This window comes from Lolium perenne, chromosome 1 (genome assembly GCF_019359855.2).
Source record: "Lolium perenne isolate Kyuss_39 chromosome 1, Kyuss_2.0, whole genome shotgun sequence".
NCBI classification, from domain to species: domain Eukaryota; kingdom Viridiplantae; phylum Streptophyta; class Magnoliopsida; order Poales; family Poaceae; genus Lolium; species Lolium perenne.
In genome coordinates this window covers 199,154,640-199,298,818 of record NC_067244.2, presented here as the reverse complement: position 1 = coordinate 199,298,818, position 144,179 = coordinate 199,154,640, and the positions used below count along the sequence as shown (strand labels likewise).

At 42.8% G+C, this 144,179-nt stretch overlaps 8 protein-coding genes across 8 annotated transcripts in view; 3 read left to right on the top strand and 5 right to left on the bottom strand.

Moving 5' to 3' along the window:
- Window positions 1–654, bottom strand: part of LOC127336251 (uncharacterized) — a 1,366-nt gene extending 712 nt beyond the window's left edge. Inside the window, exon 1 of the mRNA XM_051363046.1 lies at window positions 1–654. This exon is cut by the window's left edge and continues 105 nt beyond it. Coding sequence (XP_051219006.1) covers window positions 1–654 — 654 coding nt within the window.
- Window positions 1–1,428, bottom strand: part of LOC127336244 (uncharacterized) — a 2,238-nt gene extending 810 nt beyond the window's left edge. The window contains exons 1-2 of the mRNA XM_051363040.1: window positions 925–1,428; window positions 1–671 (exon numbers count right to left, since the gene is read on the bottom strand). The exon at window positions 1–671 is cut by the window's left edge and continues 396 nt beyond it. Of these exons, the coding sequence (XP_051219000.1) occupies window positions 660–671; window positions 925–1,428 (516 nt within the window). The 3' untranslated portion in view covers window positions 1–659. The remainder of the gene's footprint in view (window positions 672–924) is intronic.
- Window positions 1,429–69,199: 67,771 nt separating this feature from the next.
- On the top strand, window positions 69,200–70,060 carry LOC127311310 (uncharacterized). Its single transcript, XM_051341754.1, has one exon. It carries the CDS (start codon window positions 69,200–69,202, stop codon window positions 69,815–69,817), a length of 618 nt encoding a protein of 205 aa, XP_051197714.1. The 3' UTR covers window positions 69,818–70,060.
- Window positions 70,061–92,029: 21,969 nt separating this feature from the next.
- Window positions 92,030–95,751, top strand: LOC127318768 (uncharacterized). Its single transcript, XM_051349253.2, has 8 exons — window positions 92,030–92,357; window positions 93,311–93,455; window positions 93,527–93,677; window positions 93,760–93,885; window positions 93,959–94,039; window positions 94,267–94,459; window positions 94,547–94,817; window positions 95,142–95,751. The coding sequence occupies exons 1-8, from the start codon at window positions 92,166–92,168 to the stop codon at window positions 95,348–95,350; spliced, it is 1,368 nt and encodes a 455-aa protein (XP_051205213.1). The 5' UTR covers window positions 92,030–92,165; the 3' UTR covers window positions 95,351–95,751.
- Window positions 95,752–97,836: 2,085 nt separating this feature from the next.
- On the top strand, window positions 97,837–99,504 carry LOC127318758 (uncharacterized). Its single transcript, XM_051349238.2, has 3 exons — window positions 97,837–97,969; window positions 98,044–98,325; window positions 98,433–99,504. The coding sequence occupies exons 1-3, from the start codon at window positions 97,949–97,951 to the stop codon at window positions 99,351–99,353; spliced, it is 1,224 nt and encodes a 407-aa protein (XP_051205198.1). The 5' UTR covers window positions 97,837–97,948; the 3' UTR covers window positions 99,354–99,504.
- LOC127318748 (protein disulfide isomerase-like 1-4) lies at window positions 99,476–104,334 on the bottom strand. The gene is made up of 12 exons (XM_051349232.2): window positions 103,710–104,334; window positions 103,478–103,607; window positions 102,985–103,150; window positions 102,759–102,877; window positions 102,565–102,645; window positions 102,308–102,394; window positions 102,095–102,169; window positions 101,675–101,743; window positions 101,511–101,591; window positions 101,308–101,442; window positions 100,320–100,376; window positions 99,476–99,814 (listed from the first exon to the last, which is right to left on the bottom strand). Exons 1-12 carry the CDS (start codon window positions 104,243–104,245, stop codon window positions 99,662–99,664), a joined length of 1,689 nt encoding a protein of 562 aa, XP_051205192.1. The 5' UTR covers window positions 104,246–104,334; the 3' UTR covers window positions 99,476–99,661.
- A 2,898-nt stretch (window positions 104,335–107,232) lies between these two features.
- LOC127311231 (F-box protein At3g56470-like) lies at window positions 107,233–108,804 on the bottom strand. The gene has a single exon (XM_051341648.2). It carries the CDS (start codon window positions 108,802–108,804, stop codon window positions 107,260–107,262), a length of 1,545 nt encoding a protein of 514 aa, XP_051197608.2. The 3' UTR covers window positions 107,233–107,259.
- Window positions 108,805–118,328: 9,524 nt separating this feature from the next.
- Window positions 118,329–119,374, bottom strand: LOC127318738 (protein LURP-one-related 8). Its single transcript, XM_051349221.2, has one exon. It carries the CDS (start codon window positions 119,233–119,235, stop codon window positions 118,576–118,578), a length of 660 nt encoding a protein of 219 aa, XP_051205181.1. The 5' UTR covers window positions 119,236–119,374; the 3' UTR covers window positions 118,329–118,575.
- Window positions 119,375–144,179: the final 24,805 nt, after the last annotated feature.

Genomic DNA, 144,179 nt, shown 5'->3' with positions numbered 1-144,179 from the left:
ACCATCAAAAGTACAATTACCATCATCATCATATCTTGGTCTACCCACGACGCAAAGAAACATGACCTTGTCAATGTAGTGCTTACTTTGACATGATCTGTAAGGTTCCTCCTCTTCATTGGCCAAATAATAATTTTGAGAACCCTTGGTTTTATAAAACCACTTCTCATCCATATGTACGATGTTATACATGCCCTGAAACTTAGGATCTTCGCTGTCCGGGTCTAGCATAGAGAGTGCATAGCGGACCCTTGCTTTCTTGTTATCATCCGTGATACGAGGTTTGATGGCATTTGAATGCCTCCTAAACTCCTTCTCCTTGAACCTCCTATGCAAGGTGGACTTTGATATGCCCAGCTCATTAGCAAGGTCCTTCAAAGTTGTCCTCTTGGATGGAGGAATTTGCATGATGGCTTGGGGGTCAACTTCAACTCTTTTACACCAACAATTCAGAGGCTTCTTGTTGCAAACATTCTCAATACCTTGAAGATGATCAAACCATACACGTTGCACAACTCGCAATGGTACCATAAACTGTGCCGCAACTTCCTTGGTTACACCGTTACTCAACACTGTTGGCTTTGTTTTACGCAAGAGGACTGCGAGAATTATTCTTTTGTCCTCGTCACTGTAAACCCTACGTACATTCACCATTTTTCCTAATGGCAGAACTGCAAACAGTAGCATAGCATTAGCATTATGGCATGATCTACTTTGGTTCCAATAATATTTTCAGAACTATGCTAATGTACACAAACAGTAGCATATGGAGATGATCTACTTTGGTTCCAATAATATTTTCAGAACTATGCACATGATCCATTGGAAATTTACAAGCAGTACCATATGGACAAATTTACAAGCAGGCATATGGCCAGTACGTGCATGCTGATCATCAAGGACATGAACAGTACCACTACATACCTGCATGGTGATCGGCAGCTTCTTCTCCATCTGCGTCTTGATCCTGGCCATCACCATTACCACCACGGGCTGCTCCATCTCCATCTGCCTCCTGCTCCTGGCCATCGACATTACCACCATGGGCTGCTCCATCTCTATCTGCCTCCTGCTCCTGGCCATCGACATTACCACCACCGGCTGCTCCACGGCCAGCACCGGCCCCTGCTCGGCCGCGACCACCGCGCACAGCAGTTCCCGCTCGGCCGCGACCACCACGCACTGCAGCTCCTGCTCGGCCGCGACCAGCACGACCACCGCGCACAGCAGCTCCCGCTGCTCCACGACCAGCAGCTGCAGCACCTCTAAACGGCGGACAGCTACCGCGGCCACGGCCGGATAGCCCAAGACGGCCTCGTCTGGCGATGGACGGACTTGTGAATATGAAGACGTCGTCGAAGAGAGGGTATCGAACGACTTCAGGCTCAGCATCGGTGTTGCTAGACTCGCCAACGAACGGAGAGCCATGACCGTGTGCGCCGGTGCTCGCCTCGCCACGGCCTCGTGCGCCGGTGCTCGACTCGCCGAAGAAAAGAGGTCCACGGCCGTGAGCGCCGGTGCTCGCCGCGCCACGGCCGCGTGCGCCCGTGCTCGACTCGCCGAAGAAAAGAGGTCCACGGCCGTGTGCGCCGGTGCTCGCCTCGCCACGGCCGCGTGCGCCGGTGCTCGACTCGCCAAAGAAAAGAGGTCCTCGGCGACCAGTGAGGCCGAGAGTACGTCTCTCTTGGCTGTTCCCGTTGCCAGCTTGAGGACGTGAATTCATCCGATCATCTTCACCATCCTCTCTGTCCTCCTCTGCCCAAAAAATAATCCCATAAGAAAACCGAATAATCCTAGCACAGCACATCGGAGAAGACAAAGAAAGGAAGATAAATTACCTTCGTCGCTCTCCACTTCGAAGAAGAAATCACCAGCAAGTTCTCGGGCCTCCCCATCGAAATCATCAAGTTCATCCCAGTTTATTGGGTCGTTCAAATCGATGTCGGCCATGCTTGCAGTAGAACCAGAGGAATAACAAGAGGTGGGTGATGACGAACTGACCACCCATGGCGCCAAGATCTTATAGGAGGTGAATTTTTTTGAACTTCAAACTGTCTTTGCCTCCATCTAATCTTTGCCTCCATCTAAACTTCTGATCTTGATCTCCACCGTGCAATTTTCCGAGTGATCCATGGCAAACCTGGCTCCCCAATGGATGAATACCTTGTTCCTCTTCGATTGGGCGTAATCTTTTGCCAAGGATCAGCAGCTCAATTGATGGCGCGTGGGTTGAGAAAGAAGAAACGGGAGAGGAGACAGCCTCTGGGAGAAACGAAGAGACCCGCATCTACAACAAGAAAAGGAAATCTCCCTCATTACTACCGTGCATGCAGGGGCAAAAGGGGCAAGTAGCGATTCTTTCCCCTCTCTCAAATCGCTCCTTAATAACCGCGCTGCAAGATATACGCCCTTTCCCTTGGGATGGAGGGAGTAGTTGTTTAGTGGTACACGATCCATATCCACTACACCAAAACCGATCATCACGTGAGATGATGTAACTTCAATGGTCAACATGTTGATCATATCATCCATATGACTCATGTTCAACCTTTCGGTTTCCTTTGATTCGAGGCCATGTCTGTACATGCTAGGCTCGTCAAGCAAACCTAAGTATTTCCGCGTGTGCAACATGGCTTACACCCGTTGTATGTGAATGTAGAATCTATCACATCCGATCATCACGAGATGCTTCAAAACGATGAACTGTAGCAACGGTGCATAAGAGGGGAGAACACTTTATTATCTTGATATTAATGTGAGGGACCATCTTATAATGCTACCGTCACGATCTAAGCAAGATAAGATGCATAAAGGATTAACATCACATGCAATTCATATGTGATATGATATGGCCCTTTAGTCTTTGCGCCTTTGATCTTCATCTCCAAAGCACAGACATGATCTCCATCATCAACGGGCATGATCTCCATCATCGTCGGCGTAGCATCAAGGTCCATGGCGTCGTCTTCATGGTTGTTCACCACATGTAGCAACTATTACAACTACTTTGAAATAATACTATTACATGAAATATAAAGACAACCATAAGGCTCCTGCCGGTTGCCACAATACAATAATGATCATCTCATACATATTCATCATCACATCATGGCCATATCACATCACAAAACCCTGGAAAAACAAGTTAGACGCCTCTAATTTGGTTTGCATATTTTACGTGGTTTAGGGTTTTCGAGTAAGATCCAATCTACCTACGAACATGAACCACAACGGTGATACTAGTGTTGTCAATAGAAAGAGTAGATTGAATCTTCACTATGGTGAGAGAGAATGCAATACAAGTTGCATGTCGAGCGTGGAGCAAGTCTCATGAACGCGGTCATGTAAAGTTAGCCCGGGCCGCTTCATCCCACCATCCCGCAAGATGCAAAGTACATGAACTAAAGACAACAAAAACATCAACGCCCACAAAACCATTGTGTTCTACTCGTGCAACCAATCTATGCATAGACACGGCTCTGATACCACTGTTGGGATTCGTAGCATAGAAAACAAAAAGTTTCCTACCGCAAGAACGAATAACAAGCCAAGATCCAATCTAGTAGATGGTAGCAATGAGAAGATCATGTGACTAACCCTCGAAGATTTCCAAAGCCTACGAGATTAGATCTCGTTGTTGATGTAATCGATCACTTGCCGCTTGCAAAAGCGCGTAGAAGATCTTGACGGTGCCACAATCGGGCAGCACCTCCGTACTTGGTCACACGTTCGGTGTTGATGATGACGTCCTTATCCCCGTTCCAACGGGCATCGGATGTAGTAGATCCTCCTCGGAATCCCGACAGCACGACGGCGTGGTGTCGGTGGTGGTGGAGATCTCCGGCAGGGCTTCGCCTAAGCGCTGTGGGAGAAGATGGATGAGGAGAGAGGCTAGGGTTTGGGAGAGAGGGGGTAGGGCGCCGGCCAGGGGAGCCCTAGGTGGTGCGGCCAACTTCAAGGCATCCCCCTCCCTCTCCTCCTCATTATATAGGTGGAACACCCAAGGGTTTGCCCAAAGATCTAAATAAGACCCCAATTCAAAAACTGCCATATGGACGAAACCTAGAGGGACATGGACTCTCCCTTTCCCCCCTTGCTTGGCCGACCAAGGAGGTGGACTCCACCATGGACTCCACCCTCCCACTTGGTTGGCTGGTTAGGGTTGGTGGAGTCCAACCGGGACTCCACCTTCCATGGTGATATGTTCTGGAAGGTTCTAGAACATTCTATCGCCTTCCATAAATGCACCGGATCATTTCCAAACATGGAAAGTGACTTCCTATATATGAATCTTATTCTCCGGACCATTTCGGACCTCCTCGTGATGTCCTGGATCCCATCCGAGACTCTGAACAAATATTCGAACTCCATTCCATATTCCATATCTACTTAAAACGACATCAAACCTTAAGTGTGTCACCCTACGGTTCGTGAACTATGTAGACATGGTCGAGACTCCTCTTCGACCAATAACCAATAACGGGATCTGGAGATCCATAATGGCTCCCACATATTCAATGATAACTTAGTGATCGATTGAACCATTTATATACGATACCGATTCCCTTTGTCTCGCGATATTTTACTTGTGCGAGGTTTTGATCATCGGTATCTCCATACCTTGTTCAACCTCGTCACCGACAAGTACTCTTTACTCGTACCGTGGTATATCATCTCTTGTGAACTATTCACATGCTTGCAAGCTAATCATACGAAATTCCACCGAGAGGGCCCAAAGTATATCTATCCGTCATCGGGATCGACAAATCCCACTCTTAATCCATATGCCTCAACTCATACTTTCCGAATACTTAATCCCATCTTTATAACCACCCATTTACGCAGTGGCGTTTGATGTAATCAAAGTACCCTTCCGGTATAAGTGATTTACATGATCTCATGGTCGAAGGACTAGGTAACTATGTATCGAAAGCTTATAGCAAATTAAACTTAATGACGTGATCTTATGCTACGCTTATTTGGGTGTATGTCCATCACATCATTCACTTAATGATATGACCTTGTTATTAATAACATCCAATGTTCATGATCACGAAACCATGATCATCTATTAATCAACAAGCTAGTTATACAAGAGGCTTACACTAGGGACTCCTTGTTGTTTACATAACACACATGTAACAATGTTTCGGTTAATACAATTATAGCATGGTATGCAAACATTTATCATAAACACAAAGATATATAATAACCACTTTATTATTGCCTCTTGGGCATATCTCCAACAGGACGCCCCTGGGACAGGAACCACTTCAACGGCACCATCCACGCAATGGTTGGAAATGGCAGTGTAGCTACTGGGTGCCTCCTCCATCTGAGAGGAATTGAGTGAGATTTGTTATTGCATCTTCATTCGAATTTTACTTTGATTAGTTTGGTTGATGTTCTGAGACACCTCGCGGGTGCCCCCTTAGATCCTTTGGATCATCATCGCTTGTTTTTTAGGCATGACTCTAAATTTGGGCATATGGTGGAACTTTAAGACTGGTTGCATCTTCTTTCTCATTGCAATTTTAGCTCCAAGATATGGAAGTATCTATAGATCCCGCTACTTTAGGAGGCTCGAGTAGAAGAATGTTGTTGTGTTCCTAAACATCATGCACACTTCTAGGTCTTGGAAAACTGCATTTAACAAAAAGGTCTCGGAAAAATGCTTTTATCCATGAGATTCCATGCAGATATGCATAGGGCGTGTTAGATATGTAATACGTACCGAACATGGTATAGTATACCACTCCGTATACGTTCCTTTGTACGCCACCGTGGGGGCTTTTCCCATGCTATATTAATATGTAACCGGGCTCAGGTAGAGTGCATCGTTCCCACAACATCAATATGGTATCAGAGCCCATGCTATTAAGGATTTGAGAGACTTACATTATTTTATGGGCATTGAAGTCACGCGCACTGCTGATAGACTTGTGTTGACTCAAGCCAAATATGTTGCCGGTCTCTTGGCTCGTGTTAATATGACTGGTTGCACATCTACACCTACACCCTTGTCAACTATAGATAAATTAAATTTGATTGACGGCACTCCCCTTGGTCCTGATGATTGTACTCATTATAGAAGCATCGTTGGTGCTCTTCAGTATCTCACTTTGACCAGACCAGATTTGGCATTCTCTATTAATAAGATTTGCCAATATCTTCATGCTCCTACCACTGTTCATTGGACCGCAACCAAATGCATATTGCGTTATGTCCAAGGTACTATTCACACTGGTATCACTTTTCAGAGTTCCTCTTCTATACTTCTTAGTGCTTTTTCAGATGCAGACTGGGCTGACTGTCTTGATGACAGACGCGCTACAAGTGGATTTGCTATATTTCTTGGTCCAAACTTGATATCTTGGAGTGCTCGTAAACAACCAACGGTCTCTCACTCTAGTACTGAAGCTGAATACAAAGCATTGGCAAATGCTACAGCTGAACTTATTTGGGTTAAAGCATTCATTCGAGAACTCGGTATTCCTCTTACTGCCAGACCATGTTTGTGGTGTGACAATCTTGGTGCCACCTATCTCTCTGCCAATCCTATGTTTCACGCAAGAACCAAACACATTGAAATTGACTATCACTTTGTTCGTGAACGGGTTGCCAACAAGTTACTGGACATCAAATTCATCTCTACGAAGGATCAAGTTGTTGATGGTTTCACCAAAACCTTGTCTGCTCATCTTTTAGTCGAGTTTAAACGTAATCTTAACCTTACTAAGGTTCAGATTAAGGGGATTGTTAGATATGTAATACGTACCGAACATGGTATAGTATACCACTCTGTATACGTTCCTTTGTACGCCACCGTGGTGGCTTTTCCTGTTATAAATGCGACAAGCAAATAACGAAGAACGAAACAAGAACACACACAGGGGACACAAGATTTAACGTGGAAACCCCCTTCCAACACAGAAGGGGAAAAACCACGGGCGCCAGCCAGCAAAACTTCACTATATCGGGAGGTGTTTACAAATGTCGTGGGTTATCTTATAATCTGATTTTTTCCCTAGCCGGCGGCTTACAAGATGTATATATAGGCGGTGCCAACGATCCGTACCGTACCACGGGGGGGCTGCCGACCCCCGCACCCCCCTTCGCAGGCGTCCCTGCAGGGCACGACGTATGGGCTAACTTCTGACTCCACTACGCTTCGGCCCAAGCCTCCGGTGACGGGCCTCGCTCCGCTCGTCAGAAGTTAGCCTCCCTTTAGTATATGAATTTGTATCACAATACAACAAACTCCACCTTGAGACAAATTCCATCTTGTAGCATGAACTTCAACAATCTCCTGAACAACAAAGAAAAACACTTGCTGGCGCCAACAGCCACTTGGGCTAAACAGTTATACCAACCAAGCTCGAGAAAAGCTCAAACTTGGAAACAGGAATTGGTTTTGTCATCATATCAGCGGGATTATCATGAGTACTTATCTTGCATACCTTCAGTTTACCTTGAGCAACAATGTCACGAACATAATGGTACTTGATATCAATGTTCTTTGTCCTCTCTTGGAACATTTGATCTTTAGTAAGCTATATTGCACTTTGACTATCAGAAAACAAGTTAATGCAAGAATCATCTCCCCAAAGCTCAGCATACAAACCTTTCAACCAAACAGACTCTTTGCAAGCTTCATTAATTGCTATATATTCTGCTTCGGTCGTAGATTGGGCAACAACAGATTGTAACGTTGCCTTCCAACTCACAACACATCCACCAACAGTGAACACATAACCTGTGAGGGATCTTCTCTTATCCAAATCGGCAGCAAAATCTGAATCCACATAGCCTACGAGTCCCTCACCGGTCTTGCCAAACTTCAAGCAAGCTTTGGATGTGCCACGAAGGTACCTGAAAATCCACTGAACAGCTTTCCAATGTTCTTTACCAGGATCAGCCAGGTATCGACTGACCAAACTCATAGCATATGATAAATCAGGACGAGAACAAACCATGACATACATCAAGGAACCAACAGCACTAGAATATGGAACTCGTGACATGTACTCAATATCTTCATCAGTACTAGGACATTGCAATGCTGACAATTTGAAGTGGGAAGCAATTGGTGTACTAACAGACTTTGCATCATGCATATTAAAATGATGAAGAACTTTCTGAATGTAGTTTTGCTGACTAAGAAATAACACACTAGATTTTCTATCTCTTGTAGTTTCCATACCTAGTATTTTCTTAGCAGCACCAAGATCCTTCATCTCAAACTCACTACTTCACTGTGATTTTAAAGTAGTGATCTCTTTCTTGCTCTTGGCAGCAATCAACATATCATCAACATATAACAACAAGTATATTGGTGATCCATTAACAAACTTGATATAAACACAACTATCATATTTAGCTCTCTTAAACTCATGTGCAAGCATAAATGAATCAAACCTTTAGTACCATTGTCTTGGAGACTGTTTCAGACCATTAAGGGACCTCTTCAACTTGCAAACAAGATCCTCCTTACCAGGCACAACAAAACCTTCAGGTTGGTCCATGTATATCTCCTCCTCAAGCTCACCATGCAGAAAAGCAGTCTTTACATCTAGCTGCTCAAGCTCAAGATCATGCATAGCCACGATACCAAAGAATGCATGAATGGAACTATGCTTCACAACCGAAGAGAATACATCATTATAATCAATACCTGGAATTTGGCTGAAACCTTTTGCTACTAACCTTGCCTTAAACCTCGGAGGCTCATTAGGAGACAAATCTTCCTTTCTTTTAAATATTCACTTACAGCGGACAACCTTCTTTTGTTTAGGCAAGGGCACAACATCCCATGTGCCATTCTTGTCAAGTGATTGCATCTCCTCTTGCATATCAGAAATCCACTTTACGCGGTGTAACATCCCAAATTTTAAAACAAAGAGAAAATGAATTTCCTTTTTCCAAAAATGAGAACCAACAAAAACTTTTCTTACATAGAGTGCTATGCATAGTGCTCATCCCTAACCCTTGTGTTTTTTCCATGATGGTTTGTTTATTATTTTGAACACATTCCCAAAACCCTAAAACCCTAACCATCTCAAAGTCAAAGTGGGTCATTTTTGAGAAACCAAAATAAAATAAAAAGACATATGTGGGCATATAGCCCTAATATGTAAATCTTGAACCCTACCTTTCTTACTTTACTAAATGGTAGTGGACCAGGTACACCCCACTAAAACCTAAACCTCATCTCTCTTTTCACCAACCTTTGAAAAACAAAATAAAAAGAAATGATCTTAAATAAGAAAAAGGCCTAGGTGCCTATGACTATTTTTTGCAAATGATGAACTTTGCTTTGTCTACCTTGATTAGATGATTTGAAATACCTCAACACACCTAACCAAGTACTTACCAACAAATTCAAGTGAGAAACAAAAAGAAAATAAAACATATGCATAGAGGCATATGTGGCACTAGCCATAATACCAATTCTTGACCTAGGCGCCCACATTGCCCAAAATTGGTTTGAACCCCTTTACCCAACTCAATCTAACACTAAATAAACCTCACACGTGCTTAAGTGAAGCAAAGAAAAAGAAAAGAATAAAAGTGAGAAAATCACAAAACCCTCACATATGGTTTATGCCATTTTTGCAAATCTTTGACCTAGACCATTTTGGCCTTCACCATTAGTTTTATTATGTTACTAAACACTTATTACAACTTTTGGAATCAAAGAAACACAAATCAAATCAAATTTGAACTCAAATTGTGATCACATGTGATATTGGTCAAATCTGCCAATTTCAGTCTGGTCACTACTTTGAGCCCCTGTAATTCAAGTTTTTCAAACCAAACTTTCCCAATTCTTTGCACCACATTCCAGTACACATCAAGGTGAACAACTTTGGTAAAGACCACCATGTCAAAATCATCTTGGATCAAATTCTATGCTCATGCAAAGTTGAGACTTTTTATCAAATGCAACAATCTCCCACTTAGCAATTTTTGCATTTCCTTTATTTTCAAATTCCACCACCACCCTTGTGTGTTGTGAATCATCAGAAGCAAGTCCAATCCACTCCTCTCTCAATTTTCAAATTTCATTGCACCAATCAAATTTGACAAAAACTTGAGATTTCAAATATGATCAAATCCCAACACTATTTGAAATAGTGTTTGCCTAACCCTATATCTCACACTTGAACCCTACCCTGTCCCCTGGTCCCCTCTCCACCTCACCAATGCACAGAAACCCTAAATGGAGGCCACACATAGCCATGGCAAGGCCATGCCGGCCATGTCACACTTGGACATGCCCACCCTAGATCCTTCCCTATCTAGCCCTGGTGATCATGTCCCTCTACTCCCCCTTGATCCCCTGCATCCACCGGTGGCCGCCATTGCCGGAGAAAGGCCCCACAATGCTGGCACGCGTCGCGCCCAGAGCGGCCCAGACCATGCCGATCACGGCGTGGGCACGCACCAGAGCGCGCCACGGCCACCTGTCGCCACGACGAACGAAGCCTACCCCTGGCCCCCCCTCTCCACCTGTTGAGCTTCGCCGCCGCAGCACCAACCCGCCAGACACGCGCCCGTGCTCTCGCAAGCGCCGTCACCGTCGACCACCTCGCCATTTTCCCGCGGTCGTGCCGCCAGACATCGACGTCGCCCGCGCTCACCTGGCCGTCCCCCACCTAGCCAGCAAGGGTTCTAGCTTCACCTCGACCGCACCTACCTAGCGCCGCCCTCGCCTACCCCTCTCCATCGCCGGAATCACCGCGACCTGGTCGAGTTCGCCGCAGACCTCCGGCCACCTCGAGCGCCTATAAAAGGAGCGCTCCTCCTCCTCATCTGAGCACGCCACTCGACTCCCCTCCCTCCTCTGAGCCTCCTCGCACTCTCTCCACTCAACATTGTCCAGCGCCGCCGTCCAATTTCAACTTCGCCGCCCGTGCTCCGCACAGAAGCCGCCGGAGCTAGACGCCACCCCAGGACCTGCGACTTGTTCGAGGAGCTCCGCCGTCATTGACAACGTCGCCCTGCCTCATCGCCGACCCTTGCCGGAGCCCAAGCTCGCTGCCGACCCCCTACCTCCGCCTTGCCAGCGCCTCCCTCTCGTCGTCGACGACGACGGTTAGCCGTTGGATCCACCTCTAATCGCACGGCTCCAGTTCGCATGTACCTTTTTGGTGTTAATGAGTGACTGACGTGTAGACCCCACTGTCAGTTGGCCCGCAGCGCTAGCTGGGCTGGCCCAGTTTGTTTCCCTCGTTTTGGCCAATTTCCTTTCCCGCGCAAGCCCAAGTGTTTGAATTCAAATTTTGGGAATTCAATTAATTCCTTGCAGATGCTTTTCCAAAATTAAATAGTTTCAAATCTACTCAACCAAATTGGATGAATTTTATATTGTTGGAAAGCTTATGAAAAGCTCTATCCAACCACGCTGGTTGCACACCAAATTTCTTTGTAGAATAAATGTGACAAAAATGACAAGTCGGAGACTTTTACAACTTCAAACAATTATTAAAAATCAACCAAAAATGCTATTAAGTTGATTTCAACTCTAATAGCTCACATTTAACTTACACTAATTGTTTATGCAAAAATATGGCCTGGTTACTTTGAGTGATCATGACCCAAATTAAATAAAGGACTATATGGCTATTTTAGTTAGTTGATATTGTCCAAAACTATTATGCAAATCATATGAAGTGTTTTACTTCATTTAAATCTTGTCCCAAGTACTTTCATAAGAGGTTTAGACCCTGGTCAAATTACTCTCACATGAAATACTTGGTGATATTAAATCATAATTAGCATTGCTAAATGGTATGAGGTATTCTACCTCATTTAAATCAGTTTCCCAAATGATGATGATGAATGGTTGACTTAGGTCAACATGATTTCATGTATGATTATTTGAGGAAGTTAAATCTTAAAGAGATTCAATGAGAGGAAATTATTTTCCTCAAGAACTAAATGGAAACTATCATTTACATATATAATCAGAGGAAATTCTTTCTCTAACACTAAGTAAGAAACCCCTAGAATAATTTTAAGTAGCAATGCTAAGTGAGGATGCTAGATCATTTGGAGTGAGCCATTAAGGATAATTAAGGCTACTTAAGTATAGTTTGGTGATTGTATCCTCGTATTCGTGTATAGACGTTAGTACCGGAGAATACCAGGAAGAGGAAGGATTCTACCCAGAAGAAGAAGAGAACTTTGATCACCTCAACAACCAAGGCAAGCTAGACTATTGCAAGTTATATTGTTGCAAGCTAATATTCTTGCAAATTGCAAAGCCCTTTGGGGCAAGGCACCATTAGTCTTACCTTACTCACCACAATCCTATCCCAAGTTTTTACCTTACAAGTTTTACTTGATTTTTGAAGAAATTACTTTTATAGTTAACTTTGGTCTAAGTTAAGAAGGTTACTAGAGTAGCAAAGTTAGTCTCAAAGCTAGCCAAGCAAGATAGCACCCCTCATGATTAGTGCTAGTGCTAAATACTAAAACTTGACTACTCTAGACGGGAACATATGACTTGAAGTGAATTTGAAACCTTGGAATGATGAGTCATTCCATTGCATGATTTTTGAAGGTGAATATGACTTGGAGAAGATGGTGATTTTTGATTAAAACTGATATTGGTGTGGATGCGATACCTTTCCAATTTTGAGTACACCCACAATACCTGATTATGGGTAGGGCTTAACTAGAAGTTTATATATCTTAGTATGGGTTCCCTCTGAACACACATCATAGGGGTTATGCTGAGGCTGCCTCCGTTGTTGAGAAATGATGTGAATTGAGGTGAATTGTATGGCCAAGCCCTGTGCAGTTCCCAGGTTGACAGTTGGTCTTCACTGGGAGGCCAAGCTCATGGGGAGAGGTACCTATACTAGGGTATGTAAGTGAAAGGTTATGGTTGATGATCTGCGTACTGTGTTACGATGATTCGGGGTTATCCCGACGGATGAAATCAAATGTTGTGGCACAAGTGTGCAACCTCTGCAGAGTGTAAACCTATTCGAATAGCCGTGTCCACGGTTACGGACGGTTGGAAAGGCCATACTGTTTCCGGTGTCAGATTCTTGAAAATGTTGGTGAAGTGAATGGGGAATGGTGACTTGTTTTTGAATCACAACTGAGTTGTGGGAATGACACTAATGTTCCCACTTGAGTTAGTTAGCACATGAATAAGTCTTTTCTCACATACTTGTGAACTAAAATTGGCTTTATGCAAATTAAACTAGAGCTTAGCACCCCCTTACTAGATTTGATATTACTTACATTAGTATTAGTTTGCGAGTACTTTAAAGTACTCACGGCTGTGTCCCTGGCTATTCAAATGGCCAGACTATGAAGAGGAGCAGAACTATCAAGATGATGGCAACCAAGATGTCTACGACAACTAGGGAATCTTCTGATGTCAGACGTTGGCCTGTGGACTAGAGAGTCCATTTCTATTTACGCTTCCGCTATGAACTTGTGTTTGTTCGTTGATCAATAGATCAACTATTTGTGTAATATGGATCATGTGATCTGAATTTGTAAGACAATATGGTTTGTAATGAATGATGACTATGACATTCGATTATTATGCCTCGCAACAACAATATTCCTGGAATTGCGATGAATGACATAATAGGCATCTGGACCTAAAAATCCGGGTGTTGACAAGTTGGTATCAGAGCCATTGTTTGACCTTAGGAGACCCTAGTTAGAATGGACGTCTGAAAAGCATAGTTTCAAAACAAATGAAGTGAATATTTATGAAAACTTATTCTCACTCTTATCCCTGAGATCTTTTCAAAGGAAACATTCATACTCTACCTTTCTTTCTACATAAAAATTTGGCACACTTGGGCACTTCTCTAACTTACTCCTCCTCCTTGTTCATAGATGGAGTACAAATGGGAGTTCTATCAGCTTGGTCACGGAGGAGACCTGATGTTCGAAAAGGATTTGAAGCAACTAGTGGAATATCTAGGACGCCTGTATCCCGAGTTCTTCGGAACACCCCTCAATAATCAGTTGGGAGGACCACGTCGGTGGGAAGTTTCTGCAGATCTACGAAGAAAGCTTGGAGCCCTGATATGGGAAACCATATGGTTTTCTGTAACGGGAAACACTTGGAAGGAAGGACTAGTCAGAGCTATGCAAGAAGCAATTGCCCGTCTGTGTGGACAAAATGAGAACAAAATAAAGAACACTCGCTTCATCTACTACCCAAGACATGACCCCATGGGAAGATCGATGACCATGCCCCCGCAGACGGAGATGAACCACTATGTAGCACACCTCGACTTCATGTTGTACAAGACCCGCAAGGAGTTGGACAACGTCCTCACCTCTCGCCAAGCACATTACCCATGAAGACGAAGAATCCACCTTGAAGAGTAGTATCACTCCAGCACTTGAGTAGGTGTGAGTTGTATCAGGATCCCCTTGTATCGTAGAGCGAACGAATGGTTCTTCAAACCAACGGTGTGTTAGATTGGTAATGTATGATGTTTGGTATGAATGAAAAAGTGTTGTTGGCTTTTACCCCCTCAACACTACTCAAGTTTTCAAGTTTTGAACTTTAAATCAAACAAACCATAGAAATTTCCCTCTTATCTTATCATCTACTCCGATGTTCAGATGGCCCCACCCACCCGCAGCGCCAATCAAGACGCCATGATGCAGATGCTAGAGATGATGATGGCCGACCGAGAAGCCGAGAGAGCTGAACGCCAAGCCAACATTGCTGCACTGCAGCAGATCGCTCAGAACAACAACGGCCATGGAAACCACGACCACCCTGGGTCGAAGCTAAAGAACTTTCAGAACACCAACCCACCTATTTTCAGCAAGACCGAAGAGCCCCTCGATGCCGATGACTGGCTCCAGACAATGGAGAACAACCTCGAAGTTGTGGGAGTTGAAGCCACAGAGAAAGTACTGTTCGCCACCCACTACCTGTCAGGACCTGCACGAGCCTGGTGGACAAGCGCCCGCGCAATGAATGCGGGACAGATGATGACCTGGGAAGACTTCAAGCTGAAGTTTAGCAAGTACCATGTGCCCCAAGGACTGATTAAGAAGATGAGGGACGAGTTCCGCGAACTCAAACAAGGAAGGATGTCGGTGGTAGAATACCGCGACAGGTTTCTTACTCTGTCAAGGTACGCCCTGGACGAAACCGACACCAATGAGAAGCGGAAGGAAAGATTTCTGAACGGATTACACGACGAGATGTAGACTGTACTGGTCAACATTCCCTTTGCTGACCTAGAAGCCCTGGTGGACTCCCCAATCCAGATGGAAGGGAAGCTGTAATATCCCAGGTAATGGGGTTACAAAATTAGAGGAAACAGATGTGTGCATTGCATTCATGCATAGAAAATCTGGGGAATTTTCGCGCTTTAAAGTAAAACAGTCACAGTAACTGAAGTTTCACTTGACCTTGGTGGAATTGAAGTAGCTCATCAAGTCAAGCGCTATAAACCTCAATGTGACTTTGTTAAAACTTTGTTTTGGGTAGAGATAATTTGATCTAAGGGGTTAGATCAAATGGAACTAATAATCAACACAACAACACTTTACTCAATGATCAACTACCTGATCTTATTAAATATCACAACATGATATTCCTAGCCATAACATGTGAACATCCATGTAATTGGAAATCAAGTAACAATAATTGAAGAAACTATTCTCCACTTATCTTCTCCATGTCTTAAACTAATCCATGATCCTACCATGAATCTCATGGTATTTATTTTACTTCATTCTTGGAAGCAAGACAAGGAGATAAACTCTAGAAATATATAATCCTCTCTACTACATATTAATATACATCAAACCTAGAGAAGTGAGAGTTCTATGTTACTTATTAGAGGATCAATGATAAACCTTGAACTAAACCTTGAATATACATCCATGTATTCAAATCATCATCTCAGAGAAACCCTAGGATATTATTGAAGACATTTCCTAGAGAGAGAACCCATTTATGTTAACCATAGATATTGGTGACCACATCATTATCTTTGGAGAATAACCTTAGGTTAGCATTGAAGTCCTTTCCAAATGAGAGAGTCCATTCATATCAATCCTAGCTTTACCTAATTAAGAATAAAGGACAACCTGTGAACTAAAAGTATTAGGAGATTAACCATTACATCTTGGAGTGGTGAGACAACCTAGTATCACCTGGAATAATAACATATCCATGAATTGATAAAGTAAGGAGGAGATTAATTTAACCAAGATAGCCAAGTGGAGTTTAGACTAGATACCTATTGAGATATGGTGAGTACACCATAAACTCTAGGATAAACCATTCCTTTATAAGAAAGCCCCAAGCTATGGTGTTACACTTAAGTAGTTAAGGAAACAATTGAATATGAGGGAGATAACTATCCATACACTTGATGATTATATCATCATTGATTAAGTAGAACCTTAACATAATATCTCAGACATTCTCCTGGGATATAAACTTTAGAGGCAACCATAGTAGTCCCATTCAAGAAGGTAAATTAGAAGTATTATACCCTAGTTGATCAAGACAATGCTTGATCATGGAAGTGAGAAACCTATTTAATGAGAGATAACTTAGAAGCCAAACCTTGATCATTATAAATTGAGTAATGATCATAAACCCTAAGAACTTGAGATAAGGATATTAAGAACAAGTGGATCAAGCCTAATCCATGACCATACTTTGGAGAAATAGGAGAATAATCCAAATGCTAACACTTATATGACTAGTAGATCTTATTCACCACATGAAATCATAGGGGGATCACTAGTAAGCAAATCCAGACTTATATCTCAATCCCAACTTGTGGATCACTAGGTGATCATAAGTAGGACTATAGCACATCTATAATCCATTTATTCCTCAATTAAAGGACCTAAGAAAACTTTAGAGTAAAACTCCATACTTTATATGGTGAGAAATCATTAGTCCATATAACCAAAGTTAACTATAAAAAGAACCATAATCATTCTAGTTACTTTAATGATAAGTTGGGGAAAATAATAGAAGTTAATTGGTAGAAGATAAAACCAATTCTCAAATTCTTAGTAATTAGAGAAGCACATAAGGTATTAAGCAAGTAACCTTATCATAGATAGGGAGATTAAACTTTAGCCAATGCAATATGGGTCACCTCATTCATACAAACTAAAATTATATCTCAACCCTAGTTATGGTATCACTATGGTGATTACCATATAAACCTAGACCATAATTGAGAATTAAATCAATGGCCATTAGGTAAATATCACTAGAACCCTAGTGTGGCATATTAATAAAATCTTATGCTTCAATTATTAAACCTGAGAAAAACCATTGTGATACATCTTATAATTAAAACCATAAGTGTAATTATCAACCACTTATCTATTTAATTAAGACCCAACCTTGAGGAGAGTAATATCTACTCTAGGTATTTCAAAGTGTTAATAGACCATAACACTAATGTTAATTTTAATATGGGTTATCAACAAACCTACAAAACCTTAATAGAAATTGCTCACATAAAATAACATGCAAGTGATTAATTAGTCAAATAGGAACTAAGATATAACAACAACCTTTAAAATACTTTGAGTTGAAAGTATCAACTATAATAATCCAAAATATTTGATTCACAAGGAAAAAGAAAATTAAAATGAGAATATAAACTCATGTCTATTTGTTATTTTGAAAAAGCCAACAAGCATGAAATGTAATCAAATATAAAATACTTGCTTCAAATAAGAATGTGGTGTAATGCATCACTCCATCTTTTAATTGAATTGACATAACAAGAAACCTGCAAATTTAAATTTGAATTCAAATCAGATTAAAATAGAAAATAGAAAACAGATAATAAATAAATAGAAAAGGAAAAGAGCCTTACCTGGACCTCACCAGAGCGCAGCAGCCCAACAACTGGCCCAGCAGGAGACCACCAACGCGGCCCAAGCACAACCCACCAGCAGCCCACCTACTAGCCCACTGTACCGGTTCAAAAAAAATATAAACGAAGGAGGGGGCTTCGTCCTCATCTCCTTCTCCACGCATGGACGACAGCGAGGAGGCGTGCTCCCTTTCTCCCTCTCGCTGGCGGCCTGCCCTTGCTCGATGGTGTGGCGTGGCGTGCTCCGCAGCGCAGTATAAAACCATGGGCGAACCCTAGCTGCTCGTTTCTTCCTCCTCTCAATTTTTCCCCTTCCTACCGAAACCCTAGTCACCAGCCGTTCAACCTCGCCGTCGATAGAGACCATCCCCAACCTCGCCGTGGACACGATTGTGACCACCGTCCTTGACTTGTTAATCCCGCAAAAAGAATTGAGCAACCACGCTGAGAATCATCGCCGACGACCTCGTCTTCCCCGACACCGGCGCAGACGAAATCCGGCGATGCCGTCCACCATTAAGCTCGCCGTCAAGTTCTACAGACTCCTGGTGAGCTCCTCGACCATCCAGTGTGCTCGCCTTGATCGATTAGGCATCGTAGCGTCACCGCCGCACGCGCCTATTTCCGCCGCCGCGGTACACCGTCACCGGCCAAGCTCCGGTGGCCATAAAGTGGCGGCGAGACCACCACTGTATTCCCCTCGCTGTTCTGCTTCGGATTAAACTACTCGCTCATCCGCGGGAGCACCACAGAGCCGCCGCCGTCGACGATTTGCTCGCCGGCAGTAAGCCTCCAAGCCCTCCTCGATTTTGACCATGGTCAAAGCCAACGTGGCTGCCACGCTGGAACTAGGCCCACTAGTCAGTGGCTAGGGGTAGTTATACCCGGGTGTGTTTAGTACTCTCTATTTTAATTCAAATCCAAAAAAATCTCTGCAAATTCAAATAAATTTAGAAAATCCAAATTAAGTCAGAAAAATATAAATGAGATCTTAAAATTCTTATAAAAGAAAAGTCTATCCAATAAAAATATAATATGAAATTTTTATTTTTAATAAAAATTCAATTATTTAATACTTGTTAATTAAGCCTTTAATTTTAATTCCAAATTGAATTAAAATCCAATAATTAGGAAAACTTCAGAAAATAAATAAAAACCAGTAACTAATTAAGGAAAACATTAAAATTAATTTTCCTTTACTATTAATTTATTAAATCCTTATTAGGAGGATTTAAACCCTAATTCATAATTACCTTAATTATTAATTCATTAAAAATAATAAAATACCAAATCCAACATTATTTTTATTTCAAAGTTATTAATAACTTCAACCTTAAAGTGAAGTTATTAATTCAAGAACTTTAGGGTATTTAGAAAACCCTAAATTCATAAGTAATAGAACCAGGAACTCATCATTTCATGTGACTCCTAAAACCCTAAATTAATTAGGAACCCTAGCTCCATTATTACATGTGAACCCTAAATTACTTCTAAAACCTAAACCCTAGATCCTCACATGTAATCATGGTATTCTATTTTTTCATCCATAGTATCATAACAGGAATTAAACACATGCCATGCCACATAAAAATTGTAGGAGCCCCATCATCAATCATATAGTAGTCCACATACGCATACCTATCCAACTTAGTTGATCCAATTGGATCAACCACATCTAAACCCTAATTCCTATCATTAAAAGTATCAACCTTACTCATCCCTACATAGCATCACACCATTGTGATGAACTCCATCAGCAACCATGCTAATATTGACATCATATCCCATACACCATAAACCCTATTAGTGTGAGATAATTATTAAACATCCTATTTAGGAAACCACCATTCCTTACTTAGTGAATCCAATAACAAAACCTAGACCACCTCAACCTTAACTGAAATACTTCTTATTAATTAAGAAGTATGTTCTTCAAAAGTTATTCTTTTAAAGAAAATAAGGAATCATCATCAACCCTGCTTATAAGGACCTAAAAACCCTAGCCAGCTATCACTAGCAAGATAAACCAACATTGACAACAACCATGCATAATGAATTGCTTAGGATACCTAGGCTTATCTTAACCTTACAAGCCCTAGATATTGACGAATCCAACATTGTTGTGATCCATCTACTACTTACTCCAGAAACCAATTATAATCATAGAAAACCATAGAACCCCACCAACCTAGACATCATACTTGTCTTTTATTATAGAACATGTTCTTCAAAAGTTATTCTTTTGAATGATATAACAAGTAATCATCAACCATGCACTAAAGGACTTAAAATTGACAACTGCTCTTTACTTATTATACAGCTACTATTCCTGGTTATGTATGATTGTTACTATTCATTTTACCACCTGCTTATGATTCTAAAACAACACAACCCTGAATAATAACCTTGTTTGTGAATCACTCTAAAAGTGCAACACACCCTAAACCAATTATTACCACTCACTAATCCTAAATCATCGGGGTTAGGACACACTTAGAGCAATTGCATCTCATTCTTATGCATTATTGCATCCTTGCCAATCTTTTAAACATCGTCCTTACCAGACGATGATGCTATTTCAGAATTTGGAGTTACTGCGTATCGAAGACCTTGCCTGCATAATCTTGCAGTCAAGAAAGGCAAGTTCATCACTTGCTCATGTCATTTGAGTATTTCTATCAAATTACTTGCAAAGTATTATGGTTATCACTATTGCATAAAAATCAAAACCACTACTTTCATAACTATGAATATGACTATGTGGTGGGCAATGGAACCATGGATTGTGTTGATATGGTGGAGGTTCCATTGCAAGGGTTATATCCATCTAGGATTAAACAACAAATGTCGCCAGTGATTCTTGTGCCGTAATACCCGTGTTAACCATAAGATCCGGAGTGGGACGGAGTAGTCAAAAGTGTTTCCACCTCTCGTTCATCAATGGATGCGCTTTACCGTAGACACTTGTATCTGTCAGGGCAAGCGGTTGGCTGGGGAGGCCTTAAGACCCCACGGCATAGTCCGTAGACACTTGTCGCTCGAAGTGCAAGCGGTTGGCTGGGGAAGCCTTAAGTCCCCACGGTATTGCGGTCTATGATGGGTTGCAGCTACCGGCGAAGGAGTTTGGTTCGATCCCAAACTGTCGTCGTGGTCGGGGTCCACCCGTGAGTGGGAATAATGGGACCGGCGAGGACCCAGGGTCGGGGCATGCAACAAAGGGTGGGTGTTCGAGGTAGCGGAGGAACATGATTGGTTAGACCTTATACCGGGCCTCACACCAAAGGAAGTGTGGACGAGAACTTAAGCTCGGTTGGCACCAAGGTTAAGATCTCTTATGGGTAAAGCAACACACCTCTGCAGAGTGTAAAGAACCGTGACCTGTCACTCCCTGTTCCGGGATATGGAACTGCGAACGCGGCCGGAAAGGAGCTCCATGAAGTTCTAGTAAACCGGTGAAGGCTGACGGACATAGTTCTTTTGAATAAAAGCAACCTTTTGAAGAAATGGTTATGAAAACTTGCATTGGTATTAGACTTTCTGGTCTAATATCGTAGCTAGTGCATTAAACACCTCTTTCCTATAATGAACTTGTTGAGTACGCTCGTACTCATCCCACTCTTAAATCCCCTGCTTAGATATGGAGGCATCGAAGGAGGATCTACAGTGCAACTCGAAGACCGAGGAGTCAACAACTACTTCAAGAGACAGGACCCTGTCAGAGGAGTCAGTTACACATCCAACAAGGAGAAAACCTAGTTTAGCCATAGAAGGGAACTAGCTTCCTATACCTAGCTCCTACTTAGCTAGAATCTATTCATAGCCTCTATAGCTAGTCAAATACTCTACAAATAGAGTTCGTGATAGGATTAGACTACGAGTCGTTCTTCTGGAGTTTATTTGCAGATTTACCTCATTGTAAAGTAGGAGGCTGTGATGATCTTATGTAACAGAGTCAATGTTGTAATTCTATAGACATACCTTGGACCCGCATATGTTTCTGTTGTACCACTCTGAGCGATATAATACTAGTGGAACGGTGTTTCATTGGTGTTATATCAGACTTGCATACTACACCATGCAGTGGTATGTCGGGTCACCACAGTTGGTATCAGAGCAAATGCTTTGAACCTAGGATTAAAACCCTTCAAAGGAGACCTATAGGATTGGTAGTGTCCATAGGAAGTTGTCTTAGTCAAACCAAATAATTTTATGACTTGAGATGGGTATTCACTTGAGAATAATCCTGACACACTTGAGTCAATATTTCTTACTTATCTTTACTAAGTAAAGTAGCTACTCCCAAACATGTAGTATACAATTAAGTCCCTAAACAATAGATGGGTAGATCACAGTTGGTATACAATACATGGTAGTCCAAAGAGAGGATACAACCATAAGGAAGCTATCCTATTGGAAGATGTGTACCAACATATGTTATGATTAAATATGAATTATCCAGACCTGTAATATGAGTAATATCAAGTAACAAAGATATGGGTATAAGAAAAATATCCTATTAGAAGGTGTATACCAAAACAAGTAATGGGTAAGTAAAATCTATCCAAACTTGTGAAATAGTTGATAGTAAGTGATAATTATGAGTTATATGAGGTAGTATAGACCATGATGAGTCAATCATGGGAGGTAAGGAAGAGAGATAGGAATAAAATATGTCTACTTACATGGTAGAAATAGTAATCACATATGATTCACTTGAGATTCATTATGTGATGGAATAGAACATCATAAACATTTAGGAGGAGTACAATAAGAAGCCGGACAATAGTGCAAGAACTGTGTTCCAAAAATATGGGAAGTGTGCCAAGCACATCATGACCATATGCTTATGGTAGAAAAGCTTAGAAGTATAGGAACTATATCCTAATAAATATGTATTCAGAGTAACCATATTAGAACTAGTGGTATCATACAAAATAGTCCTCAATAGCACTTATATATGGTATAATACTTTGTAAGTACTTCCAAACAAAACTAGGTTAACTTCCACTATTCCAGACCACTTTGTGTCAAGTTTATCTCAATGCAATTGGGCAATTGAGGTAAATGTTGAGACAAATAGTAGAACCCCATATATTCGTACTAAGTATCACGATATAAACCTATATTATGTGGTGTTATATACTACACATCAGAGCCTGATGTTTAGAGATGTCTTACTCAACTATTATATTCAGGCTTATGATGGTGTGTATTATATGCACGAAGCTGAATCTTCTTGGATCTTATTGGATTTTCATTGTTTGACTAGATCCATACATGAAGTTTGACTTTGATATGCAAGTGCATGTTGCAATATCAAGTCCTTACTTGATGCTATAGATCTAGAGGGTAATAGTATTCGTGTGAGGAAGCGGCAGATTACGGAAGATTCCGAAGACAAGATGAAGGTTCATCAGATAAAGGAAACAACGTTGTGGGAAGTAACCACAATATTCAGAAGGAAGTACCAATCAAAACTCATGCTTAGCCTCAACAGAGGAGTACTTTAGTACGGGAGAAGCATGAGGGTGAGAAATCTGGTGATTATGGTGAAGCTCAAGCAGATCCATAGTCAACATAGAAGAGGGAATGCATGGGAAATCACTTAGGATACTATATTCAAAGTGTCAGCTAGTGGTTTTCTTGCACCAATGAAACCTCGAAAACGGTAGATGACTTATGAAACCGTAGCAGATATAAGAATACCATAGTTGATATCAGAAGACCACAATTGGTATAGTATCAATACTGCGAGATAAAGTAGAGGATGTCTCGTCCAGTTGATCAGAACCTAAATAGAATCCATTTTTAGATAACAAATATCCACAATTGGTATCAAGTAGTCCACTATTGGATTAATTGTACCAAGAAGTTGTGAACAAATAAAATTTTGTTAGCCAAATAAAAATGACCTATAATCATTTAGTCGAAGGATTCATATTGGATGTCCACAATTGAGTGGATACACCACATATATTCTTCGCGAGAACTTATAAGAATATGAACCATGAACTACACCTAAACCAATATTCTAACCATCAATCCAATGGTTGGAAGAAAAGGAGTTGAAGACCATAAGAAAACTCTAAGGGGTAGAGTGAACATTGAGTTAGATATACAATAACTCAATACTTTAAGCTTGATAGAAGCAAAAGGTCTGAACTGAGAGGAAGTTCGATCTTATTTTCATAAGATTATTAAACACTACTTTCAGAAGGAAGTCAGACCAGAAGCCAAGGTTCATACCTCGAGGAAGTAAGAAGTGGACTATAACTTGAGAAAGTGAGTAATAGTTACTCAGAAGTACGGAAGCTCAAGTAAACTAAGGTTAATAAAGTTGAACGAAGGAAATATCGTAGACCAAATACAGCCCTAGAAGGCCAAAGACCAAAAGAGATTGACTATACCAAAACTTAAGTCCATTTGAATGATTCCTTTCATGGAACCTAAGTAATCCAAAATAGTTATAGGTATCAACTATAAACCATGATTGGATGGACTAAATTAGTCTAATCCATTCTTAGGAAAATAAACCATCACGACCATTCCATGTTTAGTACCTTACCAAGTACCATTATTGCAGTTTTGGTAGTAAGGGAAAAACAAAGACCTATTTTATCAAATAGGAGAATGTTATCCAATTAGTCCTCAATTAAGACTGTCAGTACAAGAAGAAGTCCCAATCATTGAATATTCAATGAGAAAGGAAACAAGCTTATAATATTGGAGGAAATCATGGAAGTAAAGGAAGTAATAGTTGTTTGATGTCAAACACTAATGGATTCCAGGAAGAATCTGGACAAGGGATGTATTCAATTATATCCAGTGAGATCACCAAGGAGTTTGAGAAAAGATGTAGTCTGCACAAGTCAGATCCACACTCCGAAACGTGAGGGATATCAAACTTCGAGGACGAAGTTTAGTTTAAGGGGTAGAGACTGTAATATCCCAGGTAATGGGGTTACAAAATTAGAGGAAACAGATGTGTGCATTGCATTCATGCATAGAAAATCTGGGGAATTTTCGCGCTTTAAAGTAAAACAGTCACGATGGAATCAAGTTTCACTTGACCTTGGTGGAATTGAAGTAGCTCATCAAGTCAAGCGCTATAAACCTCAATGTGACTTTGTTAAAACTTTGTTTTGGGTAGAGATAATTTGATCTAAGGGGTTAGACCAAATGGAACTAATAATCAACACAACAACACTTTACTCAATGATCAACTACCTGATCTTATTAAATATCACAACATGATATTCCTAGCCATAACATGTGAACATCCATGTAATTGGAAATCAAGTAACAATAATTGAAGAAACTATTCTCCACTTATCTTCTCCATGTCTTAAACTAATCCATGATCCTACCATGAATCTCATGGTATTTATTTTACTTCATTCTTGGAAGCAAGACAAGGAGATAAACTCTAGAAATATATAATCCTCTCTACTACATATTAATATACATCAAACCTAGAGAAGTGAGAGTTCTATGTTACTTATTAGAGGATCAATGATAAACCTTGAACTAAACCTTGAATATACATCCATGTATTCAAATCATCATCTCGTAGAAACCCTAGGATATTATTGAAGACATTTCCTAGAGAGAGAACCCATTTATGTTAACCATAGATATTGGTGACCACATCATTATCTTTGGAGAATAACCTTAGGTTAGCATTGAAGTCCTTTCCAAATGAGAGAGTCCATTCATATCAATCCTAGCTTTACCTAATTAAGAATAAAGGACAACCTGTGAACTAAAAGTATTAGGAGATTAACCATTACATCTTGGAGTGGTGAGACAACCTAGTATCACATGGAATAATAACATATCCATGAATTGATAAAGTAAGGAGGAGATTAATTTAACCAAGATAGCCAAGTGGAGTTTAGACTAGATACCTATTGAGATATGGTGAGTACACCATAAACTCTAGGATAAACCATTCCTTTATAAGAAAGCCCCAAGCTATGGTGTTACACTTAAGTAGTTAAGGAAACAATTGAATATGAGGGAGATAACTATCCATACACTTGATGATTATATCATCATTGATTAAGTAGAACCTTAACATAATATCTCAGACATTCTCCTGGGATATAAACTTTAGAGGCAACCATAGTAGTCCCATTCAAGAAGGTAAATTAGAAGTATTATACCCTAGTTGATCAAGACAATGCTTGATCATGGAAGTGAGAAACCTATTTAATGAGAGATAACTTAGAAGCCAAACCTTGATCATTATAAATTGAGTAATGATCATAAACCCTAAGAACTTGAGATAAGGATATTAAGAACAAGTGGATCAAGCCTAATCCATGACCATACTTTGGAGAAATAGGAGAATAATCCAAATGCTAACACTTATATGACTAGTAGATCTTATTCACCACATGAAATCATAGGGGGATCACTAGTAAGCAAATCCAGACTTATATCTCAATCCCAACTTGTGGATCACTAGGTGATCATAAGTAGGACTATAGCACATCTATAATCCATTTATTCCTCAATTAAAGGACCTAAGAAAACTTTAGAGTAAAACTCCATACTTTATATGGTGAGAAATCATTAGTCCATATAACCAAAGTTAACTATAAAAAGAACCATAATCATTCTAGTTACTTTAATGATAAGTTGGGGAAAATAATAGAAGTTAATTGGTAGAAGATAAAACCAATTCTCAAATTCTTAGTAATTAGAGAAGCACATAAGGTATTAAGCAAGTAACCTTATCATAGATAGGGAGATTAAACTTTAGCCAATGCAATATGGGTCACCTCATTCATACAAACTAAAATTATATCTCAACCCTAGTTATGGTATCACTATGGTGATTACCATATAAACCTAGACCATAATTGAGAATTAAATCAATGGCCATTAGGTAAATATCACTAGAACCCTAGTGTGGCATATTAATAAAATCTTATGCTTCAATTATTAAACCTGAGAAAAACCATTGTGATACATCTTATAATTAAAACCATAAGTGTAATTATCAACCACTTATCTATTTAATTAAGACCCAACCTTGAGGAGAGTAATATCTACTCTAGGTATTTCAAAGTGTTAATAGACCATAACACTAATGTTAATTTTAATATGGGTTATCAACAAACCTACAAAACCTTAATAGAAATTGCTCACATAAAATAACATGCAAGTGATTAATTAGTCAAATAGGAACTAAGATATAACAACAACCTTTAAAACACTTTGAGTTGAAAGTATTAACTATAATAATCCAAAATATTTGATTCACAAGGAAAAAGAAAATTAAAATGAGAATATAAACTCATGTCTATTTGTTATTTTGAAAAAGCCAACAAGCATGAAATGTAATCAAATATAAAATACTTGCTTCAAATAAGAATGTGGTGTAATGCATCACTCCATCTTTTAATTGAATTGACATAACAAGAAACCTGTAAATTTAAATTTGAATTCAAATCAGATTAAAATAGAAAATAGAAAACAGATAATAAATAAACAGAAAAGGAAAAGAGCCTTACCTGGACCTCACCAGAGCGCAGCAGCCCAACAACTGGCCCAGCAGGAGACCACCAACGCGGCCCAAGCACAACCCACCAGCAGCCCACCTACTAGCCCACTCAGATCGGTTCAAAAAAAATATAAACGAAGGAGGGGGCTTCGTCCTCATCTCCTTCTCCACGCATGGACGACAGCGAGGAGGCGTGCTCCCTTTCTCCCTCTCGCTGGCGGCCTGCCCTTGCTCGATGGTGTGGCGTGGCGTGCTCCGCAGCGCAGTATAAAACCATGGGCGAACCCTAGCTGCTCGTTTCTTCCTCCTCTCAATTTTTGCCCTTCCTACCGAAACCCTAGTCACTGGCCGTTCAACCTCGCCGTCGATAGAGACCATCCCCAACCTCGCCGTGGACACGATTGTGACCACCGTCCTTGACTTGTTAATCCCGCAAAAAGAATCGAGCAACCACGCTGAGAATCGTCGCCGACGACCTCGTCTTCCCCGACACCGGCGCAGACGAAATCCGGCGATGCCGTCCACCATTAAGCTCGCCGTCAAGTTCTACAGACTCCTGGTGAGCTCCTCGACCATCCAGTGTGCTCGCCTTGATCGATTAGGCATCGTAGCGTCACCGCCGCACGCGCCTATTTCCGCCGCCGCGGTACACCGTCACCGGCCAAGCTCCGGTGGCCATAAAGTGGCGGCGAGACCACCACTGTATTCCCTTCGCTGTTCTGCTTCGGATTAAACTACTCGCTCATCCGCGGGAGCACCACAGAGCCGCCGCCGTCGACGATTTGCTCGCCGGCAGTAAGCCTCCAAGCCCTCCTCGATTTTGACCATGGTCAAAGCCAACGTGGCTGCCACGCTGGAACTAGGCCCACTAGTCAGTGGCTAGGGGTAGTTATACCCGGGTGTGTTTAGTACTCTCTATTTTAATTCAAATCCAAAAAAATCTCTGCAAATTCAAATAAATTTAGAAAATCCAAATTAAGTCAGAAAAATATAAATGAGATCTTAAAATTCTTATAAAAGAAAAGTCTATCCAATAAAAATATAATATGAAATTTTTATTTTTAATAAAAATTCAATTATTTAATACTTGTTAATTAAGCCTTTAATTTTAATTCCAAATTGAATTAAAATCCAATAATTAGGAAAACTTCAGAAAATAAATAAAAACCAGTAACTAATTAAGGAAAACATTAAAATTAATTTTCCTTTACTATTAATTTATTAAATCCTTATTAGGAGGATTTAAACCCTAATTCATAATTACCTTAATTATTAATTCATTAAAAATAATAAAATACCAAATCCAACATTATTTTTATTTCAAAGTTATTAATAACTTCAACCTTAAAGTGAAGTTATTAATTCAAGAACTTTAGGGTATTTAGAAAACCCTAAATTCATAAGTAATAGAACCAGGAACTCATCATTTCATGTGACTCCTAAAACCCTAAATTAATTAGGAACCCTAGCTCCATTATTACATGTGAACCCTAAATTACTTCTAAAACCTAAACCCTAGATCCTCACATGTAATCATGGTATTCTATTTTTTCATCCATAGTATCATAACAGGAATTAAACACATGCCATGCCACATAAAAATTGTAGGAGCCCCATCATCAATCATATAGTAGTCCACATACGCATACCTATCCAACTTAGTTGATCCAATTGGATCAACCACATCTAAACCCTAATTCCTATCATTAAAAGTATCAACCTTACTCATCCCTACATAGCATCATACCATTGTGATGAACTCCATCAGCAACCATGCTAATATTGACATCATATCCCATACACCATAAACCCTATTAGTGTGAGATAATTATTAAACATCCTATTTAGGAAACCACCATTCCTTACTTAGTGAATCCAATAACAAAACCTAGACCACCTCAACCTTAACTGAAATACTTCTTATTAATTAAGAAGTATGTTCTTCAAAAGTTATTCTTTTAAAGAAAATAAGGAATCATCATCAACCCTGCTTATAAGGACCTAAAAACCCTAGCCAGCTATCACTAGCAAGATAAACCAACATTGACAACAACCATGCATCATGAATTGCTTAGGATACCTAGGCTTATCTTAACCTTACAAGCCCTAGATATTGATGAATCCAACATTGTTGTGATCCATCTACTACTTACTCCAGAAACCAATTAGAATCATAGAAAACCATAGAACCCCACCAACCTAGACATCATACTTGTCTTTTATTATAGAACATGTTCTTCAAAAGTTATTCTTTTGAATGATATAACAAGTAATCATCAACCATGCACTAAAGGACTTAAAATTGACAACTGCTCTTTACTTATTATACAGCTACTATTCCTGGTTATGTATGATTGTTACTATTCATTTTACCACCTGCTTATGATTCTAAAACAACACAACCCTGAATAATAACCTTGTTTGTGAATCACTCTAAAAGTGCAACACACCCTAAACCAATTATTACCACTCACTAATCCTAAATCATCGGGGTTAGGACACACTTAGAGCAATTGCATCTCATTCTTATGCATTATTGCATCCTTGCCAATCTTTTAAACATCGTCCTTACCAGACGATGATGCTATTTCAGAATTTGGAGTTACTACGTATCGAAGACCTTGCCTGCATAATCTTGCAGTCAAGAAAGGCAAGTTCATCACTTGCTCATGTCATTTGAGTATTTCTATCAAATTACTTGCAAAGTATTATGGTTATCACTATTGCATAAAAATCAAAACCACTACTTTCATAACTATGAATATGACTATGTGGTGGGCAATGGAACCATGGATTGTGTTGATATGGTGGAGGTTCCATTGCAAGGGTTATATCCATCTAGGATTAAACAACAAATGTCGCCAGTGATTCTTGTGCCGTAATACCCGTGTTAACCATAAGATCCGGAGTGGGACGGAGTAGTCAAAAGTGTTTCCACCTCTCGTTCATCAACGGATGCGCTTTACCGTAGACACTTGTATCTGTCAGGGCAAGCGGTTGGCTGGGGAGGCCTTAAGTCCCCACGGCATAGTCCGTAGACACTTGTCGCTCGAAGTGCAAGCGGTTGGCTGGGGAAGCCTTAAGTCCCCACGGTATTGCGGTCTATGATGGGTTGCAGCTACCGGCGAAGGAGTTTGGTTCGATCCCAAACTGTCGTCGTGGTCGGGGTCCACCCGTGAGTGGGAATAATGGGACCGGCGAGGGCCTAGGGTCGGGGCATGCAACAAAGGGTGGGTGTTCGAGGTAGCGGAGGAACATGATTGGCTAGACCTTATACCGGGCCTCACACCAAAGGAAGTGTGGACGAGAACTTAAGCTCGGTTGGCACCAAGGTTAAGATCTCTTATGGGTAAAGCAACACACCTCTGCAGAGTGTAAAGAACCGTGACCTGTCACTCCCTGTTCCGGGATATGGAACTGCGAACGCGGCCGGAAAGGAGCTCCATGAAGTTCTAGTAAACCGGTGAAGGCTGACGGACATAGTTCTTTTGAATAAAAGCAACCTTTTGAAGAAATGGTTATGAAAACTTGCATTGGTATTAGACTTTCTGGTCTAATATCGTAGCTAGTGCATTAAACACCTCTTTCCTATAATGAACTTGTTGAGTACGCTCGTACTCATCCCACTCTTAAATCCCCTGCTTAGATATGGAGGCATCGAAGGAGGATCTACAGTGCAACTCGAAGACCGAGGAGTCAACAACTACTTCAAGAGACAGGACCCTGTCAGAGGAGTCAGTTACACATCCAACAAGGAGAAAACCTAGTTTAGCCATAGAAGGGAACTAGCTTCCTATACCTAGCTCCTACTTAGCTAGAATCTATTCATAGCCTCTATAGCTAGTCAAATACTCTACAAATAGAGTTCGTGATAGGATTAGACTACGAGTCGTTCTTCTGGAGTTTATTTGCAGATTTACCTCATTGTAAAGTAGGAGGCTGTGATGATCTTATGTAACAGAGTCAATGTTGTAATTCTATAGACATACCTTGGACCCGCATATGTTTCTGTTGTACCACTCTGAGCGATATAATACTAGTGGAACGGTGTTTCATTGGTGTTATATCAGACTTGCATACTACACCATGCAGTGGTATGCCGGGTCACCACAGAAGCTTCACCAAGCCAACGAGAATCGCAAACGCCGGATGATGAACCAGCATGGGTCCAGCAATGCCCAGAAGTACCGCAACAACTCATCTGGAGGATTTGCTCCAAGATACAACAAGCCCACTGCCCAGACTTACCGCCCAAACTACACCAACAACCATGGAGGACCCCCGAAGCCCGGAGGCAACAACAACAACAACCACACCAGCAACAATAACCTCAACAACAACAACAACGGGAACAACAACAACAACAACACTGGCCCTAGGACTGGAAGCAACGCCATCCCCGTCTCCACCAAGGACAAGGCCACCATCACTTGTTATGAGTGTGGAGTGGTTGGGCATTACTCCAATGAGTGCCCCAAAAGATTAGCCAAGATTGCCGCTGATACGTCTCCGACGTATCTATAATTTCTGATGTTCCATGCTTGTTTTATGACAATACCTACATGTTTTGTTCACACTTTATATCGTTTTTATGCGTTTTCCGGAACTAACCTATTGACGAGATGCCGAAGTGTCAGTTCCTGTTTTCTGCTGTTTTTGGTTTCAGAAATCCTAGTAAGGAAATATTCTCGGAATTGGACGAAATCAACGCCCAGCATCTTAGAATCACACGAAGCTTCCAGAACACCCGAGAGCCACCAGAGGAGGGCCCTGTGGGCCCCAAACGCCAGGGTGGCGTGGCCCAGGCCTTGGCCGCGCCCCCCTGTTGTGTCGCCGCCTCGTCGACCTTCCGACTCCGCCTCTTCGCCTATATAAAGGTCCCTGACCTAAAACATCGATACGAAAAAAGCCACGGTACGAGAAACCATCCAGAGCCGCCGCCATCGCGAAGCCAAGATCTGGGGGACAGGACTCTCTGTTCCGGCACGCCGCCGGGACGGGGAAGTGCCCCCGGAAGGCTTCTCCATCGACACCACCACCATCTTCATCAACGCTGCTGTCTCCCATGAGGAGGGAGTAGTTCTCCATCAATGCTAAGGGGCTGTACCGGTAGCTATGTGCTTAATCTCTCTCCTATGTACTTCAATACAATGATCTCATGAGCTGCCTTACATGATTGAGATTCATATGAGTTTTGTATCACTATTCATCTATGTGCTACTCTAGTGATGTTATTAAAGTACTCTATTCCTCCTGCACGGTGTAATGGTGACAGTGTGTGCATCGTGTAGTACTTGGCGTAGGTTATGATTGTAATCTCTTGTAGATTATGAAGTTAATTATTGCTATGATAGTATTGATGTGTGATGCGTGTGGTTGACACGTCCGTTGGGAACCCCAAGAGGAAGGTGTGATGCACACAGCGGCAAGTTTCCCTCAGTAAGAAACCAAGGTTTAATCGAACCAGTAGGAGTCAAGAAGCACGTTGAAGGTTGATGGCGGCGGGATGTAGTGCGGCGCAACACCAGAGATTCCGGCGCCAACGTGGAACCTGCACAACACAACCAAAGTACTTTGCCCCAACGAAACAGTGAGGTTGTCAATCTCACCGGCTTGCTGTAACAAAGGATTAACCGTATTGTGTGGAAGATGATTGTTTGCAGAAAACAGAGAACAAAGATTGCAGAGATTGTATTTCAGTATAGAGAATTGGACCGGGGTCCACAGTTCACTAGAGGTGTCTCTCCCATAAGATAAACAGCATGTTGGGTGAACAAATTACAGTTGGGCAATTGACAAATAAAGAGGGCATGACCATGCACATACATATTATGATGAGTATAGTGAGATTTAATTGGGCATTACGACAAAGTACATAGACCGCCATCCAGCATGCATCTATGCCTAAAAAGTCCACCTTCAGGTTATCATCCGAACCCCCTCCAGTATTAAGTTGCTAACAACAGACAATGGCATTAAGTATTGCGCGTAATGTAATTAGTGACTACATCCTTGAACATAGCACCAATGTTTTATCCCTAGTGGCAACAGCACATCCATAACCTTAGAGGTTCTTGTCACCCCTCCAGATTCACGGAGACATGAACCCACTATCGAGCATAAATACTCCCTCTTGGAGTTACTAGCATCAACTTGGCCAGAGCATCTACTAATAACGGAGAGCATGCAAGATCATAAACAACACATAGACATAACTTTGATAATCAACATAACAAGTATTCTCTATTCATCGGATCCCAACAAATGCAACATATAGAATTACAGATAGATGATCTTGATCATGTTAGGCAGCTCACAAGATCCGACAATGAAGCACAATGGGGAGAAGACAACCATCTAGCTACTGCTATGGACCCATAGTCCAGGGGTAGACTACTCACACATCACTCCGGAGGCGACCATGGCGGCGTAGAGTCCTCCGGGAGATGATTCCCCTCTCCGGCAGGGTGCCGGAGGCGATCTCCTGGATCCCCCGAGATGGGATCGGCGGCGGCGGCGTCTCTGGAAGGTTTTCCGTATCGTGGCTCTCGCACTGCGGGGTTTCGCAACGGAGGCTTTAAGTAGGCGGAAGGGCAGGTCAGGAGGCGGCACGAGGGCCCCACACCACAGGGCCGCGCGGCCAAGGGGGGGCCGCGCCGCCCTAGGGTGTGGCCACCTCGTGGCCCCACTTCGTCTCCTCTTCGGACTTCTGGAAGCTTCGTGGCAAAATAAGATCCTGGGCGTTGATTTCGTCCAATTCCGAGAATATTTCGTTACTAGGATTTCTGAAACCAAAAACAGCAGAACAAAGAATCGGCACTTCGGCATCTTGTTAATAGGTTAGTTCCGTAAAATGCACGAATATGACATAAAGTGTGCATAAAACATGTAGATAACATCAATAATGTGGCATGGAACATAAGAAATTATCGATACGTCGGAGACGTATCAGCATCCCTGCTTAGTTCTGCTCGTCCCGAGTGTAAAACGATAACACGTATAATTTCTGGAGTGACATGCCATCATAACCTTGATCATACTATTTGTAAAGCATATGTAGTGAATGCAGCGATCAAAACAATGTATATGACATGAGTAAACAAGTGAATCATATAGCAAAGACTTTTCATGAATAGCACTTCAAGACAAGCATCAATAAGTCTTGCATAAGAGTTAACTCATAAAGCAATAATTCATAGTAAAAGCATTGAAGCAACACAAAGGAAGATTAAGTTTCAGCGGTTGCTTTCAACTTGTAACATGTACATCTCATGGATATTGTCAACATAGAGTAATATAATAAGTGCAATAAGCAAGTATGTAGGAATCAATGCACAGTTCACACAAGTGTTTGCTTCTTGAGGTGGAGAGAAATAGGTGAACTGACTCAACATTGAAAGTAAAAGAATTGTCCTCCATAGAGGAAAAGCATCGATTGCTATATTTGTGCTAGAGCTTTGATTTTGAAAACATGAAACAATTTTGTCAACGGTAGTAATAAAGCATATGTATCATGTAAATTATATCTTACAAGTTGCAAGCCTCATGCATAGTATACTAATAGTGCCCGCACCTTGTCCTAATTAGCTTGGACTACCGGATCATCACAATGCACATGTTTTAACCAAGTGTTACAAAGGGGTACCTCTATGCCGCCTGTACAAAGGTCTAAGGAGAAAGCTCGCATTGGATTTCTCGCTATTGATTATTCTCAACTTAGACATCCATACCGGGACAACATAGACAACAGATAATGGACTCCTCTTTTATGCATAAGCATGTAACAACAATTAATAATTCTTCTCATATGAGATTGAGGATACTTGTCCAAAACTGAAACTTCCACCATGGATCATGGCTTTAGTTAGCGGCCCAATGTTCTTCTCTAACAATATGCATGCTTAACCATAAGGTGGTAGATCGCTCTTACTTCAGACAAGACGAACATGCATAGCAACTCACATGAAATTCAACAAAGAGTAGTTGATGGCGTCCCCAGTAAACATGGTTATCGCACAACAAGCAACTTAATAAGAGATAAAGTGCATAATTACATATTCAATACCACAATAGTTTTTAAGCTATTTGTCCCATGAGCTATATATTGTAAAGGTGAATGATGGAATTTTAAAGGTAGCACTCAAGCAATTTACTTTGGAATGGCGGAAAATACCATGTAGTAGGTAGGTATGGTGGACACAAATGGCATAGTGGTTGGCTCAAGTATTTTGGATGCATGAGAAGTATTCCCTCTCGATACAAGGTTTAGGCTAGCAAGGCTTATTTGAAACAAACACAAGGATGAACCGGTGCAGCAAAACTCACATAAAAGACATATTGTAAACATTATAAGACTCTACACCGTCTTCCTTGTTGTTCAAACTCAATACTAGAAATTATCTAGACCTTAGAGAAACCAAATATGCAAACCAAATTTTAGCATGCTCTATGTATTTCTTCATTAATGGGTGCAAAGCATATGATGCAAGAGCTTAAACATGAGCACAACAATTGCCAAGTATCACATTACCCAAGACATTAATAGCAATTACTACATGTATCATTTTCCAATTCCAACCATATAACAATTTAACGAAGGAGAAACTTCGCCATGAATACTATGAGTAGAAACTAAGGACATACTTGTCCATATGCTACAGCGGAGCGTGTCTCTCTCCCATAAAGTGAATGCTAGGATCCATTTTATTCAAACAAAACAAAAAACAAAAACAAACCGACGCTCCAAGCAAAGCACATAAGATGTGATGGAATAAAAATATAGTTTCAGGGGAGGAACCTGATAATGTTGTCGATGAAGAAGGGGATGCCTTGGGCATCCCCAAGCTTAGACGCTTGAGTCTTCTTGATATATGCAGGGGTGAACCACCGGGGCATCCCCAAGCTTAGAGCTTTCACTCTCCTTGATCATGTTGCATCATACTCCTCTCTTGATCCTTGAAAACTTCCTCCACACCAAACTTAGAACAACTCATTAGAGGGTTAGCGACAATAAAAATTAACATGTTCAGAGGTGACACAATCATTCTTAACACTTCTGGACATTGCATAAAGCTACTGGACATTAATGGATCAAAGAAATTCATCCAACATAGCAAAAGAGGCAATGCGAAATAAAAGGCAGAATCTGTCAAAACAGAACAGTTCATATTGACGAATTTTATCGAGGCATCAGACTTGCTCAAATGAAAATTCTCAAATTGAATGAAAGTTGCGTACATATCTGAGGATCGCTCACGTAAATTGGCATAATTTTCTGAGTTACCTACAGAGAAAACAGCCCAGATTCGTGACAGCAAAGAAATCTGTTTCTGCGCAGTAATCCAAATCTAGTATGAACTTTTCTATCAACGACTTTACTTGGCACAACAAAACACTAAACTAAGATAAGGAGAGGTTGCTACAGTAGTAAACAACTTCCAAGACACAAAATAAAAACAAAGTACTGTAGGTAAAAACCATGGGTTGTCTCCCATAAGCGCTTTTCTTTAACGTCTTTCAGCTAGGCGCAGAAAGTGTGCATCAAGTATTATCAAGAGATGATGCGTCGGCATTCTTACCAGGGGTGTTGCTCTTACCTTTCTTACTCTTATTCCTACTCTTTGGTCTAGGGAATACATGACCGCATCCGGGTGTAGAGGTAAAATTTAGAGTGCCTTTCCCAACATCTATGACTGCTCCCATGAGTTTCAGCAGGGATCTTCCAAGCGTGATTTGTCCTGTCCCTACACATTCAATAACGAGATAATCAGTGGATACCGTCCTTCCAAGAAAGGTTGTGAAAACACCTTCAGCTATACCCTTAGGAATTACAACAGAGTTATCCGTAAGAGTTATTTCTTCTCCCCCTTCAGTAAGTCCCCAAAGTGTCAAAGATTTATAAATTTTTTCAGGCATGAGGCAAAACTCGGACATAATATCATAACGAGCAGGAAAAGTTTCACCACCAATAGTAGCTTTAACGGTAGGCACCCACATTGAAGGTTCGAAGCTTAATGGAACATAATCATAGTATTCGCGAATTCAGTTATACACTTCTTTTAAACAGGATATATTTGTTTCAATAGTGTTTAATCTATTATGCATGCTAGCATGAGATGGATCAAAATTATTATCGGAGCTAAATGATGTAATCAATTTCCTTATGGCATTAAAAGCTTGATCCCCATCACAATGAAGGAAATCTCCTCCCACTACAGCATCTAAGGCATATCTATAGCGAAGAATAAGCCCGAAATAGAAATTACTAAGAAGCAAACTTAAGGTCATTTTAGGTTCAGTTTTACTATAAGCATCAAAAATTCTAGACCATGCTTCTTTAAAATTCTCTTCACCTCCTTGTTTAAAAGTGAATATCGATTCCTCAGGTGATAGAGCAACAACTACGGGACTAGACATGATAATAAAGTAAATGCGGGTAACTAATTTTTTTGGGTTTTTGACATAGTGCAGCAAACAAAGTAGTAAATAAAACTAAGCAAGACAAAAACAAAGTAAAGAGATTGAGAAGTGGAGACTCCCCTTGCAGCGTGTCTTGATCTCCCCGACAACGGCGCCAGAAAAAGAGCTGCTGGCGCAAAGTTGACGTGGGAGTTAGAGATCTCTGTGGTGTAGCTTTTCTTCAGTTCCCCGGCAACGGCGCCAGAAAAAGAGCTGCTGGCGCAAAGTTGACGTGGGAGTTAGAGATCTCTGTGGTGTAGCTTTTCTTCAGTTCCCCGGCAACGGCGCCAGAAATTTGCTTGATGCGTGTGGTTGACACGTCCGTTGGGAACCCCAAGAGGAAGGTGTGATGCGCACAGCGGCAAGTTTCCCTCAGTAAGAAACCAAGGTTTAATCGAACCAGTAGGAGTCAAGAAGCACGTTGAAGGTTGATGGCGGCGGGATGTAGTGCGGCGCAACACCAGAGATTCCGGCGCCAACGTGGAACCTGCACAACACAACCAAAGTACTTTGCCCCAACGAAACAGTGAGGTTGTCAATCTCACCGGCTTGCTGTAACAAAGGATTAACCGTATTGTGTGGAAGATGATTGTTTGCAGAAAACAGTAGAACAGTATTGCAGTAGATTGTATTTCAGTATAGAGAATTGGACCGGGGTCCACAGTTCACTAGAGGTGTCTCTCCCATAAGATAAACAAGATGTTGGGTGAACAAATTACAGCTTGGGCAATTGACAAATAAAGAGGGCATGACCATGCACATACATATTATGATGAGTATAGTGAGATTTAATTGGGCATTACGACAAAGTACATAGACCGCCATCCAGATGCATCTATGCCTAAAAAGTCCACCTTCAAAGTTATCATCCGAACCCCCTCCGGTATTAAGTTGCTAACAATGTACAATTGCATTAAGTATTGCGCGTAATGTAATTAGTGACTACATCCTTGAACATAGCACCAATGTTTTATCCCTAGTGGCAACAGCACATCCATAACCTTAGAGGTTCTTGTCACCCCTCCAGATTCACGGAGACATGAACCCACTATCGAGCATAAATACTCCCTCTTGGAGTTACTAGCATCAACTTGGCCAGAGCATCTACTAATAACGGAGAGCATGCAAGATCATAAACAACACATAGACATAACTTTGATAATCAACATAACAAGTATTCTCTATTCATCGGATCCCAACAAACGCAACATATAGAATTACAGATAGATGATCTTGATCATGTTAGGCAGCTCACAAGATCCGACAATGAAGCACAATGGGGAGAAGACAACCATCTAGCTACTGCTATGGACCCATAGTCCAGGGGTAGACTACTCACACAGCACTCCGGAGGCGACCATGGCGGCGTAGAGTCCTCCGGGAGATGATTCCCCTCTCCGGCAGGGTGCCGGAGGCGATCTCCTGGATCCCCCGAGATGGGATCGGTGGCGGCGGCGTCTCTGGAAGGTTTTCCGTATCGTGGCTCTCGGTACTGGGGGTTTCGCAACGGAGGCTTTAAGTAGGCGGAAGGGCATGTCAGGAGGCGGCACGAGGGCCCCACACCATAGGGCCGCGCGGCCAAGGGGGGGCCGCGCCGCCCTAGGGTGTGGCCACCTCGTGGCCCCACTTCGTCTCCTCTTCGGACTTCTGGAAGCTTCGTGGCAAAATAGGACCCTGGGCGTTGATTTCGTCCAATTCTGAGAATATTTCGTTACTAGGATTTCTGAAACCAAAAACAGCAGAAAATAGCAACTGGCACTTCGGCATCTTGTTAATAGGTTAGTTCCAGAAAATGCACGAATATGACATAAAGTGTGCATAAAACATGTAGATAACATCAATAATGTGGCATGGAACATAAGAAATTATCGATACGTCGGAGACGTATCAATGTGATCTATTCCTACTTTCATAGTGTGAAGGTGACAGTGTGCATGCTATGTTAGTACTTGGTGTAGTTGTGTTGATCTATCATGCACTCTAAGGTTATTTAAATATGAATATCGAATATTGTGGAGCTTGTTAACTCCGGCATTGAGGGTTCGTGTAATCCTACACAATTAGTGGTGTTCATCATCCAACAAGAGAGTGTAGAGTATAGCATTTATCTATTCTGTTATGTGATCAATGTTGAGAGTGTCCACTAGTGAAAGTATAATCCCTAGGCCTTGTTCCCAAATACTGAAATCACTGCTTGTTTACTGTTTTACTGCATCTGTACTGCCTGCAATATTTCCACCATCAACCACACGCCAGTTGTAGCATCAAGCTATTTTCCGGTGCCGTTACTGCTGCTCATATATATTCATACCACCTGTATTTCACTATCTCTTCGCCGAACTAGTGCACCTATACATCTGACAAGTGTATTAGGTGTGTTGGGGACACAAGAGACTTCTTGCTTTGTGGTTGCAGGGTTGCATGAGAGGGATATCTTTGACCTCTTCCTCCCTGAGTTCGATAAACCTTGGGTGATCCACTTAAGGGAAACTTGCTGCTGTTCTACAAACCTCTGCTCCTGGAGGCCCAACACTGTCTACAAGAATAGAAGCACCCGTAGACATCAAGCACTTTTCTGGCGCCGTTGTCGGGGAGGAAAGGTAAAAGGTACTCACACTCCGGATCTCGGCTACTAAGCTATTTTCCGGCGCCGTTGTAAGTACTCGAAGCTATTTCCTTTAGATCCTGCAATTGCATCTTTTTGTTTCTTGTTTTACACTAGTTTGGCATAATGGAAAGCAACATGGAGCTTTTTATTCTATTTCCTGAGTTAAGACATGGATGGTTTGATGCGAAAATTAAAATACCCATGGAACATATTAGTATGAACACTTTGAACACCATTGTTGCTAATGATATGGAAAATTCTAAGCTTGGGGAAGCTCGCTTTGATGAGCATGATCTTTTTAGTCCCCCAAGCATTGAGGAGAAAATCTACTTTGATGATACTTTGCCTCCTATTTATGATGATTATAATGATAGTAGTCTTTTGGTGCCACCTGTTATGGAGGATAAATTTGATTATGATTACAATATGCCTCCTATATTTGATGATGAGAATAATAATGATAGCTACTTTGTTGAATTTGCTCCCACTACAACTACTAAAATTGATTCTGCTTATGTGGAGAGTAATAATTTTATGCATATAGCTCATGATAAGAATGTTTCATTTGATAGTTATATTGTTGAATTTGCTCATGATGCTACTGAAAGTTATTATGAGAGAGGAAAATATGGTTGTAGAAATTTTCATGTTACTAAAATGCCTCTCTATGTGCTGAAATTTTTGAAGCTACACTTGTTCTATCTTCCTATGCTTGTTACTTTGCTCTTCATGAACTTGTTTATTTACAAGATTCCTTTTCATAGGAAGCATGTTAGGCTTAAATTTGTTTTGAATTTGCCTCTTGATGCTCTCTTTTGCTTCAAATACTATTTCTTGTGAGTGCATCATTGAAATTACTGAGTCCATCTTAATGGCTATAAAAAAAGAACTTCTTGGGAGATAACCCATGTGTTTATTTTGCTACAGTACCTTTGTTTTATATTTGAGTCTTGGAACTTGTTACTACTGTAGCAACCTCTCCTTATCTTAGTTTTGTTGCATTGTTGTGCCAAGTAAAGTCTTTGATAGTAAGGTTCATACTAGATTTGGATTACTGCGCAGAAACAGATTTCTTGCTGTCACGAATCTGTGCCTAATTCTCTGTAGGTAACTCAGAAAATTATGCCAATTTACGTGAGTGATCCTCAGATATGTACGCAACTTTCATTCAATTTGAGCATTTTCATTTGAGCAAGTCTGGTGCCTCTTAGAATTCGTCTTTACGGACTGTTCTGTTTTGACAGATTCTGCCTTTTATTTCGCATTGTCTCTTTTGCTATGTGGGATGGATTTCTTTGTTCCATTGACTTCCAGTAGCTTTGAGCAATGTCCAGAAGTGTTAAGAATGATTGTGTCACCTCTGAACATGTGAGTTTTTGATTATGCACTAACCCTCTAATGAGTTTGTTTCGAGTTTGGTGTGAAGGAAGTTTTTAAGGGTCAAGAGAGGAGGATGATATACTATGATCAAGGAGAGTGAAAGCTCTAAGCTTGGGGATGCCCCGGTGGTTCATCCCTGCGTATTTCAAGAAGACTCAAGCATCTAAGCTTGGGGATGCCCAAGGCATCCCCTTCTTCATCGACAAATTATCAGGTTCCTTCTCTTGAAACTATATTTTTATTCGGTCACATCTTATGTACTTTACTTGGAGCGTCTGTATGTTTTTGTTTTTGTTTTGTTTGAATAAATTCATGATTGTGTGGGAGAGAGACACGCCCCGCTGGTTCGTATGGACACATGTGTTCTTAGCTTTTAATTTTCATGGCGAAGGTTGAAACTGCTTCGTTCATTGTTATTTGGTCGGTTCAGGAAATGCTACATGTGGTAGTGGTATAATGAAATACTTGCATAATCTTGTAGATCATTGATCTTTGATAACTTGATTCTTTTCAAATGTTTTGATGTATTTAGATGGTAAAGCTTGCTGGATGAATAAGTTAAAATTAGTAGTGGATTGTTGTCTTTAAGCTTGTGCCGTACTACAAACTCTATTTAAATAGTTGAAGGTGTAGTTGGACTTGATAGCTTTCCATGTCTGAGAGTTCATCGTAATAACTAAGTTGTGCTGAAGGTCGAGGGAGCTAGCGGGGTACTTGTGCCACCGTGAACGGCCCTCCTTGGAGTAAATTTTAATCATGCTCTTAATGATGAACCTACTAGTTGTTAGCAATAAGCTTGTGAGTTCTTTTTGACTAATGTTAAGCTACGGTTTTTGGCACTTCCACCATCCAAATTTGCTAGCCTCTTCGGTACTGTGCATTGCCTTTTGCTCACATTGAGAATTGTGCATACTTCGCCGGTACATCCAAACCCGTGGGAGGACTTTCTCTTGTTCTCCTGCACATAAGCCATACATCTTCCTCAAAACAGCCACCATACCTACCTACCACAGCATTTCCATAGCTGTTCCGAGATATATTGCCATGCAACTTCAATTTTACATTACATGCCATGTTGTCATTCATTATTTATATATTGCTTTGCATGATTCTATACAGCTGATGTGAGGTTTACCCATGTTACGCTAGATCATTGCACATCCTGCTACACTGGCAGAGGCATACAGTTTTATACATGTTTTATTCATTATGAGTTATTTGTACCAAAAAGTGTGTTGTCATATTAGGATGTTGCCCCTAAAAGTGAAAAGAGCCATGGAGGCCATCAAAAAGAGAAAAGAAAGAAAAAAAATAGAAAAGAAAAAGAAAAAGAAAAAAAAGAGAAAAGAAAGAAAAAGGGGGCAGCATTACTATCTTTTATCCACACTTGTGCTCATGTTTTAGCACCTGCATTATTCATAGTCATCATTTGTGCTCATGTTTAGCACCTACACTCCATATGAGAGAGTTTTCATGTTTTACTAGTATAACTATGTGGAGAATTTACACTATAGAACTTGGGTTGTATATTCCAATGATGAGCCTCCTCAAAAGTGCTCTAGGTCTTCGTGAGCAACCAAGTTGGATGCACCCCCACTAGTTCCATTGGAGAGCTTTGATACGTCTCCGACGTATCGATAATTTCTTATGTTCCATGCCACATTATTGATGATATCTACATGTTTTATACATACTTTATGTCATATTTATGCATTTTCCGGCACTAACCTATTAACGAGATGCCGAAGAGCCAGTTGCTGTTTTCTGCTGTTTTTGGTTTCAGAAATCCTAGTAAGGAAATATTCTCGGAATTGGACGAAATCAACGAACAGGGGCCTATTTTTACACGAAGCTTCCAGAAGACCGAAGATGATACGAAGTGGGGCCACGAGCTGGCGACACACTAGGGCGGCGCGGCCCAAGCCCTGGCCGCGCCGGCCTAGCGTGTGGGGCCCTCGTGTGGCCCCATGACCTATCTCCTCCGCCTACTTATAGCCTTCGTCGCGAAACCCCCAGTACCGAGAGCCACGATACGGAAAACCTTCCAGAGACGCCGCCGCTGCCAATCCCATCTCGGGGGATTCAGGAGATCGCCTCCGGCACCCTGCCGGAGAGGGGAATCATCTCCCGGAGGACTCTTCACCGCCATGGTCGCCTCCGGAGTGATGAGTGAGTAGTTCACCCCTGGACTATGGGTCCATAGCAGTAGCTAGATGGTCGTCTTCTCCTCATTATGCTTCATTGTCGGGTCTTGTGAGCTGCCTAACATGATCAAGATCATCTATCTGTAATGCTATATGTTGTGTTTGTTGGGATCCGATGGATAGATAATACTATGTTATGTTGATTATCAATCTATTACCTATGTGTTGTTTATGATCTTGCATGCTCTCCGTTATTAGTAGAGGCTCTGGCCAAGTTTTTACTCTTAACTCCAAGAGGGAGTATTTATGCTCGATAGTGGGTTCATGCCTCCATTAAATCTGGGACAGTGACAGAAAGTTCTAAGGTTGTGGATGTGCTGTTGCCACTAGGGATAAAACATCGATGCTATGTCCGAGGATGTAGTTATTGATTACATTACGCACCATACTTAATGCAATTGTCTGTTGTTTGCAACTTAATACTGGAAGGGGTTCGGATGATAACCTGAAGGTGGACTTTTTAGGCATAGATGCATGCTGGATAGCGGTCTATGTACTTTGTCGTAATGCCCAATTAAATCTCTCAATATTCATCATATCATGTATGTGCATTGTCATGCCCTCTCTATTTGTCAATTGCCCAACTGTAATTTGTTCACCCAACATGCTATTTATCTTATGGGAGAGACACCTCTAGTGAACTGTGGACCCCGGTCCATTCTTTTAATCGAATACAATCTACTGCAATACTTGTTCTACTGTTTTCTGCAAACAATCATCATCCACACTATACATCTAATCCTTTGTTACAACAAGCCGGTGAGATTGACAACCTCACTGTTTCATTGGGGCAAAGTACTTTGGTTGTGTTGTGCAGGTTCCACGTTGGCGCCGGAATCCCTGGTGTTGCGCCGCACTACATCTCGCCGCCATCAACCTTCAACATGCTTCTTGACTCCTACTGGTTCGATAAACCTTGGTTTCTTACTGAGGGAAAAATTGCCGCTGTACGCATCACACCTTCCTCTTGGGGTTCCCAACGGACGCGTGCTGTACGTGTATCAAGCTCTTTTTCTGGCGCCGTTGCCGGGGCGATCAAGACACGCTGCAAGGGGAGTCTCCACATCCCAATCTCTTTACTTTGTTTTTGTCTTGCTTTATTTTATTTACTACTTTGTTTGCTGCACTAAATCAAAATACAAAAAAATTAGTTGCTAGTTTTACTTTATTTTCTATCTTGTTTGCTATATCAAAAACACAAAAAAAATTAGTTACTTGCATTTACTTTATCTAGTTTGCTTTATTTACTATTGCTAAAATGAGTAATCCTGAAGTTGAAGTTCGTTCGTTTAAGCAACAAGGGGGAGAATGTTTAAAAGATGCTTGGTATAGAATTAGTGATGCCCATAATAGGTGCACTAAGAAACACTCCACCACTATCCTAGTCAGGAATTTTTATGTTGGTATCTCTAGCTGGAATAGGTATGTTCTTGATTGTCTCGCGGGAGGTAACTTCCTAGGTACTCCTGCTTTAGAAGCTAGTTGCATTATTGAGAGTTTATTTGGAATACCACATGTTAATGAAGTTAAAATTGAAACCTCTCTTGAAGATGTCATGAAAAAGTTGGAAACCATAGAGCAAACCCTTCCAAGTATTGATACTACTTTGGGAGCATTACTTGATAGCACTGATAAACTTGATAAATCTCTAGGTGGAATTAATGAGAGAATCGCCATCTTAGAATCTTGTGCTATTCATGATAATCAAACCCAAAGGATTAGTGAAATTGAAGAGGCTATGGGAACATTGGGTTCGACCTTTTCATCTATAAAGTTTAGAGAGAAAGCTTATGTGGGGAAGGAGCAAAAGTTCATGTATGTCTCTAAGGGGCCTAAACCAAAAGGCTATTATAGGCCTAAAATTGATAAAGCTCTTAAAACCACTATAGATAAGGGAGCATCTAAGATACCCAATGGGACAAATTGTGAAAATTATGATGTTGATGCTTCATCTCTTGATAATACTTGATATACACTTTCTGCGCCTAGCTGAAAGGCGTTAAAGAAAAGCGCTTATGGGAGACAACCCATGTTTTTACTACAGTACTTTTATTTTATATTTGAGTCTTGGAAGTTGTTACTACTGTAGCAACCTCTCCTTATCTTAGTTTTGTGCATTTTTGTGCCAAGTAAAGTCGTTGATAGTAAGGTTCATACTAGATTTGGATTACTGCACAGAAACAGATTTCTTTGCTGTCACGAATCTAGGCCTAATTCTCTGTAGGTAACTCAGAAAATTATGCCAATTTACGTGAGTGATTCTCAGATATGTACGCAACTTTCATTCAATTTGAGAATTTTCATTTGAGCAAGTCTGGTGCCTCTTAGAAATTCATCTTTACGAACTGTTCTGTTTTGACAGATTCTGCCTTTTATTTCGCATTGCCTGTTTTGCTATCTTGATGGATTTTTCGATTCCATTAACTTTCAGTAGCTTTGTGCAACGTCCAGAAGTGTTAAGAATGATTGTGTCACCTCTGAACATGTAAATTTTAATTGTGCACTAACCCTCTAATGAGTTGTTTTGAATTTGGTGTGGAGGAAGTTTTCAAGGATCAAGAGAGGGAGATGATACAACATGATCAAGGAGAGTGAAAGCTCTAAGCTTGGGGATGCCCCGGTGGTTCACCCCTGCATATTTCAAGAAGACTCAAGCGTCTAAGCTTGGGGATGCCCAAGGCATCCCCTTCTTCATCGACAACATTATCAGGTTCCTCTAGTGAAACTATATTTTTATTCCATCACATCTTATGCACTTTGCTTGGAGCGTTGGTTTGTTTTTGTTTTTGTTTTGTTTGAATAAAATGGATCCTAGCATTCATTGTGTGGGAGAGAGACACGCTCCGCTGTTGCATATGGACAAGTATGTCCTTAGGCTTTACTCATAGTGTTCATGGCAAAGGTTGAATCTTCTTCGTTAAATTGTTATATGGTTGGAAACGGAAAATGATACATGTAGTAATTGCTAAAATGTCTTGGATAATGTGATACTTGGCAATTGTTGTGCTCATGTTTAAGCTCTTGCATCATATACTTTGCACCTATTAATGAAGAAATACATAGAGCTTGCTAAAATTTGGTTTGCATAATTGGTCTCTCTAAGGTCTAGATAATTTCTAGTATTGAGTTTGAACAACAAGGAAGACGGTGTAGAGTCTTATAATGTTTACAATATGTCTTTTATGTGAGTTTTGCTGCACCGGTTCATCCTTGTGTTTGTTTCAAATAAACCTTGCTAGCCTAAGCCTTGTATCGAGAGGGAATACTTCTCATGCATCCAAAATACTTGAGCCAACCACTATGCCATTTGTGTCCACCATACCTACCCACTACATGGTATTTCTCCGCCATTCCAAAGCAAATTGCTTGAGTGCTACCTTTAAAATTTCTATCCTCTATCTTTGCAATATATAGCTCATGGGACAAATAGCCTAAAAACTATTGTGGTATTGAATATGTACTTATGCACTTTATCTCTTATTAAGTTGCTTGTTGTGCGATAACCATGTTCCTGGGGACGCCATCAACTACTCTTTGTTGAATATCATGTGAGTTGCTATGCATGTCCGTCTTGTCTGAAGTAAGGGAGATTTACCGCTAGAATGGTTAGAGCATGCATAATGTTACAGAAGAACATTGGGCCGCTAACTAAAGCCATGATCCATGGTGGAAGTTTCAGTTTTGGACAAATATCCTCAATCTCATATGAGAAAATTAATAATTGTTGAACGCTTAAGCATTAAAGAGGAGTCCATTATCTGTTGTCTATGTTGTCCCGGTATGGATGTCTAAGTTGAGAATAATCAATAGCAAGAAATCCGATGCGAGCTTTCTCCTTAGACCTTTGTACAGGCGGCATAGAGGTACCCCTTTGTGACACTTGGTTAAAACATATGCATTGCAATGATAATCCAGGTAATCCGAGCTAATTAGGACAAGGTGCGGGCACTATTAGTATACTATGCATGAGGCTTGCAACTTGTAGGATATAATTTACATAACACATATGCTTTATTACTACCGTTGACAAAATTGTTTCTTGTTTTCAAAACCAAAGCTCTAGCACAAATATAGCAATCAATGCTTCCCTCTGCGAAGGGCCTTTCTTTTACTTTTATTGTTGAGTCAGTTCACCTATTTCTCTCCATCTCAAGAAGCAAACACTTGTGTGAACTGTGCATTGATTCCTACATACTTGCATATTGCACTTGTTATATTACTTTACATTGACAATATCCATGAGATATACATGTTACAAGTTGAAAGCAACCGCTGAAACTTAATCTTCCTTTGTGTTGCTTCAATACCTTTACTTTGAATTATTGATTTATGAGTTAACTCTTATGCAAGACTTATTGATGCTTGTCTTGAAGTACTATTCATGAAAAGTCTTTGCTATATGATTCATTTGTTTACTCATGTCATTTACCATTGTTTTGATCGCTGCATTCATTACATATGCTTACAATAGTATGATCAAGGTTATGATGGCATGTCACTCCAGAAATTATCTTTGTTATCGTTTACCTGCTCGGGACGAGCAGAAACTAAGCTTGGGGATGCTGATACGTCTCCGATGTATCGATAATTTCTTATGTTCCATGCCACATTATTGATGATATCTACATGTTTTATACATACTTTATGTCATATTTATGCATTTTCTGGCACTAACCAATTAACGAGATGCCGAAGAGCCAGTTGCTGTTTTCTGATGTTTTTGGTTTCAGAAATCCTAGTAAGGAAATATTCTCGGAATTGGACGAAATCAACGCCCAGGGGCCTATTTTCACACGAAGCTTCCAGAAGAACGAAGATGATACGAAGTGGGGCCACGAGCTGGCGACACACTAGGGCGGCGCGGCCCAAGCCCTGGCCGCGCCGGCCTAGCGTGTGCGGCCCCCTCACCTATCTCCTCCGCCTACTTATAGCCTTCGTCGCGAAACCCCCAGTACCGAGAGCCACGATACGGAAAACCTTCCAGAGACGCCGCCGCCGCCAATCCCATCTCGGGGGATTCAGGAGATCGCCTCCGGCACCCTGCCGGAGAGGGGAATTATCTCCCAGAGGAGTCTTCACCGCCATGGTCGCCTCCGGAGTGATGAGTGAGTAGTTCACCCCTGGACTATGGGTCCATAGCAGTATCTAGATGGTCGTCTTCTCCTCATTATGCTTCATTGTCGGGTCTTGTGAGCTGCCTAACATGATCAAGATCATCTATCTGTAATGCTATATGTTGTGTTTGTTGGGATCCGATGGATAGAGAATACTATGTTATGTTGATTATCAATCTATTACCTATGTGTTGTTTATGATCTTGCATGCTCTCCGTTATTAGTAGAGGCTCTGGCCAAGTTTTTACTCTTAACTCCAAGAGGGAGTATTTATGCTCGATAGTGGGTTCATGCCTCCATTAAATCTGGGACAAAGGATGTAAAGTTCTAAGGTTGTGGATGTGCTGTTGCCACTAGGGATAAAACATCGATGCTATGTCCGAGGATGTAGTTATTGATTACATTACGCACCATACTTAATGCAATTGTCTGTTGTTTGCAACTTAATACTGGAAGGGGTTCGGATGATAACCTGAAGGTGGACTTTTTAGGCATAGATGCATGCTGGATAGCGGTCTATGTACTTTGTCGTAATGCCCAATTAAATCTCACAATATTCATCATATCATGTATGTGCATTGTCATGCCCTCTCTATTTGTCAATTGCCCAACTGTAATTTGTTCACCCAACATGCTATTTATCTTATGGGAGAGACACCTCTAGTGAACTGTGGACCCCGGTCCATTCTTTTAATCGAATACAATCTACTGCAATACTTGTTCTACTGTTTTCTGCAAACAATCATCATCCACACTATACATCTAATCCTTTGTTACAGCAAGCCGGTGAGATTGACAACCTCACTGTTTCGTTGGGGCAAAGTACTTTGGTTGTGTTGTGCAGGTTCCACGTTGGCGCCGGAATCCCTGGTGTTGCACCGCACTACATCTCGCCGTCATCAACCTTCAACGTGCTTCTTGACTCCTACTGGTTCGATAAACCTTGGTTTCTTACTGAGGGAAAACTTGCCGCTGTACGCATCACACCTTCCTCTTGGGGTTCCCAACGGACGCGTGCTGTACGCGTATCAAGCTTTCATACACATATAGCTCTATGTGCATCCGTTGCATGGCAATCACTACTCCTTGCATAGCTTCGATCATAAGGCTTCCTCTTGTCTAATGGTCACTTATAGCTTTGCAAGCCTTTCTTCTTTTTGGCCTTCCAAACCCCCATTAACGTTCTTTATGCCATAACATCCTGGTGCTAATACCAAATGCTTGCGCTCACCAGTTGAGTAGACTTCGAAACAGTTGATTCATGACGTTCATGTTTATGTTTACTTGACTGAATCCTTCTTATGTTGTGAAAATTTACTTGATGCTTGGAATGAAGGATAGAACTTCTACGCTGAATACTTAACACATCTTTAATGAACTTTGTAAGGTTTCATGTCTTTTAAGCAATAGTTCATGAAAACTTCTAGCTTGTTTAACTCTTGCATTATCATTTCTTATATCAATATAGACATTTGCTTTGAGTGATTTGATCTCAGTTCACATGCTTTACATCATTATTGGATCGAGATTATGTTGGTAGCATGTCACTTCAGAAATTATCTTTGTTATCGTTTACCTACTCGGGGACGAGTAGGAACTAAGCTTGGGGATGCTGATACGTCTCCGACGTATCTATAATTTCTGATGTTCCATGCTTGTTTTATGACAATACCTACATGTTTTGTTCACACTTTATATCGTTTTTATGCGTTTTCCGGAACTAACCTATTGAAGAGATGCCGAAGTGCCAGTTCCTGTTTTCTGCTGTTTTTGGTTTCAGAAATCCTAGTAAGGAAATATTCTCGGAATTGGACGAAATCAACGCCCAGCATCTTAGAATCACACGAAGCTTCCAGAACACCCGAGAGCCACCAGAGGAGGGCCCTGTGGGCCCCAGACGCCAGGGTGGCGCGGCCCAGGCCTTGGCCGCGCCCCCCTGTTGTGTCGCCGCCTCGTCGACCTTCCGACTCCGCCTCTTCACCTATATAAAGGTCCCTGACCTAAAACATCGATACGAAAAAAGCCACGGTACGAGAAACCATCCAGAGCCGCCGCCATCGCGAAGCCAAGATCTGGGGGACGGGACTCTCTGTTCCGGCATGCCGCCGGGACGGGGAAGTGCCCCCGGAAGGCTTCTCCATCGACACCACCGCCATCTTCATCAACGCTGCTGTCTCCCATGAGGAGGGAGTAGTTCTCCATCAAGGCTAAGGGGCTGTACCGGTAGCTATGTGGTTAATCTGTCTCCTATGTACTTCAATACAATGATCTCATGAGCTGCCTTACATGATTGAGATTCATATGAGTTTTGTATCACTATTCATCTATGTGCTACTCTAGTGATGTTATTAAAGTACTCTATTCCTCCTGCACTGTGTAATGGTGACAGTGTGTGCATCGTGTAGTACTTGGCATAGGTTATGATTGTAATCTCTTGTAGATTATGAAGTTAATTATTGCTATGATAGTATTGATGTGATCTATTCCTCCTTTCATAGTGTGAAGGTGACAGTGTGCATGCTATGTTAGTACTTGGTGTAGTTGTGTTGATCTATCATGCACTCTAAGGTTATTTAAATATGAATATCGAATATTGTGGAGCTTGTTAACTCCGCCATTGAGGGTTCGTGTAATCCTACACAATTAGTGGTGTTCATCATCCAACAAGAGAGTGTAGAGTATAGCATTTATCTATTCTGTTATGTGATCAATGTTGAGAGTGTCCACTAGTGAAAGTATAATCCCTAGGCCTTGTTCCCAAATACTGAAATCGCTGCTTGTTTACTGTTTTACTGCATCTGTACTGCCTGCAATATTTTCACCATCAACCACACGCCAGTTGTAGCATCAAGCTATTTTCTGGTGCCGTTACTGCTGCTCATATATATTCATACCACCTGTATTTCACTATCTCTTCGCCGAACTAGTGCACCTATACATCTGACAAGTGTATTAGGTGTGTTGGGGACACAAGAGACTTCTTGCTTTGTGGTTGCAGGGTTGCATGAGAGGGATATCTTTGACCTCTTCCTCCCTGAGTTCGATAAACCTTGGGTGATCCACTTAAGGGAAACTTGCTGCTGTTCTACAAACCTCTGCTCTTGGAGGCCCAACACTGTCTACAAGAATAGAAGCACCCGTAGACATCAGCCGCCAACACCGCTGCACCTGCTCAGAACCAGCGCCGCTTTGCCGCAAGAAGGAACCAGAACAACAACAACGGCCGCCTCTACAACATGACTGCAACAGAAGCCCAAGAAGCACCTCAGGCCATGCCAAGTATGTTTTCCTGTTAAATCATATCGCCCAATCTCTCTTAGGAACCTAACTTTTCTTAAAATCTCGGGACAAGATTTGTTTAAGGGGGAAGGGTTTGTAACATCCCAAATTTTAAAACAAAGAGAAAATGAATTTCCTTTTTCCAAAAATGAGAACCAACAAAAACTTTTCTTACATAGAGTGCTATGCATAGTGCTCATCCCTAACCCTTGTGTTTTTGCCATGATGGTTTGTTTATTATTTTGAACACATTCCCAAAACCCTAAAACCCTAACCATCTCAAAGTCAAAGTGGGTCATTTTTGAGAAACCAAAATAAAATAAAAAGACATATGTGGGCATATAGCCCTAATGTGTAAATCTTGAACCCTACCTTTCTTACTTTACTAAATGGTAGTGGACCATGGTACAACCCACTAAAACCTAAACCCCATCTCTCTTTTCACCAACCTTTCAAAAACAAAATAAAAAGAAATGATCTTAAATAAGAAAAAGGCCTAGGTGCCTATGACTATTTTTTTGCAAATGATGAACTTTGCTTTGTCTACCTCGAGTAGATGATTTGAAATACCTCAACACACCTAACCAAGTACTTACCAACAAATTCAAGTGAGAAACAAAAATAAAATAAAACATATGCATAGAGGCATATGTGGCACTAGCCCATAATACCAATTCTTGACCTAGGCACCAACATTGCCCCAAATTGGTTTGAACCCCTTTACCCAACTCAATCTAACACTAAATAAACCTCACACATGCTTAAGTGAAGCAAAGAAAAAGAAAAGAATAAAAGTGAGAAAATCACAAAACCCTCACATATGGTTTATGCCATTTTTGCAAATCTTTGACCTAGACCATTTTGGCCTTCACCATTAGTTGTATTATGTTACTAAACACTTATTACAACTTTTGGAATCAAAGAAAAAACAAATCAAATCAAATTTGAACTCAAATTGTGATCACATGTGATATTGGTCAAATCTGCCAATTTCAGTCTGGTCACTACTTTGAGCCCATGTAATTCAAGTTTTTCAAACCAAACTTTCCCAATTCTTTGCACCACATCCCAGTACACATCAAGTTGAACAACTTTGGTAAAGACCACCATGTCAAAATCATCTTGGATCAAATTCTATGCTCATGCAAAGTTGAGACTTTTTATCAAATGCAACAATCTCCCACTTAGCAATTTTTGCATTTCCTTTATTTTCAAATTCCACCACCACCCTTGTGTGTTGTGAATCATCAGAAGCAAGTCCAATCCACTCCTCTCTCAATTTTCAAATTTCATTGCACCAATCAAATTTGACAAAAACTTGAGATTTCAAATCTGATCAAATCCCAACACTATTTGAAATAGTGTTTGCCTAACCCTATCTCTCACACTTGAACCCTACCCTGTCCCCTGGTCCCCTCTCCACCTCACCAATGCACAAAAACCCTAAATGGAGGCCACACATAGCCATGGAAAGGCCATGCCGGCCATGTCACACTTGGACATGCCCACCCTAGATCATTCCCTATCTAGCCCTGGTGATCCTATCCCTCTACTCCCCCTTGATCCCCTGCATCCACCGGTGGCCGCCATTGCCGGAGAAAGGCCTCACAATGCTGGCACGCGTCGCGCCCAGAGCGGCCCAGACCCTGCCGATTGATACGCGTACAGCACGCGACCGTTGGGAACCCCAAGAGGAAGGTGTGATGCGTACAGCGGCAAGTTTTCCCTCAGTAAGAAACCAAGGTTTATCGAACCAGTAGGAGCCAAGAAGCACGTTGAAGGTTGATGGCGGCGAGATGTAGTGCGGCGCAACACCAGGGATTCCGGCGCCAACGTGGAACCTGCACAACACAACCAAAGTACTTTGCCCCAACGAAACAGTGAGGTTGTCAATCTCACCGGCTTGCTGTAACAAAGGATTAGATGTATAGTGTGGATGATGATTGTTTGCAGAGAACAGTAGAACAAGTATTGCAGTAGATTGTATTCGATTAAAAGAATGGACCGGGGTCCACAGTTCACTAGAGGTGTCTCTCCCATAAGATAAATAGCATGTTGGGTGAACAAATTACAGTTGGGCAATTGACAAATAGAGAGGGCATGACAATGCACATACATTCTATGATGAGTATTGTGAGATTTAATTGGGCATTACGACAAAGTACATAGACCGCTATCCAGCATGCATCTATGCCTAAAAAGTCCACCTTCAGGTTATCATCCGAACCCCTTCCAGTATTAAGTTGCAAACAACAGACAATTGCATTAAGTATGGTGCGTAATGTAATCAATAACTACATCCTCGGACATAGCATCAATGTTTTATCCCTAGTGGCAACAGCACATCCATAACCTTAGAGGTTTCTGTCACTCCAGCAGATTCACGGAGACATGAACCCACTATCGAGCATAAATACTCCCTCTTGGAGTTACTAGCAAAAACTTGGCCAGAGCCTCTACTAATAACGGAGAGCATGCAAGATCATAAACAACACATAGATTGATAATCAACATAACATAGTATTCTCTATCCATCGGATCCCAACAAACACAACATATAGCATTACAGATAGATGATCTTGATCATGTTAGGCAGCTCACAAGATCCGACAATGAAGCACATAAGGAGAAGACAACCATCTAGCTACTGCTATGGACCCATAGTCCAGGGGTGAACTACTCACTCATCACTCCGGAGGCGACCATGGCGGTGTAGAGTCCTCCGGGAGATGAATCCCCTCTCCGGCAGGGTGCCGGAGGCGATCTCCGAATCCCCGAGATGGGATTGGCGGCGGCGGCGTCTCTCGGAAGGTTTTCCGTATCGTGGCTCTCGTGCCGGGGTTTCGCGACGAAGACTATATGTAGGCGGAAGGGCAGGTCAGGGGGCGTCACGAGGGGCCCAGACGATAGGGCCGCGCGGCCAAGACCTGGGCCGCGCCGCCCTGGTGTCTGGCCACCTCGTGGCCCCACTTCGTCTCCTCTTCGGTCTTCTGGAAGTTTCGTGTGAAAATAGGCCCCTGGGCGTTGATTTCGTCCAATTCCGAGAATATTTCCTTACTAGGATTTCTGAAACCAAAAACAGCAGAAAACAGCAACTGGCTCTTCGGCATCTCGTTAATAGGTTGAGTCTTGGAAAAATGCATAAATATAACATAAAGTACGCATAAAACATGTAGATATCATCAATAATGTGGCATGGAACATAAGAAATTATCGATACGTCGGAGACGTATCAGCATCCCCAAGCTTAGTTTCTGCTCGTCCCGAGCAGGTAAACGATAACAAAGATAATTTCTGGAGTGACATGCCATCATAACCTTGATCATACTATTGTAAGCATATGTAATGAATGCAGCGATCCAAACAATGTAAATGACATGAGTAAACAAATGAATCATATAGCAAAGACTTTTCATGAATAGTACTTCAAGACAAGCATCAATAAGTCTTGCATAAGAGTTAACTCATAAAGCAATAATTCAAAGTAGAGGTATTGAAGCAACACAAAGGAAGAATAAGTTTCAGCGGTTGCTTTCAACTTATAACATGTGTATCTCATGGATATTTGTCAATGCAAAGTAATATAACAAGTGCAATATGCAAGTATGTAGGAATCAATGCACAGTTCACACAAGTGTTTGCTTCTTGAGGTGGAGAGAGATAGGTGAACTGACTCAACAATAAAAGTAAAAGAAAGGTCCTTCAAAGAGGAAAGCATCGATTGCTATATTTGTGCTAGAGCTTTGATTTTGAAAACAAGAAACAATTTTGTCAACGGTAGTAATAAAGCATATGTGTCATGTAAATTATATCTTACAAGTTGCAAGCCTCATGCATAGTATACTAATAGTGCCCGCACCTTGTCCTAATTAGCTCGGATTACCTGGATTATCATCGCAATGCACATGTTTTAACCAAGTGTCACAAAGGGGTACCTCTATGCCGCATGTACAAAGGTCTAAGGAGAAAGCTCGCATCGGATTTCTCGCTATTGATTATTCTCAACTTAGACATCCATACCGGGACAACATAGACAACAAATAATGGACTCCTCTTTTATGCATAAGCATGTAGCAACAATTAATTTTCTCATATGAGATTGAGGATATTTGTCCAAAACTGAAACTTCCACCATGGATCATGGCTTTAGTTAGCGGCCCAATGTTCTTCTGTAACATTATGCAATGCTCTAACCATTCTAGCGGTAAATCTCCCTTACTTCAGACAAGACGAACATGCTTAGCAACTCACATGATATTCAACAAAGAGTAGTTGATGGCGTCCCCAGGAACATGGTTATCGCACAACAAGCAACTTAATAAGAGATAAAGTGCATAAGTACATATTCAATACCACAATAGTTTTTAGGCTATTTGTCCCATGAGCTATATATTGTAAAGGTAGAGGATAGAAATTTTAAAGGTAGCACTCAAGCAATTTACTTTGGAATGGCAGAGAAATACCATGTAGTAGGTAGGTTTGGTGGACACAAATGGCATAGTGGTTGGCTCAAGGATTTGGATGCATGAGAAGTATTCCCTCTCGATACAAGGTTTAGTCTAGCAAGGTTATTTGAAACAAACACAAGGATGAAGCGGTGCAGCAAAACTCACAGAAAAGACATATTGTAAACATTATAAGACTCTACACCGTCTTCCTTGTTGTTCAAACTCAATACTAGAAATTATCTAGACCTTAGAGAGACCAATTATGCAAACCAAATTTTAGCATGCTCTATGTATTTCTTCATTAATGGGTGCAAAGTATATGATGCAAGAGCTTAAACATGAGCACAAAAATTGCCAAGTATCACATTATCCAAGACATTATAGCAATTACTACATGTATCATTTTCCAATTCCAACCATATAACAATTTAACGAAGAAGAAACTTCGCCATGAATACTATGAGTAAAGCCTAAGGACATATTTGTCCATATGCAACAGCGGAGCGTGTCTCTCTCCCACACAAAGAATGCTAGGATCCATTTTATTCAAACAAAAACAAAAACAAAAACAAACCGACGCTCCAAGCAAAGCACATAAGATGTGATGGAATAAAAATATAGTTTCAGGGGAGGAACCTGATAATGTTGTCGATGAAGAAGGGGATGCCTTGGGCATCCCCAAGCTTAGACGCTTGAGTCTTATTGATATATGCAGGGGTGAACCACCGGGGCATCCCCAAGCTTAGAGCTTTCACTCTCCTTGATCATGTTGTATCATCTCCCTCTCTTGATCCTTGAAAACTTCCTCCACACCAAACTCAAAACAACTCATTAGAGGGTTAGTGCACAATCAAAATTTACATGTTCAGAGGTGACATAATCATTATTAACACTTCTGGACATTGCACAAAGCTACTGAAAGTCAATAGAATCGAAAAATCCGTCAAGCATAGCAAAACAGGCAATGCGAAATAAAAGGCAGAATCTGTCAAAACAGAACAGTTCGTAAACACGAATTTTATTGAGGCACCAGACTTGATCAAATGAAAATGCTCAAATTGAATGAAAGTTGCGTAAATATCTGAGGATCACTAACGTAAATTGGCATAATTTTCTGAGTTACCTACAGAGAATTAGGCCCAGATTCGTGACAACAAAGAAATCTGTTTCTGCGCAGTAATCCAAATCTAGTATGAACCCTACTATCAACACCTTTACTTGGCACAACAATGCACAAAACTAAGATAAGGAGAGGTTGCTACAGTAGTAACAACTTCCAAGACTCAAATATAAAATAAAAAGGTACTGTAGTAAAAAAACATGGGTTGTCTCCCATAAGCGCTTTTCTTTAACGCCTTTCAGCTAGGCGCAGAAAGTGTATATCAAGTATTGTCAAGAGACGAAGTGTCAACATCATAATTTGTTCTAATAATAGAATCAAAAGGTAACTTCATTCTCTTTCTAGGGAAGTGTTCCATACCTTTCTTGAGAGAAAATTGATATTTAATATTACCTTCCTTCATATCAATGATAGCACCAACAGTTCGAAGAAAAGGTCTTCCCAATATAATGGGACAAGATGCATTGCATTCAATATCCAAGACAACAAAATCAACGGGGACAAGGTTATTGTTAACGGTAATGCGAACATTATCAACTCTCCCAAAAGGTTTCTTTGTAGAATGATCAGCAAGATTAACATCCAAATAACAATTTTTCAATGGTGGCAAGTCAAGCATATTATAGATTTTCTTAGGCATAACAGAAATACTTGCACCAAGATCACATAAAGCATTACAATCAAAGTCATTGACCTTCATCTTAATGATGGGCTCCCAACCATCCTCTAGCTTCCTAGGAATAGAAGTTTCGCGTTCTAGTTTCTCTTCTCTAGCTTTTATGAGAGCATTTGTAATATGTTTCGTGAAAGCCAAGTTTATAGCACTAGCATTAGGACTCTTAGCAAGTTTTTGTAAGAACTTTATAACTTCAGAGATATGACAATCATCAAAATCCAAACCATTATAATCTAAAGCAATGGGATCATCATCCCCAATGTTGGAAAAAATTTCAGCAGTTTTATCACAGTAGCGATTTAGCTTTTAGCAGTTTCAGGCAGTTTTTCGCGCTTTGCATTAGAAGTGGAAACATTGCCAACACCAATTCTTTTACCATTATTAGTAGGAGGTGCAGCAACATGTGTAGCATTAGCATTACTAGTGGTGGTAATAGTCCAAACTTTAGCTATATTATCTTCTTTTTCATTTTTTTTGACACCTTTACCGTAGGGGAATCCCCATTTTCTTCTTTTTCCCACCTAGCACACAATTCGGCCATCAATCTTATATTCTCATTAATTCTAACTTGGATGGAATTTGCTGTAGTAACAATTTTATTATTATGATTCTCATGAGGCATAACTTTCGATTTCAAAAGATCAACATCAAGAAAGAAGACTATCGACTTTAGAAGCAAGTATATCAATTTTCCCAAGCTTTTCTTCAACAGATTTGTTAAAAGCAGTTTGTGTACTAATAAATTCTTTAAGCATGGCTTCAAGTCCAGGGGTGAATTCCTATTATTGTTGTAAGAATTCCCATAAGAATTACCATAGCCATTGCCATTATTATAAGGATATGGCCTATAGTTGTTACTAGAATTGTTCCGGTAAGCATTGTTGTTGAAATTATTATTTTTAATGTAGTTTACATCAACATGTTCTTCTTGAGCAACCAATGAAGCTAACGGAACACTATTAGGATCAATATTTGTCCTATCATTCACAAGCATAGACATAATAGCATCAATCTTATCACTCAAGGAAGAGGTTTCTTCGACAGAATTTACCTTCTTACCTTGTGGAGCTCTTTCCGTGTGCCATTCAGAGTAATTAATCATCATATTATCAAGAAGCTTTGTTGCCTCGCCAAGAGTGATGGACATAAAGGTACCTCCAGCAGTTGAATCCAATAGGTTCCGCGAAGAAAAATTCAGTCCTGCATAGAAGGTTTGGATGATCATCCAAGTAGTCAGTCCATGGGTTGGGCAATTTTTAACCAAAGATTTCATTCTTTCCCATGCTTGTGCAACATGCTCAGTATCTAATTGTTTAAAATTCATTATGCTACTCCTCAAAGATATAATTTTAGCAGGGGGATAATATCTACCAATAAAAGCATCCTTGCATTTAGTCCATGAATCAATACTATTCTTAGGCAGAGATAGCAACCAATCTTTAGCTCTTCCTCTTAGTGAGAAAGGAAACAATTTTAATTTTATAATGTCACCATCTACATCCTTATACTTTTGCAATTCACATAATTCAACAAAGTTATTGAGATGGGCAGCAGCATCATCAGAATTAACACCAGAAAATTGCTCTCGCATAACAAGATTTAGTAAAGCAGGTTTAATTTCAAAGAATTCTGCTGTAGTAGCAGGTGGAGCAATAGGTGTGCATAAGAAATCATTATTATTTGTGGTTGTGAAGTCACACAACTTAGTATTTTCAGGAGTACCCATTTTAGCAATAGTAAATAAAGCAAACTAGATAAAATAAATGCAAGTAACTAATTTTTTTGTGTTTTTGATATAGAGTGCAAACGAGATAGCAAATAAAGTAAAACTAGCAACTAATTTTTTTGTATTTTGTTTTAGTGCAGCAAACAAAGTAGTAAATAAAATAAAGCAAGACAAAAACAAAGTAAAGAGATTGGATTGTGGAGACTCCCCTTGCAGCGTGTCTTGATCTCCCCGGCAACGGCGCCAGAAAACAGTCTTGATACGCGTACAGCACGCGACCGTTGGGAACCCCAAGAGGAAGGTGTGATGCGTACAGCGGCAAGTTTTCCCTCAGTAAGAAACCAAGGTTTATCGAACCAGTAGGAGCCAAGAAGCACGTTGAAGGTTGATGGCGGCGAGATGTAGTGCGGCGCAACACCAGGGATTCCGGCGCCAACGTGGAACCTGCACAACACAACCAAAGTACTTTGCCCCAACGAAACAGTGAGGTTGTCAATCTCACCGGCTTGCTGTAACAAAGGATTAGATGTATAGTGTGGATGATGATTGTTTGCAGAGAACAGTAGAACAAGTATTGCAGTAGATTGTATTCGATTAAAAGAATGGACCGGGGTCCACAGTTCACTAGAGGTGTCTCTCCTATAAGATAAATAGCATGTTGGGTGAACAAATTACAGTTGGGCAATTGACAAATAGAGAGGGCATGACAATGCACATACATGATATGATGAGTATTGTGAGATTTAATTGGGCATTACGACAAAGTACATAGGCCGCTATCCAGCATGCATCTATGCCTAAAAAGTCCACCTTCAGGTTATCATCCGAACCCCTTCCAGTATTAAGTTGCAAACAACAGACAATTGCATTAAGTATGGTGCGTAATGTAATCAATAACTACATCCTCGGACATAGCATCAATGTTTTATCTCTAGTGGCAACAGCACATCCATAACCTTAGAGGTTTCTGTCACTCCCCCAGATTCACGGAGACATGAACCCACTATCGAGCATAAATACTCCCTCTTGGAGTTACTAGCAAAAACTTGGCCAGAGCCTCTACTAATAACGGAGAGCATGCAAGATCATAAACAACACATAGATTGATAATCAACATAACATAGTATTCTCTATCCATCGAATCCCAACAAACACAACATATAGCATTACAGATAGATGATCTTGATCATGTTAGGCAGCTCACAAGATCCGACAATGAAGCACATAAGGAGAAGACAACCATCTAGCTACTGCTATGGACCCATAGTCCAGGGGTGAACTACTCACTCATCACTCCGGAGGCGACCATGGCGGTGTAGAGTCCTCCAGGAGATGAATCCCCTCTCCGGCAGGGTGCCGGAGGCGATCTCCTTAATCCCCCAAGATGGGATTGGCGGCGGCGGCGTCTCTGGAAGGTTTTCCGTATCGTGGCTCTCGGTACTGGGGGTTTCGCGACGAAGACTATATGTAGGCGGAAGGGCAGGTCAGGGGGCATCATGAGGGGCCCAGACGACAGGGCCGCGCGGCCAAGACCTGGGCCGCGCCGCCCTGGTGTCTGGCCACCTCGTGGCCCCACTTCGTCTCCTCTTCGGTCTTCTGGAAGCTTCTTGTGAAAATAGGCCCCTGGGCGTTGATTTCGTCCAATTCCGAGAATATTTCCTTACTAGGATTTCTGAAACCAAAAACAGCAGAAAACAGCAACTGGCTCTTCGGCATCTCGTTAATAGGTTAGTGCCGGAAAATGCATAAATATGACACAAAGTATGCATAAAATATGTAGATATCATCAATAATGTGGCATGGAACATAAGAAATTATCGATACGTCGGAGACGTATCACCGATCACGGCATGGGCACGCACCAGAGCGCGCCACGGCCACCTGTCGCCACGACGAACGAAGCCTACCCCTGGCCCCCCTCTCCACCTGCTGAGCTTCACCGCCGCAGCACCAACCCGCCAGACACGCGCCCGTGCTCTCGCAAGCGCCATCGCCGTCGACCACCTCGCCATTTTCCCGCGGCCGTGACGCCAGACATCGACATCGCCCGCGCTCACCTGGCCGTCCCCCACCTAGCCAGCAAGCGTTCTAGCTTCACCTCGACCGCACCTACCTAGCGCCGCCCTCGCCTACCCCTCTCCATCGCCGAAATCACCGCGACCTGGTCGAGTTCTCCGCAGACCTCCGGCCACCTCGAGCGCCTATAAAAGGAGCGCTCCTCCTCCTCATCTGAGCATGCCACTCGACTCCCCTCCCTCCTCTGAGCCTCCTCGCACTCTCTCCACTCAACATTGTCTAGCGCCGCCGTCCAATTTCAACCTCGCCGCCCGTACTCCGCCGCAGAAGCCGCCGGAGCTAGACGCCACCCCAGGACCTGCGACTTGTTCGAGGAGCTCCGCCGTCATCGACAACGTCGCCCTGCCTCATCGCCGACCCTCGCCAGAGCCCCAGCTCGCCGCCGACCCCCTACCTCCGTCGTGCCAGCGCCTCCCTCTCGTCGACGACAACGGTCAGCCGTTGGATCCACCTCTAATCGCACGGCTCCAGTTCGCAGGTACCGTTTTGGGGTTAATGAGTGACTGACGTGTAGACCCCACTGTCAGTTGGCCCGCAGCGCTAACTGGGCTGGCTCAGTTTGTTTCCCTTGTTTTGGCCCATTCCCTTTCCCGCGCAAGCCCAAGTGTTTGAATTCAAATTTTGGGAATTTAATTAATTCCTTGCAGATGTTTTTTCAAAATTAAATAGTTTCAAATCTACCCAACCAAATTGGATGAATTTTATATTGTTGGAAAGCTTATGAAAAGATCTATCCAACCACACTAGTTGCACACCAAATTTCTTTGTAGAATAAATGTGACAAAAATGACAATTCAGAGACTTTTACAACTTCAAACAATTATTAAAAATCAACCAAAAATGCTATTAAGTTGATTTCAACTCTAATAGCTCACATTTAACTTACACTAATTGTTTATGCAAAAATATGGCCTGGTTACTTTGAGTGATCATGGCCCAAATTAAATAAAGGACTATATGGCTATTTTAGTTAGTTGATATTGTCCAAAACTATTATGCAAATCATATGAAGTGTTTTACTTTATTTAAATCTTGTCCCAAGTACTTTCATATGAGGTTTAGACCCTGGTCAAATTACTCTCACATGAAATACTTGGTGATATTAAATCATAATTAGCATTGCTAAATGGTATGAGGTATTCTACCTCATTTAAATCAGTTTCCCAAATGATGATGATGAATGGTTGACTTAGGTCAACATGATTTCATGTATGATTATTTGAGGAAGTTAAATCTTAAAGAGATTCAATGAGAGGAAATTATTTTCCTCAAGAACTAAATGGAAACTATCATTTACATATATAATGAGAGGAAATTCTTTCTCTAAAACTAAGTAAGAAAACCCTAGAATAATTTTAAGTAGCAATGATAAGTGAGGATGCTAGATCATTTGGAGTGAGCCATTAAGGCTAATTAAGGCTACTTAAGTATTGTTTGGTGATTGTATCCTCGTATTCGTGTATAGACGCTAGTACCGGAGAATACCAGGAAGAGGAAGGATTCTACCCAGAAGAAGAAGAGAACTTTGATCACCTCAACAACCAAGGCAAGATAGACTATTGCAAGTTATATTGTTGCAAGCTAATATTCTTGCAAAGTGCAAAGCCCTTTGGGGCAAGGCACCATTAGTCTTACCTTACTCACCACAATCCTATCCCAAGTTTTTACCTTACAAGTTTTACTTGATTTTTGAAGAAATTACTTTTATAGTTAACTTTGGTCTAAGTCAAGAAGGTTACTAGAGTAGCAAAGTTAGTCTCAAAGCTAGCTAAGCAAGATAGCACCCCTCATGATTAGTGCTAGTGCTAAATACTAAAACTTGACTACTCTAGATGGGAACATATGACTTGAAGTGAATTTGAAACCTTGGAATTATGAGTCATTCCATTGCATGATTTTTGAAGGTGAATATGACTTGGAGAAGATAGTGATTTTTGATTAAAACTGATATTGGTGTGGATGCGATACCTTTCCAATTTCGAGTACCCCCACAATACCTGATTATGGGTAGGGCTTAACTACAAGTTTATATATCTTAGTATGGGTTCCCTCTGAACACACATCATAGGGGTTATGCCGAGGCTGCCTCCGTTATTGAGAAATGATGTGAATTGAGGTGAATTGTACGGCCAAGCCCTGTGCAGTTCCCAGGTTGATAGTTGGTCTTCACTGGGAGGCCAAGCTCATGGGGAGAGGTACCTATACTAGGGTATGTAAGTGAAATGTTATGGTTGATGATCCGCGTACTGTGTTACGATGATTCAGGGTTATCCCGATGGATGAAATCAAATGTTGTGGCACAAGTGTGCAACCTCTGCAGAGTGTAAACCTATTCGAATAGCCGTGTCCACGGTTACGGACGGTTGGAAAGGCCATACAGTTTCCGGTGTCAGATTCTTGAAAATGTTGGTGAAGTGAATGGGGAATGGTGACTTGTTTTTGAATCACAACTGAGTTGTGGGAATGACACTAATGTTCCCACTTGAGTTAGTTAGCACATGAATAAGTCTTTTCTCACATACTTGTGAACTAAAATTGGCTTTATGCAAATTAAACTAGAGCTTAGCACCCCCTTACTAGATTTGATAGTACTTACATTAGTATTAGTTTGCGAGTACTTTAAAGTACTCAAGGCTGTGTCCCTGGCTATTCAAATGGCTAGACTATGAAGAGGAGCAGAACTATCAAGATGACGGCAACCAAGATGACTACGACAACTAGGGAATCTTCTGATGTCAGACGTTGGCCTGTGGACTAGAGAGTCCATTCCTATTTACGCTTCCGCTATGAACTTGTGTTTGTTCGTTGATAAATAGATAAACTATTTGTGTAATATGGATCATGTGATCTGAATTTGTAAGACAATATGGTTTGTAATGAATGATGACTATGATATTCGACTATTATGCCTCGCAACAACAATATTCCTGGGATTGCGATGAATGACATAATAGGCATCTGGACCTAAAAATCCGGGTGTTGACACGCGGTCAACGGATGCAACGGCCTCAGTAGCAGGTTCAATATCATGCTCCCCACCTGTTCAGCACAACTCAAAGCATGATGAACAAGATTACATTCTTCAATTGAACAAGGACGTGGACATTTGTTACGCCTCGGTCTATCAGCAACAATGGAACTATTTGTTTGCTGCAAAACAGGTGGTGAGTGATGAACAACAATGTTATCAATTTCAGCAACATCATTTTCTTGCTCCTCCACATGCTCCACCTGCACGCTAATCCTCTGTTGTTCATCATCAGAATTATCAGAAAAATCAACAGCATCAGTAACATCTGTAGATGAACTCTTATAAAACATGACAGCCTCATTAAAGACTACATTCTTGCTATGCAAAACTTTCTTAGTCTCAGGATTCCATAACTTGTATGCCTTAACTCCTGAACCATAACCAAGAAACATACACTTAACAGCCCTGGGCTCTAGCTTTCCATTATCGACATGAGCATAAGCAGTACAACCGAAAACTCTCAACTGTGAATAATCAGCAGGTGAACCAGACCATACCTCAATAGGAGTTTTCTTATCAAGCGGAATGCAAGGTGACCTGTCTATCAAGTAACAAGCGGTGGAGGCTGCTTCAGCCCAGAAACGTCTATGCATACCAGCATTGGACAACATGCAGCGAGCCTTGGAGATGATGGTTCTGTTCATCCTCTCTGCCACACCATTCTGCTGAGGAGTATATGGGATGGTGTGGTGCCTGACAATGCCTTCGTCGCTGCAATATTCATTAAAAATACTAGAGCAAAACTCAATACCATTGTCAGTACGAAGCAATTTAACTTTCTTTTCTGTTTGCTTCTCTACCATAACTTTCCACTTTCTAAAAGCATCAAACACATCAGATTTATGTTTCAGAAAGAACGGCCACACTTTTCTGGAGTAATCATCTATGATAGTAAGCATGTAATTTGCACCACCAAGAGAAGTCTTGCGAGAAGGTCCCCACACATCAGCATGCACATAATCTAGAATCCCTTTAGTGGTATGAACGGAAGCAGTGAATTTAACTCTTTTATGCTTACCAAAAATGCAGTGCTCACAGAACTCAAACTTACTCAAATTGCAGCCATCTAGCAGGTCTCTCCTGTGCAATTCTGCCATGTCATGTTCACTCATATGTCCAAGACGCATATGCCACAGATTAGTTTTACCAGGTTCATCAGGAATAACATCAGCAACAATACCAGACAAAGTGCTACATCTAAGAACATATAATTTTGCAGAATTCATATCACCAATCATGTGAACGAGAGAACCTTTTGATACATTCAGAACTCCGCGAGAACCGGAGTGTTTGTACCCATCAACATCAAGGGTAATGAGAGAGATCAGATTTCTGGCCATGCCAGGTATGTGTCTCACATCTGTCAGAGTGCGTGTACGTCATGCCATCATGCATCTTGATCTGAACGGAGCCTATGCCCACGATCTCACGTGGGTTGTTATCCCCCATACGCACAACATCTCCACTCTGCACAAACTCATAAGAACTGAACCAGTCTTTGTTACAGCAAATATGAAACGAACATGCAGAATCAAGGATCCACTCATCATTACCAGAAACACAACCAACAAACATAACTAGGCAATCGCCATCATAATTATCACTGGAAACAACAGCAGCCTTACCATCACCCTCAGATTTGTTTTTTGGTTGGTAAGTACCGTTTCTTTTCTCTTTGTTCTGCAACTTCCAGCAATCATCAATATTGTGGCTAGTTTTTTTACAATACTTGCAGAACTTACCATCTCGTCCCTTGGACTTTGAGCGACCTCTATCGGTCTTGATCTTATCTCTGTTGTAGTTGTTGTTTCTGTTTTCGGTCCTGCCTCGGACCTGCAGTGCTTCTGCCTTAGATGACGAACCCTCTGCATGCACCATAGATTTCATCTTTTCCCTCTACTGGAGGGCCTCATAAACTTCGGCAAGGGTTATAGTTCATCACGACTGTATAACAAGGTGTCTCGAAAATTCGCAAAAGAATTAGGCAACGAGACTAACAGTATAAGAGCGAGATCCTCATCATCATACTTTACCTCCATGGACAGCAAATCAGAAACGATCTCTCTAAAGATCGATAGGTGATTCATCATTGATGCACCTTCTTGCAGCTTGTGCGAGAACAACTTCATCTTCACGTGCATCTTACTGGTTAGATCTTTGGACATGCAGATCGATTCCAGTTTCAACCACAGCGCCGCTGCGGATTTCTCAGCCAGTACTTCCTGCAAGATATTGTTGGATAGATGAAGCTGAATTAATGAAAAAGCCTTACGGTCTTTCCTCTTTTCTTCGTCTGTCCAGGTCTTGGCATCTTTCTTGCCAAATCCATCAAGAGCTTCATCTAGATCAGAAGATTGGGTAAGGATCGCCCTCATCTTCACTTGCCACAGAGAAAATCTCGTGGTATAATCCAGCTGTGGTAGATCGAACTTCAAGGAAGACATGTCGTAAAACCCTAGATTGAAACACGGGCTCTGATACCACTTGTTATAAATGCGACAAGAAAATAACGAAGAATGAAACAAGAACACACGCAGGGGACACAAGATTTAACGTGGAAAACCCCTTCCAACACAGAAGGGGAAAAACCACGGGCGCCAGCCAGCAAAACTTCACTATATAGAGAGGTGTTTACAAACGCCGTGGGTTATCTTATAATCTAATTTTTTTCCCTAGCCGACGGCTTACAAGATATATATATATATATATATATATATATGAGATTGTGAACCCATCGTGAGAGGTTGGTGTGTTTGAACGCCCTATTGATGTTGTGGGAACGATGGCCTCTACCTGGGCTCGGTTACATGTTAATATAGCGTGGGAAATGTTGTATTGTGATCCAAATATATATATATATATATATATATATATATATATATATATATATATTATCGTGAGAGGTTGGTGTGTTTGAACGCCCTATTGATGTTGTGGGAACGATGGCCTCTACCTGGGCTCGGTTACATGTTAATATAGCGTGGGAAATGTTGTATTGTGATCCAAATATATATATATATATATATATAAGCCCAGGTAGAGGCCATCGTTCCCACAACATCAATAGGGCGTTCAAACACACCAACCTCTCACGATGGGTTCACAATCTCATTTATAGTTTTTTTTTTCAAATTTTTGAGCTATAAGTCAAGTGTTTTTAGTCGAGTGACCAATATGCATGCTTTTTAGTGTCACAATTTTGAGGAAAGGATGTTTCCAAGAGACCATTGGCTCACGAACATGAGTCCGGGTGTCGTGAGTTCGTCTTGCTACATCATCTTACGCCATAGCCCATAGGCCTGTGGGTTGAGTGAATGAACCACATGACAGGGACGCCGACAAACTGGTCTCCTCCGGTTCATACTTTCTGACAGTACTAAAACACCTCTGGTTGGCTTGTTAAAATCACCAGAGCAGGTTGGAGACCGGGAGGATTTTACAAGCATATATATTGCCGTCCCGACGTGCTCTATCACCCGATCATGAACACGACAGGCGCGGCAACGAAGAAGCAGCACGAAGGCATGGTAACGTGAATCGGAGTGTTAGAATTTGCATACATACTCATACTCCTGGTCACCAACACCCATCACTGGCCGGGCCCATACATACCACAGCTCGGCTCACCAAAACCGCGCTTCCGCGAGGGGCATATATAGGCTATCTATATATATTTTCTGAGTATGTCGGAATCCGGAGACATGGCGCCGGCAGCCCGCCAGCCATGCCGCCACAACCACCGACGGCGCCGCATCCTCATCTGCGTCAGCTTCGCCGTGCTCGCCCTGCTCCTCCTGGCCGCCACGGTCGCCATCGTGCTGTTCGCCGTGCTGCGCCCGCGGAACCCCACCACGGAGCTCCTCTCAGCGAACGCCACCGGCGCCGTCCCGAACGTGGCGCTGCCGGCCTTCTCCATCCAGCTCAACCTGACCTTCCGCCTCGTGGTGCGCGTGCGCAACCCGAACCCGGCGTCGTTCCGGTACGGAGAGGCCACCACGTCGCTCCTCTACAGGAACGCCTCCGTGGGCGGCGCCCTCGTCCCGGCAGGCACCGTGCCGAGCCGAGGCGCGACGACCGTGCGGCTGAACATGACGGTGCAGGCCGACAAGGTGGTGGCTGCGGCCGGGCTGGGGGGCCTGCTCGGAGACGTGCTCGCCGGCGAGATGGAGTTCGAGGCGAGGACGGAGGTGAAGGGGAGGGTCACGTTCCTCGGGTTCGTGAAGCGACGCGCCGTGGCCAGGTCGGTGTGCCGCGTCGCCGTCGGCGTCCCCGACGTCAAGGTTCGGCGCCAGGAGTGCCACAGCGAGGCCAGGTTGTGACCGGTGGTTCAGACGACCGTATGCCGGCGGCCGGCCCAACAACACGTGTGTATTTGTACTTACAGACGCGTGTGGTGCAAGAACCTCGAGGCGGTTCTAACGTGCACGCTAGATCGTGTGTATGTTTCTGCCATCCGTTCCACGCTGTATGATTCGTACTGTCAAGTTTCATCAGTTGTCATCAAATTTTAGAAATCCATATCTAATTTAAATTTGATAAAACATAGTATCCATCTTATAAAACTTGTCTGAACTTTATTAAAATCTAGATATATCTAGATACTATTTAGCATCTAGATACGTTAAATTTTGACAAAGTTCACATAAGTTTAATGAGACGGAGGGAGTACTTACTATTTAAACTAGATAATACCTCGCGTGTTGCGGCGGAGTGTGTAGCAAAAAATGATCCAGAAAGAAATCTTACTCTCCTTGAGAAAAAAATGATGGATACATAACTATATATGACTACATTACAAATGCAGAATCGTACTACTACCTACCACTTTGTGTTCAGATTTTGTTTTACATCTGTCATATGATTTTGATTGAATAAATACCTATTCAAAATTAATGTTATGCCATGATACTGCAGTAATTAAGCCTGCATATAGGGAATAAAACCAAATTTAGATCAAACTTCAGAAGAGCCAGCAATACAAAAAATCGTTTTTAATGTACATTTAATTTCTCAGTCAGCATGGGAATAAAATGATCTGGTAATTGATCAGGAAACTAACCATACATAGTTTCAGAGTAGCTCAATTGTTCCCGCTAAACCTAAGTGGAAAATACGTAATTACGAATTATATGCTCTGGTTAAAATAGCGGGCTATAGCCGATAGCCGCGATTTTTTTTTGAAGCTATGAAAGGCTATAGCCGGGCTATAGCCATATAGCGGATTTGCTAAATAATGAAAAATATTGAGCATCATATAGTCATATATATATATATATATATATATATATATATATATATATATATATATATATATATATATATATATCAATAATTCACAAATTAATAACATAATAACATCTTCACATAGGAGATACACATAATAGTTCACACATAGTTAAATACATAGTTTTGTCCCAATATTACAACATCATTATCTAGTTTAGGACATAGTTATGCCCATAATTACATAACTAGAACTTTGTGGCTATTTCGTCAAGCAAATGAGCCGGTCGACTGAAATTTTTGGTCCAAAATTTTGGGCTCATTGAGCAGGAAGTTAGCGGCTATGAGGCTAAATTAAGGCTAAATAGCCTTAGCCGGGCTATTAGCGGCTATTTCTGTTATAGCCTCTAAAGCCTCTAGCTATAGCCGCAGGCCTCGCGAAAGGCTATAGCCGGGCTATAGCCGGCTATTTTAAACAGAGATTATATGTGGGCATCAACCTCCACCGTTTTATATTTTGAGACCGATGAACATCTATCGTCACAAACCTAGTACAAAAACTATGATTCAGCAATGGAGGTAGTGGTACACTCCTTACAATAATCCTAATGCCGTTTACAATTTGTGTAGTTAATGCAACAGCTGAAACATCAGTAATATTTCCATGGTGTTTGCTTCGATGCAGACCCAAATATACCCTGAAAAAAATCCATTGAAACTTATCAATTAATGAAGCCAAAAGAGAAAATAACTGAATGTCATGGTTGAGCGAATAAATACCTTATTTTTCAGAAACGTAGTGTAGCAAAGTGATGAGCAGCTTCATTATTTAAATAATCATGTCTGTTTACCAAAGCTGAACCTAGAAAGAACAACCGTCTGTGTACCAAAGCTTATTGTATGAGCAGGTTCATCTTCAGAGTACGTACATGAACTTGAGATGTTGCGCATGAGTCCCAAAATTGCCATGAAGCTACATATAGATTTTTTAATATTCAGAATAATAAACCATTTGAAAGTGTGTTGCTCAAATGATTATGGCCTTCAGTTAATTGTTTCAAACTCTCCTGCAGAAGAGGATACAAAAGGTGATCGAGAGTGATAAACATTGTAAATGGGGAAAATAAACTATATTGGAAATATAGTACCAGGAAACTGATTTGCGTGCAGCATTGGTTCATAGGGAAAGGAGCGTAGAATCAATCAGTAGTTTAGTACACTTAGTTACAGGCAAAAGGAACACACAGTGTATCAATTAGTTAACTTATAATGTGGGAACTAACTAATTGGAGGCGTACATCTGTTGCGGAAACTTGTAGGGAGTACTTGCAACCAAGAAGATGTGATGCCTTATTTGGAGGCATACTGAGGCTAGTTCATAAAAGGGATCGTCAGACTGGACTAACAGTATGTTGATGCGCCGAGCTTCTGGTGCCAACATATCCCATGTTTGAACATGTGAATGAGCAACAATTGGAGAGAGGAAAAAATTCAGATCGATAGTACCTCTGTGAGGGAAATACATGAGCGACGTAGAGAGAAGAGACGTGAGGGGAGGTCCTCTGCCTTGTTCGTCCTCCACCACCACCGATCTATCCTGATAAGTGACATCCTGAAGCACGGTGGTGAAACCAGTCGCTATATGGTGGAGTCGCGGAGATTGCGCTGTCTTCCCGAAAAAAGAATCTGCTGGCATCTTCGGTGTATAGGAGGAACCGACGAACTTGCAGGGGAAGCGATGCGACAATGCTGGGCAGAAATACTAAACGTCCAAATGCAGAGATCGGGGGTGATCGGGCCTGGGTGGTTAAATAGTGGGATGGAGTGCCTGATTTAGACTAGTCACAATGCATAGTATCATATAGAAGTATCATGCGTATGATACTACTACATGTTACTATCTCCACAATGCATGATATCATATACTAGTATCATAGTCTCTATATATTAATTATTTTGTAGAATCTCAATGCAAATATATGTACAGGATTTACTTGACATTAATTTTTCTAGTAGTATGTGCTATGATACAGTATCTACCTATGATACTAGTATCCTCTCTCTCGTCCTTAATTACACTGCCACATCAGCATTTTGCATGCATGAAATGCATGATACTACCTATGATACTCCCATTGTGGGTAGTCTTATTGCTACGGAATAGTGAGGCATATGGTGGCATGAACTGATTGAGCAAAAACTGAAATTAATGGGGAGGAAAGATGGAGCGACGGGGAAGGAAGGGGAGAGGTGGAGACCTGCGCACTTTCATCAGGAATTGATTATTTGAGGCATGTTTGTTGTTATCGACGGTAATGGCCAACTATTGGAGTAATGGAAACTGAAACGGATCATCAACTGATGATGTGATTTAAAAAGATGATGTGTAAGATTGATGAGATGTCATAGTTGCATGATATGTGGACATTTTGCTGAGTTGGCAGCTTGGTGAGGTGGATGCCTTGCATGTAGAGAGAAATAGAGCAGTGGGGGATTCCTATCTATAATCTATAATATCTAAATAGGAGCAACCCACTAAAGAAATTCTCTCAACATGCAAGCTATCCAAGTCATCAGGTGGGCCTCTTAACATGCAAGGCATCCACCTCACCAAGAGCTCCATGTCACACATTTTTTTTCCACATCATCCTGCTTAGTATTATTTTCCCTGTCTCCCCATGTAATCTATAATGCGGTCGGTTTTCTTCTAGGTGGTTCTTGCGGTTACTACTGGTCAGCCCAGCCCACCATTATTTCTTTCTTCCCAATGATGAAACAATCTCTGAATACACCGAGAGCATTCATGGCAGCTCTCTCTTTCTCTTTCTCTTCCTCTCCCTTCCCCACTTCCTCTTCCTCTACACGGCACAAATTGCAGCCTCAATTGCAACCCGCATGTCTTCTCCTCTTCCCATTCCAATATTTAAGCAGCCCCTTCCCCTTCCCCTGCCCATCTTCTTCTTCTCTCATCACCAGTTCACAATCCTATACAACTTCTCCGTAATCAACTCCGCCTCACAATTCACTTAAATCCTCACAGTTCTCCTTCCTCTGCAGCTCCCCCGTCCGTCAGTCATCTCGCCATTTGCCACCTCCGTCGACCCATCGGCATGCGGTCTTGGTGGAGTGCATATTTCCCAGTCGTTTTTAGATCAAGATTTGTTGAGGTTGGTTACAAGAAGTATTATTCATTCCTCCTGCTTTACTCTGCTTCTTTTCATTGTGAAAACCATATGTTATTGAGTTGACTATCAATATTGCAGGTTCAGAGAGAAGCCACTATATCATTGTTTGTGATGTTGCATTTCTCCTACCATTTCTCCCATATATTTCATTTATCCCGTTTAGTTGTAATTCAGTAACGAGGTCGCAGTTACACAGTTGCATTGCTTTCAGGAGTATCAAGCATATTACAGCCTCGGTATGTACCAATTCTTTTTCATCATCCTGCTTAGTATTATTTTCCCTGTCTCCCCATGTAATCTATAATGCGGTCGGTTTTCTTCTAGGTGGTTCTTGCGGTTACTACTGGTCAGCCCAGCCCACCATTATTTCTTTCTTCCCAATGATGAAACAATCTCTGAATACACCGAGAGCATTCATGGCAGCTCTATCTTTCTCTTTCTCTTCCTCTCCCTTCCCCACTTCCTCTTCCTCTACACGGCACAAATTGCAGCCTCAATTGCAACCCGCATGTCTTCTCCTCTTCCCATTCCAATATTTAAGCAGCCCCTTCCCCTTCCCCTGCCCATCTTCTTCTTCTCCCATCACCAGTTCACAATCCTATACAACTTCTCCGTAATCAACTCCGCCTCACAATTCACTTAAATCCTCACAGTTTTCCTTCCTCTGCAGCTCCCCCGTCCGTCAGTCATCTCGCCATTTGCCACCTCCGTCGACCCATCGGCATGCGGTCTTGGTGGAGTGCATATTTCCCAGTCGTTTTTAGATCAAGATTTGTTGAGGTTGGTTACAAGAAGTATTATTCATTCCTCCTGCTTTACTCTGCTTCTTTTCATTGTGAAAACCGTATGTTATTGAGTTGACTATCAATATTGCAGGTTCAGAGAGAAGCCACTATATCATTGTTTGTGATGTTGCATTTCTCCTACCATTTCTCCCATATATTTCATTTATCCCGTTTAGTTGTAATTCAGTAATGAGGTCGCAGTTACACAGTTGCATTGCTTTCAGGAGTATCAAGCATATTACAGCCTCGGTATGTACCAATTCTTTTTCCAAATTGTTGTAAACAATTTTCTTCATCAATGAGAAAGCCTACTAATAAATGATTGACCTCACCCATGAACTGCTGCCATCTAAATTAACTAGATTCATGCCTCATCCAACAAATGTGAAATGCATACCAGCTTTTCACTATTGTTCTTCAGAATAAACAAGATCGAAGCATAATCGGAACCACCTGCAGATTCGCAGGGAGTTCAACCTACATTCATAATTCCTTATAGAGATCGCTTAGCATTTTGATGTTCAGACAATAGCACGTGGCTGCTCAGGCTTCAGGTGTGCTTTGCCTCTCAAGTCAATTCTGAATGTAGCCCATGTCAGGTTTCCGCTGTTTCTTCTTTCGTTATGTGTTCCTACTGATATTATCTACGGGTGTTGCTATGCATGTGTCTGTTAAGGATTGCGAGTCTTTTACTGCCCAGTTCTACATCTACATAAGACACTACTTGGTATTTTTTATCAACTAATCCAAGCATGATTATATTGTTTTCCTTCGTGTACAAACATCTTCTCTCTTTTGGTTTTACAGTAATGTAGGAGATGCTGACATTGTTCCAAAAATTTGATGTTTGCATAAGAAAACATTAATATTTGGTTTACCTTTTTTTCTATAAGCTGTATTTGCTCAGCTGACATCCTTCACTATACGACACCAGTCTGGGCGGCGCAATTGTGGACTATGTTATCAGCGAGTCTCTCTATTGGTCGCTGCTCATCCTTTCAGTACTTCTCTCCCCATCTGTACGTGAAAGCCATGGCCTGATGGCTGATGCATGTGGTTAGTGCTCCAGAAGTGTCGATTTTGCAGCGGAAGAATACAGAGAATAGGATGTGGGGAGGCGCCACGTATGCTTTGACAATGCTTTCGAGAGTTGTTTTGCCTTATCAAAGTGGATTTTTCAGAATGAGTGTTTTGAAATTTGCGATGTCAGACAACGGTTAGAGCCTTGCAGAGAATGTGCGGTTAGAGCCTTGTCACCGGTACATTTGGGATTTGATATTTTGAAATTCCACTTCTTGACCACCATGGTATTATATATCATGTGCAGATGTGTACAACTTAATTCAAGTTCCAGATTTTTTTACAGCTTTGCTATTCAAAATCCCCTTTTCTTTTCCTGATTACTTTTCACATATCATGTTCTTTTCCCATTGTTAATATTTTTTCATTGTTGCATTTTTGGATTTATTTACTACCATCATGTATATTACTATTATACAAGAAATCTAAGAAATTATCTTCTCATTATATTAGCTAGATTTTTCTTTGAACGGTATGTCATGTAAGAAGATTTCCAGATTGTTTTACCCACTATTGTGTACAAGTACAATGTATGTTGTTGGCACATTCTTTAGTGCATGCTTGACTGAAATATGCATGTATCAACATGATACATTAGCGATATTTAGGAACTACTCCTCCATCTAGATATACATGATTAGTTCATAGTTTTTGTTTGTCTAACTGAACTTTTGGCGCCGGAAGATCCATGTGCAGAAAAACTTATTTACTTGATTATGATATTTTAATAGGTCTTCTCAGTGAACTCAAAGAATTTGTGGTTAGCATATGCAGTTTTGTGTTCTCGATCAACTGGCATGGTTGATCCTCATGGAACTTTACAAAAAATTCTTACTGATCTAGGTTTTCCATCTCAAGAAAGTTAGAATTGTTCATTTAGCTTTTTGTGCGACTAATGTTCCATCATTACACATATTACAATTTTTCATTATTGTGTTGAATTGACATTATAATAACTTTTTTCATCATCCGCATAAACCAACATTTTTTCACTTGCATCCTAACCAGTTTATGATCTTTGAGCCTATCCAAAATTTATATTTCCTCTAACTTTATCCTTCACAAAATAAATCTATGAATTCCCGCAACAACTTGCGGGGTGTCATCTAGTTAAGAGATAAAAGATAGCCCACACGATCTAGACTGCATAGTAGAATCTCTTTCCCGTGTGGTGAAACCGTGAAAGTGGTCAACTTCGATCCGTATCCACTTATTCCACTTACAAATTAGCGTGGTTTATTGTATTCTCCTGTGTTTATGATGTTAGTTTGATCTCCACGTCTCGACCCAACGGTCGTACGACCCTGTCTCGCGCCCTGATCGAGGGCGCCCAACCACGTATGGTTGGTGGGCCCCTGTCGCCAGCGCCATATAAAAGAGGTGGGGCCGGTGATGGGATTCGTAGCATAGAAAACAAAAAATTTCCTACCGCAAGAACGAAAACACAAGCCAAGATCTAATCTAGAAAACGGTAGCAACGAGGGGATCACGAGACTAACCCTTGAAGATTTCCAAAGCCTACGAGATTAGATCTCGTTGTTGCAGAAGATGATCACTTGCCGCTTTTAAAAGCGCGTAGAAGATCTTGACGGTGCCACAATCGGGCAGCACCTCCGTACTCGGTCACACGTACGGTGTTGATGAAGATGACGTCCTCCTCCCCGTTCCAGCGGGCAGCGGAAGTAGTAGATCCTTCTCGGAATCCCGGCAGCATGACGGCGTGGTGGCGGTGGTGGTGGAGATCTCCGGCAGGGCTTCGCCTATGCGCTGCGGGAGAGATATGTGGAGGAGGGGCGCTAGGGTTTGGGGAGAGAGGGGGTCCAGGGCGCCGGCCACTTGGGGGCTGCGGCCTAGGAGGTTTTGGTGTGTCCGGCCCCTCCCCTTGGCTCCTCATTATATAGGTGGAAGCCTCCAAGAGTTGTAGTCCAAGTCTTCAAATAAGACCCCAACAACAAAATTTGCCATAGGTGGGAAACCTACTCAAGGGGGGAGTCCTACTCAAGGTGGGACTCCCACCTTTCCTTGAGGTGGGGTGGCCGGCCACCTTAGGTGGAGTCCACCTGGGACTCCTCACCCTTAGGGTTGGCCGGCCATGCTAGTGGAGTCCCTCCGGTACTCCGTCTTCCATAGTGATTTCTTCCGGACTTTTCTAGAACCTTCTAGAACCTTCCATAAATGCACCGGATCATTTTCAAACTTATAAAATGACTTCCTATATATGAATCTTATTCTACTGACCATTCTGGAACTCCTCGTGATGTCTGATACGCGTTCAACACGCGTCCGTTGGGAACCCCAAGAGGAAGGTGTGATGCGTACAGCGGCAAGTTTCCCTCAGTATGAAACCAAGGTTATCGAACCAGTAGGAGCCAAGAAGCACGTTGAAGGTTGATGGCGGCGGGATGTAGTGCGGCGCAACACCAGGGATTCCGGCGCCAACGTGGAACCTGCACAACACAACCAAAGTACTTTGCCCCAACGAAACAGTGAGGTTGTCAATCTCACCGGCTTGCTGTAACAAAGGATTAACCGTATTGTGTGGAAGATGATTGTTTGCAGAAAACAGTAGAACAATATTGCAGTAGATTGTATTTCAGTAAGGAGAATTGGACCGGGGTCCACAGTTCACTAGAGGTGTCTCTCCCATAAGATAAACAGCATGTTGGGTGAACAAATTACAGTTGGGCAATTGACAAATAAAGAGGGCATGACCATGCACATACATATCATGATGAGTATAGTGAGATTTAATTGGGCATTACGACAAAGTACATAGACCGCCATCCAACTGCATCTATGCCTAAAAAGTCCACCTTCAGGTTATCATCCGAACCCCCTCCAGTATTAAGTTGCAAAGCAACAGACAATTGCATTAAGTATGGTGCGTAATGTAATCAACAACTACATCCTTAGACATAGCATCAATGTTTTATCCCTAGTGGCAACAGCACAACACAACCTTAGAACTTTTCACATCGTCCTGTGTCAATGCAGCATGAACCCACTATCGAGCATAAATACTCCCTCTTGGAGTTACAAGCATCTACTTGGCCAGAGCATCTACTAGTAACGGAGAGCATGCAAGATCATAAACAACACATAGATATAACTTTGATAATCAACATAACAAGTATTCTCTATTCATCGGATCCCAACAAACGCAACATATAGAATTACAGATAGATGATCTTGATCATGTTAGGCAGCTCACAAGATCCGACAATGATAGCACAATGGGGAGAAGACAACCATCTAGCTACTGCTATGGACCCATAGTCCAGGGGTAGACTACTCACACATCACTCCGGAGGCGACCATGGCGGCGTAGAGTCCTCCGGGAGCTGAATCCCCTCTCCGGCAGGTGCCGGAGGCGATCTCTGGATCCCCCGAGATGGGATCGGCGGCGGCGGCGTCTCGGAAGGTTTTCCGTATCGTGGCTCTCGATCTGGGTTTCGCAACGGAGGCTTTAAGTAGGCGGAAGGGCAGGTCAAGAGGCGGCACGGGGCCCCACACCACAGGGCCGCGCGGCCAAGGGGGGGCCGCGCCGCCTAGGGTGTGGCCCCTCGTGGCCCCTCTTCGTCTCTTCTTCGGACTTCTCGGAAGCTTCGTGGCAAAATAGGACCCTAGGCGTTGATTTCGTCCAATTCCGAGAATATTTCCTTACTAGGATTTCTGAAACCAAAAACAGCAGAAAACAAAGAATCGGCACTTCGGCATCTTGTTAATAGGTTAGTTCCAGAAAATGCACGAATATGACATAAAGTGTGCATAAAACATGTAGATAACATCAATAATGTGGCATGGAACATAAGAAATTATCGATACGTCGGAGACGTATCAGCATCCCCAAGCTTAGTTCTGCTCGTCCCGAGCAGGTAAAACGATAACACAGATAATTTCTGGAGTGACATGCCATCATAATCTTGATCATACTATTTGTAAAGCATATGTAGTGAATGCAGCGATCAAAACAATGTATATGACATGAGTAAACAAGTGAATCATATAGCAAAGACTTTTCATGAATAGCACTTCAAGACAAGCATCAATAAGTCTTGCATAAGAGTTAACTCATAAAGCAATAATTCAAAGTAAAGGCATTGAAGCAACACAAAAGAAGATTAAGTTTCAGCGGTTGCTTTCAACTTATAACATGTATATCTCATGGATATTGTCAACATAGAGTAATATAATAAGTGCAATAAGCAAATATGTAGGAATCAATGCACAGTTCACACAAGTGTTTGCTTCTTGAGGTGGAGAGAAATAGGTGAACTGACTCAACATAAAAAGTAAAAGATTGGTCCTCCATAGAGGAAAAGCATCGATTGCTATATTTGTGCTAGAGCTTTGATTTTGAAAACATGAAACAATTTTGTCAACGGTAGTAATAAAGCATATGTATCATGTAAATTATATCTTATAAGTTGCAAGCCTCATGCATAGTATACTAATAGTGCCCGCACCTTGTCCTAATTAGCTTGGACTACCGGATCATCACAATGCACATGTTTTAACCAAGTGTCACAAAGGGGTACCTCTATGCCGCCTGTACAAAGGTCTAAGGAGAAAGCTCGCATTGGATTTCTCGCTATTGATTATTCTCAACTTAGACATCCATACCGGGACAACATAGATAACAGATAATGGACTCCTCTTTTATGCATAAGCATGTAACAACAATTAATAATTTTCTCATTTGAGATTGAGGATATATGTCCAAAACTGAAACTTCCACCATGGATCATGGCTTTAGTTAGCGGCCCAATGTTCTTCTCTAACAATATGCATGCTTAACCATAAGGTGGTAGATCTCTCTTACTTCAGACAAGACGGACATGCATAGCAACTCACATGAAATTCAACAATGAATAGTTGATGGCGTCCCCAGTGAACATGGTTATCGCACAACAAGCAACTTAATAAGAGATAAAGTGCATAAGTACATATTCAATACCACAATAGTTTTTAAGCTATTTGTCCCATGAGCTATATATTGCAAAGGTGAATGATGGAATTTTAAAGGTAGCACTCAAGCAATTTACTTTGGAATGGCGGAAAATACCATGTAGTAGGTAGGTATGGTGGACACAAATGGCATAGTGGTTGGCTCAAGTATTTTGGATGCATGAGAAGTATTCCCTCTCGATACAGGGTTTAGGCTAGCAAGGCTTATTTGAAACAAACACAAGGATGAACCGGTGCAGCAAAACTCACATAAAAGACATATTGTAAACATTATAAGACTCTACACTGTCTTCCTTGTTGTTCAAACTCAATACTAGAAATTATCTAGACCTTAGAGAAACCAAATATGCAAACCAAATTTTAGCATGCTCTATGTATTTCTTCATTAATGGGTGCAAAGCATATGATGCAAGAGCTTAATCATGAGCACAACAATTGCCAAGTATCACATTACCCAAGATATTAATAGCAATTACTACATGTATCATTTTTCAATTCCAACCATATAACAATTTAACGAAGGAGAAACTTCGCCATGAATACTATGAGTAGAAACCAAGGACATACTTGTCCATATGCTACAGCGGAGCGTGTCTCTCTCCCATAAAGTGAATGCTAGGATCCATTTTATTCAAACAAAACAAAAACAAAAACAAACCGACGCTCCAAGAAAAGCACATAAGATGTGATGGAATAAAAATATAGTTTCAGGGGAGGAACCTGATAATGTTGTCGATGAAGAAGGGGATGCCTTGGGCATCCCCAAGCTTAGACGCTTGAGTCTTCTTGATATATGCAGGAGTGAACCACCGGGGCATCCCCAAGCTTAGAGCTTTCACTCTCCTTGATCATGTTGCATCATACTCCTCTCTTGATCCTTGAAAACTTCCTCCACACCAAACTTAGAACAACTCATTAGAGGGTTAGCGACAATAAAAATTAACATATTCAGAGGTGACACAATCATTCTTAACACTTCTGGACATTGCATAAAGCTACTGGACAGTCATGGATCAAAGAAATTCATCCAACATAGCAAAAGAGGCAATGCGAAATAAAAGGCAGAATCTGTCAAAACAGAACAGTTCGTATTGACGAATTTTAAAATGGCACCAGACTTGCTCAAATGAAAATGCTCAAATTGAATGAAAGTTGCGTACATATCTGAGGATCATGCACGTAAATTGGCTTAATTTTCTGAGCTACCTACAGGGAGGTAGACCCAGATTCGTGACAGCAAAGAAATCTGGAACTGCGCAGTAATCCAAATCTAGTATGAACTTTTCTATCAACGGCTTTACTTGGCACAAAAAAACACTAAACTAAGATAAGGAGAGGTTGCTACAGTAGTAAACAACTTCCAAGACACAAAATAAAAACAAAGTACTGTAGGTAAAAACATGGGTTGTCTCCCATAAGTGCTTTTCTTTAACGCCTTTCAGCTAGGCGCAGAAAGTGTGTATCAAGTATTATCAAGAGACGAAGTGTCAACATCATAATTTGTTCTCATAATAGAATCAAAAGGTAACTTCATTCTTTTTCTAGGGAAGTGTTCCATACCTTTCTTGAGAGGAAATTGATATTTTATATTACCTTCCTTCATATCAATGATAGCACCAACAGTTCGAAGAAAAGGTCTTCCCAATATAATGGGACAAGATGCATTGCATTCAATATCCAAGACAACAAAATCAACGGGGACAAGGTTATTGTTAACGGTAATGCGAACATTATCAACTTTACCCAAAGGTTTCTTTGTAGAATGATCAGCAAGATTAACATCCAAATAACAATTTTTTAGCGGTGGCAAGTCAAGCATATTATAAATTTTCTTAGGCATAACAGAAATACTTGCACCAAGATCACATAAAGCATTACAATCAAAATCTTTAACCTTCATCTTAATGATGGGCTCCCAACCATCCTCTAGCTTTTTAGGAATAGAGGCTTCGCGCTCTAGTTTCTCTTCTCTAGCTTTTATGAGAGCATTTGTAATATGATGTGTGAAAGCCAAATTTATAGCACTAGCATTAGGACTTTTAGCAAGTTTTTACAAGAACTTTATAACTTCAGAGATGTGGGAATCATCAAAATTCAAACCATTATAATCTAAAGCAATGGGATCATCATCCCAAATGTTGGAAAAAATTTGACTTTATCACAGCGCTTTCAGTTTTAGCGATTTCAGTTTCTCGCGCTTTGCATTAGAAGTGGAAACATTGCTAACACCAATTCTTTTATTATTAATAGTAGGAGGTGCAGCAACATGTGTAGCATTAGCATTACTAGTGGTGGTAATAGTCCAAACTTTAGCTACATTCTTCTCTTTAGCTAGTTTTTCATTTTCTTCTCTATCCCACCTAGCACGCAGTTCAGCCATTAATCTTATATTCTCATTAATTCTAACTTGGATGGCATTTGCTGTAGTAACAATTTTATTATGATGATTTTCATTAGGCATAACTTTCGATTTCAAAAGATTAACATCAGCAGCAAGACTATCGACTTTAGAAGCAAGTATATCAATTTTCCCAAGCTTTTCTTCAACAGATTTGTTAAAAGCAGTTTGCGTACTAATAAATTCTTTAAGCATGGCTTCAAGTCCAGGGGGTGTGTTCCTATTATTATTGTAAGAATTCCCATAAGAATTACCATAGCCGTTGCCATTATTATAAGGATATGACCTATAGTTGTTACTAGAATTGTTCCGGTAAGCATTGTTGTTGAAATTATTATTTTTAATAAAGTTTACATCAACATGTTCTTCTTGTGCAACCAATGAAGCTAACGGAACATTATTAGGATCAATATTAGTCCTATCATTCACAAGCATAGACATAATAGCATCAATCTTATCACTCAAGGAAGAGGTTTCTTCGACAGAATTTACCTTCTTACCTTGTGGAGCTCTTTCCGTGTGCCATTCAGAGTAATTGATCATCATATTATCAAGAAGCTTTGTTGCTTCACCAAGAGTGATGGACATAAAGGTACCTCCAGCAGCTGAATCCAATAAATTCCGTGAAGAAAAATTTAGTCCTGCATAAAAGGTTTGGATGATCATCCAAGTAGTCAGTCCATGGGTTGGGCAATTTTTAACCAGAGATTTCATTCTTTCCCAAGCTTGAGCAACATGTTCAGTATCTAATTGTTTAAAATTTATTATGCTACTCCTCAAAGATATAATTTTAGCAGGGGGATAATATCTACCAATAAAAGCATCCTTGCATTTAGTCCATGAATCAATACTATTCTTAGGCAGAGATAGCAACCAATCTTTAGCTCTTCCTCTTAATGAGAAAGGGAACAATTTTAATTTTATAATGTCACCATCTACATCCTTATACTTTTGCATTTCACATAATTCAACAAAGTTATTGAGATGGGCAGCAGCATCATCAGAACTAACACTGCAATTGCTCTCGCATAACAAGATTCAGTAAAGCAGATTTAATTTCAAAGAATTCTGCTGTAGTAGCAGGTGGAGCAATAGGTGTGCATAAGAAATCATTATTATTTGTGGTTGTGAAGTCACACAACTTAGTATTTTCAGGGTTGGCCATTTTAGCAACAGTAAATAAAGCAAACTATATAAAGTAAATGCAAGTAAACTAATTTTTTTGTGTTTTTGATATAGCAAAGAAGATAGCAAATAAAGTAAAACTAGCAACTAATTTTTTTGTATTTTGATTTAGTGTAGCAAACAAAGTAGTAAATAAAACTAAGCAAGACAAAAACAAAGTAAAGAGATTGAGAAGTGGAGACTCCCCTTGCAGCGTGTCTTGATCTCCCCGGCAACGGCGCCAGAAAAAGCTGCTTGATACGCGTTCAACACGCGTCCGTTGGGAACCCCAAGAGGAAGGTGTGATGCGTACAGCGGCAAGTTTCCCTCAGTATGAAACCAAGGTTATCAAACTAGTAGGAGCCAAGAAGCACGTTGAAGGTTGATGGCGGCGGGATGTAGTGCGGCGCAACACCAGGGATTCCGGCGCCAACGTGGAACCTGCACAACACAACCAAAATACTTTGCCCCAACGAAACAGTGAGGTTGTCAATCTCACCGGCTTGCTGTAACAAAGGATTAACCGTATTGTGTGGAATATGATTGTTTGCAGAAAACAGTAGAACAATATTGCAGTAGATTGTATTTCAGTAAAGAGAATTGGACCGGGGTCCACAGTTCACTAGAGGTGTCTCTCCCATAAGATAAACAGCATGTTGGGTGAACAAATTACAGTTGGGCAATTGACAAATAAAGAGGGCATGACCATGCACATACATATCATGATGAGTATAGTGAGATTTAATTGGGCATTACGACAAAGTACATAGACCGCCATCCAACTGCATCTATGCCTAAAAAGTCCACCTTCAAAGTTATCATCCGAACCCCTCCAGTATTAAGTTGCAAAGCAACAGACAATTGCATTAAGTATGGTGCGTAATGTAATCAACAACTACATCCTTAGACATAGCATCAATGTTTTATCCCTAGTGGCAACAGCACAACACAACCTTAGAACTTTCATCACATCGTCCTGTGTCAATGCAGGCATGAACCCACTATCGAGCATAAATACTCCCTCTTGGAGTTACAAGCATCTACTTGGCCAGAGCATCTACTAGTAACGGAGAGCATGCAAGATCATAAACAACACATAGATATAACTTTGATAATCAACATAACAAGTATTCTCTATTCATCGGATCCCAACAAACGCAACATATAGAATTACAGATAGATGATCTTGATCATGTTAGGCAGCTCACAAGATCCGACAATGATAGCACAATGGGGAGAAGACAACCATCTAGCTACTGCTATGGACCCATAGTCCAGGGGTAGACTACTCACACATCACTCCGGAGGCGACCATGGCGGCGTAGAGTCCTCCGGGAGATGAATCCCCTCTCCGGTAGGGTGCCGAAGGCGATCTCCTGGATCCCCCGAGATGGGATCGGCGGCGGCGTCTCTGGAAGGTTTTCCATATCGTGGCTCTCGGTACTGGGGTTTTCGCAACGGAGGCTTTAAGTAGGCGGAAGGGCAGGTCAAGAGGCGGCACGGGGGCCCCACACCACAGGGCCGCGCGGCCAAGGGGGGGGGCGCCGCCCTAGGGTGTGGCCCCCTCGTGGCCCCTCTTCGTCTCTTCTTCGGACTTCTGGAAGCTTCGTGGCAAAATAGGACCCTGGGCGTTGATTTCGTCCAATTCCGAGAATATTTCCTTACTAGGATTTCTGAAACCAAAAACAGCAGAAAACAACAACTGGTATTTCAGCATCTTGTTAATAGGTTAGTTACAGAAAATGCACGAATATGACATAAAGTGTGCATAAAACATGTAGATAACATCAATAATGTGGCATGGAACATAAGAAATTATCGATACGTCGGAGACGTATCAATGTCCTAGATCCCATCCGAGACTCCGAACAAAACTTCGAACTCCATTCCATATTCCATATCTACTCAAACGACATCAAACCTTAAGTGTGTCACCCTACGGTTCGCGAACTATGCAGACATGGTTAAGACTTCTCTCCGACCAATAACCAATAGCGGGATCTGGAGATCCATAATGGCTCACACATATTCAACGATGACTTAGTGATCGAATGAACCATCTACATACGATACCGATTCCCTTTGTCACGCGATATTTTACTTGTTCGAGGTTTGATCATCGGTATCTCTATACCTCGTTCAACCTCGTCTCTTGACAAGTACTCTTTACTTGTACCGTGGTATGTGGTCTCTTATGAACCATTCATATGTTTGCAAACTAATTAGACGACATTCCACCGGGAGGGCCCAGAGTATATCTATCCGTCATCGGGATGGACAAATCCCACTGTTGATCCATATGCCTCAACTCATACTTTCCGGATACCTAATCCCACCTTTATAACCACTCATTTACGCAGTGGCGTTTGATGTAATCAAAGTACCCTTCCGACATAAGTGATTTACATGATCTCATGATCGAAAGGACTAGGTAATTATGTATCGAAAGCTTATAGCAAATGAACTTAATGACGTTATCTTATGCTACGCTTAATTGGGTGTGTCCATTACATCATTCACATAATGACATAACCTTGTTATTAATAACATCCAATGTTCATGATCACGAAACTATGATCATCTATTAATCAACAAGCTAGTTATACAAGAGGCTTACTAGAGACTCCTTGTTGTTTACATAACACACATGTATCAATGTTTCGGTTAATACAATTATAGCATGGTATATAAACATTTATCATAAACACAAAGATATATAATAACCACTTTATTATTGCCTCTTGGGCATATCTCCAACAGCCGGGGCACCGACGCCAAGGTTCGTCCGCTGCCATCCTCCCTACCGACACACCAAACCCTAGACCATCTGATCTGGTGGAGGCGGGAAGCTCCACCGACACCGCCGCCACCTCTCCGTCGCCGCCATGGCGAGCTCCTCGATGAACAAACCCGATGGTATGAACCCTACTGTACCCCTCTAGTTTTCATTCCGGTTAGCCCTGTACTCGCTAGATCAGTAGCTAGAGGTCCTAGCAGTCCTAACATATGCACGATCTTACACATGTCAATAATGAGCCTTTGTATATGAACACAATACGAATTAGCTGGAATTGTGGTTGAAATATGTGTCTTTCCTCGTGTACATAATTTTTTTTATTTTCTGAACTCCACTCACCGACTCACGCGAACGTGAGGCTTTCGACCCGTACGATCTTGATCCAACGGTGGATACAAAAATTCGAAAAAAGAGAAAAAATATCAAAGTTGCCAAAGGCCTAGAGCCAAATGACCCTGCCAACTTATTTTTCTGTCGCGCCCACGTACTATGGAGGGGACGTATTTTCCTTATAGACTAATGTTTATCCTTCACAAGCTTGCCTATGATTGGGAGCGTACTTAACTTTTTAAATGTGGAAAATAAATAGATAATAATATTGTGTCCTATATATAGGCTTGGCACAGAGGCAGAGAACATGCACAGCAAGTCTTGGCAAGCTAATATATAGTCAACTCTCTCGGTATTTTTTTTTTACTCTGGTTGAGGTATAACTTCTGAGTAATTTTGATGTTAGTGAGGCGTTGGAGACGGCCTCACTCCTTTGCTTAGTCACTTAGCATAGTTTTACACTTGGCATGCCACTGAGACTTAGTTAAAGTCGATGCACAACTGATAAAAAGATGCATGACATATCATCTTAAATGTAATTTATTCGAGAATTAGCGTAATTGCTAGTGACGTGTAGTCACCAATTCTCAGCTACATTTCCCATCTCGGAAGAATTATGATCCTAATCATTTGCAACCCAACTTATAACTATATAAACACAATTGCAACCTCACTTGTAAATGAAAATTTGCAGTTGCAACTACATCTGTAACTGAAAAATATCACTTGCAACCCGACTTGTAACTAGATAAAAACTCAGCTGCAACCTTACTTGAAAATGGAAAATCGCAGTTGCAACCCCACTTGTAACTAGAAAAAACACATTTGTACCCCCGGCCACTTGCAACTAGAAATTTTGAAATATAACTCACTTACAACTGCAAAAAATACTTAGTTGCACCCACACTTACAGCTAAAAGACCTCGGTTGCAACCCCACTTGCAACTAAATAATATCAGTTGCAACTAGACTTGTAACTAGAGAAAACTTAGTTGCAATCATACTTGCAAATGAAAAATTCAATTGCAACCCCACTTGCAACTGAAAAATATCAGTTGCAACCCAACTTGTAACTAGAGAAAAACTTAGTTGCAACCTCACTTGCAAATGAAAAATCCATTGCAACCCCACTTGTAACTAAAAAATATCAGTTGCAACCCAACTTGTAACTAGAGAAAAAGTCAGTTGCAACCCCACTTGCAAATGAAAAATTGCAGTTGCAACCTCACTTACAACTGAAAATAAATTAGTTAGAACCCGACTTGTAACTAGATAAAAACTCAGTTGCAACTTCCCTTGAATATAAAATATCTCGGTTGCAACCCCACTTACAACTCTCACACTATTAGAAAATCACGACGCATCTGAACCGTTTAGTTATTTTAGAGTCGTCTGAGTTGTAACTTGAATCTCGGCGGACCGAGAATCAGCAAAAGTGATAAAACTATATTTTTTAGAAATAACGACCTAATGTTTTTTGGAAACACTTTTTTGTGTTAACAACCCGTGAGCAACTATAGGGCAGAAAAATTAACAAAATCGCATGAATGTCCAAGTAAAATTTAACGGTTGTATGGTTAACTGAGAACTAACAAATCACATTTGGTTAACTCGTACTCACGCGACTGGTTATGTAGCCAATTGCAACCGAAAAAATTGTAAATTGAAAAATCAAAATCTCGTTTGCAACATGACATGTAACATCAAAAATCACAATTTCAGCATGATTTGCAACAAAAAAAAATTCAGTCGTAACTCGACTTGTAGTTATTTTTTCAGTTACAATCCGACTTGCAACTAAAAAAATATTCTTGGTTGCAACCCGACTTGCAACTAAAAAAACTCAATCCAAGTTGCAACTGGGAAAAATGTCTTGCAAGTGAAAAAGAAAAATCTCAGTTGCAACATGACTTGTAAGTGGAGAGAAAAAGATCTTAGTTGCAACCGGACTTGCAACTGAACAAATTATCAGTTGCAACCCGACTTGCAACTGAAAAAATGTCGGTTGCATATGTAACTGGAAAAAATGCCAGTTGGAACCTAACATGCAACTGAAAAAGAATCAGTTCAGCCAGTTGCAACTGGAAAAAAACTTAGTTTCAACTTTCAATGCTACCTTTAACTGCAAAAAAGCTTAAACAAATAAAAAACTCGGTTGCAATTTGCAAAACCACTTGCAACTCCCACGGTTTGATAGAAATTAAGATGCAATATAACATTTCAATAATAGCTCACCCACGACAAAAATACATGTGGCCTACTAAAAACAACAAGCCCACAGTAGAGAGAAAAAGTCACATGATTTTTTTAAATCCATCACAAAAATAATATTCTAAAGAGACAAGAAAAAAAATCACAAATTATATTCAAAAGAATGCAGCCTAGCATAATAGGCCCAAAGGCTAGAACGGAGTTGCACATCACGATGGACCAAAGAAGCCCATGCATCGCTCTCTCCTAACAAAGGAGGATTTAGCGACAACAGGAGCCCACATGCCTTCACCACCCGACCCAAGCAAAACCTGAATCTTGACGCTTTAAATCAAACAGCTCGGACTGAGCACTAATCTAATCCTTTTTTTTTACTGCGGTTGAGGTATAACTTCTGAGTAACTGAACTTTACTAACATATGTCTATACTGGGTCTATGAAAGTTTGTTATCACTGGTACCCCTATCTAATCTACCACTATCGATCTTAGAAGGATACTATAAAAGCATCTAGGTTCTCAATTGTATCCTTCTCTTCACGATATTAATATATACTCTTTACAAAAAAATCTAGGTTCTCAATTTCAAGGGCAACGAACAATCGTCAATATACACATGTGATCTCATTGCAACCATCTCTTCAGTATAGCCCGACTAATTTAGCGTACATATGGGACAAACCGTAAGAAACGAAGGATATCACTAGAAGCTCGGAATCTGCCCCAATAGAAGCACAAAAATAAGTTGGAAGTACACGCCTAACTGGTAGATAATGGTTTTTCAATTTCGATGCAAATTTATCACTTGATTAATTACATCACAAACAATTCATCAAATTAAAGGATTGATGTTGTATTCACTTGGTCACTCGATATATCAACAATTGTGAAACTATACATCACCATTTTGTTGCCATAACAAGATCTCTATTTTATATTTTTGCCATGAAGAGTCTTAGTTTTGATGTCAGTACACATAGAGTCAATGGCGGAGCCAGCAGGGCGGGACCCGTTCCACCCTAAGATTTGGCCCAACCCATATATCACCTATAGAAAAAAAAAGGAAAAGTGAAAAAAGGCCAATCCAACTTAAGCCTGCCCCACCCTAGCAAATTGGGCTTGATTCGCCATAGATAGAGTGAACCGTTCCGCTATACGGAACACATAATTGAATGTTCATAAGGTGTGCGATTGAGTAGTCGTGGTAAAGTATCAAGATATATGGATAATATCAAACCTGAACAAGAAGTTTTTCCAATGATGAAATTAAAGGTGTCCCACCAAAGCATACACATAGCTTCATTACGAAATTGACCAAAGTCGTATAAAACGCACCCCACCAAAACCAGACCATGTACAAGTCACATCATACCTTGTCATGGAAAAGGCATTTAGGCATCCCAGGACAAATGTGAGATAAACTGTCTCGTTATAAGAGGAAGCCAACTTGTGTGCACACCTAGGCACACAAGAACCAAACAATTTTTTGGTACAAATTCATTCATATAGCATGCAATTAGACATGCCACCGCGATCCCGCTTTTCTACTCCCGCGGTGTTTTTGAATTCCGAAAAATCAAAGAGGCAACATCCCGTCGCGTTCCCGCGCATTTATTCTGTTCGCGCGCTTTTTTGAATCCCCAAAAGACGCCAGAACAGTCCCGGAATAAGAGGGAAGTACACGTAGGCACACAAGAACCAAACATATTTTGGTGCAAACTCATCCATATATAGTATGCAATTAGACATGCCACCGCCGCGATCTCGCGCCTTTTCTGTTCCCGCGGTTTTTTAAATTCCGAAAAACTAAAGCGGCAACACGCCGTCGTGATTCCCGCGCCTTTTCTATTCCCACGTATTTCCAAATTCTGAAAATTCAAATAGATAGATAGAAAAGGCAAAAAAAACCCGCAAGTTGTAACCAGGAAAAGAAACCAGCGGGCTTCACTCCACACCCTGTAGAGAGCCAAAAACCAAATCCCAGCCCTGGCGCTCCGTTTCGAATTTCGAAAATCCGAAATGAAACCCTTCCAAAAAAGGGCCAGACCCCACAGCGCAACTACTTGCCCTTTTCGAATTTTACCCAAGCCGAGCTCCAGCTCACACCACCCGATAAAACCCCCCACCCAGCCCTACCTCCTACCCTCACCAATGACATGTGGGCCCAGAATCTCCTCGGTCCCACCGGTCGGCGAAACCGCAGGAGAAAACGGGCGGGTCCATCGCGCTCGGACACGACCCCGAAAAATTTGAAACCAGCAGTAACCCACCGTTTCGATCCCGCCCGCGCCGGTCTCGCTGCCGCTGGGGCCCACCCGTCAGGCCTCCACCTTTTAACACCACTCCAATTCTCTTCTCTCTCCCATCTCATTCTCTCTCTCTCTGTCCCCAATCTCCGAGCTCCCGAACCCTAGCTCGCGCGCGCGCCGGCCATGGCTCCCTGTGTGCACGCGTGAGCGGGGGATCTGTCTGCTACCATCCGGGGAGTCTGCTGGGCGGGGCGGGGAGAGAGAGAGGGGCGGGCGGAGATGGAGGCGAGGCGGATCTCGGCGAGCCCCCGGCCGTGCAACGGCCGGCGGGTGGTGGCCAGGAAGCGGCCCAGGCACGAGGCGCCCGTCAGCAGCGTCAGGAAGCTCCAGCGCAGGGAGATCAGCTCAAGACGCGACCGCTCCTTCGCCATGAACTCCGCGCACGAGCGCTTCCGCAACATTCAGCTGCAGGTACGCCTTTGCTTGCTCCCGCGCTATCTTATCTGGTCTCGTTTCGTTTCTTTCTCTTTCGGGTCGCGTGTGCCTGCGCCGAGGTTTTGGCTTGCTGGGAAATCCCGGGCGGATTAGCTTCGATTGGAGTAGCTGCCGGGGTGCGGGGAGTCTGGGTGGGTTTACTAGGCAGGGAAAACTCAGATCTTGTTAGGCTCCGCTGGATATCTATGGGTAATTGGGGTCGTACTGTGTTGGCGAGTGCTATACCGCGCTTGTTACCCTCGATGGGGTGGATAAGCTTGTGCGTTCCCTTACAGTGCAATGGAGATTTGTGGACATGGCCTGCCGATTGCCCAGTTGAGCAGATGTGCACCAGATGGCTGTCCTGTGCACCCGGGATCCATTCTTTCTGGCTTGTCATGCAGATTTGTGGTTCAGCTTAGGGCATTCCTGATAGATATGTCATCATATCACATTAGTATCCTCTTTCTGGGAAATCATAGGATAATTCTATATCATGAACGTATTAGATTTATGCTGTGTGCATCCCTTCCTATTTGTTGAATTGCTGCAATCCACATAGAAGATGGCAGTTATGTTATATGCCTCCAAGATAAATCGTTTGTTCAGTTTATTTAATGACTGTTTGATGCCAAGCTGGGCATATGAGTGCTGGAAATCACTTGCCCATCTATTACATCATTGCTGTCAATAGGCGTCTCTGTCCAGGACTCCTAGTTATTCATTGCCTTGGTCACATTAAATTGCTCAGATAACAAATAGGAAGGGATGCACCTTGTTTTCAACAAAACTGAATGCCTGTCACCCACCAGCACTTGCGGTGCTTCATAAGCCACACCTATTACAACTGCTAAACTTGAACTTCTCATCATGTAACAATTGGTTTTAACCTCCCTCATCAGGTTTCTTATTTTTTGCTTCTGACAATGCTCATTTGATTTCACTTTCAGGAAGAGTTCGACACACATGATCCCAAGGAGAACAGTTCGCTACTGCCGTATGTGAGGAAAAGGTCTAAAATTATCGAGATAGTTGCAGCAAAAGATATAGTTTTCGCTTTATCACAGTCAGGAGTATGCGCTGCTTTTAGTAGAGGTATGCTTGCATTCTTGCTGTGCTTCTGGGCATCGTACCGTTTTACTGAGATGCTCTCCTTCTGTTTGCAGTGACAAATAAGAGAATATGCTTTCTGAATGGGTGTCCTGATGAGGTTGTTCGTAGTTTGTTCTACAACAAGAACAATGATTCCCTCATTACTGTGTCAGTATATGGCTCTGAAAATTTCAGTGCCCTGCGATGCAAGACAACTCGCATAGAGTGAGTTTTGTGTCCATATGTCCTTAACCAGTGAATATCTGTTTCTTTCATCTTGATTAAGATCTTGTTCACCTGTTTCAAGGTATATACGCCGTGGAAAGCCGGATGCTGGTTATCCTCTCTTTGAAACAGAGTCCTTGAAATGGCCTGGATTTGTGGAGTTTGATGATGTCAATGGAAAGGTTTTAACCTATTCTGCTCAAGACAGGTACTTTAACTTCTGTAATGTCTATAAATGCCCTTTCTGGAACTGCCCTGATTGTATCTCATTTTGTGAACAGCACTTACAAGGTGTTCGACTTGAAAAACTACACACTACTGTATTCCATATCTGACAAGAATGTTCAAGAAATAAAGATAAGGTACTTATCTTTTCTCTTCCTTTCATTCAGTCCTTGTTTGAAAAATGTTATGTTATCACTTAAATGTCTCTTTTACTAACCACAAAGCTGCCAAATATCTTGCTATCAATAACAAATGGAAGCTAGAAATTATTTCTGTAATGCACTTGCAGAGGCTAGTAAAAAGTAATTCGTTTTTGTACCGATGTGTGGTTACATTTGTCTAATTACTTGTCAACTTGTGACAGTCCTGGCATAATGCTATTGATTTATACAAGAACAAGCAGCTCTATTCCTCTGAAGATTCTTTCTATTGAGGATGGTACAGTTCTGAAGTTCTTCAACCACCTTCTCCATCGGAATAAGAAGGTGGATTTCATTGAACAATTCAATGAAAAGCTCTTGGTCAAGCAGGATGGGGAGAATCTTCAAATACTTGATGTATGTATCTTCTTAGTTTACAAGTACCCAGAATCAATCAGATCACCTGTTGCATCTTGCTTATCGTTTTAACTCACATCATTGTAGGTACGGAACTTCCAGTTGACTGAAGTGAGCAGTACTGAGTTCATGACTCCATCTGCCTTCATCTTTCTGTATGAACTCCAGTTGTTTTTGACTTTCCGGAATCGATCTGTGGCAGTATGGAATTTCCGTGGTGAACTAGTAACATCATTTGAGGATCACCTGTTGTGGCACCCTGACTGCAATACCAATAACATATACATAACTAGTGATCAAGATCTTATTATTTCTTACTGCAAGGCTGATTCCAGTGATTCATCTTCAGAAGAAAATGGTAAGATATGATTGCTTTCGTTGTTTGTTGGAGGATATATTGTGTAATTTGTCAGATGGCAGATGGAGTCATTTTCTTCTAAGTGATGTTACAGTTGAATCAGTGGATGTTGCATCTTGCTAGTTATCTGTAGTTTTGGTTTACTTTGACAATATTTATTCATGATCCATACACTTCTGGCATGAGTTAATTTAATTAGACCTGCCATTGTGTGATCTCATGCATCCTTGCTGACATCTCACCACCTGTCGCCAGATAAATAAGCATGATACTCACATTTGTGGTTGTGGATAACATAACTTTTCTTTGTTTGCTCATGTGCAGCTGGCTCTATAAACATCAGCAACATACTGACAGGAAAATGCTTGGCCAAAATAAAGGCTGGGGACTTCAGCAAGCAAAAGAAGACGTGGAAGTTCCAGAGTACAATCACAGAAGCTCTTGAGGACATCACAGCTCTGTACTATGATGAAGAGCGTGATGAGATCTACACGGGTAACCGTCATGGCCTTGTTCATGTTTGGGCAAATTGAGAGCTGAAACAGCAGATTTTAGGGACAAGGCGTTGTTCATTTGCAACCGGATTATTTAACAACAAAACCTCAGGTGGTGCTGACCATGAAGAGGTCTCAAGTCTCCAGTCATTAGACATTTATTCATGTGAATTGTGGTGTCCAGTCGTTCTTGTTGTAGAGTTAGAACTTGTGGTGTGTTGTACCCTGTAGTGAGCTCTCAAGCTGAAATAGATTTCATAGTGAGCTCCTAAGCTGTATGTACCTTCCTGGTAGTTAACTCTGCTACCTGAAATAGTGAATCTCATTCTGTCAATGACTTTGGTGATTAGGTTGATCTGGACAAGTGTAACGAAGGGAGGGACACATTGTAAAAGAGATACATTATCTTATAATCAAGAAGACATCCTGTTAGGCTCTTATGTCTTTTGCTGCTGGTTAGGGGTTATATATTCATTTTTTAGTGCAGCCAACAGAAAATGCCATAGAAAAGGGATAGTGGCAAAAATATATGTTTGTGCCAGGTGGGAATGAGATGGTTTGTTTCTAGTGGTTGCCTTGCTCCAAAGAAAAGGTTGAATTCAATCCTAGTAACAAAAGGTTTCCAGCTTGTTTATGTAAAAATTATCATAATAAGCTTCCAATATGATTTGCAGGTATTTAAGTTTTCTGACATACAAGGAAAAACATAGTTCACTTCTTTTTAGTTTAAAACAATTGGATTTGCACACACGAAAATACCTTCAAATGTAAACATTGATACTTTTTAATAGGAAAAATAACGGTGTCCCATAGCAAATTTTCCATTCTTAATATGACAGAAAATAACAACTTTTAGCTAGAATAGATTGAAGCCTTTGACATGAATATTCACTTTCAACAAGATTAGATCAGCTAAGACTAATGTCCTCAGATAAATGGTACTCAAAGTAGAATAACCTCATCTGGTAATCGGTTGGTTTGTTCCTCAAAGGTACTATCGGTCCAATGCACATATGAAGCTACAAATCCCACCAACCAAATAACAAAGCTTGCGCTCACTACTAATGGATGAAAGTGAAGTGGCTAAATGCAAGGTCATTCAAAATCATTTCTTGAAGTCCTTTGTCTGGAAAAAAGATTTATCGCCCAATCACAGTTCACAAAAACAAACATTTACTCCTACTTGTCAACCACTTGCTTGGAAGCTCACCGTCATACTGAAGCTTCAGCTCCCCTTCATACTCCCAATCTCTTGTGGTGAAACAAGGTATTGCCCAAGGGTGGCAATGGGCAGGGTATGGACAGGGTAGGGCAATACCATACCCGTACCCGTATAGTCAATGGGTACAAACTTCTACCCATACCCGTACCCATGGGTACAAAACTTTGCCCATACCCATACCCGGTGGGTACCCGTACCCATTGGGTACCCGGTGGGTAGGATAAATTGTACACAAGTCAATCACAATTTAACATTTATCGATAACAATTTCGATTAAAAAATTAATTATCTCAACTAAATAATAGTTAGTTGAGTACATAACAATTAACATAATATAAAAATCACATTCTCATATTCTAACTCATAAGTCAACAGAAATAGACGTGTCACGTAAGAATTTAACAATAAATGTGCAGGGTATGGGTATACCCGCGGGTACGAAGCTATGCCCGTGCCCTGCCCATGACTTAACGGGCAGGGTATGGGTACTACCCATGGGCATAAAAGTGTACCCATACCCTGCCCATGCGGGTACGGTACCCGCGGGTACGCATACCCGTGGGTAAATTTGCCATCCTTAGTATTGCCTCTGGAATGCTGTCGCTTCTCGTATCTTGTCTGACATTGTCGTTTGAGAATAATCAAAATCTGATGGATGCACCGTGACTTGTCAATGTTAACATTGATTGCGTGTTTTGGCGTAAAGCATACTACATGAAAAGAAAGTTATGAGACATACCTGATGTTTGTGTGATGTGTACAAGAGAAGCAACAGCAACGTGGCATTGCCCGTGTTATTTGTAGCAAACGCCTTTTTTGTTTTCCGAAAGTTCTTATGCCATCTCTGTTTCCGCACACATCAAATACACAACCAATAGACGTGCTATCACTAATGATCATACATTGGAGTGAACCAAAAACTAAGTTAATCTTACAAAAGCTAGGTTCATCTGCAGTTCATTCGTCACTGACATTCATCACTACTGACCATACATTGGAATGAACCAAAAACTAAGTTCATTTTCAGGTTCACCACTAATCATCCATGGTAAACTGTATTCTACCTCTCACAATGAAGCGCAAGAAGCAATTCCAGTTCAGTTTACAAGAAACAAGAAAATCACTGGCGATTAGCTACGGTTCGTGGAACAATTGAGGAACCGTATTACCTCTTTAGATGGAGCCCTGATCACCAGTTGGGAGAGGCCAGGGAGTGGTTGCAATTAGCTTGCTAGGTAGTCAATCATGACTCACCATCAGGGCCACCCACCAGTCTCGCTCGGAGTAGCTTCTTTTCTTCCATTCCCACGGACCCATCCATTACTCATCGTCACTGTCATGATCAATTGCTGTTACCAGTACACTGTTACAAATAATGGAAGGAAAAGCCCTGCTGCTAGCCACATCTGTTTGCCATGGCTCAGCAGACACAGCAGGTAATGGTTTTCTTCTTGCATACCTTGATCAATTATGTCTGTGAAGATGACGCTGAGGATGATTTCCTGTGCAGGAGAACACGAGCGGCCCGATGTTGACGGAAGACGAAGAGGAGCATCATCGTGGGGATCGTCCGCTGCTTCCAGTATATGCACAAGAGAAGCAGGAGGCCAAGCCATCGCCATTGCCGGTGAAGAGCGGGAGCATGCGATCAAAATCAAGAATTGAGGAGGAGGCGTCTGGATCCTGCAGCGTCCGGTCATTGTCATTCTCCAAGCTTTTCAGCTTCAGGGTCACCACCTCCACGACTGCCATGGACATTGATCATCTGGCTGCTGCTGAAGATGCTTGTGCAGTAAGTAGTTAATTGAATGAACGATCATATCTCTTGGAATTGCCATGATTCATCGATTCATATATGGCATGCATGGTAATTCGATTGTTCTTGTGTTATTGATGAAGGAACAACTAAAGCAGCAGCAACTGAAGCCGGTGTGCCGCTCGCAGTCGATGCCCATGACCAGCATCAGGAGGTTCCCCCAGAGTCACAGAAAGAGGGTGGCGGACTCGAGCTCGCTCACCCGGTTCCGGGTGTCGTCGATGCCCGTGCCAGCACTAGAGTCATCACAATCAGACTCAGCAGAAGCACAAGAAGGAGCTGAAGGATCCAAGCAGGAGGATGAAGAGGAGGTTGGAGAAGAGGAGGCAGTCTGCAGGATCTGCATGGTGGCTCTGGGAGAAGGGGGGAATGTTCTGAAGCTGGAGTGCCGGTGCAAGGGCGAGCTCGCCCTGGCGCACCGGGATTGCGCCCTGAAATGGTTTAGCATCAAGGGCAACGCCAACTGCGACGTCTGCGGCCACGACGTGCTGAACCTGCCTGTCACGCTCCGCCGCGTCCGCAACAATGCTCCTCCGCCGCTACCACCGTCTCCGGCTTCTGCTGTTGCAACTCCTCCAGGCAGTGGCAGCGGATTCATGGGGTTTTGGCGGCACCGCACGGCGATCCTGGTGGTGGTGAGCATGCTGGCCTACTTCTGCTTCCTGGAGCAGCTGCTGGTGGACGACCATGGCACCGCCGCCCTAGCCATCTCATTGCCTTTCGCCGGCGTCCTCGGCCTCTTCTCCTCCCTCACCACATCCAAGATGGTGTCCTCCAGGAGATACGTCTGGATCTACTCCGCTGTCCAGTTCCTCTTCGTCGTCCTCTTCACCCACCTCTTCTACCGCTATGTGCGGCTGCAGGCCGTCATCGCCATCATCCTCTCCACCTTTGCCGGGTTTGGTGTTGCCATCTGTGCCAACGCCGTGCTCCTCCAGATCATCAGGTGGAGAGCCAGGCGCGTCCCGACATCACCATCAGACCTTCAGATGGCCCAGCCATAGCTACATATTCAGCTGCTTTCTTTACTCTGCTTTCTACTTATACTGTATATAGCTACCTGTGGGCTGTTCTCCCAGATTTTGTCTATGAATATATAGTTTGAAATATGAAAAAAAGAAGGGCGGAAGCAAAGGATTTTTTGCTTTTTTTTCCGATTGTAATGTTTGTATTCTCAACATACAATTCCAACTGCCCAAACTGAAACCTAGCTATTCCCTCAAAACCTCCTGTTATCCGCAGACACGAACTTACAATCGCGGAGCCTCAAAACTTGTCGCCAGCATTGATTAGTTCAATGGTGTGAGATGCCCTATAACTCATCCTTCAGGTTTGAACCTGAGTTCTCGGAGCTCTCTGTTCGTGCCGCCGATGAGTCTGGGTGCTTCAGCTTGAAAGGGATGCTGGCGTGCTTCTTGATGAACTTGTACATCTCCACCACCGTCCGGTCCCCCTCAAAAGTTATCTGCAAAGTTTAACCAAACAAGCAAACAAACAAATTGAATTAGCACAATGGTGCCCAACTCCAGCTCCACCTGTGAGCTTAGCTGTTTGTCTAGTAAGCAAACAAACAAATTGAATTAGCACAATGGTGCCCAGCTCCAGCTCCACCTGTGAGCTTAGCTATTTGTCTAGTGGATCTACCATTTTCAAAAATGCAGGCCATGACTAATTTTAGACATCTAGAACGGCATATATTCAAGTTTGCAGGGACATGTAACCTTCTTAGCAAGAACTCGAAGGACAAATTGGCGGTTCTGAGTTATTCATTAAACTTGAACACACATGTTTTAGCGGAATTTAAGGTGTCCAGAGACAGCTCTAAAGATGCCCATATGATAGCATTCCTGAGAAACCTACTAAAGTAAGGACATAAGTGAAGGTAACGTGATTGCTACTAACTGAAAGAAAACACAGAGTAACAGATGCGTCGGAAAATAAGAAATGAAACATCATGTGTAAGAACTTACAGGCTCAAAGCCTTTCCTCCCAGCTGGGTAGAAGAGTATTGTGGGGAACCCATCAGGCTGAAACAGGAAAAGAGTGTCAATTCTGTATTCTGGAAAGACTAGCAAACGCGAAAATAAATCGAGCATGTAGATTTTCCATATATAAATTTAAGAAACAATTAGAAGGAACACATGCTTAAAGCGCAGTATTTAGGGGAATCAGATCGTCTGCGTAACAGTAATAATCGTAGTGCTATATAAAAAATCAAAGAGCAGGAGCATTCCCATACGGTGATTAATACTGCATTACAAAAAAGATGCACTATTACTAGATGTTATGGACCTTGATTCGCAACTGAGATAAGTCGGTTAGGGTGAAGGTCCCAAGACCAGGGATAGGGCACTCTCCCTCAACAACCCAGCGACAGGGTTCATATCGGATGTCGAAGTGGGGCTCCGAGGATTAGAGAACTTTTGGTTTTTCCTTGATTGATTCAAAGACATTGTCTCTTCATATAGCTTGTCTCCAAAAACCAAACTGTATCTCTATTTTCCTAACTAAATATATCTTGCCTAACATGATAACTCTTTTCCAACTAACTTATATTTATAGCCTAACATCAGGTGATCCCTATTTGCTAACAGTCTATTTATTTAGACCATAACACAAGAACTGTGCCATCATACTGTAGCGCATGAATGAATATGAGAGCCAATAGGTATACTTTCGCATGTATATGGCAGAAGACAAATGTATCTGTACTTTGTGCACTATATAAACAAGTGCAACTGCAATTTTGAGTGAAGAAAAGAGTTAATATAACTTCCACACGTTCCAAAACTAGCAATATTTCACAACAAGCATGTACAGGTTTTGTGACTGCTGATTGCCTAGCATGACAAAACTCAGACAAGTTTAGTACTCCTTGTGGATCGGAGGGAGTAAGTGATATCCAGTTTGAAGAAAACAGTAGGAAAACTGTCAAAGCAAAGAAAGAGTGACGTTGACCTTGGCACGAGGATGCTCGTTGTTTGTGCCATCCATTTTGGCTATTACAAGGGAGTCGATGCCATGTAGATGCTTGGCCAGCTTGTTGTAGGTAGGCTCTAGTGTCTGACAATGCCCACACCATGGTGCATATATCTGCATCCAAATGATGTGGTGTTAGGACAATATTTTTTTATCTTCTCAAATACCTGGCAAGAACATACCTCCAGAAGGACATCTTTTGATTCGTCCAGGACTACTTGATCTAGATTCTTGCCAACAACAATTTTGACATCCTCATCATTCTGCATGGTAACACAAAGAATGTCTCATTGTTGTATAAATGATGATGTAGAAAGGAGATATCAGATCACTTTTCTTGACTCACAGATTCAGGTACTGGGTCAGACTTGTAGAATGGTGTGAGCTTGTCCTCGAGGAAATCTTGGGCAAATTCCTGGGCAGTACAAAAAGGAGCAAGAATGCTTAAGGAACTTTGTAATTTCTGATCCATCCTCCTTAGTACTAACTAGCAGAGCCTTTCGATAAACAATGACTACAGTGGCTGAAAAACGAAAGATGAGAAAATGCACAAACACATGCAAGATTTCCAAGCAACATATAGTCGAGTATAGCAGAATATACAATCCTAAAAAAGGTAAGCATACATGAAATAACAATTAGAAGAAACAGGTTCGTCAGCTTAAAAAATAGTAACAAGTAGATATTCTCTTGCAACTGTTTACCACACTCTGAATATCTTACTTCTACTCTGGTACCAAATTTCTAAGCATATTTCAGCAATTACCTTAATGTTGTCCAGTAACATTTCACCACTGAGGAAAAACTTCTTGGCATCTTCATTCCCAGTGTAAGCAAGAATCTGCAAAGTAATTGAATCAGAATGTACCAACAAAAATAAAAAGATCAGACACCTTAAAATCAAAATCAAACTACTGCATTATATTTCTTCCAATAAATGAATGCACAGAGAAAGATGGCAATAAATAAAAGACATTACTGTGGTTTCTTGTCCAGTAATTCCGAAGTAATTGGCAACAGGTTCGCCAACTTCCTCATTGTCTCGCTCCACAAAGACAAACAACAGCTGCATTTGAGACATGCCACAACAGTGCTTTGGTAAGACACTCACATCAACAAACAAACGAGTTACAAAGAAAATAAGTAATGAGTTGGATGCAGGACTTGATTAGACAACTTGTGACACGAGAAAGTGAGAAGCTCATCAAACACTGGACCAATCAACAGAAAACTTACCTTTCCCGTAAATGGCTTTGCTGCTTCCTTAAAGATGGGCAGAAATTTCGAGGCCTCGTTCGCAACAGAAAATAGTAGGATCTTGTTCGAAAAACAGAACATGCCAGTCAGTAAAGGAACAAGCAACACAGGGGGAAACAACATGAGAGAGACAATGCAAAGAATAAGATCCCATGGCATACGGCTTGACATACCTGCTTCTTGATTGGACTATCAAAGACCGCAGCGGCGTTTTCCTGTGTGAGGGTGGTGATGAGCGGAAGCTTGTTCGCCGATACGAACTCGGCAATTGCAGATGCTCTGAACTCGCCGTCTGCTTGATGCGCGGTACATTAATAACACATTCAACAGCCAAACGGTGTGTGGAAATGGAAAGAAACATATGCGCTGGAAGGTGGAGCGGGTTGGAGATGAAGATACCGTATACGGTCAGCTTCTCCTCCTCTTTCTTGAGCAAGACTAGGGATGGGCGCTCTGCTTTGGGGTCAATGTGGAAAAGCTTAGCTACATCGGGAGTGGTGGTCTGGTAGAAGTTGACTGTGTCTTCCAGCCTTGAAGCAGCAGCAAGCTCATCACTGTGAGCACCCTATAGCAATTGACAGAGTAAATGTACTTCATACGTAGTCTTAAAATAGCTAAACATACAAGCGCATCTGGGCCACTACAATCTGTTCTCAACAGACACATGGAAAGAGAGCATACATTGCACGCGAAATATAGCTAGGTAGCTAGCTGCATTGTGATTTATTTGGGATTGAAAGGAATGTACGAGTTGAGGCATGCAGCATCTATTATGCATACAAAGGAGGCCTGTCTTTTAGCTGGATGGGTAACATGGCCTGTATGGTTGCAGTTTGAAGCAAGCAATTGGATTGGCTTGGTTGCGCTGAGATCGAAGGTGTGTTGTACGTACCGAGAGGGAGTGGAGGAAGGCGAGGACGGCGGTTTCTTCCCCGGTGAGGACCCTCTCGGCCTCGTCGGCGGTGGTGAGGTTCTGCACCTCGGGCCCCAGCTTCTTGGTGATCCACGCGAGGATGGCGTCCCTGGAGTTACACAGACAGAACAGAAATTCCCCAATTAATGACTGACTGAATGTTACAGCGGTAAGTAAAGTCTCGCCGGTGTGGAGAATATCGGCAGCATACTTGGTTCGGTCGCCGGTGTACTCGTTGTGCACGCCGTCGACGAAGAAGAGGAGGGTGGGGAAGCCCTGCACGCCGTACTGCTCCGTGAGCTCCGCGTCCTCGGTGGCGTCGACCTTGGCGAGCGCGACGTCGGCCTGCTGGGCGGCGAGGCTGGCGGCGGCGGCGGCGTAGTCGGGCGCGAGCGCGCGGCAGTGGGCGCACCAGGGCGCGTAGAACTGGACCATGGCGTGGCGGCGCGCGGCGAGGAAGGAGGAGAAGTTGGCGGCGGCGAGGAGGACCACGTGGGTCTCGTCGATCTCGGCGCCATAGTCCTCGTCCTCGCTGTCCTGGTCGAAGGGGTCCTCGTCCTCGTCGTCGGATGAGGATGAGGAGCCGTCGTGGAGCCAGGCCTCGGAGTCGTTTGCGGGGATGTCGCCGGCGTTGTCGATGATGTAGTCCAGGTCCTCGTCGCGGGCCGAGGCGGCGAGGAGGACGGGGGTGGCGAGGAGAAGGAGGAAGAGGACGGGGAGAGATCGGGGCAGCGCGGCCAGCGCCATGGCCGGCAAGGAGACTGTGGGAGTGAGAGCAATGGGGCGCAAACCGTGTCTCTCACCTTGCCTCTGTTTGTTTGGGCAGGAGATTCTACAACTTTTAGGTCCCTAGAAGCAGCACAAGGTGTTTCTACACCCGAGGGCATATGTACCTTTTATTTGAAATGCATGTTAAATAATTTAAAAATGTTAGAAAAATACAAATAAAAATTTCTCCTGTATACCTTGACATGTTACGTGCTTATAAAGTTGTTTCAGCGAAAATCGATATGTTTCATGTCTTGTGCAAAAAAGACAAATCTTTGATGCTAAAATAATCTATTCTTCGAGGCATTATTTGTCTTTTTTACACAGGTAGAAAAATTGTCGATTTTATGTGAAACTTTACCTGCACACATAGAACATGTCCCTCTACATGCTAAATTTCTTTCTATTTTTTATATTTTGGAAATATGTTTTATACATACAGGGTGCATATGTACCGGGATCATATTTGGTTTTCAGCTAGAAGCGCAAGTTCTCGTTCCCCCTTCCCTCTCTCTCACCTCTCTATAGTAATTGAGCGGGGTTTCCGCTGTTCCTGGCCGGGCCAAGGCCCTCTCCGCTGGCGTTGCTATCGGAGAGTGGCTGAGGCTCCCTGCCGACCACCGTAGTCTGTATAGGAGTAGAGTTGGGCTTTATGCCAGCGTCTGGAGCAGTGCACATATCTCTTTTGACCGGATCTTGTGCAATCTGTGGTGGTTTCTCTCCGGCGAGCTCCGATGGAAGGAGATGCTGGTCTTAGTCGCCGCCGCACCTATCTCCATCAATAAGGTCAAGAGTCGCCGCCTAGCGATCTCTGCTGCTGTTTGGTGTGTCTCCTCCTTATGGCCGGCTGTGGAGGCGAGAAGAAGGGGGAGGTAGCGACGGCTCCAGTAGATATGCTAGGCGGAGGGGGTCTTCGGCCGCTCTGCCGCATCTGCACGGCGCGGATCAGTCACCTGCAGAGCTCCCTGGCAAGTTTCCATGGTGGAAGGAGCCGGTGGTCTCTCTAAGGGTGAGCCCTGTCTCAATAAGCGCAGCCAACCTCTTCCTGGTAACTCTGCTCCTCCCCTCCTCTTGGTCGCCCTTGGTGGCGAGGGAGAGGGTGCGGATGGGTGCGGCGTCAGCGGTGTCTGGAGGTGGTGGTCCAGTGGATCTTTGGAGTCTGTGATCCTGGCAGCAGCTTCCAAGCGGCGGCGTTCTTCTCCCGCGGCTATCTCCGGTCACAAGGGTGGCCCTGCTGCGCTCGGCCAACATGGCACGAGCTTCTTCTTCCTCCTTCAGGTGAGGATCTTCATCGACCTCGGTGTGGCGTCCATCGCTGCGGCTTACCCAAGTGGTCTCGTCCCCGACGGAGGCAACGGCGGCCGTGCCGGAGTGTCAACCTTCATCGGCACTGTCCAAGGACTCAATCGCGTTTTCGAGTTTTTCTGTGGGGTGTTTGCTGTAAAATTAAAGGACTCTATTGTAAATTTCCTTTTCTTTTATGTCCTTCCCAAATTTGTAACCCCTCCGCCAATATAATACAAAACCCAGGGCCTTCTTGGCCTTCCTGTTCAACAAAAAACAAACACCCGACTTCTTCACGCGGCTCCAATTTACAGTATAAGAGCATATCCAGCCGCGTCCCCCAAAGGGCGCTGGATCGAGCGTTTGGGAGACATGTTTCTCTCGTGCCGCGTTTGGGGGACATCGCTCCCCAGTCACGCCCCCAAAAACGCACCCCAAATAAATAAACATGCACGAAAATAAAGGTTTTCATTTAAATTCGATTATATATTACAAGTTCGAATGAAACAGCTAGACTTCATCTAACCCTAGCCTACTGGCCACCCGGCGGTGCGTTTGACGACCCCGCCCCGTCGTCGGCTACCCTCCGCCGCAACTCCTGCTGCGCGCGCCGCCTCCCCATGCGCAGGGCGGAGGCCAGACACCTCTGCTCCATCAGCGCGTCGTCGCCGGCCCTCCCTGTTGCGCCGCCTGGAGGGAGAGCTCGACGGCGCGGCGAATCTGCGCGTCTTCACGTGCATGTGCGTCGTCCTGGAGCTGCTTCTCCGACTCGAAGGACTCGACGAGAGCTCGTTGCTGATCCACCGCCTTGTCCGGGTGCGGCCCATCGTCGTCGGACCACCCGAAACCGTCGTCGTCGTCGTCCTTCTCCTCCTCCATTTGCGCCGCCAATGCATCCGACTATTGTTCTCGGAGCGTGGCATTTCCTAGCCATTTATCCTCCCAGAAACGAATTTCCGACCCATCCCTAATAGATAAAGGTCCATATGAAAATAAATACTTCTTTGTATCCATAAGTCCTGCAAAAAATGTGAATCTCCTGGTTTTCAAAAAACCTGGGATAAAGCCTTTTGGCCAACATATTTTCTCTTAAGGAGTATTTGCCATATTCCATTCTCAGTGAGAAGCTTAGATAGCCATTTACCGAGTAGGGTCCTGTTCTTGACCTGGAGATCTTAGATTCCAAGTCCTCCATGGTCCTTGGGCGGCAAAGCACACTCCACTTGGCCAATCGATATTTACGCTTTTCACTATCCCCTTGTCAGAAAGAATCTTGATCGGAAATAATCCAATCTTTTTAAGACTCCTCTAGGAAGTTGGAAGAAAGATATCATATATAGTACAATATTTCTTAGTACCGTATTTATGAGAACTAATCTTCCTCCTAAAGACAGTAATTGGCCTTGCTTAATCTAATTTGTAGTCTTTCCTCAACCAATTTCCATTCCGCATTGATAAGTCTTCGATAATGAATCGGAATGCTCAAGTACCTAATCGGAAATTGGTCTTGCCCACAGCCGAAAAGCTCAGCATACTCCGCAACATGATCTTGACCTCACCAAAACAAAACAACTCACTTTTGGGCGCCAAAGCTAATTCTCATCTAGATGATAATTATTCGCTCCCATGCATGTAATACAATCTTGATCTCTGTTAGTAGATGAGGATATGACATGAGTAACTTATTTGATGGATGAATCCTCCTCTAGCTAGCCTATAACCATTCCATCATCCGACTCCGACGTGGGAGAGGCAGAATTGCCAAGATGAACCCACATGTACTGTGGCAGGTTCTTGGAGGAACCCCGTGTGAACTGTTCATTAGAGGAGTTCGATTCTAGTTCGTAGCACCAAGAGCCGCCGGTGCCGCTACCGGCATCCTCGTTGAGCAGCGTTTCCTCCTTGGGAACAAAGAAGAGGCGGCCGGCGGAGGTCGCGAGCTCCGCCTGGATGACCTGAGGACGACGGCCGTAGAACCTAGGGAGGTACACCTTGTTGGCCATGGATTGGGGTGGCCTGGCCATCAACATCGACGATGCCGTTCCGGTGAAGAGCGCCCGTCCACCCAAAGACTCCATCCTCTCCCACTCCATCTTCTTCTTGTTGAGTCTCAGGACGTGGATGGGCGTCTGGTTGCTGCTGCCCGTCAGAGCGGCGAGCAGCTCCCCCTGCGACTCGACGAGGTAACAGTTCATGTACGGAATGCCGGGGCCAAAGCCGGTGGGTTTCGGGAGCACTGTCCACTCGGTTTTGATTGGGTCATACACTCCAAGATCCCCATCTTCCCCCAAGCAATAGAGCTTCCCCTTGTGCATCACCGGGTTGCAGGAGAAGGACATCGTAAAGAAACCTCCAACACTAGGAAAGCTCTTCCAGCTTCCCCGATCCCAGATCTGGATCCTTACTCTGCCCATGTGCGGGTATACGGCGAAGATACTGCGGTCGTAGGGGCGATCACCATCACGGTGTGGCGCGCAGCACATGAACCCTTCGTCGTTCTCTCTTGGCGGCGTCTCGAGCACGGCAGGGCCGGCATCGTCGTCGAGGAGATTAATAAACATGACGGAATTCCTCGGCGTGCGGAGCATCAGGCATCCATTGCCGTCGGCGGAGAACACTCTGCTGCCTTGTGTCTGACGAGGAGTGGAGAGGACGAACATCTTGTGCACGTAGGGGTGGTAGAAGCGGACCGAGCCGGCACCGGTGACGAGGGTGTGGAGCAGGACCGGGGCAGCGTCGGCCGGATAGACCGGGAAAGCGCATGAGCTCCAGTGCTTGCATACCGACGCGAACCGGGGGACGTCGGCCAGCGGGAGCCGCCGGCATATAAGCCGGAGCAGCTCCGGCAGGAAGCCCGACCAATCTAAGCGGTCACGACAATGCGGCGGCCGGGTGCTGGTGGTGCTTTCCTCTTCCATGTCGTCTTCGTCGCAACGGATCTCCAGTCCTGCATTAATCAATGGGTGTGAGAACAATGCGTCCGGGCGTTGGTTCATGTGCGTGGGCGTACCTCGCATCTGCTCGTGTAGTGGTTGGGCGTGGTATCGTGGGCGTTTGAGGGCGTGATGGTGGTGGTCGGCGGCGGCGGCGGCGAAAGGGCACGGGCGCTTGGTTACGGAAAGGGACGAGAGGAGGGAGGAGAGATCCTCATCCGGTACGGTGCAGCTGCTGCCGGTGGTGGCGGTGCTGGTAGTGGTAGGGGGGTCGCAGGCGCGGCGGCATAGCTTCTTCATCCTCTTGATCTCGGCGGCCATCCAGGGCCACTCGAGAGCTCTTTTGCCCCGGTCCATCCTTCTTCCGATCTTCTCCTTCCCAGGGCGCGCGGTATCTCTAATTATGAATCAACCCGATCGGAAGACTCCAGATCGGAAACGAAATCGTGCCTGAATCCGTCTCTGAAACTGAAAGAAAACTCACAGCTCGCTTCTGACGGTCTGACCGGTACATGCATTGATATCTTCAGCAAACGTAGGGGACTACATCAAACCAAATTTGTTTTTCTTCCACAGCTGATTTTTCTTTTTATTCCTCATACACTTAGCACTGGATGTTCGGCGAGATATTTCAGATCATGCAGTGTAAAACGAACCGAATACTGCAAAACCAAAATTAGTGCTACCAATCACCATCGTCATTCTACTCCCTCCGTTCGGATTAAATTTGCGACGAGACCGTGGTGCGCTGACGCTGTGCGCGGCGAGCGCAGCGGCCGGAGAGCTTCGGCGACCATGGAGGCGCAGTCTCGCGTTGGACGGAGTCGGAGGCTCGGCTCCATGGCGGATGTGATGTGCGCCCAAGTCTCACGGATGAGCAGGTGGCTCCCGTACGAGAAGATCGGATCGTATGCGTATGCGCGCGGGACGATTGTGAAGAAGATGGCGTATGTGCGCCGGAACGTGGTGGTGTTCGTTGCTGGAAGAGAAGCTGTGGCATGTGTCGCCGGAGACAAGGAAGATGGAGGTGACCGGCGTAAGCGTGCCAGGTCGGGTCAGCAGGGCAGGGTCACGGCCATGCATGTGTGTGTGCCGGTGGCACGTGAGTATGTGCTCGCGTTCGTGTCCACTGGTAAGGTCGGAGCTGGGCGGAAGGCAGGGATGGCCAAGTCGCAGTATGTTGGAGATGGCAGGCCGTAAGGGCGGCCGGTGGCGATGACTGCGACGGCAGCTGCAGCAACTCCGGCAATGGCAAAGTCAAGATTAGGGGGGAAAATGTTAGCACTAATCTTGTTTGTTAGCTTGCTACATGTATGTGTGCATGCGTTAGTTACATTCTGTGAGTACTTAGCGAGAGGATAGGAGGAATTGGTCCAGCAGCAGGCCGGCCGTGGCGATCGCGTTGGAGCGCGTGGTGCGCGAGCTGGGGCGTGTTGGTCATGGGTGCGTGAGTGCGCGGTGTGTGCGCGGTGCGCGGGCGTGGCGTCGTGTGTGCGAGCCCGAGCGCCTATATAACCCACTCCTCTGTAATCTCCAAGAAGACAATCAGTTTGAGCTGAGAAGAGTTGTACGTGTAGCTTGGCGTTTGTCGCCAGAAATACTCTTGTCTCTGTGTACTTCTTCCGCCTCCGTCTGGTCGAGAGAGAGAGAGAGAGCACCGGCGTTCGTCGCCGGAGGGCTGGTTCGGCGTGTGTCGCCGGGCCAGCCCCAACAAGTGGTATCAGAGCCTCGTGGCTCGGGGCTGTGGCGAGGCGAGTCCGCAGTGAGCACGGCGACGGTGGCGGCCGCGGACGAGGCGCGTTGTGACGCCGTTCGTGCGGTGGATGCCGAGGCACGGCGACGACATGCAGCGGCGTCCGGGAAGGTCGTGTCCAGTGCGGCCGGAACGTCCGGCGTGTGTCGCCGGCGGAGGAGCTCGGCGTTTGTCGCCCAAGGTGAAGGAATATCGGTGTGTGTGCGCCAGGTCGAGTCCATGACGGTGGTGACCGGCGTATGTGCGTCAGGCCGAGTCTGTGGCTGCGTCGTACATGCGACGAGCATGGAGGCCGCGTAGGCGATGCGCGGCGGCGTGGCGAGAAGGCCGCGGAGGTCAGACATGGTGCATCATGCACATGGCGTGGCCGCATGGAGGTGCCGTGCGGCTGAGTCTGCAGGGTGCAACTACCGTCAAGCGGCGACCTTGGAGATGCAGTGGGGCATAGAGGTGTGCCATGGCGTCAGGTTCAAGGCGACGGCGACAGCGACGACGGAAGCTGCAACAACTCCGGCGACGGCATGTCGTGGTTTAGGGGGAGATTGTTAGCACTAAACCACGCCAAGCCGTTGGCGTTCAGGCGCTAGTTGGCCCGCGTCGTGCGCGTGGCCGGACTAAGCGGATCAGCGACCTCGTGGCCGGGTCGTGCATGAGTTAGTGGTTGTGTGGGTACGTGCGGATGTCTATATAAGGCCATGTTTATTAGCTGTGTAGGATTGCTAGCAGATGAGGCAGTCTCATGGTAGTCTTCCACGTATGTGCGTGTGTGGAGGGTGAGCCTGAGATGTAGTCTCGCCGCGGCTGTGGTGTGTGCCCGGCCGGCCGGCAGGAGAGCTTCTCTAGGTAGTGCTGCATGTGTGCGTGTGTGTACCTATGTATGTGTTTGAGTTGAGTTGAAGAGGAAGAAGAGTAGGGCGTCAGTGCGCCCACGGCGGCGTTTGTGCGCCGGCCGGGAAAACTCCGTGTCTCCACTCCATCGTCTCCCTTTGTTCGTTAGTGCGAGCGAGGAAGAGAAAGGTGCAGCCGAGGTGCTGCACCAACATGCTGTACAGACAAAAGATGTGTATCTCACGCAGTCACGCGTCGATTAAATGCGTAGTAGTTCTCAAAAGAAACTCGTAGTTCATTTAGTTTTTTTTTTTTTTTTTTTTTTTGCGAAACACAGTACAATCAAAGACGCTCATACATACGCGCACACACTCACCCCTATGAACGCACACACGCACACCCTACCCCTATGAGCACCTCCAAGAGACTGCGTTGAAGAACTGATCCGGCGGGTCTTGAGATTGACAAAGTCACCACAGGCGCCTCGCTATCGACGGGAACGTCGCCTCCCACTGAAGAATATTCCGCCTTTATGAGACACCAAAGTGTCAAATCTAGGATTTGAACTCTGGTGGGCTGGGGGTGCCACTGCCCTCCTAACCATCCAACCACAGGTTGGTTCTCTAGTTCATTTAGTTCAGGCCCCGATTGGTTCGTCATAAACTAACCCAAACCGGGTATTTCACGGTTCCTACAATTTTACGGAGCAAGCCCAGCAAGGCCAATTGGTTTGGCGTATTTGTTCCGGCGTACACTCGGTTTTGGCCCGTTTTCAGCCTTGAAATGTCACGGACCATCGAACCTCCGTGCCATTTACCTCTTTTTTTTCTGAGAACACAGTACAACACAGACACTTAAACACGCACGTACAAACACCCCTATAAACGCACGCACACCCTACCCCTATGAGCACCTCCGAGGGACTGAGCCGGCATATCTTGAGGTTGACGAAGTCACCACTGGCGCCTCGCTGTTGACGGACACGTCACCTACCACTGAAAGCATAGCGCCGGTTAAATCCTGGAATAAATCCAGGTAAATGCAAACACCCATGCCAAATCTAGGACTTGAACCTGGGTGGGCTGGTTCCACCACAAGGGACCTAACCACCAGAGCCAAGCTCGTTGTTATCTAGAGGAAAACCCGGCGTCGAACGTTACACCTGGAAAACGACCGTACTTGCCAAGCAGGTCCTCAAAGAAATAACCCATCTGTAAAACTAGAATTTGCGATGAGCTATTATCTCTTCAATTTCACAAGCTGCGGTTGCATAATCATTGCACCCGCTGCCACCTGAGCCCCCTCCACCTCTCCACCCCCTCCTCCGCCACCACTAGGGCTTCGGTCGCTCGTTGACAATAGAGGGGGAGGGGGTTGCTAATCTCCTCTCGAGCAGGCCTATGACGTGGGATGCTATCCCATGGGAGGACGTGGTGCGCGTCGGGCATCATGGCGACGAGACTTCCTAGGTGGCGCAGCGGCGTGGCGGATGTCGGCTCGGTGGTGATTCCCATGGCACTGAGCTGGCGGCGGAGGCGCGCCCTCGATCGTGGTCGTGGCTGGTTGCGTGGGGGCTCGGCCTGAATAAAGGCGGCGATCCTAGGGTTCCTCTTGTAAGATGAATATCTACCTGATACTTGTCCTCTTGATCTTGACCAAAGTGTCGTGTTTTGGAAGGCTCCGTCGATGAACTCATATGGTCATGTTATGCCTGGGGTTGCTAGATCGGGTGGGATTCGGTCGTCCGCACCCTTGTTTTTTCCGATTGTTTGGTTTAGGAGGGAGCGGTGCAAATCTGCTATCGGTTGCCTTCATATGACATGTTTGGTTTTATGGTGAAGTTAGACGGAGAATATCATGGAAGGCGAGATTAAAGGACTAGTAATGGTGATATGAGACTTTGCATTGTTGAGGAACTTGCTTGGAGATTCAGAATTCGTAGCAGCGATATGTAATAAGTGAAGGTGACAACACATTCAAAGTTCAGAATCTTACCTTTCATAGTGAAAATTCAAGGCCTAGCCTTAATTAGTTGTGCTGGCAAGAGTCTTGTTGAAGGCATTGTTTGAGATCTATTTTCAAGGTGGAAATCCAAGATCTACGATCAAGCGATGACATCACTTGTGAACTATTTTCTTGTTAGAGGCATTATTTTTGGAGAACTTGGACTGCAACACTATAGCGGGATTTTTCCTTTTTTTAGTTTTTTTGGCTATGTGCATCCGTGATGCCGTTAGGGTATTGCATTATAGCAAAAGCTGAGTGTAATTGTCATCTTCGTTCTATTAATATATTCCTATATCGGAAAAGAGATCAAGCGGTATAGAACGATCTCAAGTAAAACCCTGCGACTTTTATTTGTTGATGGACGACAATCTCCGTGATGCCGTTAGGGTATTGCATTATAGCAAAAGTTGAGTGTAATTGTCATCTTCGCTATATTAATATATTTCCTTTATCGGAAATGAGATCAAGCGGTACATAACGATCTCAAGTAAAACCCGCAACTTTTATTCGTCGATGGACGACAATCTCCTAAAAAATGATAAACGTACGACGTAAAACAAGAATATACAACCATGTTCAGGACGGAGAGGAGGAAAATTTCACATCAGTTTTTCACCTTGAACGATGTAATGGGGCATAAGACTAATGTAGTGCACATAATCACACTAATGTATATGCTATTCTTTGAGTGATGATAGAAAATTTAAACACTTGCCATGATAAAAACAAACTGATGTTTTACGACAAAAGATGATTTTATTACACTCAAAGATTCGCATCAAGGTGATACAAACATACGGTTTGTGGGTAACTATGATGCACATAACCTATAGAACAGTTTAGGAAAAAGGTAAATGTCAACATACAAAAGTCATGTATAACTACAAAATGCCTAAGGCGATGGGTAATTTGATCTTCGTGTGAATTCCACTTTTCACCCTCTATTTTGGCATTTGTGACACTAATTACCCTATTGAATGAAAAATCATGCAGATTGCCCATTTTATAAGTTTTGAACCCTTATTTTCTGATATATGTTCATTGGGTAAGGTGTCAGGTTATGGCCAAGATCCAAAAATATCAAAACAGTGGCGAGGAATAGAACATACATATAAAAGAATTCTGGAAATAATCTTCGAGGACGCTCTCCGACATTTACATATTTTGTCCCATCACATCGACCTACCATGCATGTCCCATCTAACAATAACAATTAAAATGCCAAACTGAGGTTACACCGTGTTCAAGGTCTCCTAAATGTTATATTTTGTAAACGTTCTACTAAATGGGGTAATATGTATCACAAATGCATAACTAAAGGGTAAAAGCGAAATGCACTCTTGATTTTAAACTATGCCACCATCCATAGAGGATAACGAAAATAGTTGCCACAAGGTCATGCATGAAGACGAATGTTTAAGAAGATTACCACCAACCATGATGGGTATACAATTATTTATCCCCACCTGCTTGAAACGCAAGATCAACACAGAGAATAACCCGTTGTGTTCCTGCTTCTGTAGTATAAACCGAGCAACTGCATATTTGAAAATAACTTACAAGTGAGATCAATACTTTTTAAACCAGTTTCTACATAACTATAGTGACTATAATACGTTAATTGTTCCATTATACAAGAATTATGCGCTTGCATCCATACTCTTAACATGCATGCATAGGGTGGTATGGGCCACACATGGATACAATTTTGTGTACATGGAGTACACATGGGCAACCGATTTCTATTTAAATAGTGAACAAATAAATACTTCTTATTCTACATGGCATCTAGATCAGAATGTATCCGAACTCTAATTTTGTTGGTGATTTATTTATAAAATATGGCGAAAGTCTGTTTCAAGATGTCGGAATGTATCATGCAGATAATTTGTAGATGTATTAGCTACATAATTTTATGCCCTAACTCTTGAATCGATAAATTATTGACGTTATTTTCTATTTCATGGATATTCTTTGTATATAACGAGAAAACCTAATGGGCATGTAAATTCACCGTGTATGTGAAAGTTTATGAAGCCCTCATGTGTGATTTTGATAATTAAAGATAATATCTATAGACTAATGTTTGCGTTGAGTTATATTTATTGCTTGAAGGTTGCAAAAAGAAGAAAATGAAAAATATCATCTGACTAGTATGTTTTGAAAAAGAAGATTGGGTAATCTTTCATGTGTATTTTAAGATATCAATAAGATGAAGAAAGAAAAAATGTTGTGCAAGTTCAAGATGAACTATCTTGAAGAGATCATATGCTTGAAGCTTGCCATCCACGTGATGTTCATGAATATGTGAAGATGCGCCGAATAAGAAGCATTCCCATAGTGGATTATGTGGGAGCAATCCAAAAGACTTTAATAAGCAAGCACAATCAAAAAATATGTTCCATCTTATTGCAGTTAAGATCACCATCATCTATCTCAAGTGAAATGCGAAAGGTTAAGGTTTAATCTTGATAGGGTTGTTTTCTACTGGTCCCATGTTGTAGTCGGGAGATAAGTTTATAAGATAGTTGGCCGTACTATCAAGAGGGATCTTGAGTGAGTAACTTGATCATATCATTTGGAGAGAGCTCAAACCTTTACATTATTTCATCATCTTTTTGGTTGTTATTTAGATCTTAACCATGTGGTGTTTTAGAGCTTGTACTTATTCTCATGACAAGCTCTAGTTCATCGAAAATGTATTTTGCATGAAATACTTGATGTGTTTTCAATATTAAGGTAGCTCTTGTCTGCCTCTTTCCAACAAAACTGTTTCATCTAAATCAGACTTTTCTAACTCAAGTTATTGCATTATTGATGTCGAAGGTTTTACCGATTTGTCTCTTATAGATAAGTTAAAATCTTCTTCATTTGGTTTTATACTCTGTGGTTGGACTATGATATTTATCTTCATGATCTTATAGAGCTTGTTGTTGTGATTCCAACGATCCCAGGATCATCAAAGTCGAAGCTCTGGTGTGAAAGTTATGGCGTTCTTGGGAATGCTCTTGTGCTGCCACTCGAGTGGTCCGGCCAAGCTGGACCAACTTGCTCGGACTTGTCCGGCCTTGGTTTGGGATAAAACCCGAGAGATCAGTACCCTGCCCTCCCTTTGCTGGTATTGTTCTGGTCGGCCTGGATTATTCCTTTCGGTCGGAGTGGTCTGGCCCAGCTGGGAGGTTCGGCATGTGGGAAAAATCCGCACAACAGTTAGATTCATGGGGAGCTGTTTAAGGGGGTTTCTTTCCCGAAGGCTCCCCAACTCTTCTAGTTTGTTTTGCCTTCATTGTTGACCTTCATTTGAGCTTGCTATCTCTCTCTCTCTCTCTCTCTCCCCCATGATTCTTGCATCTATTTGAGAGATAGAGAAGATCTTGATCTACATCCTCACCAATCTAATCCCTCTCTTTGTCACCAATAAAATTTGGTGTTCCTCCTTTGTTCTTCCTATCTTATTTTCCCAATAGCTTTTGTTGGTTTGGTGGAATTTGGGAGTGGGGTTCTTGCCATTGCATTTGCTGCATCAGTTTCAGTTCTCTGCGGTGATACACAAAAGTGAAAGTTCGTGAGATATTTCTCTCGGGTGCTTGTACCCAGAGATTGTTCCTCTTGGGTCGTTGGACCCTAGACGGCTTTGTGATCTTTGTGATGTTCTTGGAGGATTCAGTTAGGTTGTGGAGATTCCTCAATACTAAGGTCTTCATGGAGATTTCTTGGGAGTCTCCAATTAAGTTGTGGAGATTTTCCCAAGGTTTGTGCGGGTTCGATGACCACCCTCAAGGTTCCATCGAGAGCTTCCCTTTGGGTGGGAAGGATCGAGGAGAATACGGTGATGCCTTCCTGGGGTTTTGGGAGCCTTGTGCCTCCATACCGCTCCAACAGAAACTAGCGCTCGCAAGAATGTGAACTTTGGGATACATGCTCATCCCCGCGCGACTCGGTTATTTCTATAATCGAGCTCTTTACTTATGCACTTTAATTTGTGATAGCCTTCGTGCTTGAAGTTATTTATCTTGCGATCACTTAGTTATTTGTCTTACTTAGCATAAGTTATTGGTGCACGTAAGTGAACCCTAATTATATAGGTTTTCTTCTTGAAAAATCAAACACTAGTTTTTTCCGCATTTGTTCAAGCCATTACAGTAAAAAATTAAACCGTATATTCACCCCATCTAGGCGGAACACGTGTCCTTTTAGTATGTCCATAAAAATGACTTTTTACCTATGTATATATATGAGTTTGGCATTTACCAACACATGCAAATCTCAGGCACATCTCCATCTTTAATACCATCCCTCTTATTTATCTTACTGTAGCTAAAAAAGTTGTGTTTCATCATTGTTTAAAGTAGAGGTTGGTCTTGATTATGAGTCTACTACCAAGGTTTAAGTAGCCAATAAGAATGCAGCCTTGTGGAGTCTTTTGAAGGTTACAAGTAGCTTGAAATATAATGGCCAAGCTTCTATGGATGTTAAACAGGTTTGTAGCTTATCCTAAGCTCGGTGAAACAAACAAGCTTATATTCAAGGATCATATGATGGAAGCAGCTAAAGCACATCATGAAGCCATTGCAAATACCAATGATGCTGGAGAATTACTAACAAACGCATGATGTGAGTTGTCTAGACTAGGAGTCCCATGACATTGAATCATATAGTTGCACATCGGGGTGGTCTTATGTATTGTTTAGCTCGAGGATCTTCTGAAGATCTTCATGCACACTCCTTGGAAATGATGGACGTAATATGCTCGACACTCTTAGTAATAAAACACTCGTTATTGAAAAAGAGAAATAACAAAAGTCAGACACGTGAGCTACCGCAATGCCCGACACTAGAGACAAGTTTTGATACTCTGGCATGGGAAAGTTGTGACTAAGAACCATGATAGGTACACACACCCCTATCCAGGCCATTCGTTTTTTGTGTTGAGCTGATCTGAGCATAAACTTTTTTTTTTCTTCTCCCAAATGATAGAGCATAACTATCTGAAACTTTTCAGGGCAACAATATATTGGAACTTCAATAAAATAACTACAGATTTTTTGGTGCAACATAAATAAAACACACCAGGCATCTGATGCACCTTGATCCATGTAAAGTTGTCATGTGCTAATCATAGCTTGTAGTTCTGGTGGATTTTGGTTTTATGTTCTCTGAGACGCTTTGCGCGATTGTATCGAACCTGCCCATTATAACCTATATAGATTTTCATTGCTGCAATGGAACGGGAGATCATCCCTTTTACGCGAGAGACTAGAGAAAACTTGTATCTCTCTTTGATAATCTTTACAAAGAGTGTGGCTTTACATAAAAAGGTTCAAAACCACACACATCAAGAAGGATTTCCATGCACATATACCTTCATATACCAAAGAGAACTTTCAAGGAAAAAAGAGAGAGAAGAGGGGCACATAGGAGCGGTTCTGCTCTCAGGCCCAAACAATGTTGGAAATCGATGGGGAAAAAAAGGAGGCAATTTCAGGGAGCTCGTGAGCGAGGCGCTAGGAGGACCAGTTCCTGAGGAGGGACGGCTTCCCGAACATCTCGTCCAGCGCCAGCACCACGGCCATGGCCAGCGACACGTCCATCCCCGCCGCCGCCGGCCGCACCACCATCCGGAACACGTCCGTCCCCACCATCGCCTCCTTCGGCCGCACCTCCGCCACGGCGCGCCGTCGCTCGTCGTACACCACGCAGCACCGCCGCGCGTACGACCCCTCCACCTCGTACCGCCCGCCTCCCACGGCGCCGCCGCACGCCGCGACGTGCGCCATCGACTTGTTTCCGCCGCTGCCGCCGACGATGACGGCGCCGCGACGCTTCACCGCGTAGAGCGGCGGCGCGCGCGTGTCCTCGCCGGGGAACACCAGCCACTGGTCGCCGCCCACGAGGCCGATGGCCCTCTTCTTGCGGCGGACGGTCAGCACGGGGCGGCCCGCGGCGTCCATGAGGACCACCTCCGCGCGGGAGTCGGACGCGTAGCTGTCCACGCGGTACACCAGGTTACCGCTGGCGTCGAACACCGTGAACCCCCGGCAGTTGAACAGCAGCGACTTGCGCCACACCGTCAGTGTCACCGGCTCCTCGTCGCCGGCCACCGCAGCCGCCGCCGCTGGAAGCGCCAGGGAAGGCACGGCCACGTTCGGGTACACCTTCGCCATATGCCTACACTAGATCACTGGTGGGTCTAGCTAGAAATCTAGAAATCGAGGTGGCGAAGAGGACGGGAGGTAGTTGGATATTTGCTGAGATCAATCGAGGTTGTATGATTAAGTCACAGTCTGATCGAGAATGGTGAATATGAGGAGTATATATACAGGTGGTGTGGACAGGAATGCCCCTGGCGTGGGATTATTAGGTTGGGTTGGCAGGGGTATGTGGCTCATGGCTCTCACGTGTATGGGGGAAGGGGATGACATTAACAACTCCCTTGATAATGCCATTTCACTTATTTTGTGTAAGCAAAGATTAGTGACTCACTTGTGACTTTTCGCAGCTTAAAGTTGGAGAGCCACTCTGGTGTAAGCAAGATTAGTTAGTGAGTCGCTTATGACTTTTCGCATCCTCAAATGCCAGACGAGATTAGTGACGACTCATCGCTTGTGACTTTTCACTTAACTCATATGTGGGACTTTGGCAGCTTTCCCCCCCACAAAATCTAGTATGCAACATTTGGCTCGTTAGACAAATCTAGTAAACACTTGTGTCTTTCGGCAGCCTAAAATTGGAGAGCCACTTTTGTGTAAGCAAGATTAGTAGTGAGTCACTTATGACTTTTCACTTCCTCAAATGCCAGGCGAGATTAGTTAGCCATCGCTTGCGACTTCTCGCTAACTTATAGTACGTGGGACATTCAAATTTTTCCCACAAAATCTAATGTGCAACCTTTCCCCCCTTTAACACAATGAATGATACCGATGCTTCTCGAGATTGGATATGTGGATGGATTGTCATTGCGAATCGAACGGGTAGAAGAACCAACCGATCTTTATAATATCATGTAGAAACACTTCGGGCTTTGTACATGAGCCTCAAAAATCTGTCACATATGAGAGACAAAAAAAAAATCATGGCAGTCTCCATTGGATAAGAGAAAAACATGAAGAAGACGAGGAAGAGGAAGAAGAGGAAAATCGAAGAAAAATCATTTTCCCATCAAGCAAATAGGTTAACCACAAAGCTATGAAGTTCAGATCCTACTTGGTGTGCCTTTTCCAAGCAGTTGTTTCACCATCTTAGTTTGGGGAGATTGTTCGAATCTATAGCTCATGTTGTTCCCAAATATTCTTTCTGCTGTTTAAGATGATGAAATGTTAAATTGTGTGAGCCTCAAGTGCAATATACCTAGAGATGGTAGTGTTATATCCCGCATTTCATAATAGAGCATCTGTATTTGGTTGACACATCCGTCCATTGAGATATATGTTTTCCGTGTTAGCTGCATTTAATATTTCATATAGCACATTTTTTTTCGCGACGAGCATCGATATATAATATACACAACAGTTGCTAAGATCATATTTGTACAATTGCACTTTTTTTCTAACTAGCACAGCGGCCCTCGCAAATGCGAGGCCATATTCTTTAATTGTTTTCCGTTCCCTAGAATAAATTTGTGGTTATGAATGTGGCTTATTAATTTTTACCTACCAAATATGTTGCTTCTCATTTACTCGCATAATTCTGAATGCATGATGTTTTAGGTTTGAGACTCCAAGATATAAATTAGAGCCATTATTTGAATAAGATGTAAGAGATTATCATTTTGGGGAATGGTGGAATGTTTCTCAAGAAAAATATAATTGTACACCATAACTTTTTATGACCAATCTTCATAATCTGTTCATATAGTTATATATTCATTGTGAAAATAAAAAATATCTGTCAAAATTAGTAAGTTTATTCTTAGTCTCCACCTTGTAAAAAATTTGAGACAATTTGCGTTATTTTTAAGTAGTGATCTGAATATTTTTGGTATATAAAATCGGTGTGTGTAGAGCGCACGAAATAGAAACACATGGACACACACGCTGTAGTATTGCCCAGGAAATAGTAAGAGTTCTTTTTTAAGATAACTGAAAAATCCTCATGACTACAATAGACAATGATCTCTAATTCTGCACGAAGGACAGACGTATATGCTCGGCCAGCTTAATTAGTAACTACTTACACTTAGACGGGCACTAGCAGCACTCTCAGTGGGAGCCCAGACCTGAGCTTACTAGGAGTGAGAACTCGAAGAACATGGGTTAGTAGGTGGCTCTCTCTCCCGCACTATCTTTACGTTGGTTCCCAGCTTGGAAAGTTCCTTGTCTGGATCATCCATCCAATCATCGTAGGCACGCCGTTGGGCGTTTCTACAAAAGCACTAATCAGATCAGTGTTGCTATCCACAAGTGGTTAAATTTCTTAGGCCGAAAGCTTGATTGAGCTAATGAGAATAGATCGAAAGGAGGACAGGAGCATATTTCCTCCACCACCGGCTTTGTCCAAAAAGTTGGCTTTGATATCAAGCAACGTTTTACTGGATACGTGCTGGGCCATCGCTTAGCATGATTTAACGCTGCATATACATATCTTCATAGGTGATGTGCCAAGTTTTGCTTGAAATACCAATATTCCAAACAAAGGCGTTGGTCATTGGGTTCATTTAGAGTACGAGTACTACAATTGTCGAGATTGTGTATGAGTTCAGTACAGGGTGGTTCATATAATATTTTCCTGGTACTTAAAATGTGTATATAGAAATGAAAAAAAGGGTGTGACTAGTTCTTCGTCAACTAAGAATTAGCTTAATTTTTTAGTTAAGTGACGCCATCCCATAATATTATAGTGCGTGAACCATTTTCTCAGTTCCAACTCACTTGCAAGCAACGTTGCAGCTCGACTTGCAACTGAAAATATCTCAGTTGCAACCCATTTGCAATTCAAGAAAAAATCAAAGTTGCAAAACTCATTTATTTTTCAACTGATAATCTTAGTTACAACTCTATTTCAAACTTATGGAACGCAGCTATAAAAATCTACTGGTTGCCAACTTTGGCGGAGCAATTCCGCAAAAGAGAAAAACTAGTGGTACGAGCCGCGCGCTTACTCGTGCAAAACGTGAGCACATGTCCTCTAACATTTTTGGCAACACGTAACGTTTATGTGGGGTACATGCATACACTTGTCCATCCCCCATATAAATTCAACACAACTAGCACAGTACATTTGACGGATCCAGCATAGTGCGCAACATTCCAAATTCCACAGGAAAGAAGGTGAAGAAGAAGGAAATTAAAACTCGATCGCGATCATGACGGGCTAAACACAGCTCGAATACAAGTCCGCGCATCACTGTCAGCCCGGCCGTGCTAATACAAGAAATATTGAAAAACTTCCCGGCGTCTAGTTCTACTGGCTAGCATCGCGTTGGCATTCGAAGAATCAGTCGACGACTCAAAGATCAAAATCTCGTGGCAGGAACAGGTGGAGACCAGGGGCGGGCGCGACGCGTGGCGTGGCGGCGATGCTCGGGTGGCGCGCGGGCCCGCCGCCGGCGTCAGTGCGCGGCGTGGTCGGCTGGAGATTACGGCCGGGGAATGATTTTTGTTAATGGCGGCAGAGGAATGATCCTTTCTTTTTCCTTTCGGTCGTCGACGCTAACGGGAGATCTTTTCCTGTCTCTGGACCGAGTGCGAATTTTTTTCGAGGCGAAGACTGCGACTTGGCGCTGGTAAACCATTATTTTACAGCGAGATATGCATAGGGATGGTTTGTTAGGTTATGTGTCAGTATTGGGGATTATGCAGTCATATCATTATCTTTGCAGCTATTATCATTGATGCTGGTGAAACGTTATTTTACATGAAAATATCAGATGCTTAGGTGACATGGGGGTTCACCTTGCAACGTGTCTGCTTCATGTGAACCGGGTTCTATAAAATGCGCAATCGAATTACCTGATTTTATGAAGGTACTATTAACAGGGCTAGCAAGCGTAAAACCCTAGGCACGACGCGGGGGAATTTGGTTCACTTTTTTTTTCACTACCATTTGCAATCACTCATGCACCTTTAGCGATCACATCGGCACCAACCCAAGGGATCATAGATCAACATTAGCATGGCTGTCCTGGAGAACAATGTCTCAACAAAAACAACACACAAAATGAAAGCCTCACAACTCTGTTGGTGTAGCCATCGTGGCCAACGTAACAAAGAGCTTGCTCCAACATTTATTTCTATTGGTTCTTCGTATAATATTATCGTTTGACGACTATCGAAGAATTGGATTAGGCGAAATGACGGCAGCGATGACCGTGTGATTTTATTTTGGCCAGTGGTTTTCTCATTTGTTGTCTTGATTTACGAATATTCGATTGAATGGATATTTAGGTTCTCACGTGCCTGCGCGGGTAGATCAGTCAAATATTTAGAATCTTCAAGGTTAGTTGGATAGTAGGTTTAGACTTTTCAAGTTTGGGAGAAATGTTCGGACTAAAATTGTGGCTTGATATATGACAAACTATGGAGTACCTTCATATAACTTATAGTTTTTATTAGATATGTTTTGTTGTTCATGATTTTATCGGTCCTCAATGCTTGATCTGTTTCTTAGAATAGGACAGCTGAATAGAATAGGTATAACCTCCTTGTTTAGCCAATCAATAAAGTTCAAGTGTTTGCTAAGAAAAATTAACTTTATGTATGTACAATCACTACAGGAATGGGAGGCTATGCCGAGGGCCAGGCTATACGCCGACGGCCAAAAGTCGGGGCCGTCGGCGTATGGCCCGGCCAGGCCAGCCTGCCCTTTCAACACTCGGCGAAACGTGGCCGTCGGCGTAGCGACCTCTACGCCGAGGGCAGCCCTCGGCATATCTTTGGCCCTAGGCGTAGACAGGGCTACGCCGACGGCCACCCTCGGCGTAGGCTATTTTTCAAATTTGTCTAATTTTGTAAAAATCATAACTAATTCATATGATGTCAGAAAAATGCGTATGAGGTATCAAAATGTTCAGAAAAACATCCTCTATCCGTTTATGTCAAAATCATGTATATTTAAATCATGTAGAATAACATGTTAACATAGAAACAATTCAATCACTTTCTTATATGTTCTCAGGTTCCCGTTTTAGCCAGATGGCAATTTAAACGAAGTCAGAAAATCTCGCGGAGCCGCATGACATCATTTTATGTGTCCTACTAACCACTCCAAAAGATGGAATTGGGATACGACAATTATTTTGGAAAACCCTTCACGAACAGGGCTATCGAGTCCGGATTTCTATGGCTTTTAGGGCAATGAGTAGGAAACGGCCCGTGACACCGCATAGTTTGTCGGAACGAGACCATATTTGGCACGTGCGTGGTCCCTGGGATGGGAAGCAATGCCCCGGGAGCGCATTTCCAATCCGACCCATGGGCGATGGTTTTTTCATTTTCGGGGTGCCAAAACAGGTTTTTTTGTGAAGGAACTACATGGGGCGCATTTTAGTATTGCGCGAGACCTCTACGTAGTGATAGGACACTGCCTTCGCACCCCATATCACATGCCATATGTGCGCGCTAGCTATCTGGGAATCCATGCGGCTTCCTGCGGTGTCCCGCCGAATCCGCTGGAAAGTGACCGGATTTGAACTAGGGCTACACTTTCCGTCGCTCAATAAATTCCGCAAAAATTGTTTTTAGGTCTATGACATATCAGTTTATGTGCTAATTTTTGTCCGTTTAGCGCGATGGTAAACGGGTGCACCAGCGCGCCCGGTACGGCCATACCGCATCTCCGTGGGGCCCCTTTTGGCCAAATGACAATTTAAACAAAGTCAGAAAATCCCGCGGAGCCGCATGGCGTCATTTTATGTGTCCTAGTAACCACTCCAAAAGTCGGAATTAGGATACGGCAATTATTTTGGAAAACCCTTCACAAACAGGGCTATCACGTCAGGAGTTCTATGGCTTTTAGGTCAAATGAGTAGGAAACGGCCCGTGACACCGCATAGTTTGTCGGAACGAGGCCATATTTGGCACGTGCGTGGTCCCTGGGATGGGAAGCAAGGCCCCGGGAGCGGATTTCCAATCCGACCCATGGGCGATGGTTTTTTTTCATTTTCGGGGTGCCAAAACGGGTTTTTTTTTGAAGGAACTACATAAGTCGCATTTTAGTATTGCGCGAGACCTCTGCGTAGTGGTAGGACACCGCCTTCGCACCACATATCACATGCCATATGTGCGCGCTAGCTATCTGAGAATCCATGCGGCTTCCTGCGGTGTCCCGCCGAATCCGCTGGAAAGTGACCGGATTTAAACTAGGGCTACACTTTCCGTCGCTCAATAAATTCCGCAAAAAATGTTTTTAGGTCTATGACATATCAATTTATGTGCCAATTTTTGTCCGTTTAGCGCGATGGTAAACGGGTGCACCAGCGCTCCCGGTACGGACATACCGCATCTCCGTAGGGGCCCGTTTTGGCCAAATGACAATTTAAACAAAGTCAGAAAATCCCGCGGAGCCGCATGGCGTCATTTTATGTGTTCTAGTAACCACTCCAAAAGTCGGAATTAGGATACGGCAATTATTTTGGAAAACCCTTCACAAACAGGACTATCACGTCCGGAGTTCTATGGCTTTTAGGGCAAATGAGTAGGAAACGGCCCGTGACACCGCATAGTTTGTCGGAACGAGGCCATATTTGGCATGTGCGTGGTCCGTGGGATGGGAAGCAAGGCCCAGGAGCGGATTTCCAATCCGACCGATGGGCGATGGTTTTTTCATTTTCGGGGTGCCAAAACGGGTTTATTTTGTGAAGCAGCTACATGGGGCGCATTTTAGTATTGCACGAGACCTCCGCGTAGTGGTAGGACACCGCCTTCGCACCACATATCACATGTCATATGTGCGCGCTAGCTATCTGGGAATCCATGCGGCTTCCTACGGTGTCCCGCCGAATCCGCTGGAAACTGACCGGATTTGATCTAGGGGTACACTTTCCGTCGCTCAATAAATTCCGCAAAAAATGTTTTTATGTCTATAACACATCACTTTATGTGCTAATTTTTGTCCGTTTAGCGTGTTGGCGAACAGTGCACCAGCCCGCCCGATACGGCCATTTCGCATCTCGCGAGGGGGCTGTTTTGGCCACATGGCAAATTGGGCGTCATATTTGGATTCCTCTAGTTTTTAGGTTCAAATGATGATATGTATGTTATATTTAGATTCCTCTCATTTTTCTGATCGATTTAGACATATTATTTGTGGAATTTTGATTTTCCGATTTAAAGATATTAATTATTCAATATTAAATAGAAAAAAGACCAAAAAATAAAATCATTTTATTTTTATTTGAATTCAATATTATTATTACTTATATATATTCATTGTTGTCTACTTAAGTAATTGTTTGGGATTCAAAAATAAAGAAGTGTGCATCACGGTTCAAGGGTTAATAGGGTTGATATGCTATTATTATCAGCAAGAGGTGTCAATTCTATAATGGAAGCTCATCCGAATGGAACCAAGAAGTTAAGCGTGCTGAGGCTGGAGTAGTGTGAGGATGGGTGACCGATTGGGAAGTTTAACCATGATTGTAATTTGACATAAGATTAAGTGTAGTTAGAGTTAAAAGTGTATTGGGTGAAAGATAAACAAGTAAAAAAAAGAAAAAAAAGGAAAAAAAGGAAAAAATTGTGTAAAAGAAATTAAAATTTTAAAATTTTTAAAAGTCTATGCCTAGGGTTTTGCCGTCGGCATATAGAAAAAAATATTATTTTTTTCGAAATTTTTTTTTTGAATTTTTTTGGAAACGGGAAATTTGAATTTTTTAAAAGTCTATGCCGAGGGTTTTGCCGTCGGCGTAGCGTGCTACGCCGAGGGCCGGGCTACGCCGACGGCGATAGTGCCTTTGCCGAGGGACTTACACGCCGAGGAGCTATGCCGAGGGCGGCCCTCGGCATAGCCTACGCCGAGGGCCAAAGCATGCTACGCCGAGGGTTCCCGGCCCTCGGCATATAGCCCCATTCCTGTAGTGAATTTTTTAGGATCTTGCCACGGCGGCGTTCGCTTAGAACAACGATCCGTTTTACAGTACTTTTGAGAGTTGAGGAGATCCCATTTTTGATTGGCGCAGGTTCTCGTTCTTGATTGCTAGGGCCAGGTTAGATCGACCGATGGATGCACGTTTTCTGATTGTGAATCATTATACCAATTTGATAAAAGCTATCATTGTTTTAATCAACGGTCACGAAAAATCGGATTAGACGGAACCCGCACGGAACCTAAGTTCCGTGTCAATCATCGTAAAAGAGCTCATCTAATAAAACAATACTACAATTTATGTAGTTGTGAATTTTCTGTAACTATTTTGTACAATATTAACTTATTCATATAAAAACGAGGGCATAGTTGCACAGCGAGAACCAAATGCATACCTAGAGTGCCATGTATTTGAAACAGTGAGTAGAGTAGCGGAGGACTACAAGTGATATGTATGGCATTGATAATGTGTTGGCGAGTTGTCGGTCGTAGATGCCAACAGAGACCTTCTTTTCTTTGGAACGTGCCAACGGAGATCTTTATCTCGCACAAGCTCGCGCGATGGCGATTTGGCACCTCTGGCAGACGATTATCTTAGGTGGAGGCATAATCTTGTGGTTAGGCTGTGTCCGACCTGGCCGCGATCAATTAGCCAGTGATCGTATCTTTATCTGTGTAAGGCAGGGACTGCGTTCAGCAGGTGGCAGAAAATGCTTATTTTACATGGAAATATCAGATACTTAGCCGATACGGGGATTAAGTAATGATATCTTGTGTCGAGAGCTCTGTTCCAAACTAGAACATGTTCTAGCGATATGTAACCGGAAAAAAATATTTTACAAGTTTGGCTATTAAATTATGAAAGAGTAATTGCATCACAAGCTTGCGACCCAGATATCTGTAACATTAGGGGAGTAAATAGATCGGATCAGATCGGATTCTACTCATACCATATCCTATACTACATATTTTTCTTGGATTCGGATTTGATCGGATATTGACCGGTTTTGGATTTCAATGCAGATATACCGAATTGCGGATTCAAATCGGAAATATATAGGGCGGACTCGGTAGAACCAAAAATAGTCGGATATATGCTACCATCGGTAGATAGTTATAGTTCTTGCAAATGAGAGAGATTTAAACTTTTAATCTTGTGTAGTTAAGAAAAAAGAGACACGATACGCTAAAACTTACATTGATATAGATATAGAACTAAACATGCTCGCCAAATGAACTTGGTAGCTTAATAACTATACTATCCTTGTAAGATTGGGCTTGGCTTTTGAGTTTTCACTCAAAAATCAGATTATCCGGGTAAAAACCTTCAGATTATCATAATTAAAATTTAGATAATCAATATTTGCATGCTATTTGCTATATCATATTCTATAGAGTATTCGAAGCACCACTTGATATCTTTATTTGCTAGATTCTTTAAAACCGGATATGGATACCTTCAAACTCATTCGGCGTCGGTTTCGATACGGAAATTATCATATCTGTTTCACCCATAGGTAACACTGATGCGGTGGCACTACTGGATGAGGGGTGAGAGACGAGATAGGGTTAGATCGAGTGGGTGGGTGAGGATCCGCTGGCGATGATCGTTACAACCAGTGAAATAGAAGATGGACAAGACAACCTTGGGTGAGACATGATGTTAGGGCTCAAGGTATGTTGTATTTAGGAAAAACTAGTGTAAATCCCCAACAGTTCTAAATTAGGTAGAAAAATTCGACAGATTGTTAAAAGCCAACAGTTCACTTCTAAACAGGTGCGGATAGTATCCGTCTTGCTAGGGTAGCAGCCTAGCCTTCACTGTAGCGGCCGTGTTATGTAAATTTATACTTCTTCCGTTTGAAAATGTAAGAGTTTAAGTACATTCTTTGGTTGGAACATGGGAGCATATGCTCCCTTTATTTTAAAATTCATCTTACACATATTTTGAATTTCAAAAAAATTGAAACAAAAAATTCGCACGTACATTTTCACGTGCTACGCGCTCACAAAGTTGTTTCATAAAAAATGGACTTGTCATGTGACGTGTGTAAAAAAGACAAAACTCAGTGCTAAAAATAATGTTTTTTACAAGGTAAATTTTCTCTTTTTTACATAGACCACAAAAAATATTGATTTTTCCTGAAACTTGAGGAATGCACATATATTATGGAGATGTACATGTAGAATTTTTTGTCAAAATTTTTCAACAACTCGAAATATAATTTTTCGGTATAGGGAGCATACGCACCCGGGAGCCGAATTGAATTTCCGCTTTGGTTCATCCATTTTAGTTTTTATCTACTCTATTTTTAGTATATAAGTTCACTCACTTTAGTTTATATCTAGTCTTCTCTCTATAAGTTCTAAAACATCTTATATTAGTGTACTGAGGAAGTATGGTGTTCTTTTTTCTTAAAACTGGCATGTTAAGCATGTTTGCCTAGGCTTCACAAAAAATCTAGGTCTGCCACGGCTTCTAAATAAATGAATGCTTATAAGAAGCATCGCAATACGAACATATATGTGTTTCTTTTGCTGATTATTCACCTAGCTATGAGGTGTTAGAAAGTGGCGTAGATCTCATTTATTCCAGATCTGTGAAGAACTCCAGATCAGCACCACTCAACCTCACAAGTCACACCACAAGATCCGTTGAATAACTTGATATTGTCCAGAATATATATTTCTTCTGGGTACTGTTGCTTGGGAGGAACTTTCACAGGCACCTGTCAGAAATCTATTCCTTTCAATACATGGATTCGCATACGGCTAGACGCAACCAACCGAGCGATGTGTACACGTACGCGCAACGGAAACCAGAACCACGAGTCCACGAGCACGTAAAGATGTGGTATACGTTGGCCCCTAGCTATCACTCGTGTGCTCTCAACAAAGACGTACGAACACGACGCCGATTTGGAAACTTCAGCCGTATTCCGTTTGGAAAAAAATCTATTCCGTTTAAACTTCAGCTGTACGTACACCTAGCTAGCGTGACTATGACTGGCGACGACGATGACTGGACGGGCCGATATATTTTACGTCGCTGACGATCAGACAACATTGGTGGCGAGGGGTACGTATCAGCAGATGCCAGGTTAGGGGCGGCTACGCTACCATGGTGTGTGTTGCACTAGCTAGTGCGCGGCATATGTATGTACGTACGTACTACTTGATTTCTAACCACTCGCTGAAGAAAGCTGCTTTGCTACGCTATCGTGTAGCTAATACTTATATGTAAAGTCTGAAATTGGTGATGATCTGGTTCATGACTCAAAGTCTCGAACGTTAAGGTGTTGTACATGCATGTTCTATATACTTCTGTTTATATGAAAGGTAGTGAGATCCACCTAGGTTTAAGTACTTCTAAATGTCCTTGCATGTGATAATCTTTTCTTTTCTTAGTTTCCTTTTTCATGTGATAATTTTTCCTTTTATTTTCTTATGTTTTCTTTTCTTTTTTGGCTCTATGCATCCATACTATCATTAGGGTATTGCGTTGTTCGAGAGGCCGAGTGTAATTGGTATCTCGATATTAATATATTCCCTTTATCGACAAATGTCCATGTGATAATCTAAAAAAACTTGCTATGCTAGTTATCAATTGGTTCTCTTGCTTCGTCTAAATATAGTGCATGGTGCACTTTCCTTCTATTTTGGCTAATATTATACCCGCTGTTTTGTACATTTCCATTGATTCAATTAAATCCACAAACAAAATTAATTCATATTATTTAGTGCGACGATGGGGCTCATGGACTTTGTTTTCCAATCACCAAAGCACGGCAAATCAGAGAACATTGACCATGAAAGAGAGCATCAGAGTGGTGGAGGACAACGGGCAAAGGGAAGGTCTGGAGAGATGCACAGAAACCATGGCAACGGAAGAAGCAAAGTAGGCAACATATATAGGAACGACAAAAATGGTAAATCGCAGAAAAACGGGACCTCGAATCCTCAAAACGAGGACGCGAGCCATCTTCTGTTGACGGATGGTGTGTGTGTGTGTGTGGGGGGGGGGGGGGGGGATTGTAAGGATAACAGTTGCAACAAAATGCAAGGTAAGACACACTTGTAAGAAAACGAGTCAAACAAATAAGAAGTTATCCAGACCAAACGGTAGCTAGCATCAAGGGTATCCAGCAGTGTTGTCTTCAATTTAACGCGAGAACTATTGTAACAATCGTTAAAAAGCCCTTAACTCTATTAAATCCTTACACAAAAATTTCATTGTGGAGTAGTTCTATTTTCTAGAGGTTCTTCTTCCGGAAAGTGTTTTTGACTCCCGAGCTCCAGTGCTCTCGCCATCTTAAAACAATTAACAAAAAATGTTATAAGTTATCAAAAAATAAAAAAATAATTGTGGAAATTGTCAGTGATATATATCACAATCATGCAAAATCTCAACCAGAAATTCTTTTTTATTTTGTGCTAGACAAAAATGACAAAATCTGATATCTTTTGGATATTTGAAAATGACTACTCAGATCTACACTTTTGTCATTTTTGTGTAGCTCAGAATATAAATTATTTGATATTGATATTTTACATGTTTGTAGAATACATCATTGACTAGTTATATGCGGATTTTTTTTCAGAATTTTTTGAAACTCAAATTATGATTTTTTATTTATTTTAAAAACGAGATCACTGGTGCCCATGTGTTTCAAATCTCTGTCCTTCTTCACGAAAATTGGCTTGTTTATGTTTAATATAAATCCCACAATGCAATCTTCGAAGAATCATTCGTTCATGTTCAGCTACTTAATAGCCATGAATTAGATATGGTATGCTTGTCATTAGCCCAAGATATAGATAAAAAAATGTAGAGAGCTGGCTAAGCTAGGTGGCAAATAAGGGCTAAATAACGGAGAATAATGCAGCAAACGGAGCTGAGGTATTGGTCAGAATCTTTATTAGACGAACTTTGTCTTCTCTTAGTTGCACATGGAATTGTCAGTCTACAGATCAATCCTGTCCACATCGAGATCCCTTAAACAAACTGATCTTCCACCGCTGTTTCTAGAGACTTCTCCTCACTTGGTCTCAAAGGTGGTTGAGATATTTTCTTAGTCTTTGTTGCTGCCGCCTCATTCAGCTTCAATTAAGTCATTCCGAAAAAGATGGAAATACGTTGACCTGCACCTTCTCTAAGAGGCATTTTATGGACCCTGCTACCTGGTGCTATAGCACCGGTTAGTCTACCGGAGTGCCCCACCCAAATTAGGAAAAACACTACTCCGACATGCGCCCATTCTAAAAATAGAAATCCCAATTCTATACGTCTCCTCCCGCCGCCCGGGTCTGCACACAAACTGCAGAGAACGCCATTCTCTTCTTCGGCGCTGTCGCTTCTTGACGAGAAAAAAAGAAGTGAGGGAGCTGGCCTGTAAAACAAGTAAACAACACACACCACACGCCTAACTAGTTTTGTGATCTTATTTGTAGATGTAAAAAATTGCAGCAATGGATGTAAAAAAAAGATGAAGTTACATCCAGGTGAACCAAACCTGGGATCACAAAAGCATGGTAGTGTGTTAATCTTAAATCCATTCAAATATTCTAGATGTAGAAAAATAATTAAAAAATACATCCTGATGCTTAAAGTTTCATCTAAAATTGGAAAAAAAAATACCTAGAGACTTTCATCAATCTAGATGTAGAAAAAGGTAGGAAATACATCCAGTTACAAAAACAAGACTCAGAATTAAGAGAAAAATTACAATTTATACATCCAATCACAAAAAATTACTACAGAATTGAGAAAAAAATTACAACCCGATAATAAGTACATCTAGGATGACATCTCCTCCCATTCTAGCTCGAAAATCTGCACCCCAAATTACTTGCTCTACCCAAATCGAGCGGATCTGGAGGTACCTGGGCTGGATAAGCTGCAGGAGATCAGAGGCCTTGAAGAAGGCGAGGTCTCCTAGCCTCTGATACAGCCGTCGCGGTACAGATCAGCCGCAAGGTCGAACGCCGCCTCCATTGCACGCGCGCCCGTCGGAGATCGTGCGTGCCGAGGCCGGGCCGGTGAGTCGCCGGGGGAGGTCGGCCGCATCCGGCCGCGCAGCTGAGTCGTAGGCGGATGTCGAGCGCGCTGGGGACGGGCGGCTGGGTCGCAGGCGGATGCGTGCCGGGGCTAGACGGCTGAGTCGCCGAAGGAGGTCGAGCGTGCTGGCGACGGGCGGCTGGGTCGCCGACGGATGCGCACCGCCACCGCTTCCGGTTCCTGGCGTTGGGGATCGACGGAAATTGCGAACGAAGACCACGTGAGACAAATGACCAGAGGTGAATTTATTACGTTACAGCCTGGCCACGTGCAGCGCGCAGCAGGGAGCAATGTGGACCGATTCAGATGAACCGTTTGATGGAGATCAGACGGGTGCCAGCAGGGAGCACTGTGTAAGGCAACATAGTGCCCTGGCAATAATTAGAATTCGGGGCATTTTATGGTGCAATTTACTTGTCATGTGTTCTAGTAGTATTGATTCATATTCGCCCTTAATTATAGAGATATCTTATGTATTCAGTTTTGGTAGTTTTTAGAGGCAATTTGCATCTGCTATAATTGCACGAGATTTAATTTGATTTGATGTATATCTTGGGAAAGGGTAAGTGTGCCATGTCACGGACTCATATTCCAATCACACTTAGCTCCATAGGTCCACACTTCTATTTACTCTAATTCATGGAATTTGTTTGAGTTAAAATCAGGTGCGCATTACTGGATAGCGGTAATTATTATATGTACCATGTGTCCTATAATATAAGATACTATTATATTTTTGAACATTTATAATATGTTATTATAACGTGCACTAACTCATATATCGGTACAAATAAGAGTTGCCGAAAGTCTCGACAATTTTGGCTATCCATGTCTCGCCGAAAGGCGCAGGGCGTCTGATGGCGAGCCCGGGAGGACACACAGTGCCATCGTGAGGAAGTACCCGTCTCCCAGTCCCGGTCCCACAACTCGTCGCACCCCAAGATTCCCACGTGCTTGGCTACGTGGTGCGTCACCTGCACTGCGTCTTAGACAAAGGGCCTCCATGCCTCCCGTGCCCTCTCGTCATGGACTTGGTAAGGGATTGTTCAGTAGGGCCTGTTTCGAGAGTGGGGCCTCTGGTTCCACCGCGTATTGAAGCTGAGTGTAAAATTTTCTAGGACAAGCTATATGCAGCTCGTTTTTTCGAAAAAAAATAAAAATAACATTTTAAAGTTTCAAAGAAATTTGAAAATTTATATAGATGTACAGAATGACTAAATCTGACAGATTTTGAGGTTTTGAAAGTTTGGACTGTTCACTATTGTAGATATCAGATTTTGTCATTTTTGCACAGCCTCGATTATAAGGTATTTTAAGTTTAAAAAATATGTTTGTATAGCACAATGTTTTCAACATCTGGATTTATTTTCATTAAAAAAATTAAATATTAATTTGGAGTTTTTCTTTTTAAAAATCTACATGTAGCTCGGGCTAAGCTTGTGGTTTCCAGGCCTTGAAGCCAAAGCATCCCAACAGTTCCTTACTGTCTAGATATATCGAGGAAACTTTTGACCTCTTATAAAATTTCTTTGTTCTTGTTTGTTAGTGACACTAGTAGAAAAAGAGGCTTCCGTCCAGCCCCATTAGTCGCCAAACTATAGGAACCGCGACTAATGGGGTCTTTAGTCGCGGTTCGGGAGGCGAACCGCGACCAAAGGCCTGGGCCCAGGGCGCTCGGTGGCCAGCTGGTGGACGGGAGGAGCTTTAGTCGCGGTTGGCCTGGCCAACCGCGACTAAAGCCCCACCCCTATATATACCGTTCAGCCCACTGCACTTAGCCATTTGGTGCCACTTCTCTTCGCAAACTTCACAATGGGTGTTAGGTTTGCTTTTGGCTCCTCTTATGCACACAAAGTGTTTGATGAAATGCCCCAAGAGCATGAAACAAACATGATATGAAGTGTCGGAGCCACACTTGAGCTTCCTCATTTATTTTTTCCTCCTCGATCGCGGTTAGCAACTTGAACCTTTCATATGTGTCATTGATAAAATATGCATGTGTGTAGTTCATTGTTTAATTTCTATTGTTTGTAGCTAGTTAGTTTAACAAATGCATGATGGTTAATTATATATTTTATATTATAATAATGCAGATGAATCGACAATGAATGTACGGTAACCGACTCTCCGGCGAGTTCACTACGGGTTTGAAAGATTTCTTCGTAGTGGCTAATGCGAACAAGCAGAAGGGTTTTGTTATCTGTCCATGTGTTGACTGTAAGAATCAGAAGGGTTACTCTTCCTCAAGAGAAGTTCACCTACACCTGCTTCGGCACGGTTTCATGCCAAGCTATAATTGTTGGACCAAGCATGGAGAAAGAGGGGTTATAATGGAAGAAGATGAAGAAGGGGATGATTTCATCGATGAAAACTATCTTAATCATTTCGGTGATACTTTCATGGAGGATGCTGAAGGTGGGGAAGGTGACGGGGAAGGTGAAGAAGAGGCACGTGATGAGCCCGCTGATGATCTTGGTCGGACCATTGCTGATGCACGGAGACGCTGCGAAACTGAAAAGGAGAGGGAGAATTTGGATCGCATGTTAGAGGATCACAAAAAGTCGCTGTACCAAGGATGCGATAATGGTCTGAAAAAGCTGGGCTGCACACTGGATTTGCTGAAATGGAAGGCACAGGAAGGTGTAGCTGACTCGGGATTTGAAAACTTGCTGAAAATGTTGAAGAATATGTTTCCAAAAAATAACGAGTTGCCCACCAAGACGCATTTAAGCAAAGAAGATTGTCTGCCCTCTAGGTTTAGAGGTTCTGAAGATACATGCATGCATCAACGACTGCATCCTCTACCGCGGTGAATACGAGAATTTGAATGAATGTCCGGTATGCACTGCATTGCGTTATAAGATCAGAGGCGATGACCCTGGAGGCGATGTTGAGGGCGAGAAACCCAGGAAGAGGGTTCCCGCCAAGGTGATGTGGTATGCTCCTATAATACCACGGTTGAAACGTCTGTTCAGGAACAAAGAGCATGCCAAGTTGTTGCGATGGCACAAAGAGGACCGTAAGTCGGACGGGGAGTTGAGACACCCCGTAGATGGAACGCAATGGAGAAAGATCGACAGAGAGTTCAAAGATTTTGCAGCTGACGCAAGGAACATAAGATTTAGTCTAAGTACAGATGGCATGAATCCTTTTGGCGAGCAGAGCTTCAGCCATAGCACATGGCCCGTGACTCTATGCATCTACAACCTTCCTCCTTGGTTGTGCATGAAGCGGAAGTTCATTATGATGCCAGTGCTCATCCAAGGTCCGAAGCAACCCGGCAACGACATCGATGTGTACCTAAGGCCGTTAGTTGATGAACTTTTACAGTTGTGGGGCAGACTTGGTGTCCGTGTGTGGGATGAGCACAAAGAAGAGGAATTTGACCTACGAGCGTTGCTTTTCGTAACCATCAACGATTGGCCTGCTCTTAGTAACCTTTCGGGGCAGACAAATAAGGGATACAATGCATGCACGCACTGCTTAAATGAGACTGAAAGTGTGCATTTGCCAAATTGTAAGAAGAACGTGTACTTGGGGCATCGTCGATTTCTTCACAAAAATCATAACGTAAGAAAGAAATGCAAGCATTACAACGGCAAGGCAGATCACCGGCCGAAGCCTGCGGAACGCACTGGTGCTGAGGTATTTGATATGGTCAAGGATTTGAAAGTCATCTTTGGAAAGGGTCCTGCCGGACAATCAGTTCCGAAGGGAGCTGACGGGCACGCACCCATGTGGAAAAATAAATCTATATTTTGGGAGCTAGAATATTGGAAAGTCCTAGATGTCCGCTCTGCAATCGACGTGATGCATGTTACGAAGAATATTTGCGTGAACCTGCTAAGCTTCTTGGGCGTGTATGGGAAGACAAATGATACAAAGGAAGCACGGCAGGACCAGCAACGTTTGAAAGACCCTGATGACCGGCATCCGGAATGGTTTCAAGGTCGTGCCAGCTACGCTCTTACCAAAGAAGAGAAGGTCATCTTTTTTGAATGCCTGAGCAGCCCGTCAGGATTCTCGTCCAATATAAAGGGAATAATAAACATGGCGGAGAAAAAGTTCCAAAACCTGAAGTCTCACGACTGCCACGTGATTATGACGCAATTGCTTCCGATTGCTTTGAGGGGGCTCCTGCCGGAAAATGTTCGATTAGCCATTGTGAAGCTATGTGCATTCCTCAATGCAATCTCTCAGAAGGTAATCAATCCAGAAGTTCTACCACGGTTACAAAACGATGTGGTCCAATGTCTTGTCAGTTTCTAGTTGGTGTTCCCGCCATCCTTCTTCAATATTATGACGTACCTCCTGGTTCACCTAGTCGAAGAGATTTCAATTCTCGGTCCTGTATTTCTACACAATATGTTCCCCTTCGAGAGGTTCATGGGAGTATTAAAGAAATATGTTCGTAACCGTGCTAGGCCAGAAGGAAGCATCGCCAAGGGCTACGGAAATGAGGAGGTAATTGAGTTTTGTGTTGACTTTGTTCCTGACCTTAAGCCGATTGGTCTTCCTCGATCGCGGCACGAGGGGAGACTAAGTGGAAAAGGCACGATCGGAAGGAAATCAACGATATGTATGGACGGCCATTCTATGACTGAAGCACACCACACAGTTCTGACCAATTCCAGCTTGGTGACTCCGTACTTTGAGAAACACAAGAATATTTTACGCTCGGACAACCCGGGGAAGCCTGAATCCTGGATTAGGAAGGCCCACATGGAGACTTTCGGCAGTTGGTTGAGAAAACATTTAATGAATGACAATGATGTTGTAGATCAGCTGTACATGTTGGCCAAGACACCATCTTCGACTATAACGACTTTCCAAGGGTACGATATAAATGGGAATACATTTTACACGATCGCCCAAGATAAAAAAAGAGCACCAACCAAAACAGTGGTGTCCGCTTTGATGCAGCAACCGAGAATAGGCAAAAGGTCACATATTATGGTTACATAGAGGAGATATGGGAACTTGACTATGGACCCTCCTTTAAGGTCCCTTTGTTCCGGTGTAAATGGTTCAAGCTAACAGGAGGTGGGGTAAAGGTGGACCAGCAGTACGGAATGACAATGGTGGATTTCAACAATCTTGGTTACCTTGACGAACCATTCGTCCTAGCGAAAGATGTCGCTCAGGTTTTCTATGTGAAGGACATGAGTAGCAAACCGAGGAAACAGAAAGATAAGAAAACGATCAGTACATTGATACGTCTCCGACGTATCGATAATTTCTTATGTTCCATGCCACATTATTGATGATATCTACATGTTTTATACACATTATATGTCGTATTTATGCATTTTCCGGCACTAACCTATTAACGAGATGCCGAAGAGCCAGTTGCTGTTTTCTGCTATTTTTGGTTTCAGAAATCCTAGTAAGGAAATATTCTCGGAATTGGACGAAATCAACGCCCAGGGTCCTATTTTTGCACGAAGCTTCCAGAAGACCGAGGGATAGACGAAGTGGGGCCACGAGGTGGCCAGACACCAGGGCGGCGCGGCCTGGCCCCTGGCCACGCGGCCCTGTGGTGTGGGCCCCTCGTGACGCCCTTTGACCTGCCCTTCCGCCTACTTAAAGCCTCCGTGACGAAACCCCCAGTACCGAGAGCCACGATACAGAAAACCTTACTGAGACTCCGCCGCCGCCAATCCCATCTCGGGGGATTCAGGAGATCGCCTCCAAAGACTTCGCCGGAGAGGGGAATCATCACCCGGAGGACTCTTCACTGCCATGGTCGCCTCCGGAGTGATGAGTGAGTAGTTCACCCCTGGACTATGGGTCCATAGCAGTAGCTAGATGGTTGTCTTCTCCTCATGTGCTTCATTGTCGGATCTTGTGAGCTGCCTAACATGATCAAGATCATCTATCTGTAATTCTATATGTTGTGTTTGTCGGGATCCGATGGATAGAGAATACTATGTTATGTTGATTATCAATCTATTACCTATGTGTTGTTTATGATCTTGCATGCTCTCCGTTATTAGTAGAGGCTCTGGCCAAGTTTTTGCTCTTAACTCCAAGAGGGAGTATTTATGCTCGATAGTGGGTTCATGCCTCCATTAAATGCAGGACAAGTGACAGAAAGTTCTAAGGTTGTGGATGTGCTGTTGCCACTAGGGATAAAACATTGATGCTATGTCTAAGGATGTAGTTATTGATTACATTACGCACCATACTTAATGCAATTGTCTGTTGTTTACAACTTAATACTGGAAGGGGTTCGGATGATAACCTGAAGGTGGACTTTTTAGGCATAGATGCATGCTGGATAGCGGTCTATGTACTTTGTCGTAATGCCCAATTAAATCTCACTATACTCATCATATCATGTATGTGCATGGTCATGCCCTCTCTATCTGTCAATTGCCCGACTGTAATTTGTTCACCCAACATGCTATTTATCTTATGGGAGAGACACCTCTAGTGAACTGTGGACCCCGGTCCATTCTTTTACATCGAATACAATCTACTGCAATACTTGTTCTACTGTTTTCTGCAAACAATCATCATCCACACTATACATCTAATCCTTTGTTACAGCAAGCCGGTGAGGTTGACAACCTCACTGTTTCGTTGGGGCAAAGTACTTTGGTTGTGTTGTGCAGGTTCCACGTTGGCGCCGTAATCTCTGGTGTTGCGCCGCACTACATCCCGCCGCCATCAACCTTCAACGTGCTTCTTGGCTCCTCCTGGTTCGATAAACCTTGGTTTCTTTCTGAGGGAAAACTTGCTGCTGTGCGCATCATACCTTCCTCTTGGGGTTCCCAACGAACGTGTGAGTTACACGCCATCATACATCATGCAATGATCCAAAGCGCCACATTGTTCTTTCAGGGAAAAGAAACATCGTGGGAGTGGAGGACAAGACAGACATGTCAGAAGATTATAATATGTTTGGTGAAATTCCGCCCTTCAAAGTGAACACCGACCCAAGCATTAAGTTAAATGATGAGGATGCTCCATGGATACGACACAATCGTAAGCAAGCAGGGACACAAGGGAAGAAATGATGTGTAATAATTTATTGTACCAAACGTTGTTGAATGGATCATGTGAATTATATTATCCGTGATGTGTTTGCTGTCCATTTTCGAATGATTCGATTGATTCGAGATACCACTGATGATACATGAAATTTGGAGTGATTTAGTCATACTCCTGCCTAGGCGTATAATATGCATACTCGTAGTCTTCATAGGCACCGCCGTTGCACTGGTAGTCGCCGCCTTCTAAGTTACCACCGTCGTCGTCGCTGCTGTCGTCGCTGTCGTCGGGCGGCGCTCGTGGCTCAAATTGAGGGTAGCGGAGGCGGGGGATATCGCCGGCCGTGATGTAGTCCATGACGCTCTGCAGAGTCCGGCCGTACCACCATAGCCGACGGCCGGCCTCGTGGAAGTTCCTAGGAGGCAGACCGTCCTCCTCATACCTGGCGAGCGCCCTCTCATGCCGATTGATGAAGAAGGCGTCCCAAGTATGCTGGTTATCAGGATGCCAGCGGGGATTCATCCGCTGCTCCGGCGTGAGGTCGAGGTAGTAGTGGTTCGTGATGGCTGTCCGACGCGCAGTACCCTGAGGGACGGGAGGGACCGGCAAGCCTCCGGCGCTTAGGCTCCAGCCGGCGGGGACGCGGTAGACCGGTGGGCAAGGGTAGTTCGAGGCGCAAAGCTCCTCCACCTGCTGGTAGGTTAGAGTGGGTACGGTGGAAGCCATGAGAGAGTGATGAGAGATTGTAGAGATGTGATAATGCTGGCCAAGCCGGGCTACATATATGTAGAGAAATGGCGGGAAAAATGGGAGCGGGAAGACAGGAGGTGGGAAGAAAGTGGCGGGAAGAAAGAGGCGGGAAGAAATTGGCGGGAAGAAAGAGGCGGGAAGAGGGGGCCGGCAGAAAGACAGAGGCGGCCGGGAAGAACTGGTGGGAAGAGGAAGGCGGAAAGATTTTTAAATGAATTAGTTTTATTTTTCTGAATTTTTTGATATATTATTTGTATTTTTAAGATTTTTATATGAATTAGTTTTATTTTTCTGAATTTATTGATATATTATTTGTATTTTTAAGATTTTTAAATGAATTAGTTTTATTTTTCTGAATTTATTGATATATTATTTGTATTTTTAAGTTTTTTAAATGAATTAGTTTTATTTTTCTGAATTTTTTGATATATTATTTGTATTTTTTAGATTTTGAAATGAATTCGTTTTATTTTTCTGAATTTTTTGATATATTATTTGTATTTTTCAGATTCGGAAATGAATTAGTTTTATTTTTCTGAATTTATTGATATATTATATGTATTTTTAACATTTTAAAATGAATTAGTTTTATTTTTCTGATTTTATTATTATATTATTTGTATCTTTAATATTTAGAAATGGAATTATTTTTAGAAAAAGGCATTTAGTCGCGGTTGGTGTGGCCAACCGCGACTAAAGGTTACCCTTTAGTCGCGGTTGGCCACACCAACCGCGACTAAAGGTCCCTCCCTATAAATACGCGCGCGGGCGCGCGCGGGCGAGTCACTTCTTCTTCCTCGACTCGAACCGCCAGACTGCTGCGCTCCGTCGATCTGCCGACCGCCGAACCGCCGTCTCCCTCGTCCTCGTTGACCGCCGCCCTCGTCGCCGCCGTCGGCCGCCGCCTCCTCCTCTTCTTCCCGCGCCCGCCCGTATGTCGTCGTCTCTCGCCGGCGCCGGCCCCCGCGCGCGCGTACCCGCGGCCTCTCCGCCGCCGAACCCTCCGCCGCCGAACCACTCACCCGCGCGCGCTCGCTTACCTTCGTCGCCGTATCGCCGGCCGTGTGCTGACGATCGCCGCGCCGCGTGCCGCCGCCGGCCAGACTTGCGCCGTGCGCCGCGCCGTAGTGCGCCCCGCGCGCCCTCGGCAAAGACGAAGCAGAGAGGGCGAGGAGAGAAGGCCAGGGCGCCTGGCCAATTTTTTTTTTTTTGTTTTTTTAATTTGTAACTAAGTTTTTTAATTAAAAATGTAACTTAATTAAATTTTAAACGTGTATGTATTATTATGTGAAGAAATAATTTGTAACTAAGTTTTTTTTGTTTTTTTAATTTGTAACTAAGTTTTTTTAATTTGTAACTAACTTTTTTTAATTAAAAATGAAACAACTTTGTTGACGTGTATTATGTGAAAAACTTAACTAATAAAAAAACGACCGTCGCCACCGCCGCCGCCCCCCTTTCGCCGCTGCCCTTTCGCCACCGACCCCGCGTATATACGGAGGGGGCGGCGAGGCCCTCGCCGCCCCCTCCGTATACGCGCAGTTTTTTTTTTCGTTTTTTTACGAGAGAGAGGATCGGCACCGCCACCGCCACCGTCACCGCCACCGCCCATTCGCCACCGCCACCGGTCTCTCGGTCACGCGGTCACCGCCACCGTCACCGCCACCGCCCTTTCGCCACCGGTCTCTCGGTCACGTGGTCCCTCGTCGCCCTCTCTCTTTATATGTAGAAGAGATGTGATAATGCTGGCATATACACAATTAATTAGTTTTTACTACATGTTTTCAGGACTGACATATGGCGGACGATAGAGCTGACCCGATTATGGCCAACTATGATCCGGAAGCTGAAGAACATATAATGGGCCTCATAAACGGCGATGTTCTTTATGTGCCGACCGAACAAGATGAAGAAGAGGATGTCTCTTCTTATCTGAACCTTGACGGTGAAGATGAAGATCGTCAGCGAGGTGATGACGATGGAGGTCAACCGTCGATAAACAACGATCTTGAATTGCAAGTAGCAACCACCTCCGGCACCGAGGTATATATATACATTGAGCCTCTGGTGATACAAACTTACTGATTTCAATAAATATGTGTGTACTAACGCGCGCGACTCTCTTTCTTATTTTAGCCCTCGGTCGGATCATCGAAACAATCGAGTACGTCGTCAAAGCGTGGCGCAACCAAGACGCTGAAACAAGGAGAAACATATACCATCGAGGTTGTCAGTGCAACCGGCAGGCCGCTGGAGCCCCACAAGAACTCCACCAAGTTTATCAACCAATGCGGAGCCGTTGTTAGAGACAACGTCTCGATCACCGTCCAGGAGTGAAATGAGCCAAAGAAGGCACGTCTTGGTTTCACTTTTGTCGAGAAGAGAACAAAAAAAGATTGCTTGAAAAAGCTTATGGAACATTTCGTTCTACCTCCGGAATACAACAAATTCGATGAATTGGGTAACAAGATTACGGAAAACAAGGAGAGGAGGAAGCTAGTCAAACAGTTCGCTCTTCAAAAGATGGCCGACGCATTTCGGAAATTCAAGCAAAATCTAGCTCGTGACTATGTCAACCAGAACAAGACTCCGGATTTCAAAGGACAATATGAGAAACTGCAACATGATTGGCCAGAATTTGTGAGGCAAAAGAAGTCGGAGCAATTCCTTGAAATATCGAAAAAAATAAGGAAAATGCGGCTAAGAAAGAGTACAATCATATTATGGGGCCAGGAGGGTACCGCCTTTGGGCGCCTAAGTGGGAGAAGATGGAGAACGACCTGAGGGACCGAGGAATCCCTCTAGGTATGGAGGGATGGGACCCAAGGGCCAAAAGCTAGTGGTACGGGCATGGGGGAACGCTACACCCGAAGACAGGGGTGTGTGTTCACCGAAATAAAGCGTTTAAACCCACCCAAGCCCTTATTGATGCAATGAGGGATGCTCAAGAGGGGAAGATCAAGTTCAACAGAGAGAATGACGCGCTGACAAAAGCCCTCAGGAATCCTGAACACGGAGGACGTGTACGAGGCATGGGGAACATTCCGTGGAAAATAGGGTTCTCCCAGAACGATGACCCATACGGTTACAGAAGCCGTAAGAGAAAGATGGATCGGGATGCAGATGTTGTGGCGCGGTTGGCATCGGAATTCGATGAGATGAAGAAAACCATGAATATACTAGTACAAGAAAGATCGGCAGCTGGGACGCATGAAGATCATCCAGCGGATCTCGAAAGCCAGCAGCGGAGAAGCAGCGTGGCTTCCACGGAGGCCCCGCCGGCTA

Coding starts and splice junctions, on each gene's coding strand:
- LOC127318738 (XM_051349221.2), bottom strand. CDS start 119,235: ATGGCGAAGGTGTACCCGAACGTGGCCGTGCCTTCCCTGGCGCTTCCA.
- LOC127318758 (XM_051349238.2), top strand. CDS start 97,949: ATGGCTCAGCAGACACAGCAG. Junction 97,970..98,043: donor TGGCTCAGCAGACACAGCAG/GTAATGGTTTTC, acceptor TTTCCTGTGCAG/GAGAACACGAGCGGCCCGAT. Junction 98,326..98,432: donor CTGCTGAAGATGCTTGTGCA/GTAAGTAGTTAA, acceptor TTATTGATGAAG/GAACAACTAAAGCAGCAGCA.
- LOC127311310 (XM_051341754.1), top strand. CDS start 69,200: ATGGCGCCGGCAGCCCGCCAGCCATGCCGCCACAACCACCGACGGCGC.
- LOC127318748 (XM_051349232.2), bottom strand. CDS start 104,245: ATGGCGCTGGCCGCGCTGCCCCGATCTCTCCCCGTCCTCTTCCTCCTT. Junction 102,878..102,984: donor GGAGAAGCTGACCGTATACG/GTATCTTCATCT, acceptor CGCATCAAGCAG/ACGGCGAGTTCAGAGCATCT. Junction 101,443..101,510: donor CAAAAGATGTCCTTCTGGAG/GTATGTTCTTGC, acceptor ATTTGGATGCAG/ATATATGCACCATGGTGTGG.
- LOC127311231 (XM_051341648.2), bottom strand. CDS start 108,804: ATGGCCGCCGAGATCAAGAGGATGAAGAAGCTATGCCGCCGCGCCTGC.
- LOC127318768 (XM_051349253.2), top strand. CDS start 92,166: ATGGAGGCGAGGCGGATCTCGGCGAGCCCCCGGCCGTGCAACGGCCGG. Junction 93,456..93,526: donor ATGCGCTGCTTTTAGTAGAG/GTATGCTTGCAT, acceptor TTCTGTTTGCAG/TGACAAATAAGAGAATATGC. Junction 94,040..94,266: donor GTTCAAGAAATAAAGATAAG/GTACTTATCTTT, acceptor AACTTGTGACAG/TCCTGGCATAATGCTATTGA.